At 37.1% G+C, this 144,179-nt stretch overlaps 1 protein-coding gene across 1 annotated transcript; it reads right to left on the reverse strand.

Annotated features, from left to right (window-relative positions):
* Positions 1-70,266: 70,266 nt before the first annotated feature.
* Positions 70,267-115,162, reverse strand: CA1 (carbonic anhydrase 1). The gene is made up of 8 exons (XM_061171619.1): positions 115,084-115,162; positions 79,716-79,776; positions 79,016-79,213; positions 77,563-77,681; positions 74,980-75,075; positions 74,177-74,239; positions 71,460-71,615; positions 70,267-70,511 (listed from the first exon to the last, which is right to left on the reverse strand). The coding sequence occupies exons 2-8, from the start codon at positions 79,750-79,752 to the stop codon at positions 70,395-70,397; spliced, it is 786 nt and encodes a 261-aa protein (XP_061027602.1). The 5' UTR covers positions 79,753-79,776; positions 115,084-115,162; the 3' UTR covers positions 70,267-70,394.
* Positions 115,163-144,179: the final 29,017 nt, after the last annotated feature.

Here is a 144,179-nt window from a genome sequence, read left to right on the forward strand (position 1 = left end):
AGGAAGATCTGGTTATTTTTTGGAGAGACACAGCCACTACCTGAGTCCTTGCTTGAAGTAGAGAGAGGAGGAGAAATATTGTGGCTTCTCCCTTTATTCCATTCTCTAAACTCCTACTGATACCCACTGGTAGAACCTATCCAGAAGTCAGATAACATAGAACCATGAAAGGTCATCCCCCTGTTATACAGAGCAGACCAGTGGAAAGGTCTGGGAACAGATCTGAGAAAAAAATGGGCTTAAAACCATCCAAGGCACCAACGGCTGGGAACCTCTATTATGCAGGTCAAGCAAGTGACTATGATGCCAGGCTGGAATTCTCCAGAGATGAAAGACCATTGCCAAACTTTTCTCCTACTCTGGAAATTTAATTTGATCACAATTTTTCAGGCATCTTCTATGTGGTAAATGTTGTGCTAAGTACTAGAGATATAAAGATGATTAAGATGTGATTCCATCTCTTAAACAGCTCAAAATCTAAGACAACTATTAAAACAAATTGTGTCATACAAAATGTTAAGTGTTTTAATTTTAGGTCTCTATAGAGTGCTAAGGGAACATGGAGAAGATGGAGCAATTAATTCTGGAGAAATTAACAAAGACATAAAGATTTGCAAGTGTGATATATTTGGAAATTGGGCTCTCTGGTTTTCTATGTAGTTTTGTACCTGGTGCTTGGGTAGGGAGATGTGTCAGTGAGGACTCCTTTGAGAGCAACGGAAACGTCAATGCAAAATGGCTAAAGCAAATAATGGAATTTATTGATTCACATAATTGAAAGGTCCAGGGGTACAGCTTACTTTCATCATGCTGAAACCAGGGATTAAGATCAGGGCTCAATCTCCTTTCCTTTTGGACGCCTCCATCTCTGTGGGTGCCATCAATAGTCAGACTCGCCTTTCATATTGGAAGGACGGAAGCCTCCACCTATATACTTAAACATCTCCTGCAAGCCACACCAGTGACAAAAGGAAAGCTTCTTTCTCCAAAGACTTAAAATTTTTTCTATCTATCTTGAATTCTCATTTGCCCACATTGAGTCACATGCCCATCCTTAATCAAGTCATCTTGGCCAGTGGATTGCTATCTGGCTCGGGAAAGCATGTGGAGTTAACACCTTCCCAAATTGCACAGACTAAGAGTGTTCGTGTTTGTGTGTGTGTGTGTGTATGTTTGTGTTGGGGGTGGGTGACTGCAGTAAAGGAAAACTGGGGTTAGTACCTGAAGAATGGAAAAAAGATTATGGGTGGCAAAAACAAAAGATTGTCTACTCTGAAATAAAAGAGTGGCTGAAGTAAGGCCTGAAAAGAATAAAACTCAGGAGATAGTTCAGTTTTTCTAGGAAATAACCATCATCCATCTAAAGAGAATCAAGTGCCTCAAGTCAAATGCAAGGTCAGCATTTCAAGAAGGACACAAGATTTAAAATTTTTCCACTAATGTTTTGATGAAATGATAAATTGATACTTTCCCACAGTGATGAGGAAAGACAGGGATTGTCAGAGTGAGGTACCCAACCTGGAATTGGGGAACCTGGCATTTTCAGTGGGACAGAACTACTTGCTGACCCAATCAGTGGGTCTTCCATGTAGGGTTCTCCTGTAGACACTGGATTCTGACCACTGTGGTCTGTCTCCTGCTGGGCTCTCCAGGTTCCAAGGAGGCAGAGGTGTCTTTGTTAGAACTTGTCCTCACCTCTTTTAGCCTCCTTTGAACTTGTCTAGCAACCAGTGTGGATTGATCATGCCTACTGTTCACAATGCCTTGTCTTTACAGGCGGCTCAAGAAGCTTTGGTTGAAAGAATTAATGAGTGAACACAAGAATGAATGAGTGCTCTGATTTTGTGTAAAATCAGCACATCTTGAAATCTATTCTTTCTCAATAAAATAACAACTGCCCATAAGTTATTGACCTAAAAATCCAAGCAATTTGTTACCTAAGGAAATGTTAATCAGTTGTGAAACTAATCCAAGATAAATGGGAGGGGGGTATAGGTGGCACTGTTGTGTTGTAACTAAATGAGTACACCCTCTCCCCCAAGATCATCTCCAGACAAGTATCGCCCTTCTTGTAAAAGCCAAGGTCCTCATATCTCTCCTCTGAATAAAACCTTCTACTGCCATCATCTGGATAACCAGGGAATTTTCTTCCACAGCCCATGCCAGAGATCAGTGGTTCTCAAAGTCTGCTCAGAAGACCCCTGAGGGTCCTGAGACACTTTCAAAGGGTCAGTGAAGTCAAAACTATTTTCTAATAGTCCCAGGGTGCTATTTGCCTTTTTCACTACTGGACATTTGCAATGCTGGTGCAAAAGCGTTGATGTTTAAAATTGCTGGTTTCTTAGCACCCGGCCTGTGACTGTAAATGGTATTTGTAGTCATTTTTTCTTCCTCACCATGAAATCATAGTTTAAAATGCCATTTTCTCTTAAGAATGTCCAAGTTCTTAAGTAAAAATGATTAGTTGTATTCATATTATTAAAAATTAATTTGAGATTAATTATTAATCTCAACTCCTGAGGACATATTCCTTTTTTTTATGGCATTTTTTAAAATTAATTAATTTTTTTGGAATATAGCTGCTTTACAATGTTGTGTTAGTTTCCACCGCACAACAAAGTGAATCAGCTATATGTATACATACATCCCCATTTTTTTGATTTCCTTCCCATTTAGGTCACCACAGAGCACTGTTTATAGTTGCATGAGCTATACAGTAGGTTCTCATTAGTTATCTATTTTATACATAGTATCAATAGTGTATATATGTCAATCCCAATCTCCCAATTCATCCCACCCTCCCTCTTTCCCCACTTGGTGTCAATACATTTGTTCTCTACATCTGTGTCTCTATTTCTGCATTGCAAATAAGATCATCTATACAATTTTTCTAGATTCCACATGTATGAGTTAATATACGATATTTGTTTTTCTCTTTCTGACTTACTTCACTCTGTATGACAGTCTCTATGTCCAACCACGTCTCTACAAATGACCCAATTTCATTCTTTTTTATGGCTGAGTAATATTCCATTGTGTGTGTGTGTGTGTGTGTGTGTGTGTGTGTGTGTATATATACACACCACATCTTCTTTATCCATTCTTCTGTTGATGGACATTTATGTTGCTTCCATGTCCTGGCTGTTGTAAATTGTGCTGCAATGAACATTGGGGTGCATGTGCCTTTTTGAATGGGAGAAAATATTTGCAAATGAAGCAACTGACAAAGGATTAATCTCCAAAATATACAAACAGCTCATGCAGCTCAATATCAGAAAAAACAAACAACCAATCAAAAAATGGGTGAAAGATCTAAATAGACATTTCTCCAGAGAAGACATACAGATGGTCAAAAAGCACATGAAAAGATCCTCAACATCACAATTCTTAGAGAAATGCAAATCAAAACTACAACGAGGTATCACCTCACACCCGTCAGAATGGCCATCATTAAAAAATCTACAAACAATAAATGCTGGAGAGGGTGTGGAGTCAAGGGAACCCTCTTGCACTGTTTTTGGGAATGTAAATTGATACAGCCACTATGGAGGTTAGTTAAAAAACTAAAAATAGAACTACCAGAGGGAGACCTTCAAGATGGCGGAAGAGTAAGACATGGAGATCACCTTCCTCCCCACAAATACATCAGAAATACATCTACATGTGGAACAACTCCTACAGAACACCTACTGAATGCTGGCAGAAGACCTCAGACTTCCAAAAAGGCAAGAAACTCCCCATGTACCTGGGTAGAGCAAAAGAAAAAAGAAAAAACAGAGACAAAAGAATAGGGACGGGCTTCCCTGGTGGCGCAGTGGTTGAGAATCCGCATGCCAATGCAGGGGACACGGGTTCGAGCCCTGGTCTGGGAAGATCCCACATGGCACAGAGTGTCTGGGCCCGTGAGCCACAACTACTGAGCCTGTGCATCTGGAGCCTGTGCTCCGCAACAAGAGGGGCCACGATAGCGAGAGGCCCGTGCACCGCGATGAAGAGTGGCTCCCACTTGCTGCAACTAGAGAAAGCCCTCACACAGAAACGAAGACTCAACACAGCCATAAATAAATAAATTAAATAATTAATTAAGGGACGGAACCTGCATCACTGGGAGGGAGTTGTGAATCAGGAAAATCTTCCACATACGAGGAAGCTCCTTCACTGGTGGAGATGCGGGTGGTGGTGGGGAAGCTTCGGAACCATGGAGGAGAGCACAGCAACAGGGGTGCAGAGGGCAAAGCAGAGAGATTCCCACACAGAGGATCGGTGCCGGCCAGCACTCACCATCCCGAGAGGCTTGTCTGCTCACACGCCGGGGCTGGCGGGGGCTGGGACCTGAGACTCCGGCTTCTTCGGAGTTCAGACCCCAGGGAGAGGACTGGGGTTGGCTGCGTGAACACAGCCTGAAGGGGGCTAGTGCGCCACAGCTAGCTGGGAGAGAGTCCGGGAAAAGGCCTGGACCTGCCTAAAAGGCAAGAGACCATTGTTTTGGGGTGCGCAAGGAGAGGGGATTCAGAGCACCCCCTAAACGAGCTCCAGAGATGGGTGCGGGCCACGGCTATCAGCGCGGACACCAGAGACAGGCATGAAACGCTAAGGCTGCTGCTGCAGCCATCAAGAAACCTGTGTGCAAGCCCAGGTCACTACCCACACCTCCCCTCCCGGGAGCCTGTGCAGTCCGCCACTGCCTGGGTCCCGTGATCTAGGGACAACTTCCCCAGGAGAATGCACAGCACGCCTCAGGCTGTTGCAACGTCATGCCGGCCTCTGCCTCTGCAGGCTCACCCCACATTCTGTACTCCTCCCTCCTCCCGGCCTGAGTGAGCCAGAGCTCCCTAAACAGCTGCTACTTTAAAACCCCATCCTTTTTGGGCGGGCAACAAAAGCCCTCAGGCGACCTACACGCAGAGGTGGGGCCAAATCCAAATCTGAACCCCAGGAGCTGTGTGAACAAAGAAGAGAAAGGGAAATTTTTCCCAGCAGCCTCAGGAGCAGTGGATTAAATCTCCACAATCAACTTGATGTACCCTGTATCTGTGGAATACCTGAAGAGACAATGAATCATCCCAAAATTGAGGTGGTGGATTTTGGAAGCAAAGATATGTCTATTTTCTTCCTTTTTCTCTTTTTGTGAGTGTGTATATGTATGCCTCTTTGTGTGACTTTGTCTGTATAGCTTTGCTTTTACCATTTGTCCTAGGGTTCTGGCTGTCCGTATTTGTTTTTTTTTTAGTATTGTTTTTACCGCTTGTGATAACATTGGTGGATTTGTTTTTTGGTTTGGTTGCTCTCTTCTTTCTTTCTTTTTTTTCTGTTTTTTGTTACTTTAAAATTTTTTAAATAATTATTTTTAATTTTACTAACTTTTTAATTTAATTTTATTTTTTTCATTCTTTCCTTTTTTCTCCCTTTTCTTCTGTGCCATGTGGCTGACAGGGTCTTGGTGCTCTGGCCAGGTGTCAGGCCAGTGCCTATGAAGTGGGAGAGCCAAGTTCAGGACACTGGTACACCAGAGACCTCCCAGCTCCATGTAATATCAAACGGCAAAAGCTCTCCCAGAGATCTCCATCTCAATGCTAAAACCCAGCTCCACTCAAAAACCAGCAAGCTACAGTGCTGGACACCCTATGCCAAACAAATAGCAAGAAAGGAACATAACCCCACCTATTAGCAGAGAGGCTGCCTAAAATCATAATAAGGTCACAGACACCCCAAAACACACCACCAGACGTGGACCTGCCCACCAGAAAGACAAGTTCCAGCCTCATCCACCAGAACACAGGCACTAGTTCCCTCAACCAGGAAGCCTACACAACCCACTGAATCAACCTCAGCCACTGGGAGCAGACACCAAAAACAAAGGGAACTATGAACCTGCAGCCTGTGAAAAGGAGAACCCAAGCACAGTAAGTTAAGCAAAATGAGAAGACAGAGAAACACACAGCAGATGAAGGAGCAAGGTAAAAACCCACCAGACCAAACAAATTAATAGGAAATAGGCAGTCTACATGAAAAAGAATTCAGAGTAATGATAGTAAAGATGACCCAAAATCTTGGAAATAGAATGAGAAAATACAAGAAACATTTAACAAGGACCTAGAAGACTAAAGAGTATTAAAACAATGACTAACAACCCAATAAATGAAATTAAAAATTCTCTAGAAGGAATCAATATCAGAATAACTGAGGCAGAACAACGGATAACTGACCTGGAAGATAAAATACTGGAAATAACTACTGCAGAGCAGAATAAAGGAAAAAGAGTGAAAAGAATTGAAGACAGTATTAGAGACCTCTGGGACAACATTAAAAGCACCAACATTCAAATTATAGAGGTCTCAGAAGAAGAAGAGAAAAAGAAAGGGACTGAGAAAATATTTGAAGAGATTATAGTTGAAAATTTCCCTAATACGGGAAAGGAAATAGTTAATCAAGTCCAGGTAGTAGAGAGAGTCCCATACAGGCTAACGCAAGGAGAAACATGCCAAGATACATATTAATCAATCTATCAAAAATTAAACACACACAAAAAATATTAAAAGCAGCAAGGGAAAAACAACAAACAACATACAAGGGAATCCCCATAAGGTTAACAGCTGAACTTTAGGCAGAAACTCTGCAGGCCAGAAGGGAGTGGCTGGACTTATGTAAAGCGATGAAAGGGAAAAACCTACAACTAAGATTACTCTACCCAGCAAGGATCTCATTCAGATTCGACAGAAAAAATAAAACCTTTACAGACAAGCAAAAGCTAAGAGAAATCAGCACCAAAAAACCAGCTTTACAACAAATGCTAAAGGAAATTCTCCAGGCAGGAAACACAAGACAATGAAAAGACCTACAAGAACAAACCCAAAACAATTAAGAAAATGGGAATAGGAACATACATATCGATAATTACCTTAAATGTAAATGGATTAAATGCTCCAACCAAAAAACATAGACTGGCTGAGTGGATGCAAAAACAGGACCCCTATATATGCTGTCTACAAGAGACTGACTTCAGACCTAGGGACACATACAGACTGAAAGTGAGGGGATGGAAAAAGATATCCCATGCAAATGGAAATCAAAAGAAAGCTGGAGTAGCAATTCTCATATCAGAAAAAATAGACTTTAAAATAAAGACTAAAAGGCAAAGAAGGACACTACATAATGACCAAGGGATCAATCCAAGAAGAAGATATAACAATTGTAAATATTTGTGTACCCAACAGAGGAGCCCCTCAATACATAAGGCAAACTCTAACAGCCATAAAAGGGGAAATCAACAGTAACACAATCATAGTAGGGGACTTTACCACCCCACTTTCACCAATGGACAGATCATCCAAAATGAATATAAATGAGGAAACACAAGCTTTAAATGACACATTAAACAAGCTGGACTTAATTGATATTTATAGGACATTCCATCCAAAAATAACAGAATACGCTTTCTTCTCAAGTGCTCATGGAACATTCTCCAGGATAGATCATATCTTGGGTCACAAATCAAACCTTAGTAAATTTAAGAAAATTGAAATCATATCAAGTATCTTTTCCAACCACAAAGCTATGAGACTAAAAATCAATTACAGGAAAAAATCTGTAAAAAATACAAATACATGGAGGCTAAACAGTACACTACTAAATAACCAAGAGATCACTGAAGAAATCAAAGAAGAAATTAAAAAATGCCTGAAACAAATGACAATGAAAACACGATGACCCAAAAGTTATGAGATGCAGCAAAAGCAGTTCTAAGAGGGAAGTTTATAGCAATACAATACTACTTCAAGAAACAAGAAACATATCAAGTGAACAACCCAACTTTACACCTAAAGCAATTAGAGAAAGAAGAACAAAAAACCCCCAAAGTTAGCAGAAGGAAAGAAATCAAAAAGATCACAACAGAAATAAATGAAAAAGAAATGAAGGAAACAATAGCAAAGATCAATAAAACTAAAAGATGGTTCTTTGAGAAGATAAGCAAAATTGATAAATCATTAGGCAGACTCATCAAGAAAAAAAGAGAGAAGACTCAAATCAACAAAATTAGAAATGAAAAAGGAGAAGTAACAACTGACACTGAAGAAATACAAGAGATCATGAGAGATTACTACAAACAACTATATGTCATTACAATGGACAATCTGGAAGAAATGGACAAATTCTTAGAAAAGCACAACCTTCTGAGACTGAACCAGGAAGAAATAGAAAATATAAACAGACCAATCACAAGCACTGAAATTGAAACTGTGATTAAAAATCTTCGAACAAAAAAAAGCCCAGGACCAGATGGCTTCACAGGCAATTTCTATCAAACATTTAGAGAAGAGCTGACACCTATCCTTCTCAAACTCTACAAAAATATAGCAGAGGGAGGAACACTTCCAAACTCATTCTACTAGACCACCATCACCCTGATACCCAAATCAGACAAAGATGTCACAAAGAAAGAAAACTACAGACCAATATCACTGATGAACATAGATGCAAAAATCCTCAACAAAATACTAACAAAGGGAATCCAACAGCACATTAAAAGGATCATACACCATGATCAAGTGGGGTTTATCCCAAGAATGCAAGGATTCTTCAATATATGCAAATCAATATCAATGTGATACACCATATTAACAAATTGAAGGGGAAAACCATATGATCATCTCAATAGATGCAGAAAAATCTTTCAACAAAATTCAACACCCATTTATGATAAAAACTCTCCAGAAAGCAGGGACAGAGTGAACTTAACTCAACATAATAAAGGCCATATATGACATACCCACAGCCAACATCGTTCTCAATGGTGAAAAACTAAAACCATTTCCACTAAGATCAGGAACAAGACAAGGTTGCCCACTCTCACCACTATTATTCAACATAGTTTTGGAAGTTTTAACCCCAGCAATCAGAGAAGAAAAAGAAATAAAAGGAATCCAAGTTGGAAAAGAAGAAGTAAATCTCTCACTGTTTGCAGATGACATGATACTGTACATAGAGAATCCTAAAGATGCTACCAGAAAACTACTAGAGCTAATCCATGATTTTGCTAAAGTAGCAGGATACAAAATTATTGCACAGAAATCTCTTGCATTCCTATACACTAATGATGAAAAATCTGAAAGAGAAGTTAAGGAAATACTCCCACTTGCCATTGCAACAAAAAGAAAAAAATACCTAGGAATAAACCTACCTAAGGAGAAAAAAGACCTTATGCAGAAAAGTATGACACTGATGAAAGAAATTAAAGATGATACAAACAGATGGAGAGATATAACATGTTCTTGTATTGGAAGAATGAACATTGTGAAAATGACTATACTACCCTGGGCTATCTAAAGATTCAATGCAATCCCTATCAAACTACCAATGGCGTTTTTCACAGAGTAGAACAAAAAATTTCACAATTTGCATGGAAACACAAAAGACCCCGAATAGCCAAAACAATCTTGAGAAAAAAAACGGAGCTGGAGGAATCAGGCTCCCTGACTTCAGACTATATTACAAAGCTACAGTAATCAAGACAGTATGGTACTGGCACAAAAACAGAAATATAGATTAATGGAACAGGATAGAAAGCCCAGAGATAAACCCACGCACATATGGTCACATTATTTTTGATAAAGGAGGCAAGAATATACAATGGAGAAAAGTCAGCTTCTTCAATAAGTGGTGCTGGGAAAACTGGACAGCTACATGTAAAAGAATGAAATTAGAACACTCCATAACACCACGCACAAAAATAAACTGAAAATGGATTAAAGACCTAAATGTAAGGCCAGACACTATCAAACTCTTAGAGGAAAACATAGGTAGAATACTCTATGACACAAATCACAGCAAGATCCTTTTTCACCCACTTCTTAGAGAAATGGAAATAAAAACAAAAATAAACAAATGAGATCTAATGAAACTTAAAACCTTTTGCACAGCAAAGGAAACCATAAACAAGACGAAAAGACAACCCTCAGAATGGGAGAAAATATTTGCAAATGAAGTAACTGACAAAGGATTAATCTCCAAAATTTACAAGCAGCTCATGCAGCTCAATATCAAAAAAAAACCAACCCAATCCAAAAATGGGCAGAAGACCTAAACAGACATTTCTCCAAAAAAGATATACAGATTTCCAACAAACACATGAAAGAATGCTCAACATCACTAATCTTTAGAGAAATGCAAATCAAACTACATTGAGGGGGGCTTCCGTGGTGGTGCAGTGGTTGAGAATCCGCCTGCCAATGCAGGGGACACGGGTTCGAGCCCTGGTCTGGGAAGATCCCACATGCCGTGGAGCAACTGGGACGTGAGCCACAACTACTGAGCCTGCGCATCTGGAGCCTGTGATCCGCAACAAGAGAGGCCGCGATAGTGAGAGGCCCACGCACTGCAATGAAGAGTGGCCCCCGCTTGCCGCAACTAGAGAGAACCCTCGCACAGAAATGAAGACCCAACACAGCCAAAAATAAATAAATAAGTTAAAATAAAAAAAAAACTACATTGAGGTATCACTTCACACCAGTCAGAATGGCCATCATCAAAAAATCTACAAACAATAAATGCTGGAGAGTGTGTGGAGAAGAGGGAACCCTGTTGCATTGTTGGTGGGAATGTAAGTTGATACAGCCACTATGGAAAACAGTATGGAAGTTCCTTAAAAAACTAAAAATAGAACTACCATATGACCCAGCAATCCCACTACTGGGCATATACCCTGAGAAAACCATAATTCAAAAAGAGTCATGTACCAAAATGTTCATTGCAGCTCTATTTACAATAGCCAGGACATGGAAACAACCTAAGTGTCCATCAACAGATGAATGGATAAAGAAGATGTGGCACATATATACAATGGAATATTACTCAGCCATAAAAAGAAACGAAATTGAGTTATTTGTAGTGAGGTGGATGGACCTAGAGTCTGTCATACAGAGTGAAGTAAGTCAGAAAGAGAAAAACAAATACTGTATGCTAACACATATATATGGAATCTAAGAAAAAAAAAAAAAAGGTCATGAAGAACCTAGGGGTAAGACAGGAATAAAGACACACACCTACTAGAGAATGGACTTGAGGATATGGGGAGGGGGAAGGGTAAGCTGTGACAAAGTGAGAGAGTGGCAGGGACATATATACACTACCAAACATAAAATAGATAGCTAGTGGGAAGCAGCTGCATAGCACAGGGAGATCAGCTCGGTGGTTTGTGACCACCAAGAGGGATGGGATAGGGAGGGTGGGAGGGAGGGAGACACAAGAGGGAAGAGTTATGGAAACATATGTATATGTATAACTGATTCACTTTGTTATAAAGCAGAAACTAACACACCATTGTAAAGCAATTATACTCCAATAAAGTTGTTGAAAAAAAAAAATAAGAGTCATGTACCACAATGTTCATTGCAGCTCTATTTACAATAACCAGGACACAGAAGCAACTTAAGTGTCCATTGACAAATGAATGGATAAAGAAGATGTGGCATATATATACAATGGAATATTACTCAGCCATAAAAAGAAACGAAATTGAGTCATTTGTAGTGAGTGGACCTAGAGTCAGCCATATAGAGTGAAGTAAGTCGGAAAGAGACAAACAAATACCGTATGCTAACACATATATACGCAATCTAAAAACAAAGGTTCTGAAGAACTTAGGGACAGGACAGGAATAAAGACACAGACATAGAGAATGGACTTGAGGACACGGCAAGGGGAAGGGTAAGCTGGGACGAAGTGAGAGAGTGGCATGGACATATATATACTACCAAATGTAATATAGATAGCTAGTGGGAAGCAGCTGCATAGCACAGGGAGATCAGTTCAGTGCTTTGTGACCAGCTAGAGGGGTGGGATGGGGAGGGTGTGAGGGAGATGCAAGAGGGAGGAGATATGGAGATATATGTATATATATAGCTGATTCACTTTGTTTTAAAGCAGAAACTAACACACCCTTGTAAATAATTATACTCCAATAAAGATGTTAAAAAAAGAAAAAAAAAGAAAAGAACTACCTTATGACCCAGCAATCCCACTCCTGGGCATGTACCCTGAGGACATATTCTTTTAATATTTGATGTATATCAAATATGTGGAAAGTCTGCATTAAGTCCTGATGCACATTAAAGCACGATGGTTTTCTTTAGGGAAAACATTTACATGATGGTTTGAGTTGCAAACTAAATTAACCACTTTTTTCATGGAGCATCATGTTGACTTGAAAGAGCAACTGACAAACTACAGATGTTCAGACTTGGGTAACTGGCAAATATTTTCTTGCAAATGAACAAAGTGAGTTTGTCACTTCAACAAAAGCAACGAAAAGTATTTGTGGCAAAGATAAAATTAGAACTTTCAAGAGAAAATTAGGATTTTCAAAAATTTCTATCTGCCTCTGTGAGCATGCCCGCTTCTCAATGCTTAAAGATATTTCTGAAAAGACCAGTAGTAATTTTAACAAATGTGATTTTTTGATTTTGTATAATGAGTCATGTCAACATTTTGAACATATGTGTCACTCAGTGAATCAATATTTTCTAATGAGACAGTATATGGTGTTACAAAATCATGCACAAGTAAAGTATCTATTCAAAATATGAGATAGACCAATAGATTTTAATGGAACAGAGTATGAAAAGTTCATTCATATGGTTTATTTATGCACAAATTTTAAGAAACTACCACTTGTTAAGCTTTGGTGTAGTACTGAAGGAGAATACTATCCACAGTTACTGAAAAGGCTGTTAATATGCCCCTCCATTTTCTAGCTACACGTCGGTGTGAGACTGGATTTACTTCAAGTAGTTCAAATAAAACAGCTGATCACAACAGACTGAATGCAGAAACAGATATAAGAATCCAGCTATCTTCTTTTTAGGCAGATATTAAAGGGATTTAAAAAACGTAAGTGCAACTTTTTTATTACATTTTTTGTTTTATAAAATATTGTTATTTTTATAAAATCTGCTGTTAATTTATGATATGAATCTATTATCCTTAAATGAATTAATAAATACTTCTCTTTTAATTTCTAGTACAGTAAATATCAATAAGATATAACCCACATAAACAAAAGCTCTTTGGGGTCTTCAGTGACTTTTAAGAGTGTAAAATATCTTGAGACCAAAGGATTGAGAACCACCCAACCACCCCCGTAGACCATAACATGATTCAGTGTCCCATTCCTTGTTCTTCTCAGCACTTCTTTCCTCTAAAAGAGTTGTAATCAGTTCTAATAAACAGACTGGCTTATGCTGTAATAAAACCATATATATATACATATATTTATATATGTAACTCACATATAAAAAAGGTAAACTGTAGTCACATAGTCTCACATTATTTGATATAGGATTTTTTTAATGAAATAGAGTACAAAAAGTTTATTGATATAGTTCTAATGAAACTATATTGCATATTGCAAATAACCTTGAAGAACTATTACTTATTAATTTTGGTGGAATATCAAAGAAGAATACCCACTATTACCTGAAAACTCTTCCCTTTTCCAAGTTCATGTCCCTGTAAGAATAGATTTTCTTCATATACTCAACCAAAACAACATATCACAACAGATTGAATGCAGTATTTGGCATAGGATTACGCTCTATTAAGGTACTTCTAGATTTACTCTTCCCAACATCAAATTCAAGGCCAGGAAATTTGCATTAATTCCTGTTTAGATGCTGAATTAACATTATAATTTTCTCTACGTTTAAGTTAACTCCTTGAATTCAAGGCTGAACTGCTTATTATAGTCACTTGAGGTCCTGGTCCAGCTGTTCCCTGGGTTCTGCTAACAGAAATTTCCCACCTATTTTTTGCTCCTAGCAAACTGCTCTTCCTCCTGTTCTCAGCACTCAGTTTCAAAAAATTTCTTTTCAGATCTTTCTCTTTTTCTCATTGTGTGTTTCTGAATGCTTCTGACCATGAATTGCAAGTTTCTTTCCCATATCCTTTCCTAACCTCATCTTTTACATTTATCGCGACCTTCCCCTTTCCGTCACTCCTTCTAGACCACCCTTAGGGAATTATCTCTCTAAGGCTTCTACGTTCGTTCTTGCTTCTTCTCTTCAAAAAGAGTAATAATCTATCTTGGCAGATTAGTTAGAATTCAGCTTTCTTGCTATGTCAAAGTAGTACAAAATGGGGATGTGTGGTAAGATGTTGGCCATCACGCCACTTTCCTAAGGAGTCTCACAAGCTGATGTACCTTGATAGAGCTCTCCAAGTCTAGGGACCTTCTGCAAGGTCAGAAACCTAATTTGTCACAGCAATGAATTATATAGTGATAAAGGGATCAATACAAGAAGAGGCGCAGACCCAACATAAGTGAGCTTACAAGGCTGATATACAAAACAAAAGTCAAGTTATTAATTTAGAAAGAGTAATATGAGTCTTACCTTAGCTGGAATACCTAAGTCAACATGACCATTCATTCAAAGAACATTTACTGAGTTCCACTAGGAAGGCTACCATACACAGAAAACCGAATCAAAAGTTTGATTGGTGAATATGGAACTCAGAACAAAGAAGATAAATAGAAGCATTAGAGCTGGAAGAGTATGAAACATCCAACTCACTAAAAGGGTGCTTTTAACAATGAGACCATAATGATAGAATTTTGTTCGCTGTATCTCCACAGCATTATCTCTAAAATACAGATAATTTTGGCAGAAGGATGTGGTCTGTTGGCTAATATTTTCTCAACATTGGATCATGCTTGGATAATCTTTATTAATACTTCCGTGGTTTTCATTTTTCTGTTCTGTTGTGACAAATCAACCTTTCCCCTAGTTGGCACATCCTTTTTTTGGACATGTCACATTCACCCAAGTAAGAGTTTCAAATCTGAAGGCTACTCTGCCCTTTAAAGAGAGTTTCCAAATATCAGCTCTTATTCATAATACATAGATTATAAAGCCCAACTTTAGAGCTATTTAGCTGATATGTAAACATTTAAACTTATTTTTCTTTTTTTTTAAAACTTTTTGGTTAACTGTTTTTTGGGTTTTTTAAAAAAATTTATTTATTTATTTTATTTATGGTTGTGTTGGGTCTTCGTTTCTGTGCGAGGGCTTTCTCTAGTTGCGGCAAGTGGGGGCCACTCTTCATCACGGTGCGCGGGCCTCTCATTATTGCGGCCTCTCTTGTTGCGGAGCACAGGCTCCAGACGCGCAGGCTCAGTAATTGTGGCTCACGGGCCTAGTTGCTCCGCGGCATGTGGGATCTTCCCAGACCAGGGCTAGAACCCATGTCCCCTGCATTGGCAGGCAGATTCTCAACCACTGCACCACCAGGGAAGCCCTAAACTTATTTTTCTTATTCTCGAGTTTTTCTTTTTTTTTCCGGAAAGTCTCAGTAAATCTTCCAAGGCCTGACAATGGTATCATTTAAATTTATTTATTGAATGGATAAAAAAGAAAACAAAAAATGAGACAGCATACCTAAAAGAATTCAATATAGCCTGTTTATTAATTTTATCCTGTTTTATTTTTATGGTACTTTTCCTCTAGGGAAACAACTTTTTAATTTAATTTTATTTTATTAAAGTATAGTTGATTTACAATGTATTAATTTCTACTGTACAGCAAAGTGATTCAGTTATACATATATGTATATATTATTTTTCATATTCTTTTCCATTATGGTTTATTACAGGATATTGAATAGAGTTCCCTCTGCTATACAGCAGGACTTTATTGTTTATCCATTCTATATATAATAGTTTGCATCTACTAATCCCACACTCTCAATCCATCCCTCGCCCACCCCTCCTCCCCCTTGGCAACCACAAGTGTGTTTTCTATGTGAGTCTGTTTCTGTTTCGAAGATCTATCTGTCGATGGATTTAGGTTGGGAAAACTTAACATTTGTTGTAAGTAGATGCACTGTTTTCTTAGCCAGCTGAGATGAGGAACAAAAGGATAAAATCAGGGTTACAGATGGGAGGCATTGACTGTGGTAAATACGAATCAGACTAATCACAATTCTGTGGCTAAGTGAAGACTGTGCATGTATAAAAACTTTTAAGTACAATTTTCAGGGTTGTTATATAATAATCTTTGGGATCCAGGAAACTTCTGCAGCCCTGATCCCAAGGGGTCTCGCAAATATCATTTACCTCACCGTGCCTTTTTCTTTTGGTACAGGGACTCTGCTGTGTGGGCTTTCCAGCCGCCACTCGACCCAGACATCCTGAGATCAAGCAGGGAAACAACAATTCCTAAACCCACATCTATTTGCTCTTTTTATTTGCTGTGTAGTCAATATACTTTCTGTGTTTTCCCCTTTAGAAATGGGAACTTGGACAAACACAAGCTTGAAGTGCTCCTTCCTTAAACAATGGAAGTTTTTGTAGCTTTGTAGCTACCCAGAAGCACACCTTTGACCTAGTTTACTTATTTATCACAAGAGTTTGAAATTTGAGCCCCAATTATTCTTTTACATAAAGGATTCTATTTAGAAAAAGCAAAGCCAAATCTGGCTTTCCAACCAGTATTAAGTAAGAGAGGAAGCAAAGAGCTCTAATTACTTTCTTTATTATGAGGATACACTTCATTCCTACCCAAGCAAAAAATCCCTGTCATATTTAATGAAGATGTATCCTTTTAAAAATTAGTAAGATTGACAAGGTTATGAAGACATATTCTATTTTAATATTTTTAATAAAATAAATATTTCAGATATATCTCTGAACTGCTAATATTCAACAACAGTTAATTCTTGAATTAGTCCCTATAACTTATTATTGTTTATTGTAGATGTGTCAATTTATCACCAGGTCAGATAGTATGTTACAAATGACTTAGTAAAACTTAATCACATGCCATTGTTCTATAATAATTTCATATAGGTAGGCTTACACGTGAAGGCTCTGCAACAAAGTCATAAATCAAGGCCAAAAATTTTCTATTCTCCTTCTTCCTCACCTTCCTTTAATCTCCTTTAGTCTTGGCAGAGAATCAGAGAAACACTCTGTGCCTAATTATGAATTTAATTATTTACTACTAGACATGGATATACATACGCACACATACATATATACATACACATGCACACACATACACACCTATACACACACGTATGTATATATGTACATCCACAAGCATATACACACGCACACACCTACACACACATGCATACACACACACACACACACACGTGTATGCATCTCTTCACTTTCCTGAGGCACACCTCCTGGTTTCCTCCCTCCTTTCCAGCTGCTTTTTTCTCATCTGCCCTTCTCTCTACTTCACTCTCTCTCTGGGTGAATTTTTTCTAGCACCATCACTTTAAACAACATTTAATTATACTGATGATTCCCAACTTTGCCCCTGAGATTCCAATTCCATGCATCCAACTGCCTGTAGGACAGCTCCATGGGATTTCTGATGGACACTCACAATAACACATCCAGACAAGACCCCGTGTTCTTCCCTGCAACCTCTCACTCTCCCAGGAGGCTCATCCCAGTAAATGGCACTCACATGTCTGGAGTGGTGGTGCCACTTTCTCACTCCAGACTCACAGTCATCTCACATTACTCTCTTTCTCTCAAACCATGTCAATCTCTCAGCAAGTCCTATGGACTCTACTCTTAAATGATAGCTCCTAACTGGTTTCCCAGCTCTATTCTCACCTCCTACTGTCTTCTCCACAAAGCAGCCAGAGTGAATCTTTAAAAAAATGTACATCAAAGTGCTTCGTTCCATTGAGCTCCACACTTCAATGACTTCCTCTCACTCAGAATAAAAGCCAAAGTCCTTACAGGGGCTGGTGGGGCTCTGTGGGACCTGTGTGCTGGCTGCCTCTCTGTCCTCACTCTCTACTACCTTCCCCACTGCACTCCACTGCCCGCACACTCTTGTGGTTCCTCCAACAGGCTTTTTCAAGCTTTTACATCTGATATTCTCTTCGCCTGGAAAGCCCTTCCATGGATCTTCACATGGATCACTCCTTCATTCGTTCAAAGGTCACCCTCTCAAAGGGCCTGACCATGCTCTCTGAAGTAGCACCATTACTCTCTCTTTACTCTGATTGACTATTTCTTCATAGGACTTAATATAACATAATATTGTTTATTTCTAATGTCACCTTCTCCTACAAGAATGTTAACCTTCTTAAGAACAGGGGTTTTATTTTGTTAACCAGTGTTTTGAGCATTGAAATATTCCCTGGCACATGATAGAAATCAATAAATATTTATTTAATGAACAAATGAATATTTTTTCATGCATATTTAAAATAAACATAGTTGGTCAAATGGTACAAGCTTGCAACTAGAAGATGAATAAATTCTGAAGATCTAACGCACAGCATAGTGATTATAGCCAACGATACTGTGTTATATATTTCAAAGTTGCTGACAGACTAGACCTTAAATGCTCTCACCATAAAAAAAGAAATGATAATTATGTGGCATGAGAGAGGTGTTAGCTAATGCAATATACAAAGGTATCAAATCAACCCATTTCACACCTTAAAATTACACGATGTTGTATGTCAGTTATATCTCAATGAAAAACAAGTAAAATAACACAGAGATTCACAATATAATCTTTAATTTTCTGCAGTAGTTTTGTGCTTCTGTAGAAGATTGAGTGTAGACTTATAATTATATGTCAGCTTTGGTAACATATAGAGTGTGCAGTGTTCCTTAAAAAAACTTTTACATGATTTTGCAGTCTTTAAGATGTGAGTGAGTACAACAATACATATACATGTATGTTCACAAGCTATTTGCAATAGTGCTTTAGTACTTTGAAAGGCTCCTATAAGTTTTCATGCAATGTATAAATGTATAAATCTTACTGTCAAGTAGGTGATTCCCTCGAAGACTCTTGATCACAATTTAATGGATACCATACTTCCAAATTCAGGTGGTCACTTTGTCCTGGACACCAAATCTTCCAGAACAACATTGCTAGTGTGAGAGACACACTAAGAGAAAGGAAGCACAGGAGAGGGTGGGGATGTTCTCTCAGTACATGGTCAATATTTGAAATGGAGAGTATATGGTAAAGGAAGAAGAGTGTTTTAACAGGAATTAAAAAAACTTTCAGAGGAAAAATTTATGTGAGCATAATCTCCATAAAAGGGTGAAAAATGAAGAAGGTATAAGACAGCAGTGATCGTTAGCCTCCAGATGGTGCTGTTGGAGAAGAAAAGCTAATGTGCTCTCCTGGGAGTGGACAGACCGCAGGGAGACTGCACACCATGGGGCTTTAACATAGAACCCCGTGCTTTACTTCCATCGGCTGGTGCTGGATTCCAGTCCCTGCCAAAGGCTTCCTCTCCTTTACTCTTTAGTACGAGACAGAGAGTGTCTAATTTGTGCTCATGAATAAGTCAAGTCAGCTCATACTTGGTGTCCTGTAATTCCTTCTCTTTTGTTCTTAACTCCTTTTCTCCCTTCTCCCCCAGGTGCATCTCCAGGCTACCATTCCCTCTGGGCACATCTCTGTCACCTGCTCTGGGTATCTGTTAATCTTTTGGGCACCGTGCAGATCCCACTGCACAGTGTCTCTGCCCCTGCCAAGGGAGAGAAAGCTGAGGAAGTACTCGTTAACAGTAAACATTTGATGTACCTACCCTCTGTGGTCTACTTTTACTAGCACGTAATCAGGGGAAGTGGCCTCAGGTGGAAACAAGTTTGCATGAAATTTTCCTGGAGTCAAGGCTGCTTTAATATTTCACTTGTACTTCTATAAAAATGTCATCCTTTCCTGTGTGTGTTTTGTTTATTTTTAATGAATGACATAGAGTCTCATCTGTGACTGTTGTTCTCTTTCTATGCAAAAGGGATGGACTAAGTCAGGGGTCTTCAAGCAGTGCTCAGGATTTATCAGCAGATATAAGAGAAGTACTTATTAAAAGCCTTCTTATCAGAGGCTTACTTACAAAGGCATCTGTGTCATTTTTACCACATAGACTTTCTCTTTAGCATCGCCTCAGTCTTGTTGAGATTCATGGTGGGGTTAGGAGACCAGCTGGTATTCTTTCTTCAATCCTCATTCTCTGTTAGGTCAAAAACTAATAAGAACCTGCTGTATAAAAAAATAAATAAAATAAAATTCAAAACAAACAAACAAACAAAAATAACCTCATCCCTGCCTTTAAGGCTCAGAGATTTCATTAAAGGCAGTCTATTGCCTTGCTCAGCTTAGCTTTCTCCCTCAGATCCCCGTACATCCATCCACCATACACACACCTCTTCTCCTCCCAGGCCATTCTTACAATTAGGGGAATTAAAAAACAAAATATTCACAAAAATATTCACAAGAAGGGGAGCATAACTAGGATTTTTCTAGCCATAAAATTCCAGAGAACTCAGGTTACTGCTTTCTCATAAAAAGCAATTTTTAAAAAAATCTTTTCTCAAAAAGATAAAGGCTTTTGAAAAGCCTTCAGGGTTTCTGGCCCTACCCTCCCACACTGAATCACCCGGGACCAATCTGAGCACTTCATTCTGCACATTATTAGATTTGAGGTTAAGGACAGTGGCCGCCTAGGAGTACTGATTCTAATCAGAAGGAGGGAGGGCAAAGTGTGATGGCTTGTGAGCATGGGCAAGTTTCTTAACTTCTTCAGGTCTCACTTTGCTAATCCACAAAAAAGGAGAAGAGTTTCAACATAATAAGTTGGTTGTGCATCTTAGACAAGCAGAGACACTTAAAGGAATCATCACAGGGAAACTCAAGAAATCTCATGGTTTGAATGAACACAGTCTGTCAATGAGGGAGATACAAGAACAATCCAGTAGTTCCAGATTCCTTTTAGATTTAGGCACTAGATGTCACTGCCAATGTTTGGTACTTTCCAAATGAAGGTTAAAAAAAAGTTCTAAAGGAAAAAAGGGATGGGGGGTGGGGGGATTGCTTTCTTAAGAACATGAGCCCGGAAGCATTCCTTTAAATATCATAATAAAAGTGAGTCAGCTTTAGAAAAGTCATAAGGCTTTAATCAACATATTTAGACATCAAGTAAGCCAGTTATGGTTTGCTGATTAACCGATTCAATTTGATAAAAAATATATACTGATACTATATTTAAGATGCTGCTGCTTCTGATGTAAGCCTAAAGCAAGGAAATCAGCCTCAGAAATTAGAGGCTTGGATGAGAAGATGGAGAGGGAATGTTAGCAAACAGATGAATAACAGAAGGAAGTAAAACAATAAGACTTAAAGCATCGTACTGACCCTGTATTTATATGACAGGTGACGTCATATAAACATAGGTCTTTTTCTTCCCATTAAATATTTAGTCAATGTACTTAAATACTGTAGCCTTATTTCAAGTAACTTCTTTGATCTGTACGTGTATAGAATATCAGATTAAGTGAAAATATTCTAAAGTAAAAATTCCTGAATTCAGTATACACCCAAGAAGAATGGAGTTTCAAGTTGTTGTGCCGATTATGTTAATCGCATTAGAGGTCTGAGAGGGAAATACTATTTTTATCAAGAACAATATTAAAAAGGGGGTGGGTGGGAGTCTAGAAACCTCATAAACACTGTTTCCTGGGGTTCCTCTACAGCAGTGGAGAGTCTTAGCTCAGGGGTGGCCCTCCATAGCCAGCATGGGCAGGCATTTACTGGGTTTAGTAAAAGAGGAAGGAGATGGGCAGCTGGCTAAATCTGAACTTTTCTCTTTTGCTATCACACTTTACCTCAAAAATGTTACAATTGAGTGTAAGGGACTGATAATATTACTAATGATGGCTAATATCTGTTGAGGCATTGCTCTAAACTCTGTACAAAAATAAACCCATTCAAGGCTCACAGTAACCCCATGACACGGGTACTATAATTATTGCCATTTTACAGATGAGAATGCTGAGGAAGATCAGGTTAATTGTCTAAAGCATTAGGGCTAAGCAGTGATGTTGCTAAAATACATTTCTATTAAGTCAAGGTGTATGTTTCTAAAACAACCTTGTAAGATAAGACCAATTATGTTCATCTATCCACCATCTTTCCAAACTTCTTAATTATGTACATTTTATACAGTTGTATGTATATATGTATGTATAGTGTGCCTGTGTTCCACTCTCTTCATTTATCATCACTCTATAGCATTGTCTCAGAAATATTTTGTGTGGCTATACACTTATTTTTAGTGACAACAGAAATGGTATACCGTGGTGCTTCATGGTGCTCTACGGATGTCTCAGAGGTGGTTTGGGGCCCCATGGAGGGTGGGTGGGAGCACAAACAGGAAGCCCTCGGGCCAACCCCTATCCCCTGCTTCACTTAGAGGAGTTGCTCTTTAAAAATAAAATATTTTACATCAACTTACGTATTTAGCTTATGTATAATGTTTCAGTGAGGACAGGTTCCCGCTGCTAAACCAAGTTTAAATATCACTAACTAAATCATAACTTATAATTCCTCTATTGAACATTTAAGTTAGTTCCATTTTTTTTTTTATAAATAATATTGCTAAGGGCATCTTTTATTCTCTTTAATTTTTTCCTATTGTTTTAATTTTTCCTTTTAAAATATATCATAATTTATAATTCTTCTATTGAACATTAAGGTTAGTTCTGTTTTTTTATTGTTATAAATAATACTCCTAAGAGCATCTCTTTTTTTTTTCCTTTAATTTTTTTCCTTTTAATTGTTTTAATTTTTAAATTAAATTGTTTCCTTACTTTAAATTTCCAAGAGTTGATTTAGGCCCACAGGGCATGGACGTTTATAAGCGTTTTAGGCAGTGTTGCCGAGTGGCTCTGTCTAAGGCAATTTACAATTTACACTGCCAATGGCAATGTGAGCACACATGCAGTTTGCCCACAACCCAAAAGTAACAGCTTTAAAAAACAAAACAACAACAACAACAAAAATCAAACAAAACCCCAAACAATACAAAAATCAGCAACATAAATTAGTGTGTTTAAAATAACCTAATTTAAGAGGTGCCTTCCACTGGAGGTTGACCGTGGCTGAGCTGGGTTGGCTGTGGTAGGGTGGCCAGAGGGTCCATGCGAAAATGGTATAACTCTGTCCAGGGAGTCTGTGGAAGTAGGAGACTGTCAGGAGCCATTCCTAAAAGGTTATTCAGGGACCATCGAAAAGGTAAGAGACCCTGGTCCTCCTGGAATTGTGAGGGGCCATCCTAGAGGGATGTCCAACTTGGGCAACTGGACTTCCCCAGAAGATATCTTGCCTCTGAAAGTTAGACAGGCAGAATTTAATTGGTGCAGCTCATTCATAGGCTCTATTGGGAAAATGTTAATGCATTTACCACATGCAGATAGTGGCTTTAAAATATCATTTATCGAAGACAAGAAAAAAAAAGAGAAAAAGATCACTCATATTCTTACTTCCACGCCAATATCACTCTGACTATTTTGCCATTTTTGGTTTAAAACAATGACTCTGTAGTGCATCTTGCTTTTATAAAGTTTTGATAATTTGTTTTACTTTTTATAAATTGGATCATGCAGTGGAAAATTGAAGGAACCAAATAAATTGGGTGTAACTCCATGTTTGTAAGTTCCATATTTGCAGTGGGTTACAATGTATTGTATAATATGAAGGATAAAGGCTGTTTTTTATCCAAAAGCACTAGTTTACTTTCCTCAGTCAAATATAAACCCTCCAGCAGGCTTTTTTGCCTGCAAGGCAGAAAATAGGACGGGAGGAAAAATTGTACTATTTCCTCACCTCCACGTGACACCATCCATGGCAGGGTGGTGGCAAATGGTTGCAGAAGGTCACACAGTGCCCTGCGGTGCTAAACTTTCTTCTCATAAAGCAGAAACATTCAGTCTATGGTGTCACACAGGTGCTAGGATTAAGGGCGGAGCAAACAAGGAAAAAATATGTCTTTTTTGTTAAATCTGTGTGCAAGGAGATGCCAGGATTTTAACTGGCAAGAGTCATATGTTTTCCTTTTTGCGTAGAGAAATTCATTTTAAGTTTGGTTCTGTGGGATGCAGTAGAGATTGGATGAATGGGTCCATTGAATACCCCCCTTCACACATTCACACAGATCTGTGAACCTGGGAATCTTGAGTGCAACATGAGGGTCTTTGGAAGCAGGAACTCTTCCTCACACCCATTGCCCAAGTTCAGGTCTTTATTGTCATCACCTCCCACTGTCTTGCCTTCAGTCCAATGCCTCACCGCTGTACTGATCATCTCTTCACCACACAGAGCTGGTGGTTCTTCTCTGACTACACACCTTTGATGAGGACTACACAGTCGACAGAGTCTTAACATTCAAGAGTTTTTGCCTTCAAAAGCTTACTCTCTCTGTCTCCAACCCCCTTTTCCAGCCTCATTTCCTGCCACTCGTGCCTGGCCAGCACCCCACCCCTATCCCCCAGCGTCTGGACTCTTCAGACAACTTGCCAAGATCTAAGCAAGCCCTGTTCTTTGCTACCTTTGCTCGTGTTCATGCTTTCTTCTTTTCCATTAAGTTCCCTTTCTCTATTTCTTTGTCCTGTAAGTACCAGCACAAATGTAGCCTCCTCTCAGAATCCTTCTTTGACCATCTCTCTCTGTTGTGCAGAACTAAGAGCTTTTTCAACTCTGCTACCATGTATTTTTTTTGTAGCATGCCTGCCTTATAATACAATTCTTTGTATTTACCTCTTCCACTCCTGGCAGACTGCAGCTCTTCTGGGGCAGGGGGTGTGTCCATTTCATGTTTTTACCCCCAGAACTAACACAGTTCAGACACATAGCATTTGTTTAATATTTTTGAACAAACTCATTTATTTATAAGTAGGTTATAGTTACTGGTGAATTAATAAAAAGTAAGTAATGGCTGTTTACTAATATTTGTTGTTTATTTATTCAACCATTCTTTCCTGAGTCCCTACTATGTGCCAGGCGTTGTGATGAGCACTGGTATTGGAAGATGACTAAGTCATTGCTCCTGATCTGAAAGGGGTTTACAGCCTTGTGAGGGAGATAGACATATACATGTGGAATATATTCATTTATTTATTTTGCAAAATAGAAAAAGGTTCTTAAATTTGGATTTTCTTCTGCATGAATTTAGAGTAAGTAGTGGCATGTTAAGAGTGTAAGTAGCAAAAACATCTAAACTATATTTAATTTCTGGCCTGTACTACTCAGAAAATATATGTTTAAGAGTAATAGCTCTTTCTTTTACCAGCAGGGGCACAGTCCTGGGTGTTTTTGTAATGCCAGGGAGAAGAGCAGTGGTGCTAGAAATAGAGAGAGAGAGAGAGAAAGAGAGAAAGACAGAGAAAGAGATTGCATCCTTCATTGCCAGAAACCTGCTGAGACTCTCTACTGTTCCAGGAGTCCTAGCAGCAAAGCAATAGTACCTCCACAAACATCCTCAGCCTTCTTCTGGTAAAGTGAGAGTTTAACTAGATAACTAGAAGAGAGTCCTGCATTAGTCTTGGATTTCAGTATAAGCCTACCTTGGAGTGAGGGTTTGCTAGAGCCTTCCTCTAGTTTGGCAGTGTGAGACAAGGAGTCCCAGTTATTAATGAACCCTGACATATAAAAGGACAACCTAAGATAGTCAACTGGAATTTAGTAAAGGTCAGAGGTTACTATAAAAGGACTTAATGACCCAGCAATTCCATTCCTGGGTATATATTCGAAAAAAGCAAAACCACTAATTTGAAAAGATACATGCACCTCAATGTTCATAGCAGCATTATTTATGACTGCCAAGATATGGAAGCAACCTAAGTGTCCATTGGCAGATGAGTGGATAAAGAAGATGTGATATGTATATACAATGGAATACTACTCAGACATAAAGAAGAAAAAAATGTTGCCGTTTGCAGCAACATAAATGGACTTGGGGGGCATTATGCTAAGTGAAATAAGTCAGAGAAAGACAAATACTGTATGATATCACTTATATGTGAAATCTAAAAATTCAACAAACTAGTGAATATAAAAAAGAGAAGCTGATTCACAGATATAGGTAATAAACTAGTGGTTAACAGTGAGAAAGGAGGGGCAATAAAGGGGTGAAAAAGTGGATTGCACAAGCTATTGGGTGTAAGATAGGCTCAAGGATGTGTTGTACAACATGGAGAATATAGCCAATATTTTGTAATAACTGTAAATAGAAAGTAACTTTAAAAAATTGTATAAAAAATTTTTAAATAAATTAAAAAAAAGGACTTGTGCAGAGGCAACAATCATTTGTCCACCATACAAGGAGGAAAATCTAGATGCATAGAATTATAAGACTAGAAGGGAACATCAGGAGGAAAAGCAGTTCAGCCCTTGCCTTTAAGAAGGAGGACATTCAATCATTCAAAAAACCAAGAGAAAAGAAAATGAACTCAATAAACCAGATCCTACTTTTGGAAGCCAAATGTTTTTCCAGCAAATGGCTCATTAACACCTGCATGGTATATGAGCTGATGTTCTAGAACAGCAAGGAACTCTTAAGACATTTTACAGTTTTCTTACCTGTATTATCAGTTTTCTTTGTTCATCTCTTGAGAGTGAGGTGTTTTTTTCTAATTAAGAGAGATAATACAATGTTGCATCTATTCTATCAGGATGTGGTACAATACAACACTGTGAGATGCAAGCTCTTGAAGATACTGTAGAAACAAATGTCACCTCTACTGTAGGAGGAAGTGAGCTGCTCGTCTCCTTGGGAGTATAGGGGTGAGTATTGGCTCCAGATGTGCAAATGCAAAACTATAGATCCAGGGTTACTGGAGCATCAGAAGAGTCTATTAAGATTTTTTTTTTTTTTTTTTTTTTGCAAAGGCACAGTAAGCTCTTCATAGTGTAAGTAATAATATTTATTAATTACCAGTTCTGTGGTATTATTTTCAACTATTTTAATGTATTGTCTTTCTTCTCTCCCTTGTCAGCTTTCCCAAAGTTTAATATAGCTTCTAAAAAAGTTTTATGCCTTTTGCTACCATTTTCCAGAAAAGAGTAAAAGGCACATTGGAAATTAAGTCTGTCAATCTGTGATGTAGGAGTCTGTAAAAATTGACCTGGGTAATAACAATAAGTTTTGGCTTGGTAATGGAAGAATACGACTTAAACCAAGGCTTATTTGGACTAGGTTATGGGTTTGAGATCAGAGCGCTCTATGAGATGGATGTAGGGAGAAGCATCCTCAGAGCAGGCATTGCATGGAGATGTATATCCTCATTGTTATAAAATGGCCCTGAAAGATGCTCATATCTGAACGCTCAGAGCTATGGATATATTAGCTCACATGGGAACAGGGATGTCACAGATGTGAATAAAGGCAGAGACACTGAGATGGGAAGTTATCCCAGATTATTCGGGTGGGTCCAATCTGATCACATAAATTCTTAAGAGCAGAGAACCATATCTGGCTGTGGTTAGAGAAAGAGATGTGACCAAAGAAGCAAGGTCAGAGAGATGCTACATTTTGTGATTTATAATATTAATTAAAAATTTTTTATAAGTCCCCTCCCCAGCTTTATTGAAGTATGATTGACAAATAAAAATTATATACCTTTAAGTTTTTTAAGATGTATAAAGTGATGATTTAATATATATACATTGTGAAATGATTACCAGTGGGTTAATTAGCACATCCATCACCTTACATAGTTACCTTTTTTTTTTTTGGTGGTGAGAACTCTAAAAATTTACTGTTTTGGTAAATTTCAAGTGTATAATACAGTATTATTAATTAAATTATTTTTAACCATACTGTACATTAGATGCCCAGAGCTTATTCATCCTATAACAAAAAGCTTGCACTCTTTGACCAATATTTTCTCATTTCCTCAATACTTCAGCCTCTGGAAACTACCATTTTACTCTTTGCTTCTATGTGCTTTATATTTTTAAACAACTTTTATTGGAGTATAGTTGATTTACAATATTGTATTAGTTTCAGGTGTACAGCAAAGTGAATCAGTTATACATATACATATATCCACTCTTTTTTAGATTCTTTTCCCATATAGGCCATTACAGAGTACTGAGTAGGGTTCCCTGTGCTATACAGGAGGTTCTTATTAGTTATCTATTTTATATATAGTGGTGTGTATATGTCAATCCCAATCTCCCAATTTACCCCCACCCCTTACCTCCTGGTAACCATAAGTTTGTTTTCTACACCTGTAACTCTATTTCTGTTTTGTAGATAAGTTCATTTGTACCGTTTTTAAAGATCCCACATACAAGTGATATCATATGATATTTGTCTTTCTGTGTATGACAATCTTTAGGTCCATTCATGTTGCTGTAAATGGCATTATTTCATTCTTTTTTTATGGCTGAGTAATATTCCATTGTATATATGTACCACATCTTCTTTATCCATTCATCTGTTGATGGGCATTTAGGTTGCTCCCATGACATGGCTATTGTAAACAGTGCTGCAATGAATATCGGTGTACATATATCTTCTCGAATTACAGTTTTCTCTGGATATATGCCCAGGAGTGGGATTGCTGGATGATATGGGAGTTCTATTTTTAGTTTTTTAAGGAACCTCCATACTGTTCTCCATAGTGGTTGTATCAATTTACATTTCCACCAACAGTGTAAGAGGGTTCCCTTTTCTCCACACCCTCTCCAGCATTTATTGTTTGTAGATTTTTTGATGATGGACGTTCTGACTGGTGTGAGGTGATACCTCATCGTAGTTGTGATTTGCATTTCTCTAATAATTGTGATGTTGAGCATCTTTTCATGTGCTTTTTAGCCATCTGTATATCTTCTTTGGAGAAACATCTGTTTAGATCTTTCACCCATTTTTTGATTGGGTTGTTTGTTTTTTCTGATATTGAGCTGCATGAGCTGTTTGTATATTTTGGAGATTAATCCCTTGTCCATTGCTTCATTTGCAAATATTTTCTCCCATTCTGAGGGTTGTCTTTTCATTTTGTTTATGGTTTCCTTTGCTGTGCAAAAGCATTTAAGTTTAATTAGGTCCTATTTGTTTAGTTTTGTTTTTATTTTCATTACTCTAGGAGGTGGATGGAAGAAGATCTTGCTGCAATTTATGTCAAAGAGTGTTCTTCCCATTTTCCTCTAAGAGTTTTATAGTATCTGACCTTCCATTCAGATCTTTATTCCATTTTGAGTTTATTTTTGTGTATGGTGTTAGGGAGTGTTCTAATTTCATTCTTTTACATGTAGCTGTCCAGTTTTCCCAGCACCAGTTATTGAAGAGACTGTCTTTTCTCCATTGTATATTCTTGCCTCCTTTGTCATCGATTAGGTGAGCCGTAGGTGTGTAGGGTTTTTTTTTTTTTAATTTTTCATGGAGTATAGTTGATTTACAATGTTGTGTTAATTTCAGTTGTACAGCAGAGTGAATCAGTTATACATATACATATACTGACTCTTTTTTAGATTATTTTCTTATATAGGGTATTACAGACCATTGAGTAGAATTCCCTATGCTATACAGTAGGTCCTTATTAGTTATCTATTTTATATATAGTAATGTGTATATGTCAGTCCCAATCTCCCAACTTACCCCTCCTCCTTTCCCCCAGTAACCATAGGTTTGTTTTCTACATCTGTAACTCTATTTCTGTGTTGTAGATAAGTTCATTTGTACCCTTTTTTTAGATTCCACATACAAGCGATGTCATATGATATTTGTCTTTCTGTGTCCGACTTACTCCACTCAGTATGACAATCTCTAGGTCCACCCATAAGTGCGTGGGTTTACCTCTGGACTTTCTATCTGGTTCCATTCATCTATATTTCCGTTTTTGCACCAGTACCATATTGTTTTGATCACTGTATGTTTGTAGTATAGTCTGAAGTCAGGGAGCCTGATTCTTCCAGTTCAGTTTTTCTTTCTCAAGATTGCTTTGGCTATTTGTGGTCTTTTGTGTTTCCATACATATTGTAAAGTTGTTTGTTCTAATTCTGTGAAAAATGCTATTGATAATTTGATAGAGATTGCATTGAATCTGTATTTTGCTTTGAGCTTTACTTTTTAAGATTTCTCATGTAAGTGAGATTATACAGTATTTGTCTTTCTGTGTTTGGACTTTTTTCGCTCAGCAAAACAAAATAATGTCCTCAAAAAATAATGTCCTCCAGATTCATACATATTATCACAAATGGCAGAATTTCCTTATTTTTTATGGTTGAATAATATTCACATTTCCTTTATTCATCCATTGATGGACATTTCAGTTGCCCATTATCTTGGCTATTTATGACTAATACTGCAATGAATATGGGAGTGCAGGTGTGTCTTTGAGATACTGATTTCATTTCCTTTGGCTATATACCCAGAAATGGGGTTACTGGATCATATGGTAGTTTAATTTTTAATTTTCTGAGAATACCCTATACTATTTTGCATGGTGGCTGTACCAATTTACATTCCTACCAACAGTGTGCAAGGATTCCCTTTTCTCCATACCCTCGATAACACTTGTTATCTCATCTTTTTGATAATAACCATCCTAACAGGTGTGAAGTGGTATCTCATTATAGTTTGCAGTTCCCTGATGATTAGCATGTTTTCATATACCTGTTGGCCATTTGTTTCTCTGTGACCTTTAAAGATGGAGGAAAGTGACCATGAGCCAAGAAATGCAGGTGGCCTCTAGAAGCTAGAAACATGTTAAAGAAACAGGTTCATTCCTCGAATTACCAAAAAAGGAACTCAGCCTTACTAATAATTTGATTTTAGCTTAATGAGAGTCATGTAATATTTCTGACCTAGAGAACTGTAAGGTAACAAATTTGTGTTGTTTTAAGCCACCAAGTTTGTGTTAATTTGTTGAGGAAGCAATAGAAAACTTACACAGGAATGCATTATGATAATAATTATAAATATCTGACAAGAAGGGTTGAGTCTGACTCATAGAGAAGGATGCAGTGCACAGTTCATTGTGATTCTTCATGGGGGCCATCTGCTGGCAGGTAGTTCCCATTCAGTAGTGTTGCTCAGTTGGAGGGAGTTAATAGTTCTGTTTCCTATGTTTTCCTCTAAGAGTTTTATAGTGTCCCATCTTACATTCAGATCTTTAATCCATTTTGAGTTTATTTTTGTGTATGGTGTTAGGGAGTGTTCTAATTTCATTCTTTAACATGTACCTGTCCAGTTTTCCCAGCACTACTTATTGAAGAGACTGTCTTTTCTCCATTGTATATTCTTGCCTCCTTTGTCATAGATTAGGTGACCACAGGTGTGTGGGTTTATCTCTGGACTTTCTATCCTGTTCCATTGATCTATATTTCTGTTTTTGTGCAAGTACCACACTGTCTTGATCACTGTATGTTTGTAGTATAGTCTGAAGTCAGGGAGCCTGATTCCTCCAGCTCCGTTTTTCTTTCTCAAGATTGCTTTGGCTATTCAGGGTCTTTTGTGTTTCCATACAAACTGTAAAATTTTTTGTTCTAATTCCGTGAAAAATGCTATTTGTAATTTGATAGGGATTGCATTAAATATGTAGATTACTTTGGATAGTACAGCCATTTTGACAATATTGATTCTCCCAATCCAAGAACATGGTATATCTCTCCATCTGTATGTGTCAACTTTGATTTCTTTCATCAGTATCTTATAGTTTTCTGAGTACAGGTCTTTTTGCCTTCTTAGGTAAGTTTATGCCTAGGTATTTTATTCTTTTTGATGAGATGGTAAATGATATTGTTTCCTTGATTTCTCCTTCTGCTCTTTTGTTGTTAGTGTATAGGAATGCAAGTGATTTCTGTGCATTAATTTTGTATCCTGCAACTTTAACAAATTCATTGATGAGCTCTAGTAGTTTTCTGGTAGCATCTTTAGGATTTTCTATGTATAGTATCACTCTCTGACATAAATTGCAGTAAGATCTTTTTTGATCCACCTCCTAGAGTAATAAAAACATAAACAAAAGTAAACAAATGGTATCTAATTAAACTTAAAAGCTTTTGAACAGCAAAGGAAACCATAAACAAAATGAAAAGACCACCCACAGAATGGGAGAAAATATTTGCAAATGAAGCAATGGACAAGGGGTTAATTTCCAAAATATACAAACAGCTTATGAAGCTCAATGTCAAAAAAAACAAACAACCCAATCAAAAAATGGGTGAAAGATCTAAACAGACATTTCTCCAAAGAAGACATTTCTCCAAAAAACACATGAAAAGATGCTCAACATCACTAATTATTAGAGAAATACAAATCAAAACTACGATGAGGCATCACCTCACACTGGTCAGAATGGCCATCAAAAAATCTACAAACAATAAATATTGGAGAGGGTGTGGAGGAAAGGGAACCCTCCTACACTCTTGGTGGGAATGTAAATTGATACAGCCACCTTGGAGAACAGTATGGAAGTTCCTTAAAAAACTAAAAATTGAGCTTCGATACGATCCAGAAATCCCATTCCTGGGTATATAGCCAGAGAAAACCGTAATTTGAAAAGATACTTGCACCCCAATGTTCATTGTAGCACTATTTACAATAGCCAGGACATGGATGCAATGTAAATGCCCATCAACAGAGGAATGGATAAAGAAGATATGGTACATATACACATTGGGATATTACTCAGAGATAAAAAAAAAGAACGAAATAATGCCATTTGCAGCAACATGGATGGACCTAGAGATTGTCATACAGCGTGAACTAAGTCTGACAGATAAAGACAAATATCATATGACATCACTTATATGTGGAATCTAAAAAAACAGTACAAATCAACTTATTTACAAAACAGAAATATCGTCAGACATGTAGAAAACAAGCTTATGGTTACCAAGGGGGAAAAGGGGGGGAAGGATATATTGTAAGATTGGCATTGACATATACACACTACTATGTATAAAATAGATAACCCATAAGTACCCCGTATAGCACAGGGAATGCTACTCAGTACTCTGTAATGTCCTATATGGGAAAAGAATCTTAAAAAGATTGGATATATGTAGTTGTATAACTGATTCACTTTGTTGTACACCTGAAACTAACACAACATTGTAAATCAACTATACTCCAATAAAACTTAATTTAAAAAAAAGTTGTGTTGGAAAAAGGAGAAAATAAAATCTTTAGCCACTGCCCAGGAAATCTGGAAATGATCAAACAAATTCTTATTAGCTGATTCTTACTTGACATTACTTGTTCATTGCTGAGAACTAAGATGCTATTGATCACTTTACAAAATATTTCATTTGATCTTCACAACTACCCTGATTTGTATCATTCTTATTTTATATGAGAAAAACTGTGGGTAAAAGTTAAGTGAAACTACAGGTAAGATGTTAAATGGTCCATCCAAAAAGTGGGGAAAAAGGACTCAGAGCCCATCACGATGCTCTACAGGTTCTCCTCATCCTCAAAACAGATGTTTTTTTACCGTAAGACTGGGTCATTCTCTTTCTTAGTCTTGTTACGTATCCTTGAGTATTGAAACACAATAAACATTTCCTCCAAAAGTTGTGTTTTGTTTTCTACCTATGGTGCAAAAATGTATATCTACTATTTTCCCCAAACTGTTTTTTTTAAAAAATTTATTTATTTATTTATTTATGGTTGTGTTGGGTCTTCGTTTCTGTGCGAGGGCTTTCTCTAGTTGTGGCAAGCGGGGGCCACTCTTCATCGCGGTGCACGGGCCTCTCACTATCGCGGCCTCTCTTGTTGCGGGGCACAGGCTCCAGACGCGCAGGCTCAGTAATTGTAGCTCACGGGCCTAGTCGCTCCGCGGCATGTGGGATCTTCCCAGACCAGGGCTCGAACCCGTGTCCCCTGCATTGGCAGGCAGACTCTCAACCACTGTGCCACCAGGGAAGCCCCCCCAAACTGTTTTTGAAAATATTTAAAAAATTAAAAAGTTGGAGTTATCTCAGCCTTAGGTTAGCTAATGTTTGCTTAGGATCATTGCGAGTGGTTTATACACTTTTCACAGCAGGAAGCCTAGCTCTGATGGAAACCATTAGTATCAGCTATTGCTTTATTCAGGTAATGTAAATTAAGCAGCTACATAGAGAAATGTGTACTCTTGTAAATAAATATAGTCAAAGTATAGCATAGTGCAGGTAAGGCATTTTTCTATACTACCAGGAGCTGTAGGTAAGAAAGACGAAAATAAGCCACTGAAAGATAATTGAAAAAGTATTAAAAATGTTTGAAATTTACCTGTGCTTTCTTCTTAACCACAGTAATTCAGATGCAGAGAGGGAGAATTTCTCTAAGTGAACTTAAAAAAAGCACGATTGAGACATAATTCACATACCATACAATTCACCCATTTCAAGTGTAAAATTCAATGTTTTTTATTGCATTACAGATTTGAGTTTTTTCATTGCAATAAAATATACAAAAAATTTGTCATTTTAAGTGTGCAATTCAGTGGCATTCATTACATTCACAATGTTGTGTAACCATCACCACTATTTCCAAAACATTTTCATCACCCCAAATAGAAACTCTGTAACCATGAAAAATTAACTCCTCATCCCTCCCTCCTCTCAGTCCCTGTAACTTCTTTTATTTTTTTTTTAACGTCTTTATTGGAGTATAATTGCTTTACAATGGTGTGTTATTTTCTGCTTTAGAGCAAAGTGAATCAGCTATACATATACATATATCCCCATAACTCCTCCCTCTTGTGTCTCCTTCCCATCCTCCCTAACCCACCCCTCTAGGTGGTCACAAAGCACAGAGCTGATCTCCCTGTGCTATGCGGCTGCTTCCCACTAACTATCTATTTTACATTTGGTAGTGTATATATGTCCATGCCACTTTCTCACTTCATCCAGTCTTACACTTCCCCCTCCTTGTGTCCTCAAGTCCATTCTCTACGTCTGCATCTTTATTCCTGTCGTGCCCCTAGGTTCTTCAGAACAATTTTTTTTTTTTTTTTTAGATTGCATATATATGTGTTAGCATACGGTATTGGTTTTTCTCTTTCTGACTTACTTCACTCTGTATGACAAACTCTAGGTCCACCCACCTCACTACAAATAACTCAATTTTGTTTCTTTTTATGGCTGAGTAATATTGCATTGTATATGTATGCCACATCTTCTTTATCCATTCATCTGTCGATTTTTGTTTTTACAAATTTGTCTATTTTAGATAGTTCACGTAGTAGAGTTCTTTTGTGTCTGATTTGTTTATTTAGTATAATATTTTCAAGGTTTATTCTTTTACAGCATGTATCAGAACATTTCTTTTTATGACTGAATAATATTTCATTGCATATATATGCCACATTTTGTTTACCATTCATCTGTTGATGGACACTTGGGTTGTTTCCATGTTTTGACAATTGTGAATAATGCTACAATGAACATTGGCATATAAGTGTCTATTTGAGTCCCTGCTCTCAGTTCTTTGGGTATATACCTAGTTGTGGAATTGCTGGATCATATGGTAGTGTATGTTTAGCTTTGTGAGGGACAGCTGAACTCTTTTCCAATGTGGCTGCACCATTTTACATTCCCACCAGCAATGTACAAGGGTTCCAATTTCTCTGCACCCTCATCAACACCATCCTGGTAGGTGTGATGTGGTATCTCATTGTGGCTTTGTGTAAATGAACTTTTAAACTCAAAGCAATTGCTGAAAGTTTTGACTGCAATGAGCAGAAATCATTTATGTTGTTTTTCCATGATGTTTGCTACTACTCCCCAAGTTACTCCCAGATCATTAGTGGTCTAGCTCCTTTCCTTTCTTAGAAAGAGCCAGGTCATCTGGAAGGAGACTCAGGAACAGGAAATAAAATATAGATGTAGGAATTCTGTGCAATAGGGAAGTATATGTGGTAAATAAAAGAGGGAGAGAAGGGAGTGTACATAAAGAGGTATACAGTTTATAAAGGATTATAAAAATTACATAAGATAGAAAACATGGGTGTATTCATGGAAACATGATAGAGAAAACACAAAGCAGCTGCACTCTGTGAATATAAGTCATGGTTCAAAGTTGTCAAGTCTATGACTTTAGGCTTTATTGTAGAGAGAGGATGGATTTGGATTCCCTAAATCCCACTTAATGAAGAATGACAATGTCCCCTTCTTCTCCCCTAGGGCAGGTAGGAGCTCCTGACACCCTGTTAAAGACGGGAAACTCATTTCCCCAAGCTACCTTCAACTGCCACAGATGATCAGACATGGCCCAATGGATCTGCTGTGGGTGCTAAGGTCAGTCTGCAAGATTTAGGGAATCTCAAGTTTCCCTCAAATGATAGCAAAAACCCGATATTATTTTTTCCTAAGGAGATTCTCTTTATCAAAGCATTAGAGCCTATATTTTGTTGATTGTCCCTGAGCAATGACAACTGTGATCCCATATGGAAGAAGACTCCTTACTGTCCCTAGGACACCAGGTGTGCCTTTCAGAGGAAATTATGCAAATTTCAGAGGAAAAAAGTTTGAAATATGCTTACTCTTTCATCTTTTGTGAATTTATGCCAAGAAAAAAACTGACAGTGTGTAAATATTTATGTACATGTTATTCAATACAATCACCTCAGAGTCACCTGAAAAAAAATATTGACAACTCAAATGTCTAACTGTAAAGGATAAATTATAGCATTTACTAGAATACTATGACTTACTAGAATACTATTTTGTCATTAAAGATTACCTTATAGAAATGTATTAACTGACATGGAAGAACATTAAAAAATTATTGACAAACAAAACAAACAAATCATAAAAGCATAGTCTCAATTTGTCCTCCGTTCCTTCCTCCCTCCCTCCTCCCTCCCTTTCTCTCTCTCCCTTTTCCCTTTCTCTCTTGCTCTCTCTGCAGGTTGATTTTGTCTATCTAGAGATTGTGTACCAAAATCTGAGTAGTGGTCTTTGTGTAGTAAGATTATGGATAAGTTTTATTCATTCATTAGGATGATTTGTATTTTACAAAATGAACTTGTATTACAACACTGCATCCTCTACACACACATCCTGGAAAATGCCAGATGGTGGCAACTTCACAGTTCTGTTTATGAAAGGGGATGCTTCTGCTGCACATATATAGCATCATATCTCCTAGTCTCCATATATTCAGAAGACTAGCGTGATATTCTGGGTCTCCTTTAAAAAAAAAGCGTTTTAAATTCTTCTTAGAGAAGACCAGCAAGATACAATGCTACAAGGCAGAAAATGCTGATGGGGAGAGTAGAAGTGAAGATGGTTCAGCAATGACGAATCGCACTGGTTTGGTTACAGAAAAGGGGAGCGTTGCCAGTTCCCGTAGTCGGGATGCCTTTTGTGTTCTGCGTCGTTTTTTTAGCTCAGGGATTATCAGAGCAAGGTTTCCATTCCAGAGCATTCAACACGGCACGCCCACTCAAATTCAGAGCTCAGTGTGATTACTACCAGCTTTTAAAAACTTTGCTAGTTAAAGACTTAGCTCTTGTTAACAGAGTCCATTTCTTATGGATAACGTATTAGTTCAGGAAGTAAGGAAAAAATGCTATGGTGACTTTAATGCACCACAAAGGCATTTGCTTAGAGTCAATTTCAGCAGAGTATAATCTTTCAGTTGCTTTGTTACTATAAAGTCCAAATCGTCTTTTCCACACTGACTCTTTATATACTTGGCTCTCATAGTCTGTGGATGTCACAGAGACACACAGGACCTGATGATCTCATTGCCATTTATGCTGTCAGTAAGGAGAAGTGGCAGAACTGAGCTCAATATTCCTTAGTTCACCTGATATTCATTTTTAAGATCTAAATAAAATATTAAAACTGAATTTTTAAAATGTTACATCACAGAGTGAAATGTGTAGATTTTTAAAATTATTTTTTGTAGTTACTTCTGAAATGTCCCTTGAAAGAGGTTGGGTTGAGCCAGTGTTTGGTCTCTAAGCCTGTTTTTCCAGAGGCTCCCATTAACAAGGTCCTGAAGGGAATTGTAACAAATCTAAGACCGTCAGGTCACAGATTGAGAAAGATGTTTCAAAATTGAAGCCATGCACTGATAAGACTTAGGTTCTTAACTCAATCTGGTTAAGAGTGTACGAGAAAAGATCTTTATTCCAGTAAACTGGAAAAGGATTGAGGAACTTTCTTCAAGTACAGTGATTTGGGAAGTCCCTTAGCAAGATCTTTTAAATGGGATCTTGAAGTTTTCTATATCCTAGTTCTCATGTAAACTTGAGATAACTTTCTCTCTTTCTCCTGGAAATATCTCTTCTAAAGAACAGTATTTCTACTTGTTAGAGTCAACAAGATTTATTGAATGTGGACTCTGCCTCTGATTCTTTAATACTTGGTGTCTTAGAATATTCTTTAAAAATCATTGTTGTCTCAGAATAGTCTCAAAAAAGTATCATCAATTTGCACATGAGAAAATGAGGTCAAGAGGGCTGCTTTTATCTGTCCGCTAACTGGTTTACCCCTCCTCCTGTCTTGCCCAACTCCAATCCATCCTGTTCTTGCTGGTAATGTTTCTTTAATTGGACTTGTTCCATATGAGAAGTTTAGGAAATGGAAGATTTTGGAAGTTAATAAAAAACTTACATAGGCAACCATTGGGTTGTCTGTGTAAGCCTTGCTACTACCATACTAGAATTCTGGCAGACATTTTCTATATAATTTCACAAATCTGCTCTTTTTTTTTCTTCCCCAAGAACAATAAAATTTCACTCAGAACAAAAACAAAACAAACTTACCTATTGACAAATGTGTTGTCTGTATCAATGAACAAATATTTGTGTAGTACCTACTATGTGTCAGACAGTTGGAATGTGGCAGTGAAATGATAAACAAGGCCTGTGACCTCATGGGAATCTCAAACATCAATCTGTAATTACAAGTGTGATGAGTGCTGGGAAGAATGGCAATGTGGGACTATCTATTGTTTTCTCTCTTTCTCTTCCTTTAATGACTCCTATTAAAAGTTAATGTTATCATATATACAATGGAATATTACTCAGCCATAAAGAGAAACAAAACTGAGTTATCTGTAGTGAGGTGGGTGGACCTAGAGTCTGTCATACAGAGTGAAGTAAGTCAGAAAGAGAAAAACAAATACCGTATGCTAACACATATATATGCAATCTAAAAAAAAAAAAAAAAGGTTCTGAAGAACCTAGGGGCAGGACAGGAATAAAGACATAGACATAGAGAATGGACTTGAGGACATGAGGAGGGGGAAGGGTAAGTTGGGACGAAGTGAGAGATTGGCATGGGCATATATAGACTACCAAATGTAAAATAGATAGCTAGTGGGAAGCAGCCGCATAGCACAGGGAGATCAGCTTGGTGCTTTGTGACCACCTAGAGGGGTGGGATAGGGAGAGTGAGAGGGAGGTGCAAGAGGGAGGTGATATGGGGATATATGTATATGTAGATATATGTATATGTATAGCTGATTCACTTTGTGATATAGCAGAGACTAACACACCATTGTAAAGCAATTATACTCCAATAAAGATGTTAAAAAAAAAGAGTTGATGTTGTGTCTTATGCCTCTGTGCTCTAGAATCTACACTCACTATGTACAGCAAATAAATTCTTAAAGAATATATTATGAACTTGTAGACAGTATAAAGTGTGCTCAGAGAATATAAGAGCAACAGACTGAAGCAGGAAGAATACATTGTACAGTATTTCCAGAATTGTGATATTGGACGTCTCTGTGTCCTTTTATCTATCCTTCTTTCAATTCTAGCAGGCCTCCTCAATTTTCCCATTGGTAAATTATCACTCTATGGATTAGTACAAATCTATGGCATTTCTACTATGACATCACCATCTTGACTAAATCCATTTATGTGGACTGTTCTTACTTCAACAGGGCAAGTGGCTTGTCATGTTCTTTCTTGTATGATTCCTCTATTGACATTTGGTCTATTTCTTAGTATGCTTTCTGACTATACTATCTAGTTCCGCCTGCCAGGGTGAACACAGAATTATGTAATATCCCCAGATTTATAAATTTAAATCCCTCCCATTTCTGGCCATGTTAGCAGGTACATTTTATAAAACCTGTGCCTGGCTATTTTATTTTCCTATTAGATTATAAAATCCTGAGGGTAGAGAATATCTCATGAAAAGTTTATAAGTATGATAGCATAAAACACAGTGACAACACCCTCAAATCCCATGAAGTAGCTTAGTAATACAGATCTATGGAGCTAGGATAATTCTAATTTGTTCAGGAACAAGCATCAAAGTCATTGTCTTAGCTCCAAAGATGACCTGACAGAAGTCATTTCATTTTTTTTTTTCATCAGGAAGGTATCCACGATTTTTATGTACTTCCTGTATCATAAAATAAATATAATAGTGCTCATAAAATCCTTCAATATCCAAAGTCTTTTAGGAGGAGCATGCTGTATTTCTAAGGGCTAATGACATAGATATTTAAGCTCATTTCTTTTATTCACATTTAGCAATAAAATATATTACTTTTTTTGACTTGTTGTCTACTAAACTTTTATTGATTTGCTGTTTGGATTTAAAACAACTTTCCCCTTGAAATCTTTTTAGAACATTGTGACAATTAAAAAATTAAATAAAATTTAGCTTTAAAAAGAGCACTTTTCTTAAATTTTCATAATTTATGTATATGTACATATATTTCAAAGTGATCATATCTGGAAAGAAAATTCATTTGGTGGTTAAGGGTTCAGGCTCTGCTGCCACAAAAATTGGAATTCCAATCCTGGTTTTGCTACTTCGTGGTTTTTGGGCAAGCATCTAAAGCCCTTCAAGCCTCAATTTCTTCATTTGTAAAATGATGATAATAACTGTACATAATTCATAGGGTTGCTGTGATGATGAAATGAGATGCCGTGTCTAGTGAAACCTAAACAAATGTTATCTGATTTAATTTAGGGACTGATTTAGCAAATACTAACTACCTAATTGTGCAGCCACAATTTTAAGTTTTTCTAAATATTAACTCATTTAATACTGCATTTAATACTTCAGCGCTAGCAACAAACTTTTGAGGTAGGCACTCATTACTTCTATTTTGTAGGTGAGGAAATCCAGGAGCTGAGAGATGAAGAGGTTACTACTCTAGATTAAGAGACAATATCAGAGCCAGGATCGCAACCTGGGCAATTAGGCTCAATAATTCATGTCCTTAGACAATGCTGCCTTGTTTTATTTATGTATTAATTCAACCAATTTATTTAACTTCTACCACGTGTTAGGAATTTTCCTAGGCACTTGGTTTACAAAGATGAAGAAGTCTCTACCCCTGAGACTACCACAGTTAATACTAAGAAAAAGTTTGTGAAAAAATAATTATAATGCAATATTGCACATCCATAGGAGACAAATGTGCAGTGGCTAAGGAAGCATAGTGGAGAGAAAGCTTAACCCAGGCCCACTCATAACATTTGAGGGGCTGGGGAAAGTACTAATGGAGACCCATATTCCGTATGCCCAAATATTTAAACATTAAAAATAAAGTTTCACAAAGCTGTTTCTGTAATGAAAAAATTAAAAATATGCGTAAATCTATGAATTTTTTATTACTAGAAGTTGGCACAATATCAAAGGCAACTGAATTAAATATTAGTGGGCATGTCTGTGTATTCTGTGGAAGGGCTGGCAATATTTGGATGGGTAATAAAATAAAAATAAGCACAATTAATAAACAAAACATATATTTCACAAATATATTTTTCTGGACTTAATTTTAGCAAAATAACAAATGATAATTTAATAATTGAGATTTTCACATAGTTTGTATACTGTTGATGACTAAATGTCTAAATATACACTGTTTAAAGTGTATAAAATTTGAACATATTTTCATCAAATTGTAAGTTTAAACAAATATAGAAAATTTAAAATATTCTTTCATATTTTTTCAAAAATTTATTTTTATGTATTCAAATATATCTATTAAAAATAAAATAGAAAGTTAAAACTTATTAAAAATTTTTATTTAGCTACAGCTGAAATTTCTTATTCATTCTTTTGAAAATTTAATGAAATTGTATTAAATATTTTTATAAAAATCAAACGAATCCCAATTAACAATCAATATCCATGTAGTTGTCAGTTGAGGTGATGAGTTACACATGTTACATCTAGACCTATTTATATACAAATTTAAAAGTAATATGGGGCTTCCCTGGTGGTGCAGTGGTTAAGAATCTGCCTGCCAATGCAGGATACACGGGTTCGAGCCCTGGTTTGGGAAGATCCCACATGCCACGGAGCAACTAGGCCCGTGAGCCACAACTACTGAGCTTGCGCGTCTGGAGCCTGTGCTCTGCAACGGGAGAGGCCGCGACAGTCAGAGGCCCGCGCACCGCGATGAAGAGTGTCCCCCGCTCGCCGCAACTGGAGAAAGCCCTCGCACAGAAACGAAGACCCAACACAGCCAAAATAAATAAATAAATTTATTAAAAAAAAATAGTAAAAGTAATATGAATTGCAAAATTTTCCCAGCTGCCTGTTGTAAATACTAATTTTTGAGTAGCTCTGGAACCATACATTTGAGCCCACACACGAACAAGAAAATGGATACTTGGCTCTACTGAGAACAGCAGTTTGTTTTGCAAGGACGTATGCTATCTGAAAAGAATGATTACTGTGGCCTTTCTCTTGCCTGTGGCCCATGGTTGCTGCTCAAATCCTCCCCACACTCTGCAGCAGGGGCAGAGCCCACAAACCTTTGTGACGTTCAGACAGTGTTACTTTTTGTTTCAAGGATGTAGGGCTAGAGATATGGAGAGGATCTCCTGGGGAATGAATCATGTTAGTCATGAGAACAGATATTTAGGGCTATGGATCTTGCTGTGCTAGTGCTGAGCACCAGACCCTGAGAGACAGAGGTGTCCATATGATCTTTCATAAATTTATTTTTGCTTATGATGTCTGAGGCCCTCCGAAGGGCAGAGCCCACCCCAGGGTCCTTCTACCTTGGGTCTAAGGGTGATACTGTGTAACTACTACCTCTGGGACCAAGGAATTTTTAGATGAGGCAAATATTTGGTTGAATCTTGAAGGAAATAGAGCACCATGAGGCATATTGCTGGCGGCATATGCAAAGGCACTGAGGTATTTAGTTGTGTAGCCTGTTCAGGGAACTGCAGACCTGCCTGTATGGCTAGAACACAGGAGGCCTGAGGGAAGTAGTGGGAGGTGAAGCAGGAGAGACAAGGAGGGACACATTACAGAGGTCTTAAGGGCCACTTAGAGTTTATCCCAAAACATGGAGGAACAGTAAAGGGTTTTATACGAGGGAGGAGTTTGGATTGAACCTTGTTGTGGAGCACAGTTAGAGCAGGACCAGAACAGAAGCAGAGGTACCACTTGGGTCAGCAAAATTATCCCAGTGAGAAACAATGATGACCTTAACAAAGTTGTGGTGGTGGAAATGGAAATGATGAGAGAGGCTGAGGGGGATTTGGGATATCAGATGCCAGATGTCCCGGTAGGCCTGGCACATTGTAGTGGTTTAATAAATGGTTGTTGAAGTGAAATGTGCTCCTGTTTCCAGTGCCTCCAGCATTTTAACTATGTACACTATCACATACCTTTGTTTCACTGTGAATTAATTTAAATATATTGTTTTAATACTTTGAGTTGCAAAGTGGGTACATTCTTACCAAGGAAAGATTGATTCCAAGGAGAGTCAGTACTAAGAAGTTCTCAGTGAAACTGGTCTGATGCTGTTACACAACTGTGTTCAATCCCAGTATGAACAGTTTCTTGGCTACTGTCTCCTTGAGCCCAAGATGTTCATCTCACAGGCCTGTCAGGTCATAGATAATTGGGTTACAATATAGCTGCTCATCAAAAATTTTCTGTACATACTATGTTGCCCTGCAGTTACCTTTGGTAAGAGTCTTTGTCTACTTTGCTCAGTGGGAAATAGTTGGAATCCTTCTTGAGTTTTCTGAATAGACTCTAACTTTACAGAATGTTCCTTTGTTTTTTAAAGTGCTGAATCATTTATTTATAAATCAAGTTTAACTTAAAATGACTTTTTTGGGTTGCTTTGTTATGTTTTATTTGACTTCATGTAACCTTTCAAAACTGATTAGGAGCAGATTTATAACACTTGTAGCTTGAAGTTGACCAGGCAATGAGGATTATGCTGTTTATCTCTTTTAAAAAATTCTTTCTTATTCATGCTTATTATATATCTTCTCATCATAGCTGGGGCCACTGGACCACTTGATGCAAATTTAATTCTGCTGGTCTCTAAAACTTATCCTGACCTTAAATAGAGGGATATGATAAATCTAGCCATAACCTAGGACTCCACACCTGCCAACCCTGCTACTGACCTTGTTACTACAGCTTCGAAAATTACTGCTTCTGCCCAGACTCTGTATAGCGAATTCCAGGCAACGATAACCCAATTCGCCTAAAATATGGACAATAATTGCTTTAATCCACTTTTAATTTCACTCAGGAATTGAAGCCTGGTTCCTCAATCTCAGATTTCTGTCTGGTGTTCTTCATTTTGTGACCACATTCTGGATTATCCAACTGGTCCTGGTTTTCTCCAGGGCATGACATTAGCTTGTGTTTGAACTTTCAATATAGGTCCACTACTTTTTGTCTGTTGTCTTACCTCTTACATATTTTACTTTGCATGACAAGATGGCCTTTCTTCAATTCACTGAGTTAAGTCTATACCCCTAGCACATTCCTCATTCCAGGAGACAAGACAAGACTGAAAATAGATTCCAAACTCTTCTATTGTGTCCAACTTGTTGAAGCAGGTTGATTGTGCCTTGAAAGATAGGCAAATTTGTATCTCATATAATGGTAAATAAATCTGGCTAGATGAATAGAAATAGGAAATTAAAGTTAAATCATTCTTCTTCTTCCTTCCCATAGCATTTTTGCATTTATATTATATTTATATTATATTATATTATATTATATTAATTATATTATATATTTAAGCCTAATTTGATTTACAGTTGTTTACATGGATGTCTCCTCAACAGATTGTAAGCTCCTCTGTGACCCATTCTATTTTTCTTTATTTCTGTATTTACCCAGCATTAGCATTAGTATAGTGCTCTCCAAGTGGTAAACACAGAGTAAATGGCTGAAGAAACAGACATAAAATTAGAGTTTGTAAGATGCTTATTAATGGGATCAGTGTTTTATTCATTTCTTTATCATCTCCCACAACATTAGTGTAGTGCTTTCTACATACTAAAATACTTTGTAAACGTTTGAAAGAAGAATAGAATTCTAATTCAGTTTTTCAAATGTCTGAGTTAATAATTTACTGTTTGAGATTTTTTCTGCTTAGAATCAGAAACCACTATTAAATTGGTTGTTTTTGCTTAATTTTTATAAGCAATGTGTTATTCTTTTTTTACAGCCAGAATAACTACATGTTTGTTCAAGTCAAATACGCTAAATGCTCATGATATGCTCTAACTTTTTGAGTTGTTCAGGAGACACAAAGATGAGTGGTAAGATGAATCACTGCCTTCCTGCCTTTCTCTTTCACTTGCTCTTTTTGAGATGTTTATAGGTTAAAAGAAGAGATAAATGGAGTGTGCAGGAATTATGAAACAAGACAAGAAAGAAGAGCTCAGGGAGATGCCCATATAATGTTCTCTGGGGAATTCTATGCTAGGGAAGACTTGTATCCAGCTGTGGCAACTCAGGAGGCTTTCTTGACAAATGACATTTGAAATCAGCCTGAAAGTATGGGTAGGATTTTAATGCTAGAAGGAGTAATAAGCCATTGGAAAAGGGAAGAGCATGAGCAGAGTCAGGGAAGCACTATGTCTAGAGAATGTCAAGTGGGTTTACCAGGCTGAATCATAATGTGCAAATAGCAAATAAGTGGGAGGTAAGTCTTACAAGGTAAGGTGGTGATGTGGGTGGGTGGAGCATAATATGAGCTTTAGGGAACTTGTACTTACTTTGGAAGATGTTGGGGAGCCACAAACTATAACTACAGCAGGTCATCATAATCACTTGGGGGATCTTTGAGGAAGATATTGCATCATCTCGGGTCTGTAGAATGAGAACATTAGGGTGACTTAGAAAACTATACTTAAAAAACAAACAAACAAAAACTCCTCAGATGATTAATATTTCCCAGGTTTGGGTGTCACTTATGGATTATAGATTACTGGCTAGGAAATTCTATTCATTCATTTATCAAAAGTCTATTGAGTACTTACTGCATAACAGACATTGTGCTAATTACTGGAAATATAGAAAGGAAGTCAAGAGACACTGTCATTGATCTCATTGTTTACAGTCTGGCAAGGTTAACCAACACCAAATGAATAATTACACAAATTATAACTGTATTAAGTACTGTCAAGAAGTATAGGGTGTCATGAGAGCATATAATGGGGAGCCTGACAACTCTGGCTGGGGGAGACCACCTTGAGGAGGAAGAACTTTAATTAACCTCAGGGTTCAGGTACGGAAAATGTTTGAAAGCCATTTTACCAATAGTAATTCAGGGTAAAACAAAGACCTGAAATAGAGTAAAGGAGGGGCTTGATGTGTTTCAGTTTCCTGGTGAAACCAAAGGAAAAAATATTACAAGAAAAGTACCAGGAGGAAAAGCAAAAAAAAAAAAAAAAAAAAAATGAGCAAGAAGAACGTGAGCCAACCTATTGATGGAACTATAGCTTTGCCAGGTTTTTAACGACACTTGATGCCATTGTCTGAGCAGTTAAATTTTGACTTGAGACTTTTCTCTCCGGAATTGAGAACTCACTAACTGCTCCTTTAGTGCAACAGAACACTACATGGCTGCTGGGGTAAGGAATTTAGAGTTTACAGATCATTCTTGTACAATGCAGATTTACAAAAATACAAAAAAAAAGGAATACATTCTTTTTCCAATTTTAAAAAGGAAAAAATGGCTAAGTGATCTCTTAGTTTTGAAATATTTCTCCAGATATCTTTTCTCTCTTTAGCTTTCACTGAGTCTTAGACATCTAAGAAAGTGATAAATGTCACCAAGGACATCAATTTCTTTTTCTTTACTTGTTCTTTAAGTTGCAGAACTTTCTGGGCTCCTAATTTCTATGGAACTAACAAAGGCCCCTGTTTAATCTATGTTCCATCTGAGAGCTTAGATATCCTTTTGAGTTAGTTTTCTGAAGATCATAACAACTTGTTTTTTCCTGGACTGGGCTTAATGATTAGCTCTGGCACTTACAAAGTAAAAATAATTTCTTGACCTGCTATTCAATTCATGTAGTGAGTGGAAGGAAATTGCTGCTTTTGAACCCCAATTGCCATTGCATATATTAGGGAACATTCAAGATTTCAGAGTTGGAGACATCTTTCTAAAATATGGCCAGTTTAAACTTTACCTACCAGTCTAAATATTTCTTTTCTTTGTTTCTCTCACCTTTAAGGCAGTGGTAACCTGTTTTGGGGTTTCCATTTGGCTCATAATGACTCTCTAAACTGCATCTGCTTTCAGAGACTATCTGTTCCTGGAAGCCAATGAATTCAATGGGATCTCCATCCAGTGCCCAGCCAGAGTTGATAGGACCAACACTGAGCTCCATCCAAGCTGGGTCAATTGAAGTCCTTTTCCTAGGAAAATGGGACTAGAAAAATGCAGAAAGTAACTACTAAACAGGGAGTTTAGCTTAGTCTGAGAGCACTTTGCTTTTGATGACAGTGTTGACCTAAAACAAATAGAATGTCAGTTATTTCTTTAGAAAAAAAAAAGAGGGGGTTATTTGGGATCGGCAGAGAATTACAATTCAGGGTCTGCAACCATGGTGAGCCATGTGCAAGTTCCATACAGCAAAGGAAGGAGAACTCTTACAGAGAGGAAAAGAAAGCTGGGAGGGCTAAAGTAAACAAAAAGTTCATGGTTTTTCATTGGCTGAGTTTTTGCCAAGAAAGGAGTCTTTCTTCTTTCTTGTTGGGCTCCCCCTTCTGGTATCCTGACTCTATTTGATTGAGGTTTCTGTTTATTAATTTTTTACATTTCCCCCTTTGATCAATATCTTTCTCTGAATGCATTGTTGATCAAGTGTTAAGATTCCTGGTTTCAGTAACTTTTTGTCCCTCAGTAATAGAAAGAACCTTTCCTGGGTGTAATGTCTCATGTTGGAGGGAAATTTCACAGACTGGAAACCTATTGAAGTCACATTTGAGTAACAAGGAAAGGTAGGAGGGAGAACTCTTAAGCACTTTTTATCTAAAATCCGTATGCTATCAAGACCAAAGATCAATGTCTAACTGGAGATCATCTAAAGCATATGTCATCATCAAAGGATTGGTGACAAACTTCTAACAGGCCTGATCTGGATACTTAGGGAAAGCTGTGTCATCAGATGTCATCTGCTTCAATTCTGGATAATGTTTACTTTCAGGTCACCAGATGATGTGCAGGTCCAGTCGGGGTTCAGTGCTTTTTTCAGGTATGTACCCTGAATCCAAGTATCTATTCCTTAGAATTTGGTGGCACAAGAGTTGGTTAGCAGTACCTGATAGGGGCCTCTCTAGCAAGATTGAAGAGTTCTGGAGGTGCCTTTTCCAATGGACAAAATCTTCAAATTGCATGGTGTAATGCTTAAGGTCTTCGTCTCCTGAGAGCACACTGTGAAAAGGTTGCTCTACCAAAACATGGTTCTTTTTAATAAAAGCAATTGGGCCTTTGCAATAATTGGAATATCTCTCTCTTTATGGTTTGTGGTTCGAAGGAGGCAGGATTGAAGTGCACTGGGCATCCTGTGACTATCTCAAAGGTTAAGAATTTATGAACTCCAAAAAGTGTGGATCTGAGACTTATAAAGACAAATGACAATGCTTTTGGCTGAGGTATTTGGAAGGCCTCTACAAATTTTGCCAATTCTGTTTTAGTAATGATGTTAGTGTATTAGACTAAACCAGAGGATTAAGGGTGGTAAGCACAGTGAAAGTGTGGTAAAACTGGCCAAACAGTGCACACTTGTCAAAATATCTGACAAGTAAAATGGTTCTTTGATCACTGATATTTGAGAGGGGTTCCCCAGGTAGGGATAATCTTTTCCAAAAGGACTTTAGCCACATAAGAGGCAATAGCCTGTCTTTAAGGGAAGACTTCAGGACAGTGTGAAAACATATAGACCATGACTAAAATATATTTATATCCATTAGACAGAAGAAGCTGTATGAAATCCATTTGCCAGATCCCAAATTGCTCATTAAGCAGTTTAAAATATCTGGAGCAGTAAGAACAGGCTTCCCTGGGTTGTACTTTGGACAAGTGGGTCTAGTGAAGCAGGCAATTTTTGTGGCTTTGTTAATTTTTTCCACCAATATTGATTCATGAAGGCTATCACTTTTTCAGTAGAACAATAGTTTAATGCATGTACAGTGGTGAGAAGTGAGAATTTTAGAGTCTCCAGTAGGACTAGGTTGTTATTTGGTCCAAACCAGAGCCTTCTCTTTTTATCAAACCAACAGTTGTTGAATTTCCCTTTTTTTTTTTCCCCTGAGACCAGTTGTTGGGCTTCTCTAGTCAGTTTTTTGAAATCATTATTTGGGGAAGTATCCCTTTGGAGCATGACAGAGGTTTGACTGTTGTTGGTCCCTCTAAGGGCAGCATTCCTTGCAGAAGTATCAGGAAGGTGATTTCCTTTAGCTTCCAGAGTCAAGTTTAGAATGCCCCCAAATCTTAATAATAGCTAAAGCAGCAGGTAAAAGTATTGTGTCTAAGTCCGGAATATAGGGGCTATTTAAAATTTTATTTCCACTGAAAGTAAGGAAGCTATGTTGCTTCCACATTTCAAAGTCATGAGCTATTCTCTAAAAGTATATCTACTGTCAGCGTAAATGGTTCTGTTTAAGGGCTTTCATTTGCTGAAGTTGAAGATTAAGAATTTTGGTGGTCTTCCTTTTAGGTACCTTATCTAGATGTATGAGAGAGCTGATTTGCCAGATTAACTAAATCTGCAGTGTACATAGTTTCTCATTCCATTCTGGCCCATTTTACTTGAAGGGAAGGGTCCTGGTTCAGCCCATTAATAAACATAGATAAATAATAACATAATAAACATAAGGTACTCAGAGGGAATCAATATCTGAAGGAAGACCAGAATTTCCTTTAAAAATAATCTGAAGTCAATTGTAATAGCCATGAACATATTCATCAGATTTTTGTGTGCAGGTCTGAATTTTGTTCCAATCAACAGGCTTTTGAAAAGTCCTAGGATTTGTCTGATGAAGTCATCTAGCAATTGTCCAAACCTGATCATATAATAAGTTAGCTGGCTGGTCTCCAAATTTTAATTCTAGAGATCTTTCAGGATTTTCCCAGTTAGCAGTTTTCATCCAATGCTGCACCTGGCCCTCACCAATGAGCGTATGAACTAGCTAATACAAATCAGAGAAACCAGGTTGATAAGTTTGAATGACTATATTAAATTCCTCCACAAATCTGTGAGGTTCTTTGGCTACTTCAGAAATTCTTTGACTATGGCTTGCAGTTCAGCTTCAGTCTGGGGAATATAAAAAATTAAGGGTTTAGCCTCCGGATCCTCAGAAAGCTTAATTTTAAAGGGACAGGCTCTGATAAGTTTAGAGAAAAAGAGAGTGGGGAGAATTCCAGAGAAAAGGGTAAGTTCGATGAGAGAAGTAGTATGGGAGAACTGAGTGTATAGAGGAGGTGTAAGCAACACACAAGGGAAGGAGGAAGATGGTGCTGGTGGTGGGGCTGGGGCATGAGCACCAAGACCAGAGAGAGAAAGATAATGACAGGAGCAAAGCCTGAGACAAAGAAGCCAAGGAAGAAGTCATGAGGTTTTGGAAACCATTTTATCTGTCTTTCTTTAATAGTTTGTTTGCCTCAGTTATTCTTTTTTTTTTTTTATTGGAGTATAGTTGTTTTACACTACTGTGTCAGTTTCTGCTGTACAGCAAAGTGAATCAGCCATACGTGTACATATATCCTCTCTTTTTTGGATTTCCTTCCCATTTAGGTCACCACAGAGCACCAAGTAGAGTTCCTTGTGCTATACAGCAGGTTATCATTAGTTATCTGTTTTATATGTAATAGTATATACATGTCAATCCCAATCTCCCAGTTTATCCCACCACTCTCCTTTTTCCCTTTGGTGTCCATATTTTTGTTCTCTACATCTGTGTCTCATTCCTGCTTTGAAAATAAGATGATCTATTCCAAATTTTTAGATTCCACATATATGCGTTAATATACTTGTTTTTCTTTTTCTGACATACTTCACTCTGTATGACAGTCTCTAGGTTCATCCACGTCTCTACACATGACCCAATTTTGTTCCTTTTTATGGCTGAGTAATATTCCATTGTATATATGTACTGTACCACATCTTCTTTATCCATTCTTCTGTTGATGGACATTTAGGTTGCTTCCATGTCTTGCCTATTGTAAACAGTGCTGCAGTGAATATTGGGGTACATGTATCTTTTTGAATTATGGTTTTCTCTGGGTATTTGCCCAGGAGTAAGATTGCTGGGTCGTATGGTAGTCTATTTTGAGTATTTTAAGGAACCTCCATACTGTTCTCCATAGTGGCTGTATCAATTTACATTCCCACCAACAGTGTAAGAGGGTTCCTTTTTCTCCACACCCTCTCCAGCATTTATTGCTTTTTTAAAATTTAATTTAATTTATTTATTTTAAACATCTTTATTGGAGTATAATTGCTTTACAATGGTGTGTTAGTTTCTGCTTTATAACAAAGTAAATCAGTTATAGATATACATATATCCCCATATCTCTTCCCTCTTGCATCTCCCTCCCTCCCACTCTCCCTATCCCACCCCTCTAGGTGGTCACAAAGCACCGAGCTGATCTCCCTGTGCTATGCAGCTGCTTCCCACTAGCTACCTATTTTACATTTGGTAGTGTATATATGTCCATGTATTTATTGTTTGTAGATTTTTTGATGATGGTCATTCTAACCAGTGTGAGGTGATACCTCATTGTAGTTTTGATTTGCATTTCTCTAATAATTAGCGATGTTGAGCATCTTTTCATGTATTTGTTGGCCATCTGTATGTCTTCTTTGGAGAAAAGTCTATTTAGGTCTTCTCCCATTTTTTGATTGGGTTTTGGTTTTTTGATATACAGCTGCATGAGCTGTTTGTATATTTTGGAGATTAATCACTTGTCAGTTGCTGTGTGCAAATATCTTCTCCCCTTCTGAGTGTTGTTTTGTTTATGGTTTCCTTTGCTGTGCAAAAGCTTTTAAGTTTAATTAGATCCCATTTGTTTAGTTTTGTTTTTATTTTCATTACTCTAGGAGGTGGGTCAAAAAAGATCTTGCTGCAATTTATGTCAAAGAGTGTTCTGCCTATGTTTTCCTCTAAGAGTTTTATAGTGTCTGGCCTTACACTTAGGTCTCTAACCCATTTTGAGTTTATCTCTGGGTATGGTGTTAGAGAGTGTTCTAATTTGATTCTTTTACATGTAGCTGTCCAGTTTTCCCAGCACTAGTTATTGAAGAGACTGTTTTTTCTCCATTGTATATTTTTGCCTACTTTGTCATAGATTAGGTGGCCATAGGTGTGAAGGTTTATCTCTGGGTTTTCTATTTTCTGTTTTTGTGCCAGCAACATACTGTTTTGATTACTGTAGCTTTGCAGTATAGTCTGAAGTCAGGGAACCTGATTCCTCCAGCTCCATTGTTCTTTCTCAAGTTTGCTTTGGCTATTCGGGGTCTTTTGTGTTTCCATACAAATTGTAAAATTTTTTGTTCTAATTCTGTGAAAAATGCAAATGGTAATTTGATAGGGATTGCATTGAATCTGTAGATTGCTTTGGGTAGTATAGTCATTTTGACAATATTGATTCTTCCAATCCAAGAACATGGTATATCTCTCTACCTGTATGTGTCATCTTTGATTTCTTTCATCAGTATCTTATACTTTTCTGCATACAGGTCTTTTGCCTCCTTATGTAGGTTTATTCCTATGTATTTTATTCTCTTTGATGCGATGGTAAATCGGATTGTTTCCTTAATCTCTCTTTCTGATGTCTCATTGTTAGTGTATAGGAATGCAGGAGATTTCTGTGTATTAATTTTATATCCTGCAACTTTACTAAATTCACTGATTAGCTCTATTACTTTTCTGGTGGCATCTTTAGGATTTTCTATGTATAGTATCATTTCATCTGCAAACAGTGACAGTTTTATTTCTTTTCCAATTTGGATTCCTTTTATTTCTTTTTCTTCTCTGATTGCCATGGCTAGGACTTCCAAAACTATGTTGAATAATAGTGGCGGGAGGGGACACCCTTGTCTTGTTCCTGATATTAGAGGAAATTCTTTCATTTTTCAACACTGAGAATGATGTTTGCTATGGGTTTGTCATGTATGGCCTTTATTATGTTGAGATAAGTTCCCTCTTTGCCCACTTTCTGGAGAGTTTTTATCATAAATGGTGTTGAATTTTGTCAAAAGCTTTTTCTGCATCTATTAAGATGGTTTTTATTCTTCAATTTGTTAATATGGTGTATCACATTGATTGATTTGTGTATATTGAAGAATACTTGCATCCCTGGGATAAATCCCACTTCATCATGGTGTATGATCCTTTTCATGTGTTATTGGATTTGGTTTGCTAGTATTTTGTTGAGGACTTTTGCATCTATGTTCAGCAGTGATATTGGTCTGTAAAATTCTTTTTTTTTGTAGTATCTTTATCTGGTTTTGGTATCAGGGTGATGGTGACCTTGTAGAATGAGCTTGGGAGTGTTCCAGCCTCCACAATTTTTTGGAAGAGTTTGAGAAGGATAGTTGTTAGCTTTTCTCTAAATGTTTGATAGAATTCACCTGTGACGCCATCTGGTCCTAGACCTCTGTTTGTTGGAAGATTTTTAATCACAGTTTCAATTCCATTACTTGTGATTGGTCTGTTCATATTTTCGATTTCTTCCTGGTTCAGTCTTAGAAGGTTGTACTTTTCTAAGAATTTGTCCATTTCTTCCAGGTTGTCCATTTTATTGGCATATAGTTGCTTGTAGCAGTCTCTTATGATCCTTTGTATTTCTGCAGTGTCAGTTGTAACTTATCCTTTTGCATTTCTAATTTTATTTATTTGAGTCCTCTCCCTTTTTTTCTTGATGAGTCTGGCTAAAGGTTGATCAGTTTTGTTTATCTTGTCAAAGAATCGGCTTTTAGTTTCATTGATCTTTGCTATTATTTCCTTCATTTCTTTTTCCTTTATTTCTGATCTGATCTTTATGATTTCTTTCTTTCTACAAACTTTAGGTTTTGCTTGTTCTTTTTCCTTTAGTAGCTTTAGGTGCACGTTTAGGTTGTTTATTTGAGATTTTCCTTGTTTCTCGAGGTGGGATTTTATTGCTGTAAACGTCCCTCTTAGAACCACTTTTGCTGCATACCATAGATTTTGGGTCATCGTGTTTTTGTTGTCATTTGTTTCTAGGTATTTTTTTATTTCTACCTTGATTTCTTCAGTAGCCTCTTGATTATTTAGTAGCATATTGTTTAGCCTCCATGTGTTTGTGTTTTTTAGTTTTTCCCTGTAATTGATTTCTAATCTCATAGCATTGTGGTCAGAAAAGATGCTTGATACAATCTCAATTTTCTTAAATTTACTGAGGCTCAATTTGTGAGCCAAGATGTGATCTATCCTAGAGATCTTCCATGTGCACTTGAGAAGAAAGTGTATTCTGCTGCTTTCAGATGGAATGTCCTATAAATGTCAATTAAGTCTATCTGGTCTAATGTGTCATTTAAGGCTTGTTTTTGTTTATTAATTTTCTGTTTGGATGATCTATCCATTGGTATAAGTGGAGTGTTAAAGTCCCCCAGTATTATTGTGTTACTCTCGCTTTCCCCATTTATGGCTGTCAGCATTTACCTTATGTATTGAGGTGCTCCTATGTTGGGTGCATAAATATTTACAATTGTTATGTCTTCTTCTTGGATTGATCCCTTGATCATTATGTAGTTTCCTTCCTTGTCTCTTGTAATAGTCTCTATTTTAAAGTCTATTTTGGCTGATATGAGTATTGTTACCCCAGCTTTCTTTTGATATCCATTTGCATGGATTATCTTTTTCCATCCCCTCGCTTTCAGTCTGTATGTGTCCCTCGGTATGAAACAAGTCTCTTGTAGACAGCATATATACAGATCTTGTTTTTGTATCCATTCAGCCAGTCTGTGTCTTTTGTTTGGAGCATTTAATCCATTTACATTTAAGGTAATTGTCAATATGTATGTCCCTATTACCATTTTGTTAATTGTTTGGGGTTTGTTTTTGTAGGTCTTTTTCTTCTCTTGTGTTTCCCGCCTAGAGAAGTTCCTTTAGCATTTATTGTAAAGCTGGTTTGGTGGTGCTGAATTCTCTTAACTTTTGACTGTCTGTAAGGGTTTTAATTTCTCCTTTGACTCTGAATGAGAGCCTTGCTAGGTAGAGTAATCTTCATTGTAGGTTTTTCCCTTTCATCACTTTAAATATGTCCTGCCACTCCCTTCTGGCTTTCAGACTTTCTGCTGAAAGATCAGCTGTTAACCTTATGGGGATTCCCCTGTCTGTTATTTGTCGCATTTCCTTTGCTCCTTTTAATATTTTGTCTTTGTATTTAATTTTTGTTAGTTTGATTAATATGTGTCTTGGCATGTTTCTCCTTGGGTTTATCCTATATGGGACTCTCTGTGATTCCTGGACTTGGTTGATTATTTCTTTTCCCATGTTAGGGAAGTTTTCAACTATAATCTCTTCAAATATTTTCTCAGATGCTTTCTCCTTCTCTTCTTCTGGGTTGTGTATAATTCGAATGTTGGTGCATTTAATGTTGTCCCAGAGGTCTCTGAGACTGTCCTCATTTCTTTTCATTCTTTTCTCTTTATTCTGCTCTGCAGCAGTTATTTCCACCATTCTATCTTCCAGCTCACTTATCTGTTCTTCTGCCTCAGTTATTCTGCTGTTGATTCCTTCTAGTGTATTTTTCATTTCAGTTATTGTGTTGTTCATTACTGATTGTTTGTTCTTTAGTTCTTCTAGGTACTTGTTAAACATTTCTTGTATCTTTTTGATCCATGCCTCCATTCTATTTCTGAGATCTTGGATCATCTTTACTATCATTACTCTGAATACTTTTTCAGGTAGATTGCCTATTTCCTCTTCATTTATTTGGTCCTGTGAGTTTTTACCTTGCTCCTTCATCTGCAACCTATTTCTCTCTCCTCTCATTTTGTCTAAGTTACTGTGTTTGTGGTCTCCTTTCTGCAGGCTGCAGAGTCATAGTTCCTCTTGTTTCTGTTGTCTGCCCCCTGGTGGGTGAGGTTGGTCCAGGAGATTGTGTAGGCTTTCTGGTGGGAGGGACTGGTGCCTGCACCATACAATTGCCTGGGTTCAGTCACGTATTCAGTCGGTCTCAACATTTTATTCTCTCAAGGCAGCATCCTTGGAACAGCTCTCACTGAGGGAACGGTGGGCAGATGACCTTCCAAGAGAGCCGAGTTTGTGAGGTGCCTCGGAGTTATATTCAAAATCTTGTAATAAACTATAATGGGAAAGAATGCTCTGGCAAACTGATGCACCAGTGTGTCCCTCTGGCTCATTCTCTCTCCCGCATGTCCTCTGGGTGCTGAGGCGGGATGCAGATCTGGCCACACGCAACGGCCGCAGCTTCCACCCCAGACTAGAGCTGCATGGTGTCCCAGTGATGGTGGAGGAGCTGATGCAGACACAGCTGCAGAAGGCGAGCAGTGCAGCCCTCCCTGTGGTGCTGCAGCCATGCCACCTCCTGCTCTGGCTCGTTGCTCACCACTGGTGCTGGAGGACAGTGCCTGCCTCAGTTATTCTTAAAATCTTATTTTTCAGAGAGGTAAATTTCGGTTTCTGATAATGTTCGGATGCCTCCAAATATCAATCAAAATAAGCATTCTGTTCAATTTTAACACTATTGTAGTGCAATTCAGTTTTAAGAAATTTAAGTTGGGGATTTCAAAAATTCCCCATAATGGCCACTGGTATTCTAAACTACTTTTGGTCAGGTAGGTCCATTTAGCTAGAAATGCACATGAGGAAGGACATCACTTTTTAAACATAAAAATCAGCTGGAATTTCTGTAGGGGATGTGCCCTTGAAATATATAGATAACTGGGATTCCATTTCTCAGAGGTTTTTTTTTGTTCAAAGAAAATAAGTATTTTCAAAATCTTCAACAGCACAGACAGCATATAGCTCAAACAATTCAAACAGCTTGCAATTCAAACAATCTGCAGACCTAATACCAGTCAGTTCTAAGGGAACAGCTTGATCGCGTAGGAGCCAAGCCAAAGGATTTTCAGCCAGTTCCCGTAGAATAGCCCCTATTTCAAAGGAGTGGGCTGAAGGCTTGACTAGCACAGTTTCCGTTGAAACAGTCTTATCTCAAAATCAGACCAAAGTGCCAAATGAGTAGTCACACAAAGAACAAGGCCTTAACTGGAAAGATGAAACCTTAAAACAGATCCTGGATAAAGCCTGGAGAGCTTGAAATACAAGAATGGCATAAGTTTGGATCCAGGACAGAAGCAAACCTTCAAGCTCCAGGGTCAGTGAGAAAAGCAGTGAGCTCAGCGGTCTCAATCGTGGGTACCCCATCTGTTTGTTCACCAGCCCCAGAGCCTATGGGGGTCTTTTCTGGTCCCTGAATGGGCCATCAAAATGTTGACCTAAACCAAATAGTCTGCCAGTTATTTCCCCAGGGGTGAAAAACAGATTTATTCAAGATCATCAGAGGACTGCAATTTGGGGTCTTCAACCATGGTGAGCTACCTTCAAGTTGCTGTATGGCAAGTGAAGGAGAAGGCTTTTATAGTGGGGCAAAAGGAAGTTGGGAGGCTACTGTAAACAAAATCCCTGGCTTTTCATTGACAGAGTCCTTGCCAGGGAAGGTAAGTCTTTGGGGCTTCTTCTTGTTGGGCTCTGCTATTGTCACAGGGCATGAGAGCTCTCCCTTCTGGTCTCCTGACTCTATTTTATTGAGGTTTCTGTTTATTAGTTTTTTAGAATAGACAAAGAGGGTTATAGTGATAAAGAGAAGGTTATATTTGAAAAGTTAGAACCAAAGGAATCACTTCAAGCTCAGTGGTGGCATCAGTTAGTCATGGTCATATTTTACCTGTTTCCACCCTGCAATTGCTCCCTGGGCTGTGAGCAAACCATCCTGCCCTGTCACCTCTGTGCCCACTGGGGCTGGTAGGCACCAGGTCTGGGTGGGTTCCAAGAGTTGTGTTTTGAATAGGTTGAGATGTCCTTGTGACAACGAAGTGGAGACATCAAACAGTCAATTGGATGAGAGAATTTGAAACTTGATCTCAGATGAAAATATAAATTTAGGGATCATAAACGTAAATAAATAGAATTTATATAGCCTTTGGAACGAGGGTAATAGATAAGGTAATCACATTATAGCAAGTCTAAAATTCTGCAATTTAAATTTCCTTTCCTACATTGAACTTACAGTTTACTTACTTAATTTTTGATAATAAAATTTCTTCTGGAACACAACTTTTGCTTTATTCATGAGCAGACTGTACTATTGATATTTTATGCTCTTTCCAGCAATGTATGAGTTTTTATTTCTTTACTTCACTGACAACACTGTGTATTATTTTAAAAATATTTACCAATATTTTTTTTTAAACATCTTTATTGAAGTATAATTGCTTTACAATGGTGTGTTAGCTTCTGCTTTATAACAAAGTGAATCAGTTATACATATACATATGTTCCCATATCTCTTCCCTCTTGCATCTCCCTCCCTCCCACCCTCCCTATCCCACCCCTCTAGGTGGTCACAAAGCACCGAGCTGATCTCCCTGTGCTATGCGGCTGCTTCCCACTAGCTATCTATTTTACATTTGGTAGTGTATGTATGTCCATGACACTCTCTCACCCTGTCACATCTCACCCCTCCCCCTCCCCATATCCTCAAGTCCATTCTCTAGTAGGTCTGTGTCTTTATTCCCATCTTGCCACTAGGTTCCTCATGACCTTTTTTTTTTTTTTTCTTAGATTCCATATATATGTGTTAGCATACTGTATTTGTTTTTCTCTTTCTGACTTACTTCACTCTGTATGACAGACTCTAACTCCATCCACCTCATTACAAACACCTCCATTTCATTTCTTTTTATGGCTGAGTAATATTCCATTGTATATATGTGCCACATCTTCTTTATCCATTCATCCGATGATGGACACCTAGGTTGCTTCCATGTCTTGGCTATTGTAAACAGAGCTGCAATGAATATTTTGGTACATGACTCTTTCTGAATTATGGTTTTCTCAGGGTATATGCCCAGTAGTGGGATTTATTTACCAATATTATATGCAAAGAATCAGAGAACATTGTTTAAAGTTGTACTTCTTTGATTATTAAGATTGAGCATTTTTTCATATATTTATCAATCATCTGTCTTTCTTTTTTACAGAGTTGCCTGTTCATATCATCTTGCTATTTTCTCTTGGGGATTCAATTTTTATGTTAATAACTAGTGAAAGCTTTTTCTATAGCAGAGACCTTGTATCTGTGGATGTCATTTATATTGAAAATTTTTCCCCAGTTATCACTTTCCTTTTCATTAAATTTTTTTTATTATTGTTGCTTGACCTACATATTTACATTTTTCATAGTTCAATCAATTATTCTGTTATTTCTTGATCTGTACATTTGGTGTGCATTTTTTTTTGAGAAAAAGTTCTTCTCCAACCGTATATTTAAATATTTACTTATTTTTATACTACATTAATTATTTCATTGAATAATCTAACCCATCTCAGATTTATTTTGGTGTATGAGTGAGATAAGTGTCTATTTTTTTTCTGAGTAACAAAGCATTATTCCTGCATGGTATGCTTGTTTGTTTTTGCTGGTAGTTTAGGTGATTTAATAACATGATGGAAAATAACATACCCAAATAGCTTGGCATGTATCTGTTTCTAAAGGGTGTTAAAATATTTGTTGATGATTTGAGGAAGTTATATTCTTTAGTCTTTGAGGGAAAAAATATAAGGCCATTTAAACTCTATTCCTTTCTGACATAATTGCTGTTTCTACCTTCTCATAGTAAAGGGATTAGTCCAGATGCCATTCTGAGAAACGTTTAGTAAGTGCACTTGTCCTCTGAGCATTCTAATGCCTGCAAACATTACCCTTTGTCCATCCATTTACTTTTAGGATAAAGATACTGAAGATACAAGATGAAGGTATACACATTTCTTTAAGACTCTAGGTTACTCCTAGGAGTTGCTTCTCTATTGAAAGTGAGATCTGTAAGCAGGAGTGCTTGAGGCCCTTTCTCCTAACTTCTTTCAAGCATGTTACATTTCTATTAAGATCTTTTTATTTTATGCATTTTCCCCATAGCTTTATAAATGTGTCCATATAAGCCTAGGAATATAAAATCCACTATCTTCTTGCAGTAGGTTAAATAACCCACTATTATTCTAGGACTGCTCTATTTTGTCAAATAGAGAAGTCCTAAAATAAATGCAATTATCTATTCATTTATATCTATGCTTATTTGTCTATCTGTCTCTTTGTCTATCTAGTGAGATTTAAAATAGCCAAATCTAATAAGAGTAATAAGGGAATCCTAGTACAGTGTCTCAAAGAGAACAGTGGGTAAATAAGTATTTGGTATTTATAGATAATCATGAAGATAATGCTGAAATAAGTATTTCTTTATGCTTTCATGGTCTTAGATACAAAGTGTGTTGATGACTTTCAGAGTGATTTGGGCCCAGTATTATCTGATGATATCTTCCCCAAACAATTTTTCTTCTAAGCCTTTTTACTCTCATTTGTAACTCTTTGTTTGTCTACCCACTAATAAATGAACCAATTCACTAAGGTTTGGATTATCTTTCTTTTTTTATCTTTTTATATCTGTTTCACAGTGGGACCTCATACCAACTCAAAATAATATTTGGAAAATAGAAAAACAACAAAAAAATAATTCATGAGCTATAATGGAAATATACTGTCATTCCATCTCTAGGGATCTGCTGTAAAGAATGAGGTAGAAAAGCAAAAATAAATGTTAATTTAGAAGTGAGATCAAGAGAGACATGGAGTCCATTGTAGCTCAGTTTTCATAGTTTAGAGTCAGGATCTTATCCTGGGATCCAGGACTGACTTTGTTATGAGGAAGGAAGGAAAGGAATGAGTCCCTACATACTGTAAAACTCAGTGTAAAATTTCAGCTATATATAATTATTTACTTTTGGGGGGGAGGTAGGGAGAAGATTCATAGCTTTAATCACATATTTATAAGAATTTGTGGTCACAAAATGGTGAAGAACCACTGATAATAGAGTAACCAGGATTACAATAAATGAAAATTTTCTCATTTGAGTTCTGTCAGGAAATTAATTCTTTCAACATTTCTCTCCCTTCCTTTCCTTTGCCCTAATTCCCTCTGATGAATTTAATGTTTTTAGAGTTATTTTGCTAAAGCTTACCAAAATGAATAATTTAGAAAATATCTTGAGCTACCTGGATTCACAAATTAGCTAAAAGGTTTCATTAATGCTCAGCATGATATTTATGAAGAGGGAGGTGGTAAATAAGACAAAAAACAGCAGGGAGTAGGAGAATCCTTCTACTCTTGAGCCTACTGCTGAGCCCCATCAGTTGGCATTGTCATTCTGAATGATTAGAAGTCCAATAGATTTGGCATAAAGAAAGTCATGGAAGAGATAGAGAATCCTTGCAGGATGTTCGAAGTCTCCACCTAAGTTGGCAAGGGAATAGGGCACACAGCAGGAGGGTGAGTCACAGAAACATATGAGTTGCATTCTCAGATGATCCAGTGCCTGTCCACATACCTCCTTTCAACAGCTGCTTTTATCGGCTACTTCAGAGAAGAGTGGAAAGCTCCCATAATGCAACTCGTCTGTTCTGCCAAATATGTGAAATTTTGGCAGAAGCAAGTAAGGGGAAACATGCTTCCCAGTTGGCATTTAGCTTAGGGATAAAATTTGATGGCCATTATATATCTTCTGTCACTTCTTTGCCCTTTTCATAATAAGACTTACAGATTTATATTTAAATCCTGGAATCCATTTTAACCCTCTTAAAGAATATTGGTCATCAAGTCAAACACTTTTCAGGTCCTTGTCATGATATTTATTTTTAAATTGCACAAATTCTTTATTTTGTTTGTTTTTTTTTTGATTTTCTTTTTTTTTACATCTTTATTGGAATATAATTGCTTTAAAATGGTGTGTTAGTTTCTGATTTATAACCAAGTGAATCAGCTATACATATACATGTATCCTCATATCTCCTCCCTCTTGCATCTCCCTCCCACCCTCCCTATCCCACCCCTCTAGGTGGTCACAAAGCACTGAGCTGATCTCCCTGTGCTATGCGGCTGCTTCCCACTAGCTATCTATTTTACATTAGGTAGCATATATAAGTTCATGCCACTCTCTCACTTCACCCAGCTTACCCTTCCCCCTCCCCGTGTCCTCAAGTCCATTCTCTACGTCTGCATCTTTATTTCTATCCTGCCCATACGTTCTTCAGAACCTTTCTTTTTTTTTTTTTTTTTTTTTTAGGTTGCATATATATGTGTTACAATATGGTATTTGTTTTTCTCTTTCTGACTTACTTCAATCTGTATGACAGACTCCAAGTCCATCCACCTCACTACAAATGACTCAATTTCGTTTCTTTCTATGGCTGAGTAACTTTCCATTGTATACATGTGCCACATCTTCTTTATCCATTCATCTGTCAATGGACACTTAGGTTGCTTCCAGATCCTGGCTATTGTAAATAGAGCTGCAATGAACATTGTGGTACATGACTCTTTTTGAATTATGGTTTTCTCAAGGTATATGCCCAGGAGTGGGATTGCTGGGTCGTATGGTAGTTCTATTTTTAGTTTTTTAAGGAACCTCCATACTGTTCTCCATAGTGGCTGTATCAATTTACATTCCCACCAACAGTGAAAGAGGGTTCCCTTTTCTCCATATCCTCTCCAGCATTTACTGTTTGAAGATATTTTGATGATGGCCATTCTGACTGGTGTGAGGTGATACCTCATTGTAGTTTTGATTTGTATTTCTCTAATGATTAGTGATGTTGAGCATCTTTCATGTGTTTGTTGGCAATCTGTATAGCTTCTTTGGAGAAATGTCTGTTTAGGTCTTCTGCCCATTTTTGGATTGTGTTGTTTGTTTTTTTGATATTGGGCTGCATGAGCTGCTTGTATATTTTGGAGATTAACCCTTTGTCAGTTGCTTCATTTGCAAATATTTTCTCCCATTCTGAGGGCTGTCCTTTCGTCTTGTTTATGGTTTCCTTTGCTGGCAAAACTTTTAAGTTTCATTAGGTCCCATTTGTTTATTTTTGTTTTTATTTCCATTTCTCTAGGAGGTGGGTCACAAAGGATCTTGCTGTGATTTATGTCATAGAGTGTTCTGCCTATGTTTTCCTCTAAGAATTTGATAGTGTCTGGCCTTACATTTAGGTCTTTAATCCATTTTGAGTTTATTTTTGTGTATGGTGTTAGGGAGTTTTCTAATTTCATTCTTTTACATGTAGCTCTCCAGTTTTCCCAGCACCACTTATTAAAGAGGCAGTCTTTCATCCATTGTATGCTCTTGCCTCCTTTATCAAAGATAAGGTGACCATATGTGCGTGGGTTTATCTCTGGCCTTTCTATCCTGTTCCATTGATCTATATTTCTGTTTTTGTGCCAGTACCAAACTGTCTTGATTACTGTAGCTTTGTAGTATAGTCTGAACTCAGGGAGCCTGATTTTTCCAGCTCCGTTTTTCTTTCTCAGGATTTCTTTGGCTATTCGGGGTCTTTTGTGTTTCCATACAAATTGTGAAATTTTTTGTTCTAGTTCTGTGAAAAATGCCATTGGTAGTTTGATAGGGATTGCATTGAATCTGTAGATTGTTTTGAGTAGTGTAGTCGTTTTCACAGTTTTGATTCTTCCAATCCAAGAACATGGTATATCTCTCTATCTGTTTATATCATCTTTAATTTTGTTCATCAGTGTCTTACAGTTTTCTGCATTAGGTCTTTTGTCTCCTTAGGTAGGTTTATTCCTAGGTATTTTATTCTTTCTGTTGCAATGATAAATGGGAGTGTTTCCTTAATTTCTCTTTCAGATTTTCATCATTAGTGTGTAGGAATGCAAGAGATTTCTGTGCATTAATTTTGTATCCTGCTACTTTACCAAAGTCATTGATTAGCTCTAGTAGTTTTCTGGTAGCATCTTTAGGATTCTCTATGTATAGTATCATGTCATCTGCAAACAGTGACAGCTTTACTTCTTCTTTTCCAACTTGGATTCCTTTTATTTCTTTTTCTTCTCTGATTGCTGTAGCTAAAACTTCCAAAACTATGTTAAATAATAGTGGTGAGAGTGGGCAAGCTTGTCTTATTCCTGATCTTAGAGGAAATGGTTTCAGTTTTTCACCATTGAGAATGATGTTGGCTGTGGGTTTGTCATATATGGCCTTTATTATGTTGAGGTAAGTTCCCTCTATTCCTACTTTCTGGAGGGTTTTTATCAAAGAAAGGTGTTGAATTTGTAAAAAGCTTTTTCTGTATCTATTGAGATGATAATATGGTTTTTCTCCTTCAATTTGTTAATATGGTGTATCACATTGATTGATTTGCATATACTGAAGAATCCTTGCATTCCTGGGATAAACCCCACTTGATCATGGTGTATGATCCTTTTAATGTGTTGCTGGATTCCTTTTGTTAGTATTTTGTTGAGGATTTTTGCATCTATGTTCATCAGTGATATTGGCCTGTAGTTTTCTTTCTTTGTGACATCTTTGTCTGGTTTTGGTATCACGGTGATGGTGGTCTCGTAGAATGAGTTTGGGAGTGTTCCTCCCTTTGCTATATTTTTGAAGAGTTTGAGAAGGATAGGTGTTAGCTCTTCTCTAAATGTTTGATAGAATTTGCCTGTGAAGCCATCTGGACCTGGGCTTTTTTTGTTGGAAGATTTTTAATCACAGTCTCAATTTCAGTGCTTGTGATTGGTCTGTTTATATTTTCTATTTCTTCCTGGTTCAGTCTTGTAAAGTTGTGTTTTTCTAAGAATTTGTCCATTTCTTCCAGGTTGTCCATTTTAATAGCATATAGTTGCTTGTAGTAATCTCTCATGATCCCTTGTATGTCTTCAGTGTCAGTTGTTACTTCTCCTTTTTCATTTCTGATTTTGTTGACTTGAGTCTTCTCCCTTTTTTTCTTGATGAGTCTGGCTAATGGTTTATCAATTTTGTTTATCTTCTGAAAGAACGAGCTTTTAGTTTTATTGATCTTTGCTATTGTTTCCTTCATTTCTTTTTCATTTATTTCTGTTCTAATATTTATGATTTCTTTCCTTCTGCTAACTTTAGGTGTAAGGTTCTGCTAATTGCCTTAGGTGTAAGGTTAGGTTGTTTATTTCAGATGTTTCTTGTTTCTTGAGGTAGGATTGTATTGCTATAAACTTCCTTCTTAAAACTGCTTTTGCTGCAGCCCATAGGTTTTGAGTTGTCGTGTATTCATTGTCATTTGTTTCTAGATATTTTTTGATTTCCTCTTTGATTTCTTCAGTGATCTCTTGGTTATGAAGTAGTATATTTTTTAGCCTCCATGTGTTTGTATTTTTTACAGGTTTTTTCCTGTAATTGATATCTTATCTCATAGCGTTGTGGTTGGAAAAGATACTTGATATGATTTCCATTTTCTTAAATTTACCAAGGGTTGATTTGTGACCGAAGATATGATCTACCCTGGATAATGTTCCATAAACAGTTGAGAAGAAAGTGTATTCTGTCGTTTTTGGATGGAATGTCCTATAAATATCAATTAAGTCCATCTTGTTTAATGTATCATTTAAAGCTTGTGTTTCCTTATTTATTTTCATTATGGATGATCTGTCCATTGGCGAAAGTGGGGTGTTAAAGTCCCCTACTATGATTGTGTTACAGTTGATTTCCCCTTTTATGGCTTTTAGCATTTGCCTTATGTATTGAGGTGCTCCTATGTTGAGTGCATAAATTTTTACAATTGTTATATCTTCTTGAATTGATCCCTTGATCATTATCTAGTGTCCTTCTTTGTCTCTTGTAATAGTCTTTATTTTAAAGTCTATTTTGTCTGATATGAGTATTGCTACTCCAGCTTTCTTTTGATTTCCATTTGCATGGAATATCTTTTTCTATCCCTTCACTTTCAGTCTGTATGCGTCCCTAGGTCTGAAGTGGGTCTCTTGTAGACAGCATATAACAGGTCTTGTTTTTGTATCCATTCAGCCAGACTGTGTCTTTTGGTTCGAGCATTTAATCCATTTACATTTAAGGTAATTATCGATATGTATGTTCCTATTACCATTACCTTAATTGTTTTGAGTTTGTTTTTGTAGGTCTTTTCCTTCTCTTCTGTTTCCTGCCTAGAGAATTTCCTTTAGCATGTGTTGTAAAGCTGGTTTGGTGGTGCTGATTCCTCTTAGCTTTTGCTTGACTTTAAAGGTTTTAATTTCTCCATCGACTCTGAATGAGATCCTTGCTGGATAGAGTTATCTTGGTTGTAGGTTTTTCCCTTTCATCAATTTGAGTATGTCCTGCCACTCCCTTCTGGCTTGCAGAGTTTCTGCTGAAAGATCAGCTGTTAACCTTATGGGGATTCCCTTGTCTGCTATTTGTTGTTTTTCCCTTGCTGCTTTTAATATGTTTTCTTTGTGTTTAATATTTGATAGTTTGATTAATATGTGTCTTGGCCTGTTTCTCCTTGGATTTATCTTGTATGGGACTCTCTGCGCTTCCCGGACTTGATTAACTATTTCCTTTCCCACATTAGGGAAGTTTTCAACTATAATCTCTTCAAATATTTTCTCAGTCCCTTTCTTTTCCTCTTCTTCTTCTGAGACCCCTGTAATTTGAATATTGGTGCATTTAATGTTGTCCCAGAGGTCTCTGAGACTGTTCTCAATTCTTTTCATTCTTTTTTCTTTATTCTGCTCTGCAGTAGTTATTTCCACTATTTTATCTTCTAGGTCACTTATCCGTTCTTCTGCCTCAGTTTATCTGCTATTGATCCCTTCTAGAGATTTTAAATTTCATTTATTGTGTTGTTTATCATTGTTTGTTTGCTATTTAGTTCTTCTAGCTCCTCGTTAAACGTTTCTTGTATTTTCTCCATTCTATTTCCAAGATTTTGGATCATCTTTACTATCCTTACTCTGAATTCTTTTTCAGGTAGACTGCCAATTTCCTCTTCATTTGTTTGGTCTGGTGGGTTTTTACCTTGCTCCTTCATCTGCTGTGTGTTTCTTTGTCTTCTTATTTTGCTTAACTTACTTTTTTTGGGGTCTCCTTTTTGCAGGCTGCCAGTTTGTAGTTCCCTTTATTTTTGATGTCTGACCCCAGTGGCTATGGTTGGTTCAGTGGGTTGTGTGGGCTTCCTGGTGGAGGGGACTGGTGCCTGTGTTCTGGTGGATGTGGATGGATCTTGTCTTTCTGGTGGACAGGACCATATGTGGTGGTGTGTTTTGGGTGTCTGTGACCTTATTATGATTTTCAGCAGCCTCTCTGCTAGTGGGTGAGGTTGTGTTCCTCTTTTGCTAGTTGTTTGGCATAGGGTGTCCAGCACTGTAGCTTGCTGGTTGTTGAGTGGAGGTGGGTCTTAGCGTTGAGATGGAGATCTCTGGGAGACCTTTTGCCATTTGATATTACATGGAGCCGGGAGGTCTCTGGTGGACCAATGTCTTGATCTCAGCTCTCCCACCTTAGAAGCACAGGCCTGACTCGAGGCTGGAGCACCAAAACCCTGTCAGCCACACAGAAAAAGAGAAAACGGAAAAATATATATGTATCATTGCTCCCAAAGTCCACTGCCTCAATTTTGGGCTGATTCGTTGTCTCTTCAGGTATTCCACAGATGCACGTACATCAAGTGGGTTGTGGAGATTTAATCTGCTCCTCTTGAGGCTGCTGGGAGAGATTTCCAGTTCTCTTCTTTGTTTACACAGCTCCTGCAGTTCAGCTTTGGATTTGGCCCCACCTCGGTGTGTAGGTCGCCTGAGGGCGTCTGTTCTTTGCTCAGACAGGATGGGGTTAAAGGAGCAGCTGATTAGATGGCTGTGACTCACCAGGCTGAGGGGAGGGAGGGGTACGGAATGAGGGGCGAGCCTGCAGTGGGAGAGGCCAGCGTGAGTTGCACCAGCCTGCTGTGCACTGTGTGTTCTCCCGGGGAAGTTGTCCGTGGATCACAGGACCCTGGCAGTGGCAGGCTGCACAGGCTCCCGGGAGTGGAGGTGTGGATAGTGACCTGTGCTTGCACACAGGCTTCTTGGTGGCTGCAGCAGCAGCCTTAGCGTTTCATGCCCATCTATGGTGTCCCCGCTGATAGCTGCGGATCTTGCCTGTCTCTAGAGCTCGTTTAGGTGGTGCTCTGAATCCCCTCTCCTCACGCACCCCGAAACAATGGTCTCTTGCCTCTTAGGCAGGTCCAGACTTTTTTCCTGTCTCCCTCCCGGCTATCTGTGGTGCACTAGCCCCCTTCAGGCTGTGTTCATGTAGCCAACCCCAGTCTTCTCCCTGGGATATGACTTCTGAAGCCCGAGCCTCAGCTCCCAGCCCCACCCATCCTGGCCGGTGGGTGAGCAGAGAAGCCTCTCGGGCTGGTGAATGCTGATCGGCCCCGATCCTCTGTGCGGGAATCTCTCCGCTTTGCCCTCCCCACCCCTGTGGCTGCGCTCTGCTCCGTGGCTCCGAAGCTTCCCCTGCGCCCATGCCCCGTCTCCACCAGTGAAGGGGCTTCCTAGTGTGTGGAAACCTTTCCTCCTTCACTGCTCCCTCTCACTGGTGCAGGTCCCGTCCCTCTTCTTTTGTCTCTGTTTTTTCTGTTTTTCTTTTGTCCTACCCAGGTATGTGGGGAGTTTCTTTACTTTTGGGAAGTCTGAGGTCTTCTGCCAGCGTTCAGTAGGTGTTCTGTAGGAGTTGTTCTACGTGTAGATGTATTTCTGATGTATTTGTGGGGAGGAAGGTGATCTCCACGTCTTACTCTTCCGCCATCTTGAAGGTCTCCCTGCAGTGATCACACTCCAGCTACAGAAGCCATCTTCCTGTGTTTTCCATTCAATTTATTTTCAGAAAACACTTTCAAACATTGTAGGTCAAGAGCATCTTTTGCAAATATATTTCTTGAATTAAACTCATACTCCTCTTTTGGCCTTCATGATGACCACTGATAAATGTAGATTAAAATCCTATCAAGGTAACTTAAGTGAAATAAGAGAGTCATAGGACAGGTGTAACTGTTTCATGCTTTCTCAATATCTGGTAAATATATATTAATATACACAGGCAAATTACTTTTGCAAAGAAAGTATTTTATTTTTATAGACAAATTATGGGGGTTGAGCTAAATGAAGTGTTACTTGGGTCCATTACATTTTTATTAAAGAAGATTCACTTAAATTCTGGGCTCCAAATAAAAATATCAAAAGATGTCTCCTAGGATTTTTAGGTAGAAAATAAACACAGCCTTTACACAAAAGCTCCCTCAGAGCTATGAAAATCTGCTTTGTCTGCCTTTTTAGCTACGATTACAGTTATTGAGAGGTTTTGACTGATTCTGACATTAGACAAGACTAGAACATTGGAATGGATGTGCTCTTTGGTCTCTAATATGATTTCTCAGAGAAGAGAAAATAAGTAAATCACAAGACTAAACAATGGACACAAGATGTGTAGAATTCTGAATATAGATATGGCTTCAGAAAGAACAGCTTCAGGTTAAGTACACATCTGACTAAAAGCATATATGATATTTCTACATGATTCTAAGCCAAATGATTACTTTATCATTTTTATAAATAATTCACTGGTAACTTTTCTTCCAAATTTGAAGTACAGATTCTCCATGCTAGCTAACTAGTTATAATAATGGAAAAAAAAAAAAAAAAACAGTGACCTTGCTAATGGTGGGTGGGGGGTGGAGTGGAAGCAATAACCAGAAGCATCATTTCCTGTATGAAATATATCATTTTTATCACAGAGTACACAAATGATAGCAATGTTGGCCCTGCATAATAATATTAAATCCATTGTCATCCTAGCTGTCTTTGTCTTCAAGAGTAAGCAAATGAATTCTCAACATTTCATCTCAAGCTACTCTTAAGTTATTACATTTGAGGCAAAATAATGTTGCAAATAAAGCATTTAAAATTCTTGAATGTAAATGGGGTAGAAACCTAATGCCTTTTAAAAATAGAGTACATAATAGACAAGAAGAAAGGGATACAATTATTTTATTAGTTCAATTAAAATGAATAAAATGGAAAGAGATAAAAATCACTAAGAAATTAAGTACAAATCACTAAGAAATTAATTGCGTTATAAAGAATTCAACAAAATAGACTTGAATTTAAGCACAAGTTTTGTAAACTTACAGATTACTATTTGAGTTAAGCATTAAGAATAAAAATTAAAGCTTTTTAGTTCTGCAGATTAAATTTGAAAGTAGGCTGTCTTGCTAGTATTAAAATAAACTTGTTTCTTAAAACTTGCTTTCTTGGATTACATCAGAAGCAGAGTTGTGTTCCTTGAGGGAGGATAAGTTTCTTCCTGGGCCCATCAGAATGAAGCTTTCACTGTTCTGCCCTTCAGAGGCTGGGGTGGTCGGTTGTTGTGCTTAATGGGGACTTCTTTATCACCTTCCACATTTGATAGAAGACTGCGGAACTGTGCCAGCTTGGAGGGAGGATAGAATATTTAAAGAGTCAAAAGCCATTAAAGTTACACAGAACACTTTTCTTCTAGTATAATTGATGCACTGATATTTAAAAAATCAGGTTGAAGATTGCAATGGTTTCACAAATGGGAAAGGAGGAAGCCAAAAATTCCTTCACATTTCTTTGCACTAGGTATTTGGCTTAAATTATCGATGATTGACTGGATTAGGATACTAGTTTTCTCACTCTTGGGTAAGAGACTTATCTGCTTGGTGCCTCAGTTTCCATATAGTACTATTTCATTGCATTGTTGTGAAGATTAAATGGGTCAATACATGTAAAGTTCTTAGAATGGTGTTTGGCCTATGGCATATGCTCAAGAAGCGTTAGTTACCAATAGGTCACACCGCCTGCCCTAAAGGTTTGTTATGAGAATTGACTGACAAAACGTACATAAGTAACCTAATAAAAGTAGTTGCTCAATCATTGGTAGTTACTATTTTCATAATTATGAACAATAATTAATGAGATATTTTGTTGAATATTTAAGAGCTTAAGTTTCAAAAAAGAATAAAAACCCATGTCAGCTATCAAAATATGCCACTTGAGAGTCACAATTCCCCAAAGTCTTAATAGTACATCTACTGCCAGTTTTTTCTTGTTTTTGAAACTCTTAGGAAGATATTTAACAAAGTTGGATTTTTCCTTATTAAGGCGAAAAGAATAGTAAGAGTTCTGAATCTCATATATTTTTTCTACATAAAGTAAAAAAAGTGTTTATAAATACACTTTTATTTTTGATTATTCAATAGACCTTATGTCACAAATAAATCTTTTTCAGTTGGAAGGGAAAATGAACTCTTCAAAATCTAATTGAAATAATAATTTCCCCCAATAATACTATGAATTGAAATGGTATTCCTGCTTTGCACTTCTAATGCTCGCTCATTCACCTTTGATACTCTACCTGTTCTGAGCTGATACTGATGTTTTCCTTAAAGATGATCCAGATTATACTCTCATAAAGAGGAGGATGAGTCAGAGAGCCAAGGTAGGTCCAGTAATCCCGGGATGAAGGAAGGAGAACAGAGGGGTCAAAATTTGTGAATGGGGCTTTTTTGCCCTGAAAGAAAAAGAAAAGTAATATATTATTATATCATGATATAAACTATTTGCATCATTACATATATGACATATATGTTATATTATTTAGTAGATAGATAGATCTTAGCTAAGAATTTAATCAATTTTTCTACTATATAGTATTTCATGACTGGTATATTTGTGGATATAAACAATAAAAGTAATAGAAGACTGAAAATATGCTACACTGGAATTTTGACTGAGCAATCTGCCTCCTTCTTCATTTGGTTGAAGACAAGCAAAGTTTCAAAAATTTTTTATAATCTGTATTCTTTAAAAAGATATTTAATTTCCAGTATAAAACATTTATTGCTTCTCTAGGAACGATACCAGATACTGTTCCAGTGGTAAAGATATTTATTGACATGTATATTGGTATGTTTTATCTTTATTCTATTTATTCATATTTTCTTTTCTGATTGGTTATATTGGTGTATAGAAAATGAATTGGTATTTGTATGCTAATATTTTATGTAGACAACTTTATTAAACTTGTGTATTAATTCTGTTTTTTACCTGTTTGATTTGTATTTTCCAGGTGGATGTCAATGATCATATCCTCTGCACTTGAGGATAGATTTGTCTTTTTTTCCCTAATATTTATCCAAATATGTACTCTTATTTTTTTTTCTTTCTTTATTACATTGATTAGGACATTCATCGTAATTGTCAGTTGTGGTGGTCACAGTTGACACCCTGGTCTTGTTCTTGATTGAAATTGAAAGGCTTCAAATATTTCACTACTAAGTTTGATGTTTGATCCAAGTTGGTACGTGATATTCTTTCTTAAGTTCAATAAGTTTTCAGAGACATTTCTTTCTTTTTTTATCTTCAGGAATTGGCATTGAATTTTTATCAAATGCTTTTCAAGCATCTAACAAGTTTGTAATATGGTTTTTCATCTTTAATTTGTTACTGTACTGACATATATTGGAAGATAGTCTAATATCAAACCATCCTTGCATTCTGGGGATAAAGTCTACTAGTTTGGAAGCATTACTCTTTTAATATACTGTTGAATATGATTTGCTGTAATCGATTTCAATATTTCTTTTAGCTATATTTCTAAGAAAGATTAGCCTATGATTTCCTTTTTGTGGTGTTCTTACCCAGTTTGGGTATTAGGTTTCATTTAATTAAATCAAAATAAAGTTTTCTGTCCCCTCATTTGAGCAGTTTAGTTAACAGTGGCATGATTGTTTCTTAAAAGTTGTATAACACTTCCTCATAAAGTGGTCTGGGCCTAGAGTTTTCTTTCATTAGATACATTTTTTACTATTTTTTCAATTTCTTTTTAGATTCTTGATCTGTTTAGGCTTTCAACACATTTTGAGTCAGTTTCTCTGCATTTTCCTAGAAATTCATCCTTTTAATCTAAAGTTTCAAATTTACTGGTATAGTGTTATACAGCTGACCCTTGAACAATGTGGGGGTTAGGAGTGCTGACCCCCTGCACAGTCAAAAATCCATGTATAACTTTATGGTCATCCCTCATAACCACAGTTGTGCATCAGCAGATTCAATTAAGTGGCAATTTTGTAGTGCTATAGCATGTATTTATCAAAAAAAAAATCCACGAATAAGTGGACCTGTGTAGTTCAAACCCATGTTGTTCAAGTGCACAAATTTTTCTCTTTTAAAACTTTTTACCACATCTTTAATTATGACCCAATTCCTTATTTCTAATAAATTTTTTGTATGTGTACCTTTTTTTCCATCATCAAACTTGCCAAAAGTGTGTTTTTTGGTTGTTTTTTTCCAAAGAATCAACTTTTCATTTTATTAATAAAATTTTACCTTGTATTTGTTCATTTTCTTTCTTATTTTATTAATGTTTTGCTTCATCTTCTTTAATTATTTCCTTCTATTTTCTTTTCATATATTATTTTTTATTTTCCTGAGTTGAGTGCTTATTTATCTTCAGACTTTCCACTTTATAATGTATCCATTTGAAGATTAATTTTTTTAGACTAAACATGAACTAGATTTATTTTATATAAAAATACCATGAAAGAAAATGACATATCTCTGACATATGATTTAACTATTTACTATTAAAACAGTAAAGCTGAGGTTAAATATATCAGAAAATACATCTTTTTTTTTTTTTAAGCTGACAGGAGGAATCATGGTTATCAGACACTGCATATTAAAGGGATTTTAAAACAATACCCTTAACTTCTGTATTTTTGTATTGATAAAAAATAAAGATATCTTTCTCCATGATGTAAAAAAAATTCACATTTTAGTTGGTTATAGTTTTTAAACAAATTTGAACAGCTATGAAACCCATTCTTCTACAGGCTTCATCCTGCCGAAATAGATGACCAATAACTATGAAAAAGAAAACTAAAATAAAACAAATATCTGAGTCAGAGACCTTCTCAGAAGCAAGGAACATCTAAGTAGTACCTTGATTTTCAGATTGGTAGTTTTTGCTTCGGCCTTCCTACTCCTCACATCAAATATGCAGTTAAATGACTTCTGTAGTTCTGTGGATTCTTGTTCTCTGATTTAAACTAACTTAATTAGTCTATTTACCTTAGTTTTAACTGCTTTTAGGGCATCAAGTACTTTCTGCAGGTTTGGATTGGCCTGACCCACCTGGAGATTAAAAAAAAATAAAGTGTGAGATAAAAATTCTTATCAAGTCAAATCCTATTTAGTTAATTTTTTTCAATTAAAAACAGTAACTGAAGAAAAAATATGCAAGTCAAAATATAGGAATTTAGCAAAACTGTAATACAAAAACAAACCTCTTACCTTTTGTTCTATTAATTATAATTAGTACAATGAATGGCATGTTGTAAGTGTTCAATAAAGCTTAACTAGAATCACTATAATTCCAAAAGTTAGTCACCCAAATATACCCACTCTAATAATAACTTCCCTATAGAACTTTTCAGGGACTCTCCTACAGAGGATGTGAACAAATCTTCCATTTTAAATATCAATTGAACGTTCTTTATGGGACAAAAATCCTCTTAATATATTTTTCTTATGAAATATTAAATTGATAAACTCCTGACTCTATGAGGTAGGAAGTTTAGAAGAAAGGGACTTTGGAAGAGCTGAAAAATAAAAAAAAAATTAGCCTCACCTTCAACACCTTCCCATTTCATCTCTACCTGAAATTTATTTCTCTTTTCAAGTGGGAAAAGCCAAGAGAAAACAAACTAACAATACACTAGGGAACTGTTTGTTCACCTGTGGTCAGTCATTAGTAGAAGGGGAACTTTCCAAAAAGAAAGACCCAAATATTCTTTTGCCTTATTTCATCCTATTTTGAGGTCTGATTGGTAAGAAATAGTTTTAGCAGAGCTCTGTAACTCTCTATAACTCACCTTCACCAAAACACCAATAAGTGCCAAACCATCAGCCTGTGAGGCAGCTTCAGCAAAGCTGGAGTACTTCGCAGAATTCCAGTGAACTATATGAAGCTAAAAATGACAATGTGGTTGAGTAGTTATTTATACTGTTGTGAAGGTAAAAAGTAAGTTAGACGTTAACGTGTTAATATATAAAGATATATCTTGGCTTTGATAGATAAAACTTATGTGACCCTTCATCCAGGGCATGGAAAGGGCTATGTTCTCACTCTTAAGAAGGGTTATCTGTGTGTTGAACAGAGTGGGCAAGTTGCAAATACTGGAACCAGTAAGTAAAATTTCTTTTCTAACAATGTCATAACTATTCAATATTACTCCTTTTTTTAAAAAAAACCTCTTTGGTATAAGAAGATCAGGAATTCTGGCTAACTAGTTTGGGGACAAAAACTTAATTTTCTCTCGCTTGAGGCACTTAGTAACTTTATGAGAAGGGGTTTCTGAAGTGTCTGGAGTCTTGGCCAAGGGCAGATTCTCTTGAGCATATCCAGACACCTCTCAAGCCAACATCTCCAGCCTAACCTCTCTGTGGAACTCTAGACTTGTATATCCAAGTATGTGTGTATGTCTTCTTGATATTTTCTTGATATCTCCACATGGATGTTTAATATGAATCTCAAATTTAATATGGCCAAACTAGAACTCTTGATTTCCTCCTTGCCAGACCTGTTTCATTTTCCCTTCTTAGGAAAAGGCACCACCTTCCATTTAATTGCTCAACCAAAAAATACAACAGTTGTCATTAATTTCTTACTTTTCTCCACTTATCAACATCCCATCTTTCTGCACGTCTCATAGATTATACCCCTTCACTTGGTTCACAACTTTGAGTCTTTGCATTAGCTGCTGATTTTCTCTGGGGTGTCCTTCCCCATAATCTTTCAACAGCAGGATTTTGACTTGAATTAAGGCTGAAATCAAATGCCAGTTCTGAAAGAATCTTTTTCTGACCACCCAATGTAAAGTGATCATCTGGTCACTTGTATCACTCTAAATCAAACCAATTCTCTCCATGCCATATATCCATTCCCTTCCCTTCCCTTCCCTTCCCTTCCCTCCTCTCCCTTCCCCTCTTCCCCTCTTCTCTGTCTCTTCTCTCTCTCTTTCTCCCCACCTCTCCCTTTCTCCTGCTCTCCCTTCCATCCTCCGTCCCACCATCTGTCATATGTTGAACTTTGTGGCTAAGTGCCTGTCATCTCTACTCTGGATTAATTTTATTTTTCTCAAATTAGATGAGAGAATAACCAGTTTATATTTCTTAAATACAACCAAATATCCTCCTCCAAAGATGCTATTAATACCAATTTAGGCTTTCAGCACATTCGATTTTAGTCCACCTTCAATTTTATGAAGGAGAAATAGGAAAAAAACATTTAATGGATTTCTGCAACATTGAAAGTTATTAGCCTGGCTTTACAATGTAACATAAAGTAAGTTATATTTGTACACTATTCCCAAATCCTCTATTAAAATGAAAAATGCATATACCCTGTATCTAACAATCCCTCTTATGAAAATCTGCCTTACATAATTGCTTTCACTAGGGTGTAAGATATATGTACAGATGTATTTATTGCAGCATTTTTTTTCCTTTGGTAAAAGCAAAAAACCCAACAGAACAAAAAGGAAAAAGCATTGTAATTGTCCATATGTAGGGCTCAGCTAATAAATTCTAACACATGCATACACTGAAATATTGTACAGACAGTAAAAGAAGAGGTGCAATTAAACCTACTGACTTGAAAAAATGATCATGATAAATCGGTAAGTGAAAAAAAAGCATGTTGGAAAACTATATATGTTATGAACTCATTTTATAAAAGGAAAATAAAAAAGCCAACCAGTCTATATTGGTACAAATGTATTGTATATTCATACATACGAAGAACAAAAGTTCTTTGTTTTCAGTCTTCCATACCCTCTGTTGACAGTTTGCTGCAAATGTTCTTTATTTTTCCATGGATATACGGACAGAATGTCTTGAATTAGATCACAAACTTCCATGTGGGGGCGAATCAAGAGGTCAGAGGGTAGTGGCCTGCAGCCAGGGAACCTCAAACCCTCATCTAGAGTATGCTACTCTGTGATGACTCCTGTGATTAAACTTGCACTCTTAGTAGAGTCTTACTGAAGTGTTCCAGCCTAGCTACACCTATGCTACTGGTGTGTCCAAACTTGAACATTTAAATAAGAAGAGAATGATGGTGTGTTCCATTTGGGGGTCAGAGCTTTAAAAGGAGAGCAGCATTTCCCCTTGAGGCTAGTCTGACATCAAGATAAGTTTTCAAGGCATTCTGAAATGAGAGTATTCTGGGGTTCATGAGTTTGACTCCAAGTTCACCTGCCTCTTCACATGAAAAATTTCCCTCTACTGCCAAACACAGTGTGTCTCTATTTGATTTTAACGGAGCCTGGGAGTGCCTTTCAGGGACCAGAATGCTCATTCATTCGGAGCCATTATAATGGTGTCTTATGTTATAAGGGAACTGCTTCTGGGAGGACTCTCAGTGTAGTTCTCACTCACTCGCTAAGCTACCTTACCTCTGCAGAATATTTGACTCCATCCACTAAGTGCTCAGAACCATAGTCATCTTTGACACCCCAGTGAAAATGGAACTGATGGAGCCTATAGCTTTCAGAGAGAGGACCGCCTTTCAGCACTAGAAGTAAAAGGAAACTACTGTTAGTGTTACAATCATAAGCTCCAGCTTATCTTTGCATTTAATATAAACTAACATTAAATTGGATTCAGTAGAAATGAAAACAAACAGTAGCGCCAAAGTTTCCATCTTGTTGGTTTTTTTCCCCACATCCACAATGATGGTCTTCATATGTATGGTGCACCCTAAGATAGTGCATGAGTTATATATAATTCTCAGCACATGAGCTGTAATTTTACCTTTTTCTGCCTTCAAGAAAACATATTGGAAAATGAGTGAATTATATGATTACAGGGCTTTCCTTAAATCTGCTTTAATTTGAAAGTTCATTCATTCATTCTTTTAACAAAGACAGTAGTGGGCAGTATGCATCAAGATCTTTAGTAATTTATTTTTAGTAACAAATTATTCAACACATACCTTGTAACTGATCAGGACACAAGAGGGTATCTTGACAGCTTTGTTGAGAATCCCTAGCCAGGGACCAAAAGAATGTTCCAGTAGAACAGTACAGTCACTTTTAAAATTCTAACATTGAATGACCATGTTTCTTTAGAGAGTCTATCCAATCATATGATTAATAAAACACACATAATACCAGACCTAATCCTAACAGTGGACATAGCAGCAAGGTGTCTAAAATTTAGGCTCAGAACCTTGTAGGAAAGTGCTAAAACAAATTTTGCCTTTTGTCAGTAGAGTTGTTTTATGGAATTGTCATTTAATAAATTATTCAGTAAACAGTTTTGAAAATTTTACTATGTGCTAGATTCTGGGATATGAAGATAATTCAGTCACCATGGCTTAGCAAGGAGAGGGGAATATAGACAAGTATACTTATGCACAGAATTGTTCCATGCAAGATGCACACAAGACCATTTTCTTACTGGCACTTCACAGTTACGGAGCCATTTTTCTGGTCACACACAATAAATATATTCTTCACCTCTGTTTTCTGCTAGGATCCTCCACCCTCATCTCGATTAGAAAATATTTGCCTTTTCAGTTTTTATATTCATGATGGTTCATAGACCTTTTTGAAAAGCTACTGTTTATTCAGAGGGTGTGAAGTGAGCAAAAAGACATTGGAAACAAGAAGAAATAGAATAGTGTCCCTGTAAAGGAGAAGGACTGAAAAAAGACAGATCTGGGAGTCCCCAAAATCATCTTTACCACTTGTAAATTTTCTAGAAATTCAAGATACTTCACCAGATTCCAGCAATGTTACACATGTGCACAAAAGACTGCAGATGGTCGTTTGTGTTTCTTAAAGCCCTATTGTTTTAATTTCCCCAGTAAAGTCGAAGAAAAATTAGAAGGGTCTTTTGGCTCACCTGATCGATTATCATTGTCCTCAAAGTTTACATGGAAGGAATGTCCCACGTTGACGATTTCTTTGGCTGTGTCTGGACTGTAGGAGACACTGATAGGTTTGAGAGAGGCATCATGTTTGGTTTCACTGGTTTTGATGTCGATGGGAGATTGTCTATTTCCATTTGCGATGGGGTACAGCTTGCCCCACTGTTCAGGACCTACCAGGACAAACATATGCTTACAATCAAAACTTGATCAAATGCTCAAATCCAAGTTTTAGGAATATAACTTTGTTTATTAGATTAGGATTTACTGAGGATCTTAAATGATATTCTGTTTAACTTAATGGAAATTCAATGTTTGAGAATGCCCCTTTTCTATGCTATACTATAAAATAGTGTATTTGTCAATACAAGTAATATGCTCATAGTCTGTGGGATCAGACTATACATATTTTACTGTTATAGCAATAGATTTCTAATATACACATATGGAGAGAGAGACAGAGGGAGAGAGAGGAAGAGAGACAGAATGCATTTTGTAGACAACAATGACTCAAAGGACAATTGCTAAGAATACATGCAAAGCTATTATAATTCAAAGTCAGGCAAACCAAACCATTAATCTATGACTACATAGGTATTTTAAGTGCTCAATATCTCTTTTATTGGAAAAGGGAAGAAGCTGTTATTTGATCTACATGAACAGAAGAACGCTTACCATTTTCACCATCATATCCCCAGTCAGGATTTGCCATGATCTTCTACTTAGTTTTCTTTTTCTGAAAACAAAGATAATACCTGAAATAACTGACTGCAACTGAATGTGCAATAGACAACTGAAACCACAATTTGTAGGTTTTATAGAACCGTCTCTGCCCTTAATAGGTTACTATTTCATCATCTCTACCTATCAGGAAGTATACACATGTAGAAAAAATAGGTATTCTAAAAGAAGCCCACAAGGGTAAGGTCAGTTCTAATTGTTTTATTTTCTTATATTGTAAAAGAGAAATATAGAAATCTTAGCTTTTATAAAACCAAGTGCTGTTTCTCTCATGTTAGTAGAAGATATGGCTGAGTATTATCATATATGATTCTTTGAATTTCTAACTGAAAATGACTGTACACTTGAGATTTCCAATTTTTACCCTTGCTGGACACTTAAGCAATACTAGCAACAGTAATTTAGTAAGAAGAATAATTTGCGTGTTTACAGGCTGATCAGAACAAGTATCATGATGTTAATTTAAAATAGGTAACAGAATCACTAATTATTTGTAATATATATTATTCATAATGGTACATTTCAAAGACACACATGATGAGAATAAAGTCCTTCATTTTTAAAGGAGTTGGGATTCATAAATGGAGAAGATTTTATTAATATTGAAATTAAATATGGTCCAATATTTATTTTACACATCAAATACAGGTCTACTGGAATAGAAAGCTTTCTTCTGTATAGTTCTATACAATTTATAGAGCACTTTCATATTGTTTTATTTTACCATCACCACTACACACATAAATCCTATACAGTGAGAATTATCATTTGTAGCTGAGAGATGTTGAGGGTCTTCACCACAACTAGCAAGAAGCCAAGAAGCCAAGACTTCAGCCTCCAAGTGCAGTTGTTTTCTTTACTACACCTCTGCTGAATGCCACACTGGGTGAGCTATGAGGTGGATGATCCCTAATTCTCTTTCTATGCCCACAATTCTCTTAAGTCCAATTTAAGCTTGGACTACGGTGAGACTTGCCACCTGTTGAGTGATGAGAAGATCTACAGGACTTTTCAAGGAGGCAAAGAAAACCAATTAGTATGTGTCAGACTGGCTAGGTCCATATTTCCAAGGCTCTAAATGTGCTCAGAGGAAACACAATCAGAAAACATAAGCTTCCATAGTAATGACTGATTTCCATGCCTTGGTAGTCATACTTCCTTTCACACTCTGGAATTGTCTGAGCTACCTAGGCTTTCTGAAATAAGTGAATCTGGCACAATTTTTAGCAAGGCTGACCAGAGGCACATTGTTTGTCCCTTTTGGCTAATGATAGCCAACTAGCTCAGATGCAGATGGACTATGTATGGCTCATGAACAAAGTTGGAAGAGGCCTAAGCTTCCATTCCACACTTTAGTAGGCAGAAGAAACTATTACTTAAAAGGGAACTTTTTTTAAAGGTACCATTTATTAAAGGTCCAGTATTACTCAAATGCTAGGCTAAACAGTTTATATGCAGTAATTCATTTAATTCTCACAATAGCCAAAATAGGCATTAAAATGTGTATTCCACATAAGAGGAAATTGAAGACAATTCCTCAGGGTTATGCAAAGCTTGTAAGTGGCTGCTTATATCTTACAAGCCTAGGGTTTAAACTTAGATCTGTCTAACTCCAAAGCTTGTACTCTTTCTTAACCTTCCACTGTCAACAAATGCCCATTGACCTCCACTTGATTCTGTTTTCTGGAGGATTGGATTGGTTGATCTGGTCTGGTCTGGCTCAAGATGACCAGTAGTCAGACTTGACCCTTGGGCTACTTCATTCTAGACCCAGAGTCTCAGGTTGGCCAGAAGCTCATGGAGTGATAGAAACAGGCTACTCTTTGCCAGATAAGTTGCTCCTCCTAATTGCTACTTTGTTAAAAGTAACTTTAAATCAAACTACTATATTAATCAACCTATTTGGAAAAAAGGACAACTTCCAATTGAATCAGGAGCAAGTAGGCTGATGGAAAAACCTATAGTTTTTTAAAAAGTAATGTAAAACTACATAAATAATTTTGATAGAGAATTGGTTAATTGGTAATTCTTAGAAGTATCAAGTTATATGTCAATTATATGTCAATAATATGGAAAAAAATTGTAGTACTTTAAATAGAGATTTTTAAATGTTGAAAGACTGATGTGCAGAATGTTTAATTTTAATAATTACATTGGTTTAATTTGCAAATTTGATGAAAATGTATTAATGGGCTGAGGGTAGAAGGGAAAGAAAGATTTCTTCCTTTACCTTATGAAATGAAATTTTAGAGGCCAAATATTTACTGAAAAAAAATTTAAAGATAAAATGTTGATATTATCTTGCCCTTAAACCATATGCCATAATTTTATCTTTTGACCTTCTTTCACAATAAATAAAATTCTTGCAACAAACACACAAGCAAAAAGAATTATGAAAAGTGATAAAAGATTTACTATTATTATTAAGGAGAGCTATTTCACCGTGCTCTCATCTAGGGGTACTGGAGTAGGTTAGAAAAGACTATTGTTCATTGAATAATTACCATCTGTCGGATCCTTTAAAATAATGACTTAATTCAGTTTCACAGTAGACCTAAGGGTTAGGTTAGTCTCACCCCACTTTTAAAGAGGAATAACTGAGGCTCAGAAAATTCAAGGAGAAGAGCCAGGATTTGAATCCACTGCTGGTTACCTCTAAAACCCATAAGTGCATCCTCTTCTCTATTTTATTACACCACCATTTTAACAGGCTGTCTATAAAACATTTGCTTTAAAGTTACTTAATAGGACTTCCCTGGCAGTCCAATGGTTGGGACTCTGCGCTCCCAATGCAGGGGCTGAGGGTTCAGTCCCTGGTTGGGGAACTAAGATCCCACATGGGCCTGTGGCCAATAAAATAAATACATACATACATACATAAATACACAAATACATAAAGTTACTTAATAGCTTATTACATTTATTTATTGAGTAGCATCATCTAACTTTGTTGAAGATTTTTTAGTGCCCTGAAATGTTTTCAAAAAAGCAGAGACATTTTCTCAGTGTTTTACAAAATTTGAAAACCCTGTTTAGCTAATTTTAAATTATATTTAGCATTTCTTATTTGAATTTTTTTCTCCTAATCTCTTAAATGAACATTTTCCTCTGATTCCTACTTCAATCTTTTAAAGCTGAAAGCATGAACTCTTATGAAGGCAAGTAAATTATGACAAGTTTCAAATTTAAATTTATAATTAAAAAATAATTCTTTGGTATGGAAGGAACTAGGAATGTGAAAGAGTGCTGTGTCTAACTATGGTAGAGATCTGCTAAATGCCACTGAAAAGAAATTCCAAAAGGCAATACAGTTCTATAATCCTTAGCATTACATAAGGATAGGTGGCTTCCCTGGGACCCATATTTTCCCTAAAATAAGGAAATATACATAGTGAAATCGTGTCATGTTTATTAAATTTGACATAACTCTCACTTTGCTCCCTAATTTCCCTGCTTCTCCAGAATTGATATTGTTTAGGGTGACAAGAGAAAGCTTATTTCTAGTGGAGAAGTGGGTCATGGAAAATGGTTATATTATCTTGTACATTTCTGCAGTAAGACAATTGGAAATTCTGCTGAAATCAGTTTAAATGGCAGGATGGTTTATCTGGATTTCACAGCTATTATTTCTTCCAAACTGATCTTTCTCTCCACTTGTAACAAGATGTCTTACCAACTTTATTCTTCCCAGTGGATGTCTTTGTCTCCATCCATACCAAGCTTGTTCCCATTTTAGGACTTTTGCACTTGCTGTCCCCTCTGTCTGGATGCCTCTGTATCCAGATCTTTACATAGGCTCAAATTTCACCTCCTCAGAGACAAGTTTCCTGAGATCTAAATTTAATATACCCCCTGCTTCTCAGTCACTCTATTAATTCAGTCGTCTTCTTTCTTTCATAGCATTTGTTACATCCTGAAATTCATTTGTTTACTTGCTTAATATCTATAACCATCTCTATAATGACACCTGGATAATGATGGACCATTTTATTTTTTTAAATCACTGCATGGAAAACAGTGGTGTTCAATAAATACTTTAGAGAGAACAATTAAGTGGTCATTTTAAACTTCAATTATTGTATTTCTATAAAGACTTAGAAGAAAAAACACTCATCAGGGACTGCACCCACCCAAACGTACTGGTCTGAACTCAGGGGTGTGTGAATGAGTTTTGCTGGAGATGAACTCATGTTCGTATTTGGAACTAAGGAAAAAGAGCCTTTCCTCTCTCAGTTCTATTAATGGAGGAATGAAGTGACCCGTCTGTGTCTGTCAGTCATTGCTGGGAGAGTGAGAATGTTGGTCTTTATAAGTGTCAACTTTTTTGACACTTTGTAAGTATCAAAACTTAACTCTTGAAATGTGGTTTGAACTTTTGACATAGAAATTTCACAGATCCATAACTCATGGATTTTATTACTGTAATAAAAAAAAAACTTTCAACCTTATATTTCCTGCCTTGGAACATTTTATTTTTATTTTTGAAGGCAGTTTTAAAATTCACTAATGAATATTTTTTATTAACCTAGTCAACTCTCATAGGTAACTATTTTAATCCACAGCATAGAGGTATTCAATTTCTTACAATTTCTTGCTTTTGAAAACATTACATTTTAAATATACCTAGTTGATTGTCATATGTATTGAAATTACTGGTTGGAACGATATATACTGAATACACTGAAAATATAGGCTGTGCACCTTTTTAAAAAAATTTACTTATTTAAAAAATTTTTTTGAATTTGATTTTATTTATTTATTTTTATACAGCAGGTTCTTATGGCTTGTGCACTTTTAAGCTAATTGTTAGGAGTCTCTTCTACTGGATGAATGGGTAACTTGTACAAATTAATTGTACCATCCTTATATTTATTTTTAAAACAGACAAAATAATATTTGTCTTATCTCCTATAACTGTTTAGGGAATTGATGAGCTCCTCTATAACAGATGACATAATTAAGCAATATTTTTCATCTCAAAAGAAAATAACATGCATAATCCTTAATGAACCTTAAAATACTGCACAAATGTAAATGATTAACTTCAGCCTCAATAAAAAGTTTGATTTTAACTCTCAGGTAAATACATAATATAAATATATGAAATAAAATAAAACAGTTCGAGTGATTGCATGTGGCCTGAAATTCAAACAATTGAGTAAAAGACATCTGCTTGCCACAGATTAAACTAAATCCCACATGTAAACATGAAAGGAGATAAGTTCTCAAATGTAACTATTAAGGGAGGTGAAGGTCAGTCACATCAGTCACCTTATCTTAAGATGTTTCATGCAACCTTTGTTGGGGTCCATCTACCTAAAAGTTATCTGAAGATTTAAAAACATTTTCTATTGACTTCCCCAAATAATTCTGTTAGCTCTCAAACCCTTTTATCAAAGACTAGATTTCTAAAACACATTTGCAACTGAATATGTCCTCTCTTAATACCGTGTTTCTTAATGTATAATCTGTAGATCACCTGCCTCAGATTCACATATATGTGAATTAAAATGCACATGCATGTCTCATCCACTCCCTTACTTTTGTGAGATGACCTGACGCAATTTAGATTGCTAACATATATCAAGCTCTGCTGTTAAGTATTGGTAGCCTTTTTTAGACGTATCCAGGGGCTATAGGAATCTGCCTTCACAATCTAATTACTAATGATATGTTTCAATGAAAGCAAGTCTCTGATCAAACCCCCTCCATTGTACATTCATTAGTAGCAAATTGGCACAAAATAGTCATGTGACTTGTCTGCAGTTTCAGGAGGGCTTGCTGCAAGTGAGGCTCACCACCCAGCACCTTGAATGAAGGACTCACTTCAAACACGCTTTGATGATATCAGGACTGGTGATCTTTGTTGTTGGTTCAGGCAGCTGGGTCCACTGGGGCCCAATGGGGCCTAGACTTACATACTACCTCAATGGCATTCAAGTATTGTACTTGTCCACTCATATATCTTGTTCATGTAAGAACTATGGATTTAGCAAATTTTCTCTAGTCACTTATTACTCTTGATACCACTAATTTCATGAGCACAAAATTATTTTGAATATCCTTTATAGTAAATAACTAACCTTTCATTGTTGAGTTAGCTGTAGATATGATAAATAGTCACCTCTGAAGATCCTAGGTCCTGATTAGGATGCTATTATGCATTCCTATTAAGCATTAGATTATATTAAGAAACACATTATTAATACTGAAGTAACACCTATTGAATCAAAATCTCTTCACAGGAGGCCTGAGAATCTGTTTTAATGAACATTCCAAGGTGACATTTTAAAACACATTTGGACAATTTTACCAACACTCTTTTAAGAGGAAAGTCATTTTCTTCACATGCCTTCCTCTTTTAGGAAGAATACCAAATATTAGCAGCCACTTGAAAAAATATTTACTGTTTTACTAGTTTTTATCCTCATAAGATTTTAAAAATCCTTTAATGCTTTTACTAGTACCTGCCTCCAGAGGAGAATTTTTTTTTTCATTCTTTTTTTTTTTTTTTTTTGATGCTTTTTTATCTGTTGGGTCAATGTGCTAACAACAGGGTGGTGACGTGCTCTGCAGGGGTTTTTGAATCAAATGCTCAAGTCGGATACATGGTTAAGTGAAGACAAGCATAATAACCAAATGCCTTTTAGTAGTGGAAATATCCATGGCTGCATGCAAGAAGTTGCCATTTTAATTCTCTCTTAACTGATTCCTGTCCTAGTAGGGCTACCAAGGAAAAGCGGCAAGACCACTAATTGAAATACCGGTTTGCAGAATGACTCAGAGTGCACAGAAGAAGTACATTACAGAGAACTCCTTTATTGATCTTAAAAGAGTGATTCACTCTGTTATAAAGCAGAAACTAACACACCATTGTAAAGCAATTATACTCCAATAAAGATGTTAAAAAAAAAAAAAAGAGTGAACACGGACACTTAATGCAGATGAAGCCATAGCTACAATGCTCCTTTGGTCTCTAAAGACTTTCTTTAGAGTCACAGCTATTTTCAGGTGTTAGCATTAACTAAAATTTGTCTATCTGTCTAACCTAATTTCTCTGAATCATTCTATTTCTTTATTGTGAAGCGGGCTAATGATCGTACTCACCTTGAAGGTTTTGCTTTTTTATGAGGATTAGAGATAAAGGCAAATAGCAGATGCACAGTAAAAGATAGCTATTATATTTTCACTGAGTGTACTACTAATAATGGAAAACTGCGTGGGTTGTGGTTAAATTGGATGGGAGAGTTAAATGACCCTGAGAGTTGAGGACACAGGTCTGTGTCAGAACTTCCAAGACTTTGACTGATGAAGTATATTAGCTAATCAGCCTTTAAACCATGGGACATAATCCTCCCTAGGGTTTTTTTTTTTTTTCCTAAGAAATGGGTAAGAAATAAATGGAATGATTATAGATGCTTTTCAAGAAAGAAACTCTTTCTTCTAGAACAGGCCCATAGAAAGGGGCTTTTACTCACTGTAATTTTACTCACATGATCTTACTTATAACTTTTAAGAAGATTGTGAGCTGAGTAGAACAAATGTTAGTATCCCTCTTTCAAAATGAAGAAAGAGGCTTTCACAGATGAGAAAGTTAAGCTACTTACCCAAAGTCAGATGTAAGTGTTAGAACAGTGTCTTCAAGCTCTGTATCAAGCATCCTTTCCAGTGACGAATTATAAAATCAAACTAAAAATAGTGTTTCTTTCACTTTGTACTTCATTATTAAAAAAGAGTTCAGTGATATGTTTAGTTATTACCTCCCAAACAGTCTTTGTATTTTCCTTAAAATAGACTTCTTAATGTCAACATAGACAGGGCTTGGTTTATTTGTCCATGGGAGGGGTCAGGGTGCTATACGGGCCATCATCTTTCCTGAATGATGGCTGCTGTGGGTTTTTGCATCTCCACAGCCAGGCTGTCCAGGCCCACAGAGCCATCACACATCCTTCTTGATGTTCTTTCGGTGTCTACCCTTCTAACATTTCTGTAGAGAAACCAAGCTACACATGATTTCAACTCCCTGGTTGCAGTGTAGCTCGTGAACATACATCTCTACATTTCCACAAAAATCTACTTTATTTCTTCTAGTCCTAGGGTGAAGGATCAGAGCACAGGATGGAACATAATAGATCCTCCTCCCTTATATTTCTAGGGCTGGAGGAAGAAAAAGTAAATTTATATTAGATTCCCTACAACAAAATTTCAAAAACAATCGTTGTTCTTTTAGCTAAAGGCTAAATAGCAAGATTTTAATGAAAGTCCTTCCAGATCCTGTCTCCTCTAAACAGATTACTTGCATAATTTAGTTGCTAAAGGCCATATGTCTTATTCTGACTTTTCTCTGCTTTTCTTTAAATTTTTTAAAAAGTTGCTCTAAGCAAATGAGAGCTACTTAAATATATAACTTATACTAAGCTGATCTCAAAGATAGACTTGGCTACAAGTAAGTGAAGAATATTAAGAACTCTTGAAGATCTCTGGTAAAATATAACTCTTCCTTCAGCACTGACTCACATAGTGAGAGTGCACAGGGTCTTTTCCTGTAGTTTCTTAGGGCTCCTTTCTGGAATCAGAAAAATTTGGAGAGGCTACTTGGGCAACAGTTCTCAACTGTTGACTTGAAAGGCCTTGGGTTTCCAAACTTCAGGGTTGAGAGTGAAAAGGTGTTGATTGCGTTCCCTTACACCTCGTTTATCTGGCCTGTGGCCTGTGTTCCTTAATATGCAATAGTTAGGTAGTTCAGTAACAAGCCTAAGTCCTTTAAGATTGTCCCAGACTGTGCCTTTAACTACTTGGTAAAGTTCCACACAACCTTTGTGCAACTGCCTGAGGATTACAAAATGAGGCAAAGACATGTAGATTAGTGCCTTAGTTTTCCGTCATCACCCAGGAGGCAGCCGGAACCAGTCTGGTGAGAAAGAACTCCAGGAAAAACACTTCCCCAGGTTCATGTCAGTAATGCTTTTAAAATGGAGACCCACAGAGTCCAAAGGACTCCTTAAGGGCCTTAGTGGCTAAGAACGAAGCTCCAGTTAGAATGAAGCTTATGAGCATAAACTTCCTAGAACAAATAGGGCTGTTTTATGCAGTGATTTGATCTGGGGAAGATGAATTCCTGGCAATGTTATCAGTTCCTCCTGTTGGTAATTTCTGGAGGTGCTAGCTAGCTGGGTTTACATTTGACATTCTTACAATGTGGTCTTTTGTTGCTCCTGTTGCAGGCTCCAAGAGTTCTCAGAGATCCCCCTCAGAGTTGGACACGATTCAACTGTGCGGTTGCTTGCAGCTGGCACCAGCTGTTGCTACACTTTTCAATCCTAATTTTGTTTTTTGGTTAAGACTGTGTTTCTAGTCCTCCCCCAACTTCTGATACTACACATATAGTGCCAAGTTGTTTGCTGGTGAGCATGATATTATTAGTAAAGGCCAGTGGCTCCTTTCAAAGGAACCTCAACTATTAACATAAAATCACTTCTGGAAATAAGGCTGATTGTGCCATTTATTTTGGTTACTACATTTTTAAAAGAATCATTCTAAGTTTAAAATAAGAGGTGTCAAATAAAACTTTGCTCAAGAATTCAAGTCATTAAAACATAAAGTTGGAGTGGTGAGGAAGAAAGGAAATCATCATTTAGCAGCCACTAAACATCATAAAGCTTGAAGAAAAGATAGGGTGACTTTTATTAGATCAAATATTAGCAGCAATGTTCTGGCATGATGAACATGCCTTCTGTATGAGATGAGTATGACATCCACTCAAAAAACAGCCCAGTGAGGAGAGAAACGCCAACCATAATAGATGTGACCTTTCAGTGCCTTGGCCATTGGCATTGCGCGAGGGTAATCCTAGATCACCCATTTTTCCATTTGGATGTAGCTGAGACTGACGGGGCAGGTGTCCTGCCTAAACCAACTGATTTACAATCTGCTTTCAGTCTCCTTCCTACTTGCCTCTTCCAAAGTGAGCTTGAAAATCCAATTCTTTCCACTACCTCTTCAGAGAACCTAGAGGTAAGATAGTGATATATTATTTTTGTTACTGGTAAGGCTGCTTGAGCCAATGCAAAGATTGATGATCAATGCATGCACTTGAAAAAAATATTTAAATCTATTAAATTTAGTAGGATTGAAATACAGCTACTCACTGAAGACTTGAATTGCAGTGTCTAGAGAAAGCTAAATTGAGCACAACTTAATCCCCTCATCATAATATGAACAAAGCATAAGACAAATGGTACCACGGCAGTCGGGCACCACAACTTATGGTTGTCAAAATGAGCTATGGATTGATTTTGTGACTCATAATTGCTCACACACTTCCATTAAGGTCACCAGCCTGCCTCCTTAATCATCAGGGCTGCCCCCAGATCATTCAACCCAACTCCAGGCGATGGACAGTGAAAGTTTGTTGGAATTTCGGTGACCCATCACTCCTTAGAGTATAAAATTGGGCTGGACAACACTGCATGTGAGTGGGGAGAGAATCACATTCACTGCATGTTACAAGCAACACTTACAGATTCCTGCCCCTCTCTGATTTGTCCTCAGGAGGAAAAGTGCTTAAAATCAGTCCAGAGGGGATGTCATAGTTCCATTCTGGAGTAAACATGTGTGAACCTATCTTTTCTGGAAGTTTAACTCTGTTTTTAGTGCCTGGCTTGAATGTCAAACCTACACTTGTACGCCCAGGTTCAGTTCTATCCGATGCCATCCAGAGAAGCTTCACTCTCTGGACCTCCCATCTGGACTCTGACCTTGTCTTTGTCTGGGGCTGGCCATCACAGATGGACTGCTGCCTGCTTCAGGACCCATGTGCCTTCTCTGCCCATCCCCTGCCTGCCAGCTTAGCCCAGCTTCTCATCCAGAATCCTCTTATTCTATCCTGTTCTGTGACCATTAGTTCAATTCAGGTTCAGATGACCACTTAGACCAGAGGCTGAGAGTATTTGCCAGAGAAGAATACTGTCCAGGGACCTAAGCGACAGAGGGATAGTGCAGCCTGGCATGAGCCAAAAACAAAGGCCAGTGTGTGCTCTTCAGTGGTCAAAAATGTGTGGAAAAACATCTGGCCTAAATGGGAAAAAGGTGAAAGCAAGAAGAACATGAGCCATTTATTATGTGCCACACCAATGACTAATGCCAAGCTGTGCGCTTGTAACTCAGCTGACTTGGGTAGCATTTATGCCTTGCGTCTCTCACACATTGTGAAAAATCATTCATGGATATATTTATTTACGACTTTAATTTTTTGAATGGATAATAAGTTCATATTATTCTAAACTTATGAAAGGGTATAAAATAAAAAAATCTCCCTCCCATCATCCCAGAGAGAACCAAAGTTATCAATTTTGCTCATACTCTTCTAGTTGATGCATATACATGAAAATAACTGCATATTTTTTCTCTTTCAAAAAGTACAGATAGTATTCTCTGTATACTTTTTTGGCCCTCACCTTTCCCCTTTAACATGTTATTTAATTTTAAAATTAAATGTCTTTTTGCTTGAACAAATGATCCCAAACTTCTCTTGGGATCAAGTACAGCTAATACCTTGGAATCACAGAATGAAGTTACTTTAAAGAAAGCAAGAAGATAAGGCACATTAGAAAATTCCCTAAATTCCTCTTTGTGCATGGGAGGAAAATGATACAAAATTACTTCAACTTTGAAAAAGCTTTGTGGACTATAGAATCATTCACAAATATAACAGATTACCAGTTGCTCATCTGAAACACTTGGGACCACATGTGCTTCAGACTGTAGAATGTTTCAGATTTTATAAGAGCATTACAATGCAAATATTATATATTAATGCCCTTAGTGGTGCCTGGTGGAGCACCCTGTAATTTAACACATTACTATTTTTATAGCAAACTGTGTAAGCTGTCATAATAAGTGGAATAAATAAGGACTATAATTAGCTTCATATCAGTTCAGGTCAAGTTTTGTTCACAAATGAGTTCAGGTCAAGTCAGGTCAGATTTTTGCAGAAAAACTTGGTTTTCAGAAAGTTTGGGATTTCAGGGTTGGAAGCAAGTCATAGTGGACCTGTATTTCCCTCTCCTATGTTGAGTGCGTCAACACAACGGCAATGTGGGTGGTAGGAAAACAGTCAGATCTAGACTCAAGGGTCTAAATACCTGCTCTACCATTTAATCCTTAGATGACACTGTGGACGTTTCTTGACCTCTGTAAGTCTCTGTTACCTCATCTGAAAAATGAGGAAAAGAATTCCTACCTTGCAGGACTGTAGTGAGGGCTAAATTATGTTTCAAGTATCTGGTACCTGGTAAGCAAACTAGGATGATTGACAGCTGTTATCATTGTTTATGGAGGTGTAGTCTAATGAAATAGAATTAAAATCTTTTATTTTTCAATGAAGAATTTGAAAGTAGCCAGAGAGAGAGAGAGGAATTTAGTATAAGAATCCCAGGAGAGTTCTTTAAGGAATAAGGATCAATACCCCAAAGCTCCCTTTCTGGAATTTAAATTTATGGAAACCTGTTAGGGTAGACAGTGCAGTGCTGACCTAAGCTCAGAGTCCTGGAAGTTCCAAAGAGCTTCTGAAAATGAAATCTCCAGAAAGTGGATAGTCCAAAACCAACCTGGAATGAGAAGGACAACAGTAGTCTGGACCCATCAGGAATCGGACATATGAAGATGTCCCACTCCAGGCATTTGTAGTCACACTTTCAGACTGGTACTAACTATGTTAATTCTTTTATTTATTCATTTAGCAATTATCTTTGAATGCTGAATAATCATTGTTCTATGAAAATATTCAAGAAATCTTGGGGCATGACCCTATTTTATATGGGTGTTATAGCTTATTGGGGAATTATAATAAATAAGTAAACAACAAGCAAATTACTGAAAATTGTAAATTCTTTAAGAGAGTAAACTGGGTAGGGAGTAGTGAGGGCAAGAATAGGCTACGTTAGATTAGGCAGACAGAGAAAGCCTATTGAAAATAGTGATCTTCAAGCTGAGATGAGAAGGCAGCAGCTGTGTAAAGAGGAAGTCAGGAGGTGGCCAGGGAGGGTAGTGGTGGAGGTACAGTAGCTATTTCTTCTGCCTGGAATATTCCTTGCCTGTAACGCCCTGTGGCTGGCTCCTTCTCATCATTCGGATTTCAGATTCAGTGCCATCCGCTCAGATCTTCCTGACCTTGCTAAACTTAACTTCTCCACTTTTGCCAGTCACTTTCTACCCACTACCCTGATTTATTTCTTCAGAGCTCTTATCACCATCTAAAATTATCTTGTTTGTCGTTGCACTTGTTTACTGTGTGTTTCCCCTCTTTAGAAGGAAAACCTCGTAAGAGCCCTGAGCACTTTGTCCAGTACCTGTGGGTATCTAAATATTTGTTGAATGCCTAAAAAAAGAAACTATGGAAAGACCCTAAAGTAGAAAAGAACTTGGTGGATTCCAGGAAATGAAATCAGGCCTTTGGATCTTGTCACATTAATGGCCCCCAATGAATCTTGCCTCCTGGTATCCATGCTCTTATGAAGCTCTCTCCCACATTGACTTTGGGCTTGGCCACATGACTTCTTTGGCCAATGGGACATCCATGAACAACATAAGTTTGGTAAGTGCTTATTTGGAACAGAGATGAGCCATGAGAGAGAGCCCTGTCTGGTCTTTCCTTCTTCAAATGGAAATACCACTTGGAGAGCAAAGCCCTGTCATCTCAGAGTCCCAATTGAACTTTGCTTCCTGCTGATCCTCTGGTTGAATACAGCTGCATGAGTGGCAAAAACAGAAGAACAACACTCCTAATCCCCTGAACCCCCACACCACAGAAATGTGAGATAAAAAATAGTTGCTTTAAACCACGGAGTTTTTGGGTGGTCTGTTACCTGCAAAAGAACTGGACCAAAGCTGAAGCATAGTGAACAGGGGAAAGTGATATGAAATGAGTTTAGAGAAGTAGACAGGGAAACAATCATTCAGAGCCTTAAACATGTAAAGTTATTTTATATTAAATGCGATGGGAAATTATTAATAGGTTTGAAAGAAAGAAAGAATTTATGATTGAAGAGATCATTTAGGAGGCTATTCCAGTCATCTATTGATGCTTTGACTAATGGAATATGGTGAAAGAAACTTTACCGATTTCCAGGCTCAGGCCTCGAGACTGACACCTTCTACTTTCTTTCTCCAGAAATAATCTCTTAGAGGCCTGAGCCTCCATTTAAAAAGTTGATCCTCTGCTGGAGAAATCATGTTAAGAGGGCCTAAGTCACAGAGCCCCCCCAGATTCAACAGGAGGGGATCTACTCCAGCTATCTTTGGGAAGAGTCCAGTCTGCCATAAGGCCCCAGATGTTATCTTTCATTCCTCACAATAACACTCTTAAGTCATTAATATCATTTTAATTTTTATGGATCAGAAAAATAAAGTTTAGTTGGGTTATACCACTTCGTTTAAACTTTCATAGAGGTAGAAATTCCAAAAGCAGACTATTTCTACTATAAGAGATTAGATGGGATCTGGATTGGTAATATACGAGAACCTTAGTGGCAGAAAGAGGAGAGGCAAACATTGTTAGAGTCAGGGAGAAGATAAGAGAAAAGGAAGGAATATTCCAGGAGAGCAACTCTTTCTTCTTACCGTCCTTTTCCCAAACTATACCCCACCCCAAGTACCTTCAGTGACAGCTATAACCACAATCTCTGAAGAATACCTCCTTATTCTAAGTTTTCCACACTACAATTGTTTCAAATCCCTTTAGAAGGAAAAAAAAAATTATTAAAGCATTTTTTTGCAGTAGTTAATAGCTAAAAGCTGGAAACAAATATCATCCAACAGAGAGATGGACAAATACATTGTGACATTGTCCTACAATGGAGTATAAACAGAACTATATGCATCAACACAGATAAATCTCAAAAATGTAAGCAAACTAAGCAAAAAAAAAGTTAAATAGAATAACAATGGATATCGTATAATACCAATTACATAAAGTGTAAAATATACATAACAATGTGAAATATTATTTATGGATTTATACTATGTAGTAATAACAAACAATATAATTGAGGAAAGTAACCATGAGTTTCAGGTGATCATGGTCACCTCTAGGAAGGAAAAGATAGAAAGAGAACAGGAGGTGTAGACTAAAGGCTTTAATTGTATCAATAAGTTCTTATCTTCTTATAAAAAAAAGAAAAGAAAAGAAAAGCAAAATGGGAGGTAGAAGCCAAAGGAACTGTCTTTAAAATGGATTTTGTAAGATCAAAGGCCAAAGCAAAATTGTTTAAGGGCCCAGCTGACAAATTGCAACAACTTGGGGGACATTCGACCCATTAGTTCACAAAATACCATATAGTACCTTGAACACAGTGGGAACTGAAAGAAGTAAACTGCAACTTGATACCTTGAAGTAGTGCAGTTGGGGAAAAAAATGCATGGATTTTACCCTAGTCAGGGAGGTAGCATTCCCACAAAGGTTTTCAGCAGCCAAGGTAGTGGGGTGGCACCTCTTTCAAATTGCTTTTGAGGTAAGTAAGGATATAACAGGAAGGCAGATGGAGGAACATGAGCAGACTTACCTCTGAGCATACAAAACATCCTGAAAGACTCCAAGGGTGAAAATGGGGTGAGGTTTTGATTGGGGTGGGAGTATAGAGAATCTTATTCTAGCAGGTCAGATCAAGAAATCAGTGATTTAATTTGCCTTATAGGTTGGTGGGTGAGGCCTAGGAAAATATAAGTTATACTTAAAAATAGAAAAACCTGGATTAGCTAACATAAAGAAAAATGAGGTTTGACCAAATGCAAATGATAACATCAGGACCTTTTTAATTTTAATTTTAATTTTAATTTTAATTTTAATTTTAATTGGTGCAGAGGGTTTGAAAGGAGAAAAACAATGGGTCTCAAACTAAAAGAAAGGCTGACATGGAGATAAAAGTGAGACAGAAAGGGATGCTGGAGAAACAGAAGACCAATTTTGTTGAAGGTTATTTTCTTTTCTCTTCATCTTTGCAAGAACCCAGTGAAAGCTGCTTGCAATGGTACTTTACATCTAGTTGACAACTTAGGGAAAGTTATAATAAAGCTCATTTTCATGGCCCATGATGAACACTGGCCTCCTTCAGTTACTCTGAAATACCCAGATTCTCTGAAAACTGAGCCCTAAGGTAAGCACAACTGGCTAAAAAACCATTTACTGGTGTTACATATGACATACCAATGAGGAGGCCAAATTCCTTGGAGGAACACAGAGAGCTTGTGGTAATGCTCCAGACAGATTATGTTTCTTGGTTGTAGCATTTGGTTAAATGGAAGAAATTAAAAAACAGAAAACATAAAGATACAGAAAGAACAGTTTAAGCTCCATTAAATTTTTGTCAGCCAGTCTTTGGGAACAAATTACATAGTCCTTTTCCCATAAATCCTTCCAGGAAAATAAAAAATATGAGATTTTATAGGTTTTTTTAATCACCTGTAGCCCTACATGCATGAAATAGTCACTTTTTCATGTATTAAATAGAAAATTAAGCCAACCAGATTTTATTTATAAGTTGAAACACGAGCATCCCCTGAAAATAGGCATACATGTGTTCTAAAGACACTACTCACTTTTACTTGTCAACCTATCAGGTGAAAATTAAATATCAAAATTGGCCCAGGAGGTGTGTTCAAGATTGTGGCCTACAAAGATCCTGAACTCATCTTCTCCCAAAGACACAACAAATCTGCAACTACATATGGAATAATTCTCTCTGAAAGGGACATGAAAAGTGGATGAACAGAGCCTCCACAACAAAGGGTAAAAGGGGTATCATTGAGATAAGTAGGAAAAACTGAGATATGGTCATGCTGAGGAAAAAACCATATCCCAGCCTTGGTGATCCACAGTCAGGAAGGATCACAAAGGTAAGATTATTTTCCCTGAGAAGCAAGAGATTTGAGCTCCACATCAGACATCCCAACCCTTAGATCTTGCACAGAAGAGATGAGCTTCCAAAACACCTGGGTTTGAAAATCAATGGGAAATCCAGGAAAACTATTAAAACTATAGGGAATGGGAAACTCACTCTTAAAGGGCTTGCACACAGACTTGACCCCAAAACCAGCACAAAAGCATTAGATTGAAAATTGCATGGACCATAGGTAAAGGGGATCCACTTACTAACTTTGAAGTATCTGCTGGAGAGGCAGGGACAAGTTGGAATGCTCTCTCTGGGGACTGAGACACTGGCAGGAGCCACCTTGTTAATGGCAGCACAGGTTGCATTTTGGAAATCTCCATCTAACCTGTTAGCCCCAGTGGGCACACCTGCAGAGAGCCTTGCTCATCCCTGCAACCTAGCCAGGACTTACAGCTGATTGGGCAATAACCATGCCCACCAGCACCTGGCAGCATCCATGGCCGGGCCCCATAGCAGTTCTGAGGTCCAGCTCTGTCCATCAATGCCCAGCAGCTGCCATGGCTGGGTTCCAGAGCCATTCCAGGGACTATCCCTGCCCACCAGTGGACTGCAACAGCAGCTGCAGCCCTACCACAACAGGAGAGTGTATGCAGCCCACATAGGAGACATCACCTGAGCATCTGGCTCTGTTGGCCAGTTGGGAGTGCACTTCTGAGCCTCACAGGACATATCCTACATAAGTGTACTCCTTTAAGACTGGGAGAGGCAGCAGATTTACCCAGTACATAAAAACAAAAACAGAGAATTAGGCAAAATGAGGAGACACAGAAATATGTTCCTATCAAAACAACAAGACAAAACCTCAGAAAATGATCTAAAGAAAACATAGATAAGCAATCTACCTGGTAAAATGTTAAAAGTAATTGGTCATAAAGATGCTCGCTGAACTTGGGAAATGAATGGACAACACAGTGAGAACTTCAACAAAGAGACAGAAAATATTAAAAAATGCCAAACAAGTTATAATTGAACTGAAAAATACACCAGAGGGATTCAACAGCAGGTTGGATGAAGTAGAGGAATGAATCAATGAGCTGGAAAACAAAGCAATGGAACTCACCCAGACAGAGCAGCAAAACGAAAACAGAATTTAAAATAGTGAAGATACTTTAAGGAACCTTTGGGACAACATCAAACAGAATAACATTCACATTATAGGGGGTCCCTGAAGGACAAGAGAGAAGAAAACTTATTTGAAGATACAGTGGCTGAAAACTTCCTTAATCTGTAAAGGAAACAGACATTCAGGCCTAAGAAGCCCAGAGAGTTTCAAATATGATGAACTCAAAGAGGCACACACCAAGACACATTATAATTAAAATGGTAAAAGTGAAGTATAAAGAGATAATCCTAAAAGCAGCAAGAGAAAAACAACTTGTTATATACACAGGAAACCCTGTAAGGCTATCAGCAGATTTTTCAGCAGAAAGCTTACAGGCCAGAGACAGTAGCATGACATATTCAAAGTGCTAAAAGGAAAAAAAAAATCTTTCAAGTCAAGAATTCTCTACCCAGCAAGGTTATCACTCATAACTGAAGGAAAGTTTAAGAGTTTCTCAGGCAAGCAAAAGCTAAGGGAGTTCACCACCACTATATTGGCCCAACAATGTTAAAAGGGGCTCTTTAAGCTGAAAGAAATGGTACTAATTAATAGTAAGAAAATGTATGAAAGTAAAAATCTCACTGGAAAAGGTAAATATATAATAAAGGTAGTGGATCAATCACTTATAAAGCAGGCATACAAGTTAAAGACAAAACTAGTAAAATTAACTAAAATTACAAGAATTAGCTAAGAGGTACATAAAATAAAAAGATGTAAAATGTATCATCAAAAGTATAAAAGGCGGGAAAGATAAAGCTTTGGAATGTATTCAAATTTAAGTTGCTACAAACTATTTACATAAGATGTTATATGTGAGCCTCATTGTTGACTACAGGGAAAAATCTTATAGTAAGTACTCAAAAGGAAATGAAAAAGGAAACTAAACATAACACTACAGAAAGCTACCAAGACACAAGGGAAGACAGCAAGAGAAGCAGAAAGAAACAAAGAGGTACCACAAAACAGCCAGAAAACAATGAACAAAATTGCAATAAGTACATACCTGTCAATAATTACTCTAAATGTAAATGGACCAAATTCTCCAATCAAAAGACACAGAATGGATGAATAGATACAAAAACAAAACCTATCTATATATTGCCTACAAGAGACTCACTTCAGAAGTGAGGACACACAGACTGAAAGTGAAGGGATAGAAAAAGATATTCCATGCAAACGGAAATAAAAGAAAGCTGCAGTAGTTATACTCATATCAGACAAAATAGACTTTAAAGACTATAATAAAAGACAAACAAAAGCGTTACATAATGATAAAAGGGTCAATAAGCAAGAAGATATAACATTTATAAATATATATGCTGCCAACATAGGAGCACCAACATATATAAAGCAGATATTAATGGACCTAAAGGGTCCATTACAATAATAGTAGGAGACTTTAACACCCCACTTACATCAATGGGTAGACCATCCAGACAGAAAATCAATAAGGAAGAGCAGACTTAAACAACACATTATCAGATGCACTTAATAGATATATACAGATATAGAACATTCCATCCAAAAGCAGAAGAATGCACATTTTTCATGGCTGCACATGGAACATTCTCCAGGATAGATCACATGTTAGGTCACAAAACAAGTCTCAATAATTTCAAGAAAATTAAAGTCACATCAAGCATCTTTTCCAGCCACAATGGTATGAAATTAGAAATCGATCACAAGGGAAAGAATTGGAAAAACCACAAAAACATGGAGATTAGACAACATGCTACTGAATAACCAGTGAGTCAAAGAAATCAAAGAAGAAATTTTAAAAATACCTATAGAGAAATGAGAACAGAAATACAACATATCAAAATTTAAGGGATACAGCAAAGTGGTTCTGAGAGGGAAGTTCATAGCAATACAGGCTACTTCAAGAAACAAACAAATAAAATTCCCAAATAAATAATCTGACTTTATACCTAAAGGAACTGGAAAAAGAACAAAGACCAAAATTAGTAGAAGGAAGAAAATAATAAATGTCAGAGAGGAATAAGTGAAATAGAGGCCAAAACTACAATAGAAAATATCAATAAAACTAAGAGCTGATTTTTTGAAAAGATAAACAAAATCAACAAGCCATTAGTTAGACTAGTCAAGAAGAGAGAGCTCAAATAAAATCAGAAATAAAAGAGAAGTTACAACTGATACCACAGAATAGACTACTATGAACAATTATATGCTAACAAATTGCACAACCTAGAAGAAATAGATAAATTTCCAGAAACATTGGTCTTCCAGGACTGGACCATGAAGGAATAGAAAATCTAAATTGACCAATTACTAATCAGGAGATTGAAATGGTAATCAAAAAGCACACAACAAGCAAAAGATCAGAACCAGAATTTTCACTGGCAAATTCTACAAAACATTCAAAGAAGATTTAAGACCTATCTTCAAACTCTTCCAAACAATTGAAGATGAGGGAAAACTTCCAAACACATTTTACAAAGCCAGCATTACCCTATTACCAAAAGCAGACAAGGACAACACAAAAAAAGAAAATTACAGACCAATATTCTTGACAAGCATCAATGCAAAAAATCCTCAATAAAATATTAGCAAACTGAATTCAATACATTAAAAGAATCATACACCATGAATAACTGGAATTTATTCCACAGATGCAAAGATGGTTCAACATTCGCAAACCAATCAAATGTGATACATGACATTAACAAAACGAAGAATGAAAATTATACTATTATCTCAATAGATTCAGAGAAAGCTTTTGACAAATTTATCAGCTATTTATGATAAAAACTCTCAACAAAGTGGGTATAGAGGGAACGTAACTCAACATAATAAAGGCCATATATGACAAACCCACAGATAACATCACATTCAACAGCAAAAAGCTGAAAGCTTTTCCTTTTAAGATCAGGGACAAGACAAAAATTCCCACCCTTGCCACTGTTATTCAAAATAGTACTGGAAGTCCTAGCCACAGCAATTAGGCTAGTAATAAAAGGCATCCAAATCAGAAAGGAAGAAGCAAAACTCTCACTATTTGCAGATGACATGATACCATATATAGAAAAACCCTAAAGACTTCACCAAAAAATTGTTAGGACTAATAATGAATTCAGTAAAGTTGCAGGATACACAATCAATATACAGAAATCTGTAGGGTTTCTGTACATTAATAATGAACTAACAGAAAGAGAAATTAAGAAAACAATCCCACGTACAATTGCAACAAAAAGAATAGAATATCTAGGAATAAATTTAACCAAGGAGATGAAAGACTTGTACATTAAAAAACTATTAGACACTGATGAAAGAAATTAAAGAAGATATCAGAAAATGCAAAGATATTCTGTGCTCATGGATAAGAAAAATTAATATGGCTAAAATGTCCATACTACCCAAAGCAATCTCTATCAAAATGCCAATGGCATATTTCACAGAACTAGAACAAACAATTCTAAAATTTGTATGAAAACATAAAAGACTCCAAATAGCCAAAACAATCTTGAGAAAGAAGAACAAAGCCGGAGGTATCAAGCTCCCTGATTTCAAATCATACTACAAAGCTATAGCAATCAAAACAATATGGTACTGGCCCCAAAGTAGACATATAGATCCATGGAACAGAATTGAGAGCCCAAAAATAAATCCAACACACATGGACAACTAATATGGACAATTAATCTACACAAAGGAGAAATGAACATACAGTGGAGAAAGGACAGTCTCTTCAATAAATAGTGCTGGGAAAACTGGACAGCTACATGCAAAAGAATGAAACTAGACCACAATCTTACACCATACACAAACATTAACTTAAAGTGGATTAAAACCTTGAATGTAAGACCAGAAACAATAAAATTTCTAAAAGAAAACATAAGTGGTAACTTCATTGACATCAGTCGTAGTAATGTTTTTGTGGATCTGACTCCAAAGGCAAGGGGAAAAAAGCCAAAATAAACAAATGGGACTACATCGAACTAGAAGACTTTTGTACAGTGAAGGAAACCATCATCAAAATGAAAAGGCAATCATAAATAGACCTACAATGAACATTGTGGTACATGACTCTTTTTGATAGCCAGGACATGGAAGCAACCTAAGTGTCCATTGACAGATGAATGGATAAAGAAGATGTGGCACATATGTACAATGGAATATTACTCAGCCATACAAAGAAATGAAATTTAGTTATTTGTAGTGAAGTGGATGGACCTAGAGTCTGTCATATAGAGTGAAGTTAAGTCAGAAAGAGAAAAACAAATACCATATGCTAACACATATATATGGAATCTAAGAAAAAAAAAAGGGTTCTGAAGAACCTAGGGGTCTGACAGGAATAAAGATGCAGACATAGAGAATGGACTTGAGGACACGGTGGGGGGAAGGGTAAGCTAGGATGAAGTGAGAGAGTGGCATGGACATCTATACACTACCAAATGTAAAACAAATATAGTGGAAGCAGCCACATAGCACAGGGAGATCAGCTCAGTGCTTTGTGACCACCTAGAAGGGTGGGATAGGGAGGATGGGAGGGAGACGCAAGAGGGAGGAGATATGGGGACATATGTATATGTATAGCTGATTCACTGTGCTATAAAGCAGAAACTAACACACCATTGTAAAGCAATTATACTCCAATAAAGATGTAAAAAAAAAATGAAAAGGCAACCTACTGAATGCAAGAAGATATTTGCAAATCATGTATTCAATAAGGTGGTAATATCAAAAATATATGAAGGATTCATACAATTCAACAAAAAACCCCAAAACAACCTGATTTAAAAATGGACAGAGGATGTGAAAAGACATTTTTCCCAAAGAAGCCATAGAGATGGCCAACAGGCACATGAAAAGTTCAACATTCCTCTCAGGGAAATGCAAATCAAAACCATAATGAGGTGTCACCTCACACCTGTTAGAATGGCTATTATAAAAAAGTCAAGGAATAACAAATGTTGGAGAGGATGTGGAGAAAAGGGAACCCTTGTACACTGTTTATGGGACTTTAAATTGGTACAGCCACTATGGAAAACAGTACAAAGTTTCCTCAAAAAATTAAGAATAAAACTACCATATGACCGAGCTATTTCACTTCTGGGTATTTATCCAAAGAACATGAAAACAATAATTCAAAAAGATATATACACCTATGTTCATTGCAGCATTATTTACAATAGCCAAGATATGGAAACAACCTAAGTGTCCATCAATGGATGAATGGATAAAGAAGATGTGGTATATATACATATACCCAATGAAATACTACTCAACTATATAGAAGAATGGAATTCTGACATTTGTGACAACACGGATGGACCTTGAGGATATTATGGTAAGTGAAATAAGACAGAGAAAGATAAGTATTGATTACTATATGATTTCACTCCTATGTGGAGTCTAAAAATAAAACAAAACAAACTTCACAAATAAAATGAAACAAAACAAAATATAAACTCATAGATACAGAGAATGGATTAGTGGTTGCCAGAGGGGAAAAGGGTTGGAGGGTGGGCAAAGTGGGTGATAGGGGCCAACTGTATGGTGATGGATGGTAACTAGACTTGTGGTGATGATGACTCTGTAGTGTATATAGGTGTTGAACTATAACATTGTCCACCTGAAACATATAACTAAAAATTTGGCCTGGACACTCAACATTAAAGCTCTTTTTAGAATGAAACAGAAGCTAGCAAAGTTAACATGTCCAAAATGTAACTCTAATCTCCCATCCCCCGCAATGCTTCCTCTCAGTATTCCACCTATAAGTGGCACTACTACCTTCTCTATTTCTTGAGGAAGAACCCTGGGAGACTTTTTTGAGGATTTCCTTTCATAAAACCTATAAAAAAAACACTAGAAGGTTTAATATTTTCTTCCTTTTAAATATATTTTAAGTCCATCTACTTTTGCCCAACTTCATAGCACCTTCCTCTTTGCCACGAGTTCTCTCTTGCAGAACTACCAGGCCCTGGAGAGATTTCACTCTTGGAGAAAATTCTGGTCATGCAAGAGGTAATTGATCCTTTCAGGAAATGCACACTCTCTCTCCTAAACAAACCCCTAAATTGAGAGCCGGGTCTTAGGGACAGGTGTGGCATCACCCTTAGAATGGGTACCAATGACAATTCTGAGGCTTGGGCCACTGGAATCTGAACCCATGACTCTCCTGCTGAGCCAAGACTCTCAAGGGAACTGAACTGGCCCATGTTGGGGGTGATAGCCACTGTATACTGACCTCTCTGAAGGAAAGATTGCCCAATTTAGAATTTAGGACTCCCACAAATAATGATCAGATGATGAGCTTACTACAATCAAAGACTATGCGTACTCAAGAAGACAAGCACTGTATATCTCACAGACATTTAAAAAGATAATACAGGAGAAAAAGTCAAAGAGGTAATATATGTAAAGCATTTAGCACAATGTCTGAAATGCAGTGGGGGCTCCTTACTAGAAACTTTATTTGGATCTCACTTCTTCCTTTCTTCTCTGAACCAGTGCTCTCAGCACTGGTTCTCCAGCTACTGTCATCCTGAGCTATGCACTGATCATATAAGTTATCTCACTCTGAGCAGGCAGTCCACAGCTTCATGGTCCGGAGTTCATGGCAAAAGATGAGGTAATATAGATGATGAGGCATAGAGGTAATATAGTAGTTTCTTACTGCTGCTGTAACAAATTACCCAAAATTTAATAGCTTAAAACAATGCAAATTTATTCTCTTAACACTTCTGGTGGTCAGAAGTCTGAAATGAGTCTTACGGGCTAAAATCAAGGTGTTAGCAGGGCTGCATTCCTTCTCGAGGCTCTAGGGGAGATCTGATTCCTTGCCTTTTCTAGATTCTAGATACTGCCAGGATTTCTTGTCTCATGGCCCCTTCTCTATCTTTAAAGCCAGCAGCTTAGCATCTTTTCTCTTTCTGCTCTTCTGCCTCCCTCTTATAAGGAATCTTGTGATTATATCAGGCCCACCTGGATAATTCAGGATAATCTTCCCGTCTCAGGATCATTAATTTAATTGCTTCTGCAAAGTCCCTGTAAAGTAACAAATTCATAAGTTCTGAGGATTAGGACATGGGCATCTTTGGGGGCCATTATTCAGCCCACCGCAGTTAGGGAGCAGAGAGCAGCTTCTCAAAGATTCATTGAATAGTGGCGGAGATTGGTGGTGGTGATGGTGGTGGTGGTGTATTGAAGAGGAAAGTGGCTAAATGGGGAAAAGAGATGAATTTCAGCCCTGGACATGATGGGCTTGGCACATTTAGGGAAGGAGAATCAGGGAAATTAGCTTCATCTTGAGCTTAAAATGATCCAGGGATTTTGCTTTCTAAAATGCAGGTATAATTGTGTGTGTTATGGGTGTGTTGGGGGCGGGGATAGGGGTGCTTGAAATAATATGATAAACTAATAGTTTCATTACTACTGTAAAGAGTATTATTCTTTGGATATTTTTTAATCGACTGTGGTTGATATAGCAGAAAGGAGTAGATTTTTCTACATTGCTATTTCGTCTGGTGATCTTACTGGATTTTCTAAGTTCTAATTGGTCACCCATTGATTCTATTGGATTTTCTAGGCAGATAACATATCATATATTATTTTCAAGAAAATATCAGTGCTGATACTTGAAGAAAATATCAATAATAGACACATAAGAGGAAGTGGTTAAGGAGAGCTGAAAATGTATGTTTTGGCAAAATGATTACCAATAAAGTCATTTATGTGCACTGTCCACCTTTAATTCCCCTGTGGCACAATAGCACAAAGGTAAGTCAGATTGATTTTGATGTGAGTTTTATTTTATAAGGGCTGTTAAGTCTACACAGCTTTCCTTAGTCATCATGGTTGGTGTTTTGTGGCATGTTCATCCCCTCACAGTTTAAGGAAAAAGTAAAGGGAACATTTTTCTTTTTCAACACTTTGGCTTCAGGTTGCCCCTTGTTACTTTTACTACTAGTGGGAGAAACTCCAATTTCTTAGTAGTTAATTTAAACACTAACTTTTTTTTTAAAACATCTTTATTGGAGTATAATTGCTTTACAATGATGTGTTAGTTTCTGCTTTATAACAAAGTGAATCAGCTATACATATACATATATCCCCATATCTCCTCCCTCTTGCTTCTCCCTCCCACCCTCCCTATCCCAGCCCTCTAGGTGGTCACAATGCACTGAGCTGATCTCCCTGTGCTATGCAGCTGCTTCCCACTAGCTATCTATTTTACATTTGGTAGTATATATAAGTCCATGCCACTCTCTCACTTCGTCCCAGCTTACCCTTCCCATTCCCCATAAACACTAACTTTTACCCATATCTTTCCTGCTCCTGGTGGAGTGCCATGCACAGGAGCACAGCACAATAAATAATTTTGTTCATGCAGGTGATGAATGTTGTCAAGTGTTCCATCTGTTAATCATTTAAGAAGTGTAGATTTACATACTTGCAAGGCATACCTATGAAAATGTTACTTCTTTAACTAAAAACTTATCTACTTGATCTTTCTGCTAAAAGATCAGCACTAACTGAATGACTTGCCCTCACTCTGAGCTCTTCCTGCCTCCAGATGATCTCATGCTCATTCTCCTCCTGTCTCCAGTATGTTGGTTAATGTTGCCACCAAAGCTCAGGGTCAGGGTCTAAGCCCACAGGCCTGGACTTCTCACATTCTCCCTCCCTTTCCTTAGGCTTCCACATGTGAATGCTGTCCATTTTATCTCCACAACACATCTGGCATTCCTCCCTTCCACTTTCTTTTCATTGCCACTGCCTCTCACCTGCTGACTTAAATTGCATCCTATCTGGCCTCACTGCCTGAGCCTCTCTCCCCTCCAATCCAGCTCAAGTCCTCCTGTGAGAATAATAGCCCTGAAGCCTAGTACCAATCAGCTCACTTCTGGTCTGTTAAATTGCAACAGCTTCCCAATACCTTGCATAAAACGTGAATATCATAGCCTGGCATTCAAGGGGTGCAAATCTATTTTTCTAGTCTTGTATCTTGCTAGTTCCCTTCATATTGTTTATGTTTCAGTCAAGAGGATTATATGTTATCCCCAAGTTGATTCTGTGTCTCTCTCCACCTTCAGGCTTTGCCACGTGCAGCTTTCATGTGAAACATCCAGCTTCTCAGCCCAAACACACATATCCACTTGTGAAAATCCAAACTATTATTCAAAGTGCATCTCAGATGATAAGTATTTCCTTAATGAAGTCTTTCATGAAATTCATACTCTTCCAAGTGTTTTGGCTGCATTGGGTCTTCGTTGCTGCGTGCGGGCTTTCTCTAGTTGCAGTGAGCGGGAGCTACTCTTCATTGCGGTGCCCGTGCTTCTCATTGCGGTGGCTTCTCTTGTTGCGGAGCACGGGCTCTAGGCGCGCGGGCTTCATTAGTTGTGGTACGCGGGCTCTAGAGCGCAGGCTCAGTAGTTGTGGCGCATGGGCTTAGTTGCTTCGCGGCATGTGGGATCTTCCCGGACCAGGGCTCAAACCCATGTCCCCTGCATTGGCAGGCGAATTCTTAACCACTGCGCCACCAGGGAAGCCCTGTTTTGTATCTTTCTTATGACACTTCTCATATTCAAACCTTGGTTACGCTTATGTGTATACTTGTCTCTCCACTAGATGATAGGATGCTAGGAATCTTCCACTATCCTTAACAGATCCTCAATAAATATTTGTCAAATGTTGGATGGATAAACAAGGGAGTTGAGTTTGTTCATTTATTTCCGTGGGATGTGTGTGATGCTGGGAACAAGCAATGTCAGGCCACCAGAATATGTTCCTGGAGCTGGAATGACAGCATTTTCAATCGAGGAAGACTGTTGTGATATACACTAAGCTAAGAATCATCTCGTCTCAGGAAAATTGGCCAGAATCTTAGCACACCATTTTCAGGAAAGGGATACTGTCTCTTTACCTAAGACTTGGTCTAATCTTAGTACCAGAAACCTGAAACCTCCTAACTGGAGAATAAATGTTTCAATTTTTAATATGTCATAAACGGTGACAGAGGTGAAAGTATCATATTAGCCTGAATATTGGCCACCCCACCGTGCCAGCCAAGGGGTATGTGGTGACAGAGCAGCTAGAGAAGGCTGAGGAGGGTGGGTCCTCAGCTTCTGGTCATGGTACTGGCAGCAACAGCTGCTACTTGGCTCTGAAGGCAGCCTTCTGCCCTCCCTCTTTGGCTAAGAGATGGATGAGAAATGTCACACAGCTAAGAGATCCAAGAAGCGATGGGGAGGTGGGTGTACAGATGGGGCAGGGGCTCCAGGAAGACTCTGGCCTCAGAAGCGCAGCTGAGCTGCATGAAGCAGGATGATTCGTTAGATCATCTTCAGCCTATACAATGGTGATGATCTCTAAGTTGAGTCATAATATCTGCTTGAGAGACTATATTGCATCTGTTATGAAAAAGAATAACTTCTATATTCCAGAAACAGAGGATTATCTGGGGTGTAAACTTACAGGTGCCTCATTTTGGAGCAACATGAAAAAATTACAGGCACATAAATCTAGAAGTAGATAGCTTCGGCTCTACCATAATGGATGATGAAAAGTGAGATTAAATGATTCTGAAATTTTACTTGACATGATAAACCTCTATGACTTAAGAAAGTGAAACCTGCTTGGCTGGACACAGCCTCCCTAATATTATTATGGTAAAAGGAATTTCTTATATTGCAGGTCGGGGAAGCCAAATATGGTCTTCATGTCACAGTGTCCTGCACCCATCCATACACAAGATATTACTTTAAGATTAGCATTTGCAAGAATTGGTAAATCAGTTAATACACTTTGTGTGGGTTTTATTCTAGATAAATATATAAAGGGTTGATCCACTTTTAATATTTAAAAAATTTTCTCCTTTTCACCTTCAATATAGCCTGGACTTATTAATTTGTTTTTAAGTTCATGGAGAACAACTGTGGCCATAATCTCTTAGCACACAGATGAAGAAGACACAAAAAATTGGGAAAGATGAAAATCTGATTGCAAATCCATGACCCCCTCTCCTTGTCAATGCCTTGCTGGCAAGATTCAACCAGTTGATAAGCAATGTCTGTGGGTCTCCAAAATACAAAGTCTTAAGAACACACACAAACGTGGGCATCAGTGTTTACAGAACTGAGGAAGGCAGTGGCTTCTGGCTGGAAACAGGTTTGATGTTCTAGGGTGAGAAACTCAGAAACTTTGGCTCCCAGAGTGGGGACAACCAGTTAAGCCCAGTGGATCCCCCTTGGTCTTTGGAGAAAATTTGCTCAGCCAGTTTCCAGTGTGCAGCCTGCTTCTTGGAGGTCATTTCTAGAAGCTCTGGGGAAGAACTGCAACTTTGTGCAGAATTTGCTAATCCACACAGTTGAAGAGGGGAGAAGCCCACCATGCCCTTTCTCACAAAACACAAAAAGGTGTTTTGCCTTTTGCCTTTTGCATCCAAAAGAAGAGATTTTAGACTCTGCTCACCAATAGGCAATAGTGTGTGAAAAGACTCTCTATGTGACCATTGTGTAGGAAAATGAAATTCAAAGCAATGAGAAACCAAAAGAATGGGGGGTAAAATGCAAAGCATTGATAATATTCCTTATGGAAGCATAAAGTGGTACAATCATTAGTTTGTATACTCATTTGAATTATAAATGGATATAGACTTAGGTCTCTAAATCTCATGTTTAGAACTCTATGCTACTGAAGAATTGACCAAAAATAATTTGAAGTATAAGGACACTAATTGAATCAGAGTTTGTAAGAGAAGGCATTTCAAAGTAACCTAAAGACTGAAATAATGATCTTAGGCAACTGTGCTTGTAATATTTTAAGTGTAAAAAGTGAATTGCAGAGCAACAGCATAATATGATCCTGATTTTGTATATAACACATTTTTTGCATGTATACATGCTTATGCATTCATTGAAGAGTGAGCGGAAAAACACCAACCTGGTAACGTTTGTTGCCTTGAAGGGAATATGATTGGAAAGAACAGGAGATGAAGGACTCAACTTTTACAGCTACTCACATTAGAAAATAAATAAAAACACAGAGTATTGGAGGGAAAAGAAGGCTGATTATTTGTGAATTGCATTTGTAATTTAAAAAATCCTTTCTGTCTTTAGTTGTGGTACGTAACTGCTTTAAGCATATGGAAGTATTTTTTCCATTTTATTTCTATAAAACAAACATAAATACCCTTTTGATGTTTGTGTTTTATTCTAATTGAGGCAGTTGACATGCACAGTAAGTTCTTTTGGGTTTCCCTATAATATTTTCAAGACTGACCCTCTGCCTTTCTTAAAATTTAGCTGTTTTTGAAAAAGATAAACATATTAGAAAACTCCAGATAGATATAATTATGTAATATTTGGGGGAGGGGTAGTGTCCTATTCCTAAAATGGTCCAATAGCTATGCATCAAATCAGGAAGTTCCAGGCTCGTCACCATCATGTCAATCTTACAACTTTCCCAACAAGGTCCTGCCTCCCAGAAACTAAATCTGACTTTCCCCTTGAGCCAGTACCAGGTCTCTGGACAGAGCTTTAATGGGAGGATTTTGGGGTCATGGGTTTTCTCCAAGGAGGCTCAGAAAATGCTTCCCTTGCAGTTGGAGTTTGAAGGTTGCAGCTCAGTGGCAGACCAGGACAGCTAAAAATATTTTTAAGCAAGTAGCCACTTTTCTTCTCCTCTCACAGCCTTGTATGTACCCTGTTCTCTGTGCTCTTCCCTCTGAGGTTCTCCCCTGTTCCAATTAAACTGTACATCATAATTGCATGGCCATCTCAGATACACTTTAAAATAACATGTTTACTTTGTGAAAGCTCTTACTTTAGGGAAACCAGAGGTCAAGATTGCAGTTTGTTGACACATTTGTGAAATGGCTTTGCCGTCCTACTTCCTTGTTCACATCCATTTTATCTTTCATGGTATTATCTCTTTTCCAAGTTTATGGTTTTCTAATACTACCTCTTGTCTATACTACTTTGGACATTGGACTGCCTAGGACACATCTCTCTACCTTCCAACCCTGTATCCAAGTTTGTCTAACTTTAGCAAGTTAACCACCTTGAAATGAATTCACATCAGTGTGTTAATGGCAGAAAATGGTTTAATACGTTAACTTCTTTCAGTCACATCTGCATTTTATATAGTGATTTTAAACTCAAGTGAAAGAATATATTTTCAACAACATTTTCATGGACTAGCACAGACTAGAGAAGGAGAGATCTTTGGCCACAGCTGCTTCTCAGGGTCCCTCACATTGTAATAGTTACCCCAATTTGAGATGCTGCAAAGGTTGTACTTGACAGGAAACAAGTGAACAATGTTCTTTTTAAAAAGCATACTCTCAGCCTCTACCTGAAGAGGAAATGAATGGGCACCCTGGCACTGTGATGGATTGATCTCAACATCCTCCATTCATCCTCCATCCATTACTCATGTTATTATATTCCTTACTGATTGGAAGTTATGTTTACTTGTGCGATCCTTGCATGTTCTTTGAGTAGCCCCCAACTATTATGACTTTATTACCATCTTTAGCATCGATCTACAGGCTCTGGACCAATCCCGCGTGTAGGTAGAGGGAGTTTAAAGGAGATTTAAATTATCCCTCCAGCTTCAATGACACTTAGGGCTGGGAGCTGATTCTGTGGCTTAGTCCTATCTTGCCTAAGACATGAACCTAAATCACAATTTGTATAAAGAGCTCTATTTTTTTTCCTAAACTTCAGACTCTGACTCGATAATAGGTTAGGTTCCCCAGGCCTTCTAGATTTGTCATTTTTAATCCTTTTTGGTCATGAACTCCTTTGAGATTCTGATAAAAGTCCTATCTATGTCTGCACATATTCTCAGACTCACATACCCTCCTCAATTTCAAATATAGTTCTAGGGTTTTTATGAACCCGAAGGCCCACCTAGGAATGGGATCCCCAATTCTTGTAGGCTTTTGTGTCACATATAGTGCACCCAAGCAGAAATCAGCTCAGCTGAGGTGGTACCCTAAAACACATGCTACTGATCTCATCTGCCCTTGGGGCACCAAAATCTTGTGAGCAATAGTCAGGTAGAGTCCACCCAAGACAAATATTTGTCTAAAGTAATACCCAGAGAGGCTCTTTGACTTATAACTTTATGAGAAAAATAAAACTATTTGCTGAGCATGAGTGAGCACTAGAGAAGGAGAACAATACAGAGTTTACTATACTGATAAGACCTTAATTGCATAGAATGAATTACAGAGCAGCAAAATTCTGATATGTACTTTCAGTTCTGCACTAAGGAACTTTTGAACTCCTATATTCACAGTGGCTAAAAGAATTGTGACCTGTGTTCTACAGACTAATATAAGCTCAACCATGAAATATTTGTTAAACGCTGACTGTGTGTCAGGCCCCAAGCTAGGTTTTATATATAAAAATATGAGTGAGAAGCTCAAATATAGTACAGGAGAAAGACGTGTAAATAAATAATAGTAAAAGTACTGCTACTTTCTAAGTGTAGGCACTGTGTTAAGGGTGTCACATATATTACTTCACCAAATCTTCAAAACAATTCTAGAGGCTGGCTTATTATTACCCTCATTTTATAAATGGGGAAACAAAAAACATAGAAACATTTTGTTTCATAACCTTCAATTACCTCTTCATATGACAAAAAGTATATCATTTTCTATAGAGAGAATAGAAAGATAATTTAGTCTTCCAGCCTGGTTGATTAAAATTTGTTTTTTGTTATTGATAATGGGATGCATAAAACTTCACACACATTTGAAGTTCTGCTTCACATTTGTGCCTTACAAGCAGGATTCTCATAAATTTAATTTTGTATTATTCAAATCAAAAAATATGATGTGGTTTTAATTGTATATAAAGCACTATCAGATCTATTCCTAAGAGGAAAGAATTACTGTCTTGACTAGGATGAGAACCAAATTCTCTGTCTACAATTTTATATATTTGGTGATTGAATTTTTTTCCTGACAATCTGCTCTGTCTCTACATTTCACAGTCTCTCTTCCACAGTCTACCAATTTCCAGAGCTGGGAGCTGTTAGGACACTTTTGCATTTTGATAAGACTTTGGGCTCTGCATGTTTCTTTTGGCATAGTGGATGCTACCATAATGGCTAGCAATAAATTATCAATATACAGAAATGACCGTGTAACACATAAATATATCCCATTAAACCCAAACTAAAATTCAACATTCCCTCATCTGTATCTCAAAATACCTGCAGCCTCTCTAACGACATCTGACACAGGAAACCTGATGATGGTGAGATGTCAAAGTATAATTGTGGTTAAATATCTTTTGTAAATTTTATATAAACATATGACCACCTGAAGACATTTCTAGGGCCTTTCCAGGATCTTGGAAGTGGGTTCAAGCAAGTGGAAGTGTCCTGAAGCTTAAGCATCATATTTTCACATTAACACCACAAGTCTACCCAAGTCTCAACGTTTTTGCTTCTCAAAACAATACTATTCCACCACAGACAGTTATAAAGTAGGCAAAGGCAACAAGAGAAACCTAACTAGACATTAAAGTCATACCAACAAAGGACACATAAAACAGCCTGGGTCAAGGAAGGCTTTGGATGAATTCACCTACCTCGTGCTGGCCTTTACTAGGATAGCACTGTCGTATTTCAAGCCTTTCATCTCCACTTTCAGAAAATTAACACTAAGCACCTCTAATTCCACATCTTGCCCACCTGCCTTATCCTGCCCAATAGTGCCATAAAAGATCTGTTTACTCCTTTTTTTAAAAAACAAAAAGTTTTGTTTAGAACACATATTTACAACAAATTAAAAGATTAAAACAAATGGCATGACAGAAGCAAAGAATAAAATAGGCAAAAGTTCCCAAGGCAAGAGCTCCATGCTTTCAATGAATTTATGTCTTTTCAAGAGGTATAAGATGCATGGTATTGAGGGAATGTTTGGATAAGATGGATGAACCGCAACCAGGAACTCCAAGGTACAGTGGAGACTCCCGTATAATGACCGTATCCTGGCACCTGCTAGCCCAAACCGCAGAGATGGAAGGGTGTATGTAGGTGAGCTACAAATCATGAGCTCGATGCAACCCTAGGTAATATTCTAAAATAAGTATCAAATCAATTGTGTTAATCAGGTAGGGAATAGTCAATAAAATGACAATAGGGTTATCGATAATGAACAAGATACGTAAAGTATAAAAACATGCAGACTTCAATCACGCAATAAAGAGATAAATTAAATTTAGTCAAGTGGTGAAGAATATTAGCCTGTAGAGGGAGTATGAACTAACAAATCAGACAATTAAAAGTTATAAAAGAGATTAACATTAAAAACTGGGGAAAGATACACATAATGTACGAGGTTGTACAAAATGGTGTGAGCTTGAAAAGTTCCATTGCCTCAAGGACACACCCACATGTTGACCTTTGGCTCATGAGGAGGCCCCTTGGTCCTGGGTAATACCTAACTGCGTGCCTGCTCCTCTCTCAAATTCTTTAATTGACATTTCAACCTTGACCCTGATCTTCTGATACAGTAACCTCAGCCCAACGAGATCATATGTCTCTTCTCTCTATTTTAGTCAGCGACTATGCAAAACTGTGAAAACAGTAAAGTTGAAATTAATCAAACCTACAGTATTAACATGTTTGTATTGAGTTTAGGAATAACTTAACCATTGGAATAATCTATGAAATATTATTTTTAAGGTGCTCAAAACAGTTAATAGAACTTGACATTTTAGAATATTATATATATGAGCCATTTTATTTCAAAGGTATAAGAGAACTTTCTTAAGTTTGTACAGTGTTTAAACATTTAAGAGAACATAATTTACTAATGCATACATTTGATTTATTACTTTTACCAGAGTTACTTTAATTATTAGAAAAGCCTGTCCCCCACCCCTACCCCGGCCTTTAACTTGTCAAGTGTGTAAAAGACTAACATGTCAGGCATTTGAAATATTTGAGAGACTCCAATAAACTAAATTTATAATTCATATATTTTAAAATATTTAAAGCAACTTTTAGTTAACCAGGCCTATCAATTCCATTGTATGTTTAGGGGAATTAACATTGGATTGAATATTCATCAAGGATTAAGTATAATTTGTATTTTCCACCTAAAAATACAAAAGCTTTAGAAAAACTAGTTTTTAAACTTGGCAGCTTTAATACATTAAATGGTAATTAAAGCCTATGTAGAACTATATTTTATAAGATTTAAAGATACCTTTGGTGGTGGGGCACAACACACTGAAAAGCAGAACTTTTTGTTACTTACAGCTCTGAAGGAGAGAAGGCTGCCAGGCAGGGCGGCACAGTGGGTTGCACCTGGAGACAATGTAACAGCAAGCTTGAGCTGTAGGAGCAGGTTATGTATGGCAAGCAGGGTGGGGTTAGCTAGGTTTCCCGGGCTCTCTATGGATTGGCTAATTTTAATAATTTTGGCGGGCCCTGGGGCATGGGCATGTCCCCTAGTTGTCTGGTACCTGGCCTGGTAGAGATTAGGATAAGTGTATAGTGGCCCCAGAGTGTGTGAGCCTGATAAGGAAAGTGGTTGAGGTGTGGACTTAATCAGTTGTTCAAGAAGGGGAGCTGTCTAGTCTCTAGCCAGGGCCTCAAAACTGAGTCAAGACAGCACAATAAATTAAGAGTTTATTAAATTAAAATTAAAAATTATGTCTATACCTATATATATCTCAGTTGAGCCCTTAATGTTTTGACATCAGTTTTTTTTTTTTTATTGTGGCATTATTTTTAATTGCAAAACATCAAAAATAATCTGAATCCCATACTTGAGATATTGTTATATTATGAAGCTATACAAAAAAAGAGGGTGATGTTTATGAATTATTAATTATTTGTGATTTTTAGCATATACTGTTGGATTTTTTTAAACAAGTAAAGTTAGCATGCTTTTTAATGTCAGAAATTAAGAGGAAATATGCATGTACGCATGTTTGTTTATACACATATAGTCCTTATTTTTGCAAATGAAAACTAGAAAGGTATTATATTAAGAAATTGGTTACCAACAGATGGTGATTTGTAAATAAGGAGAAAGGAATGAGGAATGAATGACACTTCTTTACATGTGTGTTTTGCATAGTTTTGATTTTGGAATTCTTAAATATGCATATTAATAAAAGAAATTAAATCAACAAAAATGGAGAAAAAAGTAAAATTGAATGTAAATGTAAAAAACCCCAAGTGTATTTCCAATGAACAACACCTCACATAGAAAAAAAAAATACAAATAATTTTGAACACAGCACTTTGACTATATTCTCTCAGTCTAAGGGTAAAAAGAACTTAAAAAATATTGAGCCCTAATTAGTAAGCTTGTTCTTCACAGTGATAGGGGTGTAATAATTCTGAAACTGCATTGTGTGTTTTATAGGACTGAGCAAATGAAAAAATATATTGATTGACATCAGTTTTGAGCTCAATTATTTGGGTATTTGAGTGGCCTGAATAGCAGAGGAGACCTCTAGAGAGTAGGATATAAGTTGCCCTAAACAGCACAGAAAACATTTCATTATGACAGTAAAAAGGAGGAAATGAAAGCAGAAGCAAGAAAAATATGAAGAGTCCCTAAAGGCTGGTTTGAAGCCAGGCTCCACATTTGTTTGATGTTAACCAGAAGAATAAATCAGTCATGAAAGAGGCCTCCAGTAATATTTTGGTTGAATTACAGAGTACGCTAAAGGGGCAAGTTATGCTTTTTAGGATGTTGATTTCGTGGTCCAGGCTTTCTGCTGGGTGGACACTAGATTGGTGTTCTTATCCCGTGTACAAAGGGAAGTATTAATAACATCACAAACTTCTCCTTGACTAGCTAGGGCAAATCTATTATCAAAAACTATTTTTGCCAGGGTTCTCTGGCCTTGATTAAGCAGGCTTAATATTTGTTGTACTTTAGAAATATGAGATACTAGAGTTTCAGACATTGGTAGGTTAGTTTCAATGATTTTTGACTGTTAGGTTAGAGCATTGGCCTAACCCTGTGGCCATTCCAGCAAGTCCCAGAGTAGTGGCGAATCCCAATATTACAGGTATAAATGCTGCACATCGATGATGTTTGGCCAGGGTCAGGAAAAATTATTAAAGTTTATATAAATTGAAGATCATTAGAGGCTGGAGTTCATCCATGTGGCTTGTGGCTGGGAGGTAATGGAAGGGCAAAGTAGAGGAGATGAGACCCTTGTTCGTAGGACCACAGTGTAGTTCTGTGCTGTTGCCTTTAGATTGAAAAGCTGTACCTTGATTTTGGTAAATGGTAATTATCAAAGAATGGGACTGGAGGAAGACAGCAATTTTTGCTGGGTGTATGTTGAGGGTCAGTAGCTCCCACGTGGTATGTACTGAGGAAACGTGACAGCAGTGACTTGCCATGAGGGGGCACTCCAGAATCAGAGGAGATGGCTACTTCCTGATATTTTCCTCCTCTGGGCCAGATATCACCTGGATAAATGTGTGATGTGGAAACAGATTGATAGCAAGTCCGACAGTTATGGGTAGTCAGTGCCTGAGAGGCTATTTCAGTCAAATGTATGCCTATGTTAGATATGTAAATATTCAAGAGTCTAAGGTATTGGGTTTGCATTTTACTTGCCTTATAGTCTTTTAGAAGGAAAGAGGCATAGACATTTAGGCATAGACAGACTAAGGTGTGGGTGTGGGTGCTGAAAACTGTGGAGGGGGAGGGGAAGAGGATGAAGGGGAATGCATGGTCTGAACATTGAGAGGCCAGCAGAATTCTCCTGTTAAATCTAGGAGAGCACACAGTGTGGATACTTTGGTAAGGCTGCCTTTTAGGAAGGAGCGGTGGATGGTATTAGAGCAACCTGAATCTTGGGAGCATTGTGGAGACATTGGACTTGGTCCCATAGGGGCTTAGCATGGTATAGGTTGAATTATAATCATAGGGATAGAACTTATTGTTTTACAGGTATCAAAACGTAGAGTTGGGTCATGCAACAAGCAAATTGCTATATCTGGAAAGTCACTCCAGTCTGGTGGGTCCCACTTTTTATAGCAGGACTCAATAGTGATAAATCATTGGAAAATCAAGAGTCTGGGTCTTCTGTGGGTGGTGAGGCTTTCCCAGCTCTGGTGTAGTTGGGACTCCTGGTAGTTGGTTGAGAGTCAGAGGTGAAGTCATCTCTTGGGCACTGTGATACTGCAGTATCCTTCCCATGTAGATATCCACTCAGGTTGCTGTGGGTCATATCTTTGTGGCTCTATGGTTTTAAACTGAGGCTGAGCAGCTTGTAGAATTTGAATATAGTGTTGGGCCCTGGAAGTTTCATTTGCAAATATCTTTTAAGTCAAAAGTTTTGTGGGTGCACAGCTAGCATGATGCTGGCATCCATGATACTGCTGTCATTAGAGCAAAGTGCCAGAACATGACAGGCATAATTAAAGTTCCACTTAAAAGTAGCTGAATCTAAAAGTTCTCAGTTGTCCAAGGTTTTGCCCAGATAGGTGATGAGAGGAGTTCTGCTGCAAACAGGTTTTAAATCATAAGGCCTGATTTGGGTCCATGTGGTTAATAGGCTTTTAGGTGGTTTGACAATTAAAATATCCATGGCTGAGGTTGGAGCTCCAGTATTAGCTTCAGACAAGCCCCCCAATTTCACCAATTACTATGGGGTTTTTGTCTCAGTTATTTTTTTCTTGGTTGGTGTTGGGCAAGCCATTGAGATTTGGGGCTACAGGGTTTGCATTATTGAAATTCAATGGCATTTGGGCCTCAGAATTTGCCATATTTGGTTGAAATAATGGCTTATTTGGAGGGTTTGTGTGTCTGGATTGCAAGCCAATGAAAGTACCTAGACCCATAATAAGACCAAGATCCAACAGAATGGTGTGCAGCTACATCTTAAAGGTTTTTTGTTGCTTGGTGTTTCTGTCTGGCATGAATTATTACCAAGGAGGGGGTTCTGGTTTTATCATGATGGGGTAGAATGTTGGTTCTAACATTACTTTTAAGTGTGATTTTAATTTATCAAGTGGAATTGCTCATCTCCCTTCTTGGTAGTCCACATCATCTGTGGAAATGGCCCTGGAGCAATAATTTCAATTTCCTTGAGGGGTTGAGACTGAAAGGCTGGATTAATCATCCATCCATTATAGCTTGAATAGTATAGAAGATTTTTAGGTGATGAAACTTTAGGTTCAAATGGGTCCCCTAACAAGTGGATGCATGCCGAGCCTGTAGGACAACCTATCATGGATGGGTCAGCTTGTTCATTGAAAAGAGCCTCAGGCCTGTTGGCCTTGGTATGAGCAGGGACATAGGTGATCCAGATTTTAAGACAATACTCATCAGCTGTTGCCAAATGGATGGCCCCTATGGCTCATTATCCTGGATAACGAAATTGTTCTTTTTCTATTGGCCAGACCAAAAGCAAGAACTTTGGCTATTACCCAGGAATTTTATAAAAGTTGTCGGTCTTTGAACATTATGTGGGGTGATAGCCAACCTCTGATTTGAAACCGAGTCACCGTGGCATCCAGGTCTTCCTGGATGGCCTTTAGTAATTGAGATTTTAAGAGAATATCATATATATAATGACAGCAGTGAGTAGAAACAAAGTAGGTATATTATCCAGGTTTGGTGACAAAGGTTATGGGCCATGACAAGGCTGTTTAAATATCCCATAGGCAAATAAGTAAAGGTATATTGCTTACCTTGAAAGAAGGCAAATTGAGTCTGTGAAGCCTCAGTATAAGAACAGAATAAAACACATTGCCTAGGTCAATGACAGCAAAATATTTCCCAAGTGCCTTTGTCTTCGGTCACCTCAACAATATTGGGTATGGGTGCTTTGATGGGAGAAACCACAGCATTTAGATCATGATGACCAATGGTAAGCCTCCATTTTTTAATGACCCTTTGTATTTTTTTATCATTAAGATTTTATTTTCTAAAGAGACTTTTAGGCTCACAGCAAAATTAAGGGGAACATTCAGAGATTTCCATATATCCTCTACCCAGACACACATACTCTCTCCCACATTATTAACATCTCTCACCAGAGTGGTACTTTTGTTACAATAAATGAACCTACATCGACACATCATAATCACCCAAAGTCCACAGTTTACATTGGGGTTCACTCTTGATGTTGTGGGTTTATGTTCGTTTTATGTGTTTGGATAAACATATAATGACATGTATCCATCATTATGGTATCATACAGAATATTTTCACTGTCTTAAAAATACTCTGTGCTCTGCTTATTCAACTCTCCCCATCTAACCCCTGGCAACCACTGATCTTTTTATTGTATCCATAGTTTTGCCTTCTCCAGAAAGTCATATAGTTGAAATCAGACAGTATGTAGCATTTCAGATTGGCTTCTTTCACTTAGTAATATATATTTAAGGTTCTTCCATATCTTTTCAAAGCTTGATAGCTCATTTCTTTTTAGTGTTGAATAATATTCCATTGTCTGGATGAGTCACAGTTTAATTATGCATTTATGTACTGAAGGACATCTTGGTTGCTTCCAAGTTATGGCAATTATGAATAAAGCTGTTATAAATATCCATGCATAAGTTTTTGTGTGAACGTAAGTTAACTCATTTGAATAAATACCAAGGAGCACAATTGCTGGATAAAATGGTAAGATATGTTTAGTTTTATAAGAAACTACCAAACTGTCTTACGAAGTGGCTGTATCATTTTGCATTCCCATCAGTAATAATTGAGAGTTGCTGTTGCTCCACATACTTGCCAGCATTTGGTGTTGTCAGTGTTATGGAGTTTGGCCCTTCTAATAGGTATGTAGTGCAATCTCATTGTTGTTTTAACTTGCATTTCCTTGATGACATATTACGTGAAGAATCTTTTCATATGTTTTTTACCATCTGTATATTTCTTTAGTGAGGTGGAAGTTAAGGTCTTTGGCCCATTTTTTCTTTTTGGCTGCAACACGCAGAATGTGGGATCTTAGTTCCCCGACCAGGGATTGAACCCATGCCCCCTGCAGTGGAAGTGCAGAGTCTTAACCACTGGAACACCAGGGAACTCCCATGGCCCATTTTTAAGTAGGGTTTATTTTTTATTTTTATTTTTTATTTTTGGCTTTTACCTTCTTATCTCTTCTTTTTTTTTTTAAACATCTTTATTGGAGTATAATTGCTTTACAATGGTGTGTTAGTTTCTGCTTTATAACAAAGTGAATCAGATATACATATACATATATCCCCATATCTCTTCCCTCTTGCATCTCTCTCCCTCCCACCCTCCCTATCCCACCACTCTAGGTGGTCACAAAGCACCGAGCTGATCTCCCTGTGCTATGCAGCTGCTTCCCACTAGCTATCTATTTTACATTTGGTAGTGTATATATGTCCATGCCACTCTCTCACTTTGTCCCAGCTTACCTTCCCCCTCCCCATGTCCTCAAGTCCATTCTCTAGTAGGTCTGCGTCTTTATTCACGTCTTTCCCCTAGGTTCTTCATGACCATTTTTCTTTCTTTTTTTTTTTTAGATTCCATATATATGTGTTAGCATACAGTATTTGCATTTCTCTTTCTGACTTACTTCACTCTGTATGACAGAATCTAGGTCCATCCACTTCACTACAAATAACTCAATTTCGTTTCTTTTTATGGCTGAGTAATATTCCACTGTATATATGTGCCACATCTTCTTAATCCATTCATCTGTTGATGGACACTTAGGTTGCTGGCATGTCCTGGCTATTGTAAATAGAGCTGCAATGAACATTTTGGTACATGACTCTTTTTGAATTATGGTTTTCTCAGGGTATATGCCCAGTACTGGGATTGCTGGGTCATATGGTAGTTCTGTTTTTAGTTTTTTAAGGAACCTCCATACTGTTCTCCATAGTGACTGTATCAATTTACATTCCCACCAACAATGCAGGAGGGTTCCCTTTCCTCCAAACCCTCTCCAGCATTTATTGTTTGTAGATTTTTTGATGACTGCCATTCTGAACGGTGTGAGATGATATCTCATTGTAGTTTTGATTTCCATTTCTCTAATGATTAATGACGCTGAGCATACTTTCATGTGTTTGTTGGTAATCTGTATATTTTCTTTGGAGAAATGTCTATTTAGGTCTTCTGCCCATTTTTGGATTGGTTTTTTTGATATTGAGCTGCATGAGCTGTTTGTAAATTTTGGAGATTAATCCTTTGTCAGTTGCTTCATTTGCAAATATTTTCTCCCATTCTGAGGGTTGTCTTTTCCTCTTGTTTATGGTTTCCTTTGCTGTGCAAAAGCTTTTAAGTTTCATTAGATCCCATTTGTTATTTTTGTTTTTATTTCCATTTATCTAGGAGGTGGGTGAAAAAGGATCCTGCCGTGATTTATGTCATGGAGTGTTCTGCCTATGCTTTCCTCTAAGAGTTTAATAGTGTCTGATGTTACATTTAGGTGTTTAATCCATTTTGAGTTTATTTTTGTGTATGGTGTTAAGGAGTGTTCTAATTTCATTCTATTACCTGTAGCTGTCCAGTTTTCCCAGCACCATTTATTGAAGAGGCTGTCTTTTCTCTACTGTATAGTCTTGCCTCCTTTATCTAAGATAAGGTGACCATATGTGCATGGGTTTATCTCTGGGTTTTCTATACTGTTCCATTGATCTATATTTCTGTTTTTGTGCCAGTATCATACTGTCTTGATTACTCTAGCTTTGTAGTATAGTCTGAAGTCCGGGAGCCTGATTCCTCCAGCTCCGTTTTTCTTCCTCAAGGTTGCTTTGGCTATTCGGGGTCTTTTGTGTTTCCATATAAATTATGAAATTTTTTGTTCTACTTCTGTGAAAAATGCCATTGGTAGTTTGATAGGGATTGCACTGAACCTGTAGATTGCTTTGGGTAGTATAGTCATTTTCACAATGTTGATTCTTCCAATCCAAGAACATGGTAAATCTCTCCATCTCTTTGTATGACCTTTAGTTTCTTTCATCAGTGTCTTATAACTTTTTGCATACAGGTCTTTTGTCTCCTTAGGTAGGTTTATTCCTAGATATTTTATTCTTTTTGTTACAATGGTAAATGGGAGTGTTTTCTTAATTTTACTTTCAGATTTTTCATCATTAGTATATAGGAATGCAAGAGATTTCTGTGCACTAATTTTGTCTCCGGCTACTTTACCAAATTCATAGATGAGCTCTAGTAGTTTTCTGGTAGCATCTTTAGGATTCTCTATGTATAGTATCATGTCATCTGCAAACAGTGACAGATTTACTTCTTCTTTTCCGACTTGGATTCCTTTTATTTCTTTTTCTTCTCTGATTGCTGTGGCTAAAACTTCCAAAACTGTGTTGAATAATAGTGGTGAGACTGGGCAACCTTGTCTTGTTCTTGATCTTAGTGGAAATGGTTTCAGTTTTTCACCATTGAGGATGACGTTGGCTGTGGGTTTGCCATGTATGGCCTTTATTATGATGCAGTAAGTTCCCTCTATGCCTACTCTCTGGAGGGTTTTTATCATAAATGGGTGTTGAATTTTGTCAAAAGCTTTCTCTGTATATTGAGATGATCATATGGTTTTTCTCTTTCAATTTGTTAACATGGTGTATCACATTGATTGATTTGCGTATATTGTAGGATCCTTGCATTCCTGTGATAAACCCCACTTGATCATGGTGTATGATCCTTTTAATGTGCTGTTGGATTCTGTTTGTCAGTATTTTGTGGAGGATTTTTGCATCTATGTTCATCAGTGATATTGACCTGTAGTTTTCTTGATTTGTGACATCTTTGTCTGGTTTTGGTATCAGGGTGACGGTGGCCTCATAGAATGAGTTTGGGAGTGTTCCTCCCTCTGCAATATTTTGGAAGAGTTTGAGAAGGATAGGTGTTAGCTCTTCTCTAAATGTTTGATAGAATTCACCTCTGAAGCCATCTGGTCCTGGGCTTTTGTTTGTTGGAAGATTTTTAATCACAGTCTCAATTTCAGTGCTTGTGATTGGTCTGTTCATATTTTCTATTTCTTCCTGGTTCAGTCTCAGCAGGTTGTGCATTTCTAAGAATCTGTCCATTTCTTCCAGGTTGTCCATTTTATTGGCATACAGTTGCTTGTAGTAATCTCTCATGATCCTTTGTATTTCTGCAGTGTCAGTTGTTACTTCTCCTTTTTCATTTCTAATTCTACTGATTTGAGTCTTCTCCCTTTTTTTCTTGATGAGTCTGGCTAATGGTTTATCAATTTTGTTTATCTTCTCAAAGAACCAGCTTTTAGTTTTGTTACTCTTTGCTATTATTTCCTTCATTTCTTTTTCATTTATTTCTGATATGATCTTTATGATTTCTTTCCTTCTGCTAACTATGGGGTATTTTTGTTCTTCGTTCTCTAATTGCTTTAGGTGTAAGGTTAGGTTGTTTATCTGAGATGTTTCTTGTTTCTTGAGGTAGGGTTGTATTGCTATAAACTTCCCTCTTAGAACTGCTCTTGCTGCATCCCATAGGTTTTGGGTCATCGGGTTTTCATTGACTTTTTCTTCTGGGCATTTTTTGATTTCCTCCTTGATTTCCTCAGTGATCTCTTGGTTATTAAGTAGTGTATTGTTTAGCCTCCATGTGTTTGTATTTTTTACAGATTTTTTCCTGTAATTGATATCTAGTCTCATAGCGTTGTGGTCAGAAAAGATACTTGATACGATTTCAATTTTCTTAAATTTACCTAGGCTTGATTTGTGACCGAAGATATGATCTATCCTGGAGAATGTTCCATGAACACTTGAGAAGAAACTGTATTCTGTTTTTTTTGGATTGAATGTCCTATAAGTATCAATTAAGTCTGTCTTGTTTAATATATCATTTAAAGCTTGTGTTTCCTTATTTATTTTCATTTTGGATGATCTGTCCATTGGTGAAAGTGGGGAGTTAAAGTCCCCTACTATGATTGTGTTACTGTGATTTCCCTTTTTATGGCTCTTAGTGTTTGCCTTATGTATTGAGGAGCTCCTATGTTGGGTGCGTAAATATTTACAATTGTTATATCTTCTTCTTGGATTGATCCCTTGATCATTATGTAGTGTTCTTCTTTGTCTCTTGTAATAGTCTTTGTTTTAAACTCTATTTTGTCTGATATGAGAATTGCTACTCCAGCTTTCTTTTGATTTCCATTTGCATGGAATATCTTTTTCCATCCCGTCACTTTCAGTCTGTATGTGTCCCTCGGTCTGAAGTGGGTCTCTTGTAGACAGCATATATATGGGTATTGTTTTTGCATTCACTCAGCCAGTCTATGTCTTTTGGTAAGAGCATTTAATCCATTTACATTTAAGGTAATTATCGATATGTATGTTGCTATTACCTTTTTCTTAATTGTTTTGGGTTTGTTATTGTAGGTCTTTTCCTTCTCTGTGTTTCCTGAGTAGAGAAGTTCCTTTAGCATTTGTTGTAAAGCTGGTTTGGTGGTGCTGAATTCTCTTAGCTTTTGCTTGTCTGCAAAGGTTTTAATTTCTCTGTCAAATCTGAATGAGATCCTTGCTGGGTAGAGTAATCTTGGTTGTAGGTTTTTCCCTTTCATCACTTTAAATACGTCCTGCCACTCCCTTCTGGCTTGCAGAGTTTCTGCAGAAAGATCAGCTGTTAACCTTATGGGGATTCCCTTGTGTGTTATTTGTTGTTTTTTCCTTGCTGCTTTTAATATTTTTTCTTTGTATTTAATTTTTGATAGTTTGATTAATGCGTGCCCTGGCATGTTTCTCCTTGGATTTATCCTATATGAGACTCTCTGTGCCTTCTCACTTGGTTAACTACTTCCTTTCCCATATCAGGGAAGTTTTCAACTATAATCTCTTCAAATATTTTCTCAGTCCCTTTCTTTTTCTCTTCTTCTTCTGGGATCCCTATAATTCAAATGTTGGTGCATTTAATGTTGTCCCAGAGGTCTCTGAAACTGTCCTCAGTTGTTTTCTTTTGTTTCTTTATTCTGTTCTTCAGTAGTTATTTCCACTGTTTTATCTTCTGGGTCACTTATACGTTCTTCTGCCTCAGTTATTCTGATATTGATCCCTTCTAGAGAATTTTTAATTTCATTTATTGTGTTGTTCATCACTGTTTGTTTGCTCTTTAGTTCTTCTAGGTCCTTTTTAAACGTTTCTTGTATTTTCTCCATTCTATTTCCAATATTTAGTATCATCTTTACTATCATTATTCTGAATTCTTTTTCAGGTAGACTGCCGATTTCCGCTTCATTTGTTAGGTCTGGTGGGCTTTTACCTTGCTCCTTCATCTGTTGTGTGTTTCTCTGTCTTCTCATTTTTCTTCACTTACTGTGTTTGGGGTCTCCTTTTCACAGGCTGCAGGTTCGTAGTTTCTGTTGTTTTTGGTGTCTGCCCCCAGTTGCTGAAGTTGGTTCAGTGGGTTCTGTAGTCTTCCTGGTGGAGGGGATTAGTGCCTGTGTTCTGGTGGATGAGGCTGCATCTTGTCTTTCTGGTGGGCATGTCTATGTCTGGTGGTGTGTTTCGGGGTGTCTGTGGCCTTATTATGATTTTAGGCAGCCTCTCTGCTAATGGGTGGGGTTGTGTTCCTGTCTTGCTAGTTTTTTGGCATAGGGTATTTAGCACTGTAGCTTGCTGGTCGTTGAGTGGAGCTGGGTCTTGGTGTTGAGATGGAGATCTCTGGGGGATTTTCACCGTTTGAAATTACGTGAAGCTGGGAGGTGTCTTTTGGACCAGTGTCCTGAACTTGGCTCGCCCACCTCAGAGGCACAGCCCTGAGGCCTGGCTGGAGCCCCAAGAGCCTGTCATCAACATGGCTCAGAATAAGAGGGAGAAAAAGAAAGAAAGAAAGAAAGAAGATAAAGTAAAATAAAATAAAATAAAAGTTATTAAAATAAAAAATAATTATTAAAAATAATTTTTTAAAGTAATAAAAAAAAAGAAAGAAAGAAAGAAGAGAGCAACCACATCAAAAATCAAATCAAATGTTAACAAGCACTGAAAACTATACTAAAAAAAAACAACAAAAAAAAAACCGGACAGGGGCTTCCCTGGTGGCGCAGTGGTTGAGAATGGGCCTGCCAGTGCAGGGGACACAGGTTCGAGCCCTGGTCTGGGAAGATCCCACATGCCGCGGAGCGATTAGGTCCGTGAGCCACAATTACTGAGCCTGCGTGTCTGGAGCCTGTGCTCCGCAATAAGAGCTGCCGCGATAGTGAGAGGCCCACGCACCGCAATGAAGGGTGGCCCCCACTTGCCGCAACTAGAGAAAGCCCTCGCAAAGAAACGAAGACCCAACACAGCCATAAATAAATAAATAAATAAATAAATAGTTAAAAAAAAAAAAACCAAAAAAACCAGACAGGCAGTACCCTAGGACAACTGGTAAAAGCAAAGCTATACAGACAATATCATACACAGAAGCATACACATACTCACTCACAAAAAGAGAAAAAGGGAAAAAAAATATATGTATTGTTGCTCCTTAAGTCCACCTCCTCAATTTGGGATGATTCATTGTCTATTCAGGTATTCCACAGATGCAGGGTACATCAATTTGATTGTGGAGATTTAATCCGCTGCTCCTGAGGCTGCTGGGAGAGATTTCCCTTTCTCTTCTTTGTTCGCACAGCTCCTGGGGTTCAGCTTTGGATTCCCCCCCCCCACCCCCGCCTCTGCCTGTAGGTCGCCTGAGGGCATCTATTCATCGCTCAGACAGGACGGGATTAAAGGAGCAGCTGCTTCGGGGGCTCTGGCCCACTGAAGCCGGTAGGAGGGAGGGATATGGAGTGCGGGGCAAGCCTGTGGTGGCAGAGGCTGGCGTGACGTTGCACCAGCCTGAGGCATGCCGTGTGTTCTCCCTGGGAGGTTGTTCCTGGATCACGGGACCCTGGCAGTGGCGGGCTGCACAGGCTCCCGGGAGGGGAGGTGTGGATAGTGACCTGTGCTCGCCAGGCTTCTTGGTGGCGGCAGCAGCAGCCTTAGCGTCCCATTCCCGTCTCTGGGGTCTGCATTGGTAGCCGCGGCTCGCGCCCGTCTCTGGAGCTCCTTTAAGTGGAGCTCTTAATCCCCTCTCCTCGTGCACCAGGAAACAAAGAGGCAAGAAAAAGTGTCTTGCCTCTTCGGCAGCTCCAGACTTTTTCCCGGACTCCCTCCCGGCTAGTTGTGGCGCACTAGCCCCCTTCAGGCTGTGTTCACGCAGCCAACCCCTGTCCTCTCCCTGAGATCTGACTTCTGAAGCCCGAGTCTCAGCTCCCAGACCCCACCCGTCCCGGCGTGTGAGCAGACAAGCCTCTTGGGCTGGTAAGTGCTGGCCAGCACTGATCCTCTGTGTGGGAATTTCTCCACTTTGCCCTCTGCACCCCTATTGCTGCACTCTCCTCCGTGGCTCCGAAGCCTCCCCCCTCTGCCGCCCACAGTCTCTGCCCGCGAAGGGCTTCTTAGTGTGTGGAAACCTTTCCTCCTTCACAGCTCCCTCCCACTGGTGCAGATCCCATCCCTATTCTTTTGTCTCTGTTTTTTCTTTTTTCTTTTGCCCTACCCAGTTACGTGGGGAGTTTCTTGCCTTTTGGGAGGTCTGAGGTCTTCTGCCAGCGTTCAGTAGGTGTTCTGTAGGAGTTGTTCCACATGTAGATGTATTTCTGATGCATTTGTGGGGAAGAAGGTGATTTCCACGTGTTACTCTTCCACCATCTTGAAGCTCCTCCCTTCTGTTTATTTTCTTATTGTTGAGTTTTAAGAGTTCTTTTTATATTTTGGATAACAGTACATATTTTATCAGATGTGTATTTTGCAAATATTTTCTCCCAGTCCATGGCTTGACTTCTGATTCTCTTGGCACTGTCTTTCACAGAGCACAAGTATTTAATTTTAATGAAGTCCAGATATCAATTATTTCTTTTACGGATTGTAACTTTTGTGTTATATCTAAAGCCATTGCCATTTCAAAGGTCATGTAGATTTTTGCCCGTGTTATCTTCTAGGAGTTTTATAGTTTTGCATTTTACATTTAGGTCTCTGATCTATTTTGAGTTAATGTTTTTGAAGGGTGTAAGTTATGTGTCTAGATTTGTTTATTTGCATGTGGATGTCCACTTGTTCCAGCACAATTTGTTGAAGAGACTATCTTTGCTCAATTTTATTGCCTTTGCTTCTTTGTCAAATATCAGTTGCCTACAGTCAGCCCTCTGTATTAGGGAGTTCTGCAGCTGTGGATTCAACTAACCACAGATTGAAGATGTCTTACTTCTTCCTTTCTGATTTGTATGCCTTTAATTAATTAATTAATTAATTTATTTATTTATTTATCTTGCCTGATTGCTCTGGCTAGGACTTCCTATACTATGTTGAGTAGGAGTGGTGAGAGGGGGAATCCTTGTCTTATTCCTGATCTTAGCAAAAAAGCTTTTAACTTTTCACCATTGAGTGTGATGTTAACTGTAGGTTTGTCATATATGAGCTTTATTATATTGAGGTATGTTCCTTCTGCACCCAATTTGTTGAGAATTTTTAATTATGAAAGGACGTTGAATTTTGTAAAAAATATTTTTCTGCATATATTGAGATGATCATATGATTTTTATCTTTCTTTCTATTAATGTGGTACATCACACTTATTGATTTGTGTATGTTGAACCATCCTTGTAACCCAAGAATAAATCTCACTTGATCATGGTGAATGATCCTTTTAATGTGCTGTTGAATTCATTTTGCTTGTATTTTGTTGAAATTTTTGCATCTATATTTATCAAAGATATTGGCTTTTAGCTCTTTTCTTGTAGTGCCTTTATCAGACTTTGGTATCAGGCTTTTAAAATGAGTTTGGGAGTGTTGCCTCCTCTTCAATTTTTTGGAAGAGTTTGAGAATTGACATTAATTCTTCTTTAAATATTTGGAGAATTTACCAGTGAAACCAACTGGTTCTAAGCTTTTCTTTGATGGGAGGTTTTTGATTACCAATTCAATCTCCTTACTAATAATTGGTCTGTTCAGATTTTCTATTTCTTCATTATTCCATCTTGGTAGATTATGTGTTTCTAGGAATTTGTCCATTTTTTCTAGGTTGTCCAATTTATTGGCACATAATTATTCATAGTAGTCTCATGACCTTTCACATTTCTGAGGTATTAGTTGTGCAAATCAATTTAATAGTTAAAATTATATCATCATCTTAATAGATGGAGAAAAATTATTCTGCAAAATTCAACATCCTCTTTCATTTTGATTTTATTTATTTGAGTCTTCTCTCTTTTTTCCTTGGTTTGTCCAGCTGAAGGTTTGACTATTTTATCTTTTCAGTGTTTCAGTGAGTTTTTTTCTATTATTTAGTCTCTATTCCATTTCCCTGAACTGAGGGGTTTAATTAACTTGATATCCATACCTGAGAAAAGTATATAACTAAAGGAATGAAACACTGTCCCTGTCTTCATGGAACTCACTCCTGAAACTAACAGGCAGATAAGGTGGAGACATGGTTAGTTCAATAATGGACATAGCACAGACTGCTTAAAAATAGTACTTAGACTGCAAGGTGGCTGGGGTAGAGGGCTATTATAGGAGAGATTTATTTGGACAGGTACAAGTTAACCAGGTGAAATAGTGAGAAAAAGCAGAGATAATCCCAGACAGAGAATACAGAATGTCCAAAAGCACAGCTGAGGTGAAGAGAATGATTTGGAAAACTATAAGTACAACTCTGAGAGACCGATATTACTGTCTTGTTAGTTCATTCAAGATTATTTTATTAAGCACTTACTATGTACCCAAGTGCTTACATGTGCAACCGAGATTCAGATGGTTTGTATTTTGCTTAAGATCAAACGTAACATAAGAGTTGAATGAGCTGGAGCCAGGATTCAGGCTCAGCCTTTCTGATTTCACAAATACCATGCTCCTTCCCTCTCTGTCCTCTTTCCACAAGTGGTAGAGAAGGAATTCTTGAATTAGATGGAGAGTTGGACCAGATGACCTGCAAGATTTGGGATTGTGTTCTGTGAATAACATTACTAATCCTTTAATGGTTTCTGACACTCTTGGAGGTTCATCCATGACACCTGTCTACAGACAATTTAAAGGTAGAGCAGTTGTTCTAAAATGTTTCTGAAATAACTGAGCAGTGAGTATGAACTTCAAACATACACAAGGGAATGTTTTAATATCCTGTTCTTAGGTAAATGCCAGGAGCAGGCTGGCTGAAGGTCACTGAAGAGGACACATAGCTGGGCTTAGAGAATCTGACCTGGGAAATATTTGAAAGCCATAGACAATGACACTACTTAGGGGTCATGGCAATGCATTGGCCTGGAATTGAGGCAGACACTCAAAGGAAGGGATAAGGTAGAAGGTCAAGACACTAGGAGTCAGCAGTGGTGTGAAAATATAGTTCCAAATGTATTTTAATTGATCTACAGATTAAAATATCCTTTGTGACAAAGTAGATTACTGATCAATTCATCACCAAAAATGGAAAAGAGTACTCTGAATCATTCCAATGATTTTAATCCGTATTTTTCCTTTCATCATTTACATTCTTATTTCTTAAAGAGAAAGTGTGTGCTCACTAAAATCCATCTTTATATGACTTTCTTTAAATTTTAGAATACAAATTTAGATATATACCCAACCTCTCATTCACAGGTTAACAGGCACAGAGAACAAACATATATAAAAAAAGTATAAAAAAATTTAGATATATACCCAACCTCTCATTCACAGGTTAACAGGCATAGAGAACAAACATATAAAAAATTTAATCTATGAGTAATCGAAATGCAATCAGGTTAATTTCAAGTTCTTTTCTTTTTAAAAATAATTTACAAAGATGTTTTCCTGTTTCCTCATTCTCCATGAACCTTTTAGTAACTGGCCAGCAGACAGGTAAAAACAATAGGAGAAGAAACACAGAATCTAGATAATTTTTAAATTCTATGTTCAGCTTTTACTTTAGTTTAGAATTATTTACGAATACTTTAGGGGCAATTTAGTCTACATTTTTGTTATTATAATATTTTAAATATCCATTATTATGGAAAAATATTAAACTGCTTGGTGTGTTTTCTAAATCAGCCCTAGGATTAGAGTGGCACTAAAGCTAAGCATCATTTCTCTGTAAGAAAACTCTCCAAAAATAAAAATATTCTCCATAAATCCCAGAGGAAAGGAAGAGGTGAAAGTTGATTATTTTAATCATCATTGCAAAAGCTGCCAAGTCTGCAAATGCACAATCAATCAATCTTGCTGTTAGATTCAGTGCCATGTCTCTGTAGGGTTCAAACAAAGCCCTTTCTGATTTTATATTTTAATGGGCCATTTGGAACTATCACTCAAGAGTCAGGATTCTGAAGTTAGAGTTTAAAAATCCTTATCGTCAATGACGACATTTTTCTCAGCAGACAAGTGATTCCACCTGAAATTTAAGTCTGGCTTAAGGTTGTATTTAATGTCTAGGATCATCATCACTGACTTTCTCTGATCACCTTGGCTTATCTGAAAAATAGCAGTTATAAATATCAACTGTGTAGGGGGCTTGTAAAGCTTAAATAAGATAAGGTTTAAAAGTACTAACATAGTGCCCAGAACCTAGAAGTTCTCAATAAACTGTAGCTTCTTTTTTTGAAAAAATATGACTTTGTGTATTTGTATGCATGACTTTTGTGCTGAACTAATTTTTTATCTAACGTGTTTGATTAGAATGGCTTTTTTTCCATAAATAATCACAACTTTGAGGTCAGAGTCTCTCTAAATATTAAAGACCTCCTACATTTTGATTTTGTTCATTTGTAAATTTAGAGATTCTTACACAATTTTTTCCTTCTTTCACCAAATCTTCTGAAATCTAATATGCTATGTGTGAACAAGATACTGTATATTTCCAGTTTAAGTACTTTATAAGCATTGTGATTTTAACTATAATCCTAAAATATGTATAATATGCATTGTTCATGTTAAATTCTTTAACAGGTCTTTCTATAAGATTTCTTTTGAACATTTAAGACATGAGTGACAGAAAAGAAGGCTTTGTGTTTCCCAAGGAACTGATAAAATTTCTCCTCTCTGAAAGTTAGAGCTTTGCAACAGATCATAATTTCCTTTCTGCCCCTGGCTTCCATATGACCATTTCACTATTTCTTGATCCTTATTTCATATTTCTTTTTTCTTAAACTCATGTCCATATAGTTTAATGTAAGCAGTTTCCATTTTGGGGGGAAAATATGTAGCCCATTTTATTAAAGAGTTTTATAGTTACTATCATATGGACCCAATGTGGGCTTCTAGCACTTTCAGGAAAATGTCAAGAGTTTTAAGACATTTTGGAGAAGTCCTACTAACTTCCTCCTCTTCCTCTTCCTTCTTCTTCATTTAAAAACAACTTTATTGGATATAATTCACATACTATACAATTCAATATTTTCAGCTGTACAGTTCAATGGTTTTATATATCCATAGATACATGCAATCATCATCACAGTCAATTTTAGAACATTTTCATCACCTCAAAAGGAAATTCTTCTAGCTATTACCTGTTTCAGCTCCCCCAACTTTTGCCCCTAGTGCTAAACAACCACAAATCTACCTTCTGTCTCTATAGATTTCCCTATTTTGGACTTTCATATGAATGGAATCATTTAGTATGTGGTCCTTCATTACTGGCTTTTAGCACTTAGTATAATGTTTTCAAGGTTCATCCGTGTTGCAGCATGTTTCAGTATTTCATTCCTTTTTATTGCCAATAATATTCTATTGTGTGGATATACCATATTTTGTTTATCAATTTGTCCATTGATGGACATTTGGATTGCCTCCCTTTTTGGCAATTATGAATAATGTTGCTATAAACATTTATGTGTAAATTTCTGTTTAGACATATCTTTTGATTTCTTTTGGATGTATACTTAGGAGCAGAAATCCTGGATTATATGGTAACTCTATGTTTTATTGTGTGAGAAACTGCCAAACTATTTTCCAAAGTGGCTGTACCTTTTTACATTCTCACCAGTAGTGGATGAGGGTTCTGATTTTTGCACAGCCTTTGCAACACTATCTGACTTTTTGTTTCTAGACATCCTAGTGAGCGTGAAGTAATATCTCATTGTGGTTTTGATTTTTATTTCCCCGATGATTAATATTGCTGATCTTTTCATGTGCTTATTTGTCATTTGTATATATTCTTTGGTGGAGTGTCTATTCAGATCCTTTGTTCATTTAAAAAATTGGCTTATCGTCTTTATTATTGAATTGTAAGAGTTCTTAATAAATTCTAGATATAAGCCCCTTGTTAGATATATAATTTGCAAATATTTTCTCCCATTCTTTGGGTTGTCTTTTCTCTTTCTTAGTGGTGCTTTTTGAAGGACAAAAGTTTTTAACTCTGATGAACTTCAATTTATCATTTTTTTTCTTTTGTTGCTCAGGCTTTTGGTGTTGTATTCAAGAATCATTTGTCAAATCCTATGTTATGAAGATTTAATCCTATGTTTTCTTATAAGAGTTGTATAAGCTTTACTCTTACATTTAGGTCCTTGATCGAGTTTGAGTTAATTTTTGTTATGGTGTGAGATGATTCATTCTTTTGCATATGGCTATCCAGCTGTCCCAGCACCACTTGTTGAAGAATATTCTTTCCCCATTTAATGGTCTCTACACGCTTGTTGAAAATAAGTTGACCATAGTAGATATATGGGTTTATTTCTGGACTCCCAATTTTAATCCTTTGATATATATATCTGTCCTTGTGCCAGTACCACACTGTCTCCAATACCATTACTTGTAGTAAGTATTGAAATTGTGAAGTATACTGACCTCTTCTTGAAACAAATAGATCTTGAAACTTCAACATTGTTATAGTGTTCTTTAACTCTAAAATAATAACATCATATACTCTTTTGGCACAATCAGGTTTGCACTTAATTTTTTTACATTTTTATTGGAGTATAGTTGATTTACAATGTCGTGTTAGTTTCAGGCGTACAGCAAAGTGAATCAGTTATACATATACGTATATCCACTCTTTTTTAGACTCTTTTCCCATATAGGCCATTACAGAGTATTGAATAGAGTTCCCTGTGATACACAGTAAGTTCTTATTAGTTATGTATTTTATATATAGTAGTGTGTATAAGTCAATCCCAATCTCCCTATTTAACCCTCCCCCCCTTTGCCCCCGGTAACCGTAAGTTTGTTTTCTACATCTGTAACTCTATTTCTGTTTTGTAGATAAGTTCATTTGTACCCTGTTTTATGTTCCACATATAAGCGATATCATATGATATTTGTCCTTCTGTGTCTGACTTACTTCACTCAGTATGACAATCTCTAGGTCCATACATGCTGCTGCAAATGGCATTATTTCACTCACTTTTACGGCTGGGTAATATTCCATTGTATATATGTGTCACGTCTTCTTTATCCATTCCTCTGATGATGGACATTTAGGTTGCTTCCAGGTCCTGGATTTTGTAAATAGTGTTGCAATGAACACTGGGGTGCATGTATCTTTTCGAATTATGGTTTTCTCCAGATATATGCCCAGGAGTGGGATTGCTGGATCATACGGTAGCTCTATTTTTAGTTTTTTAAGGAACCTCCACACTGTACTCCATAGTGGCTCTACCAATTTACGTCCCCACCAACAGAGTAGGAGGGTTCCCTTTTCTCTACACCCTCTCCAGCATTTATTGTTTGTAGACTTTTTGATGATCGCCCTTCTGACCAGTGTGAGGTGATACCTCGTTGTAGTTTTGATTTGCATTTACCTAATAATTAGTGATGTTGAGCATCTTTTCATGTGCTTTTTGGCTATCTGTATGTCTTCTTTGGAGAAATGTCTATTTAGATCTTCCACCCATTTTTAGATTGGGTTGTTTGTTTTTTTGATATTGAGCTGCATGAGCTGTTTGTATATTTTGGAGATTAATCCCTTGTCAGTTGCTTCATTTGCACATGTTTTCTCCCATTCTGAGGGTTGTCTTTTTGTTTTGTTTAAGGTTTCTTTTGTTGTGCAAAGGCTTTTAAGTTTAATTAGGTACCATTTGTTTAGTTTTGTTTTTATTTTCATTACTCTAGGAGGTGGATCAAAAAAGATCTTGTTGCAATTTATGTCAAAGAGTGTTCTGCCTATGTTTTCCTCTAAGAGTTTTATAATGTCTGGCCTTACATTTAGGTCTTTAATCCGTTTTGAGTTTATTTTTGTGTATAGTGTTAGGAGTGTTCTAATTTCATTCTTTTACATGTAGCTGTCCAGTTTTCCCAGCACCACTTATTGAAGAGGCTGTCTTTACTCCATTGTATAGTCTTGCCTCCTTTGCCATAGATTAGTTGGCTATAGGTGTGTAGGTTTATCTCTGGGCTTTCTATGCTGTTCCATTGATCTATATTTCTGTTTTTGTGCCAGTACCATACTGTTTTGATTACTGTAGCTTTGTAGTATTGTCTGAAATCAGGGAGCTTGATTCCTCCTGCTCTGTTTTTCTTTCTCAAAATTGCTTTTGCTATTCGGGGTCTTTTGTGTTTCCACACAAATTGTAAAATTTTTTGTTGTAATTCTGTGAAAAATGCAATTGGTAATATGATAGGGATTGCATTGAATCTGTAGATTGCTTCGGGTAGTATAGTCATTTTGACGATATTGATTCTTCCAATCCAAGAACATGGTATAATCTCTCTATCTGTCTGTGTCATCTTTTATTTCTTTCATCACTATCTTATAGTTTTCTGAGTATAGGTCTTTTGCCTCCTTAGGTAGTTTATTCCTAGGTATTTTATTCTTTTTGATGTGATGGTAACATCATATACTCTTGACTAAAGTAAGGAATCTTCTATTAGGAAACATCATCTTCTATAAGAAAATGTGTAGTGTGTAGTTTTCAAAAGAATGTCCATGGACTCAAATAATTAAAAAATTCAGTAATGTAGAAGGATATTAAATTACTATAAAGAAATAATCTGTATATACACAAAAATAGCCAGTTAAATGGTAAAATGATACGGAAAACTCTATTTACATAGCAAAAGAAGATAAAATTCTTAGAAATAAACTTAGCAAGAAATCTGCAAAATCCGTGTGAGGAGAACACAAAGGTAGATTTGAACAAATGAAAAGATATCCACTATTTTCGGGTAATATGACTCAATCATAAAGATGTCAATTCTCTTTATGTTAATTTACAAAGTTAATACAATCTTAATAAATATCAAAAAATTTTATGGATTTAGATAAATATTTACTAATATGCAGAAAAAAACATCTCACCCAGAATAGACAGCAGAATACTGAGAAAGAAAAGCTGTGAGATGGGACTAACCTTCTTCCATAGCTATTAACATATACTAGAAAGCCTTTATAGTTAGCACAGTGTGGTAACTGGCACATGACTAGGTAGATAGTTCAGTGAAATCAAATAGAAAGTCCAGAAATAGACCCAAATACATATTTAAATTCATATATAATTAAAATGATGCCTCAGATCACCAGAGAAAAGATGGACCTTTTTTGAAAAATAAAAACCATTAAATAAATTGCTGCAGAAAGAGAAAAGCCATTTGAAAAATAATACAGTCAGATCAATACCACACTCTTCACGCAAGGAAAGCATCACATGGATCAAAGATTAAAGAGACAGGAGAAAGAAAGAAAGAAAGAAAGAGAGAGAGAAAAGGAAGGAAGGAAGGAAGGAAAGAAGTTACAAGTACTAAAAAAAAATGGGTGAATTCTTCTATAATCTAGGTGTGTAGGGAAAGACTTTATAACCATGATTCAAAATCCATATTCAATAAAAGAAAAGATTGATATATTTGACTACATAAAAAATGTTCTCAAGACAAAAATTCCATAAATGAAGTAACAAAAAAATGGTAAATTTGAAGTAATTTTTTGCAACTTACGTCACAGATAAAAGGCTGATATTCCTAATATATAGGTAACTCTCAAAAAATTGAGAGGAAAAAAGACCAAAACCCAGTAGGAAAAAAACAGGCAAAAGACATGAATAGACAACACAAAATGTATTTTTATATTTCACAAAAATTATATAAATTATCTTTAAACATATGAAAAGTTATTCAACCTCAGTTAACAAGAGGAATGCAAATTAAAACTACACTGATACCAACTGTCACCTATCAAATTGGCAAAAAATGTAAAAGTTTAACAACATACTCTCATATGCATGTTCTCATGCATTGCTGGTAAGAATGCAGAATGGTATGACCCTTACGGAAGGGGATTTAACAGAACTGCATGTGTGTTTAATTTTTGACACATCAGTCCCACCTCTGGGACTTTCCCATGAAGATACACCTTACAACAGTAGTAATATTATGAACAGGATTATTCAATGCAGCATTTTTTTGTCATTGCAAAATATGGACACAACTAAAATTCCCATACAAGAAGATCGGGTGTGTAAACTATGATATGTCAGGCAACTTAGTATTCTGCAGCTGTTTAAAAAAAAAGAAAAACAGGGAGGGAGATGATTACTATAAACTGATAAGGCACAATTTTCAGAAACATTAAATAGGGGAAAAAGCAAATTTAAAAGTGTGTCTGTAATATGCTCTCTTTTGTGTAACAGAGAATGGGAAATGAGAAAATAAATACGTATCTTCTTATTTTTTAAAAGAAACACAGGAGGGGTGGGCCACAAAGCAGTGTGATAGGTTTCCTACAGGTGGTTAGTGACAATGGGGTAGAAGAAAGAAGGGGGTCGAGGGAGGGATGTGTCTCTAGTATACTTTTTTGTATAGTTTTGACTTTGGAAACTTTGCTAACTTTTGATGTTCCCCCAAACAAATAAATAAAACCAGAAAATATTGGGGAAAATACAAAATTCAGTACAAACAGAAACAAATGAACTGAACTTTCTTACACTTTTTTTTTGAGGTCAAAGACCAATATTTCATTGGACTTGGCTTTGATGAGTACTGACAGACCTTGCAGACACGAATACAAAATGATTTTTCCCCCAATTTTTATTTTAGAATTTCAAATACAGAAAAAAATGTTTAAAATAGTACAATAAACCTATTCTTTACTTATATTCACTAATTGTTAACATGTCACTGTTTGCTTTACCTCTGTACAGTTTAAGGATTACTAACAGACATTGGCTTCATTTTTTTCAATTAAATAAGTATGTTAATACAGATCTTTGTAATAATAATCTAACTTTTTTTAAACATCTTTATTGGAGTATAATTGCTTTACAGTGGTGTGTTAGTTTCTGCTTTATAACAGAGTGAATCAGCGATACATATACATATATCCCCATATCTCCTCCCTCTTGCTTCTCCCTCACACACACCTTTTCCCACTCCTCTAGGTGGTCACAAAGCACTGAGATGATCTCCCTGTGCTATGCGGATGCTTCCCACTAACTATCTATTTTACATTTGGTAGTATATATAAGTCCATGCCACTCTCTCACTTCGTCCCAGCTTACCCTTCCCCCTCCCCGTGTCCTCAAGACCATTCTCTACGTCTGCGTCTTTATTCTTGTCCCCCCACCCCCACCACAGGTTCTTCAGAACTTCTTTTTTTCTTTCTTTTTTTTTTTTAGATTCCATATATATGTGTTAGCATACGGTATTTGTTTTACTCTTTCTGATTTACTTCACTCTGTATGACAGACTCTAGGTCCATCCACCTCACTACAAATGACTCAATTTCGTTTCTGTTTGTTTGTTTTTTTAACATCTTTATTGGAGTATAATTGCTTTACAATGGTGTGTTAGTTTCTGCATTATAACAAAGTGAATCAGATATACATATACATATATCCCCATATCTCTTCCCTCTTGCATCTCTCTCCCTCCCACCCTCCCTATCCCACCCCTCTAGGTGGTCACAAACCACCGAGCTGATCTCCCTGTGCTATGCAGCTGCTTCCCACTAGCTATCTATTTTACATTTGGTAGTGTATATATGTCCATGCCACTCTCTCACCCTGTCACATTTTACCCTTCCCCCTCCCCATATCCTCAAGTCCATTGTCTAGTAGGTCAGTGTCTTTATTCCCATCTTGCCACTAGGTTCTTCATGACCTTTTTTTGTTTTTTTTCCCCCTTAGATTCCATATATATGTGTTACCATACTGTATTTGTTTTTCTTTCTGACTTACTTCATTCTGTATGACAGACTCTAACTCCATCCACCTCACTACAAATACCTCCATTTCATTTCTTTTTATGGCTGAGTAATATTCCATTGTATATATGTGCCACATCTTCTTAATCCATTCATCTGTTGATGGACACTTAGGTTGCTGGCATGTCCTGGCTATTGTAAATAGAGCTGCAATGAACATTTTGGTACATGACTCTTTTTGAATTATGGTTTTCTCAGGGTATATGCCCAGTAGTGGGATTGCTGGGTCGTATGGTAGTTCTATTTTTAGTTTTTTAAGGAACCTCCATACTGTTCTCCATAGTGGCTGTATCAATTTACATTCCCACCAACAGTGCAAGAGGGTTCCATTTTCTCCACACCCTCTCCAGCATTTATTGTTTCTAGATTTTTTGATGATGGCCATTCTGACCGGTGTGAGATGATATCTCATTATAGTTTTGATTTGCATTTCTCTAATGATTAATGAAGGTGATCTCCACGTCTTACTCTTCCGCCATCTTGCTCAGACCCTCTCTTTCCTTCTTATACATCAGGTTTCTTCCTTCTTCTTTATGAAAATCTATCATTCTTTCCCTTTTTCTAATACTGTCTTCTCATACAATCTTTACTTAGAAAGAAAGAGAGCTACATTTCCTCATTTAATTCACTATAATTATGAAAGCAGAACTGCAATAATGTAGCATATATTCTATTCTTGGATATGTTTATAACAAAACTTGTAGTCACAAAAGACCACATACGAAAGATCAGTGGTTGCCTAGGGCTGGCTGGGGGAATGAGGGGAAAAAAAGTTTCTGCTAATGTATGTGGAGTTTCTTTTGGGGATAATGAAAATGTTCTAAAACTGATTGTGGTGACAGATAAATGACTCTGAATATACTAAAAGTCATTGATTTGTATACTTTAAATAGGTGAATTATATGGTATGTGAATTGTATCTCAATAAAGCTGTTAAAAAAAAATTAAGTAAAATTTATGGCTAAAACATAATAAAACCTGGATTCTTTGATCGATTAAATAAAAATTGAATTGAGAAATGATTAGGGAAGTCCCAGGAGTTAAAGGTGTATGTTTTTTTCAAATGGTGGATTCAGTTTTAAAAAATATGTTACGTTTGGGGGAAAATGACTTTATTATATTCCAGAACTTTTTAGATTGCCTAACTTCATTTTTATGTTTTCCCATTTTTAGTTGAGGAAAATGGAACTTCCTTGTACTCATTTTGGATAGTTGCTTAATTATTATATGATCTACCCAAATCAGCTAATTTTGGCTTTAGTTTCCAAAATACACATCACCCACTGGGTAGTTCAGTGACAGGTTACTGAGGATAAAACCTACTGGTTCAAAGGTTTCAGTCTGTTTGCTCTTCTTAAAGTGAGATACTATTGAAACAATGATTTCCAGTCTACCCCTACAGATTTCAAAATACTAATGTGGATTCTAGAAGCCAGCTTGTTACTTGAAATGTGCTTAAGTGGGAAACCAGCACTTCAGTTTACTTCTATTCAGGGGGTTATATCAGTGTAAGTTTTTCATTAAAAAGCCAAGCATCTCTTGGGCTCCTTCTTTCCTTCCTTTCTTTCTTTCTAAATATGTTTCTGAGACTAGAACTCTATTAATTGGACCTTGACATTTGGGTGACATTGTATTTTCCAAGTGTTTTTTTTTTTTTTTTTTTTTTTTTGACGGGCTTTAAACATCTCCATCTCAACACCAAGACGCAGCTTCACTCAACGACAAGCAAGCTATAGTGCTGAACACCCTATGCCAAACAACTAGTAAGACAGGAACACAGCCCCATCCATTAGCAGAGAGGCTGCCTAAAATCATAGTAAGGCCACAGACACCCCAAAACACACCACCAGATGTGGACGTGCCCACCAGAAAGACAAGATCCAGCCTCATCCACCAGAACACAGGCACTAGTCCCCTCCACCAGGAAGCCTACACAACCCACTGAACCAACCTTAGCCACTGGGGACAGATACCAAAAACAACAGGAACTACGAACCTGTGGCATGCAAAAAGGAGACCCCAAACACAGTAAGATAAGCAAAATGTGAGGACAGAAAAACACAGAGCAGATGAAGGAGCAAGGTAAAAACACACCAGACCTAACAAATGAAGAGGAAATAGACAGTCTACCTGAAAAAGAATTCAGAATAATGATAGTAAAGATGATCCAAAATCTAGGGAATAGAATAGACAAAATGCAAGAAACATTTAACAAGGACGTAGAAGAACTAAAGAGGGAAAAAGCAACGATGAAAAACACAATAAATGAAATTAAAAATACTCTAGAAGGGATCAATAGCAGAATAACTGAAGCATCAGAATGGATAAGTGACCTGGAAGATAAAAGAGTGGAAATAACTACTGCAGAGCAGAATAAAGAAAAAAGAATGAAAAGAACTGAGGACAGTCTCAGAGACCTCTGGGACAACATTAAACACACCAACATTCGAATCATAGGGGTCCCAAAAGAAGAAGAGAAAAAGAAAGTGACTGAGAAAATATTTGAAGAGATTATAGTTGAAAACTTCCCTAATATGGGAAAGGAAATAGTGAATCAAGTCCTGGAAGCACAGAGAGTCCCATACAGGTTAAATCCAAGGAGAAACATGCCAAGACACATATTAATCAAACTATCAAAAATTAAATATAAAGAAAACATATTAAAAGCAGCAAGGGAAAAACAACAAAAAACACACAAGGGAATCCCCATAAGGTTAACAGCTGATCTTTCAGCAGAAACTCTGCAAGCCAGAAGGGAGTGGCAGGATATACTTAAAGTGATGAAGGAGAAAAACCTACAACCAAGATTACTCTACCCAGCAAGGATCTCATTCAGATTTGATGGAGAAATTAAAATCTTTACAGACAAGCAAAAGCTGAGAGAGTTCAGCACCACCAAACCAGCTTTACAACAAATGCTAAAGGAACTTCTCTAGGCAAGAAACACAAGAGAAGGAAAACACCTACAATAACAAACCCAAAACATTTAAGAAAATGGGAATAGGAACATACATATCGATAATTACCTTAAATGTAAATGGATTAATGCTCCCACCAAAAGACACAGACTGGCTGAATGGATACAAAAACACGACCCATATATATGCTGTCTACAAGGGACCCACTTCATACCTAGAGACACATACAGACTGAAAGTGAGGGGATGGAAAAAGATATTCCATGCAAATGGAAATCAAAAGAAAGCTGGAGTAGCAATTCTCATATCAGACAAAATAGACTTTAAAATAAAGACTATTACAAGAGACAAAGAAGGATACTACATAGTGATCAAGGGATCCATCCAAGAAGAAGGTATAACAATTGTAAATAATTATGCACCCAACATAGGATCCCCTCAGTACATAAGGCAAATGCTAACAGCCATAAAAGGGGAAAGTGACAGTAACACAATCATAGTAGGGGACTTTAACACCCCACTTTCACCAATGGACAGATCATCCAAAATGAAAATAAATAAGGAAACACAAGCTTTAAATGATACATTAAACAAGATGGACTTAATTGATATTTATAGGACATTCCACCCAAAAACAACAGAATACACATTTTTCTCAAATGCTCATGGAACATTCTCCAGGATAGATCATATCTTGGGTCACAAATCAAGCCTTGGTAAATTTAAGAAAATTCAAATCATATCAAGTGTCTTTTCCGACCACAACACTATGAGACTAGATATCAATTACAGGAAAAGGTCTGTAAAAAATACAAACACATGGAGGCGACACAATACACTACTTAATAACGAAGTGATCACTGAAGAAATCAAAGGGGAAATCAAAAAATTCCTAGAAACAAATGACAATGGAGACATGACGACCCAAAACCTATGGGATGCAGCAAAAGCAGTTCTAAGAGGGAAGTTTATAGCAATACGAGCCTACCTCAAGAAACAGGAAACATCTCGAAAAAACAACCTAACTTTGCACCTAAAGCAATTAGAGAAAGAACAAAAAAACCCCAAAGTTAGCAGAAGGAAAGAAATCATAAAGATCAAATCAGAAATAAATGAAAAACAAATGAAGGAAACAATAGCAAAGATCAACAAAACTAAAAGCTGGTTCTTTGCGAAGATAAACAAAATTGATAAACCATTAGCCAGACTCATCAAGAAAAAAAGGGAGAAGATTCAAATCAATAGAATTAGAAATGAAAAAGCAGAAGTAACAACTGACACTGCAGAAATACAAACAATCATGAGAGATTACTACAAGCAACTCTATGCCAATAAAATGGACAACCTGTAGGAAATGGACAAATTCTTAGAAATGCACAAC

The sequence above is a fragment of the Eubalaena glacialis genome, chromosome 17 (genome assembly GCF_028564815.1).
Source record: "Eubalaena glacialis isolate mEubGla1 chromosome 17, mEubGla1.1.hap2.+ XY, whole genome shotgun sequence".
Taxonomy (NCBI): domain Eukaryota; kingdom Metazoa; phylum Chordata; class Mammalia; order Artiodactyla; family Balaenidae; genus Eubalaena; species Eubalaena glacialis.

Bases quoted from the DNA above. Each gene is read 5' to 3' on its own strand.
- CA1 (XM_061171619.1), bottom strand. From the start codon at position 79,752: ATGGCAAATCCTGACTGGGGATATGATGGTGAAAATG. The intron at 77,682-79,015 runs GTGAGCCAAAAG...TTTTACTTCTAG, and splicing joins GGACAATGATAATCGATCAG to TGCTGAAAGGCGGTCCTCTC. The intron at 74,240-74,979 runs GTGAGTTATAGA...TTTAATCTCCAG, and splicing joins TTATTGGTGTTTTGGTGAAG to GTGGGTCAGGCCAATCCAAA.